This window comes from Centruroides vittatus, unplaced genomic scaffold (genome assembly GCF_030686945.1).
Source record: "Centruroides vittatus isolate TY-2023 unplaced genomic scaffold, ASM3068694v2 contig_794, whole genome shotgun sequence".
NCBI classification, from domain to species: domain Eukaryota; kingdom Metazoa; phylum Arthropoda; class Arachnida; order Scorpiones; family Buthidae; genus Centruroides; species Centruroides vittatus.
In genome coordinates, this window is record NW_027122512.1 from 635,085 (window position 1) to 779,263 (window position 144,179).

The 144,179-nt window shown below is 32.4% G+C and overlaps 5 protein-coding genes across 5 annotated transcripts; 3 read left to right on the plus strand and 2 right to left on the minus strand.

The window, feature by feature from the left end:
* Positions 1–43,309: 43,309 nt before the first annotated feature.
* LOC136981780 (glycine receptor subunit alphaZ1-like) lies at positions 43,310–70,997 on the plus strand. Its single transcript, XM_067278154.1, has 9 exons — positions 43,310–43,342; positions 43,438–43,664; positions 43,797–43,879; positions 44,469–44,618; positions 44,708–45,033; positions 45,747–45,867; positions 70,307–70,468; positions 70,571–70,896; positions 70,980–70,997. Exons 1-9 carry the CDS (start codon positions 43,310–43,312, stop codon positions 70,995–70,997), a joined length of 1,446 nt encoding a protein of 481 aa, XP_067134255.1.
* Positions 70,998–71,675: 678 nt separating this feature from the next.
* LOC136981781 (uncharacterized) lies at positions 71,676–86,485 on the minus strand. Its single transcript, XM_067278155.1, has 17 exons — positions 86,400–86,485; positions 85,614–85,693; positions 85,410–85,477; positions 84,383–84,609; positions 84,228–84,310; positions 84,000–84,161; positions 83,609–83,934; positions 82,573–82,733; positions 77,927–78,000; positions 77,026–77,093; positions 76,734–76,960; positions 75,981–76,063; positions 75,332–75,493; positions 74,636–74,757; positions 74,432–74,572; positions 74,290–74,361; positions 71,676–71,693 (listed from the first exon to the last, which is right to left on the minus strand). Exons 1-17 carry the CDS (start codon positions 86,483–86,485, stop codon positions 71,676–71,678), a joined length of 2,160 nt encoding a protein of 719 aa, XP_067134256.1.
* A 7,113-nt stretch (positions 86,486–93,598) lies between these two features.
* On the minus strand, positions 93,599–94,764 carry LOC136981791 (uncharacterized). Its single transcript, XM_067278165.1, has 4 exons — positions 94,601–94,764; positions 94,076–94,310; positions 93,860–94,007; positions 93,599–93,797 (listed from the first exon to the last, which is right to left on the minus strand). Exons 1-4 carry the CDS (start codon positions 94,721–94,723, stop codon positions 93,728–93,730), a joined length of 576 nt encoding a protein of 191 aa, XP_067134266.1. The 5' UTR covers positions 94,724–94,764; the 3' UTR covers positions 93,599–93,727.
* Positions 94,765–97,073: 2,309 nt separating this feature from the next.
* On the plus strand, positions 97,074–97,616 carry LOC136981783 (uncharacterized). Its single transcript, XM_067278156.1, has one exon. The coding sequence runs from the start codon at positions 97,074–97,076 to the stop codon at positions 97,614–97,616; it is 543 nt and encodes a 180-aa protein (XP_067134257.1).
* Positions 97,617–110,385: 12,769 nt separating this feature from the next.
* On the plus strand, positions 110,386–113,624 carry LOC136981792 (hepatocyte nuclear factor 4-beta-like). The gene is made up of 7 exons (XM_067278166.1): positions 110,386–110,533; positions 110,607–110,819; positions 110,949–111,004; positions 111,103–111,231; positions 111,294–111,531; positions 111,752–111,896; positions 113,462–113,624. The coding sequence occupies exons 1-7, from the start codon at positions 110,512–110,514 to the stop codon at positions 113,550–113,552; spliced, it is 894 nt and encodes a 297-aa protein (XP_067134267.1). The 5' UTR covers positions 110,386–110,511; the 3' UTR covers positions 113,553–113,624.
* The last annotated feature ends 30,555 nt before the right edge of the window (positions 113,625–144,179 follow it).

Here is a 144,179-nt window from a genome sequence, read left to right on the forward strand (position 1 = left end):
ATAGATCACGTGTTACGTTTTCTCCTTTCATAAGACCAGATATGTAAAGCTCGGGAGCAGTGGAACACAATCAATTATATTCAAACTTCCGGTTTGTACGGGGAGTCACGTTATTTCAATTTAAAATTTTTTTCTGCTGCTAACGAATCCACTGCTATCAGAAAAAGAATGATTACCAGGAAAGAAACTAGTAAAATCGAAAGCATTGTGACGAAAAATTGCAGTCCGGGGCTGTACAACGTCAATATAAATAATTGTTTGTTCATTATTAGTTTTTTAAGTACTCTCATTATTCCTTTTTCATCTGTTTATAAAAACAATTTATAGCATCTGTTATTCATCTCTTTACGGATGAATAACAGAATCGTTTCTAGTGTTTATTTTGCTATTAAGTGAACTGAATTTTAAATCTTCATTTATAAAAAATAAACACACGAATCTGAGTAATAATTGTATGGGAGACTGCCCAATTTACCTGTTTGACACGTGGAATACGAACCCTTTGATATTCAAAACACTTATGAAACATTGGATAAATCTACTCCTTGGATTTAGAGGAATTTAAAGAAGATCAAAAAAGTTTACAAAATTAAAGACGGCTACATTTAAAATTTTATATTTAAACCAGGAATTAGAAAGATTCGCTTGTAGCAAATGCAGAATCACTTACCTATAAGATATTTGACTTACGTACGAAATTACGAGGATAAGGTTGATACTTCTCATGGTTCTTATTCGTATCAATGTGACATTCGTGACTGGATCACTTATATATATATTTTCGTTTCTCTAAGCGGCTTCTTATTGATAGCGAGAAATTAAAAACTACTTTTACATTTATTTACTGTGACACGGTTTCTCGTTTTAGTATTTTTGTAATTGCTTATCTTCATGCCGTTAGAAAACGCTCTAAATTCCTGTCGTGATGTATTTATTTTATGGAGGAAAACCAGTATGTCTGGACATCTGGACAACAACAAATTAAAGCGAAAGAACGAACAGAAAATAAAGAGTAACGCGCTTTTCTAGATGTTGGTATTACATACGAATCAGAACGAATTATCACAAAGGTGTACATATAACAGACGTTCAGTCCAGTATATACCTCAGCCACGTCGAATGACCCAGAATGTTATAAAGCATCAGCATTCGGGGTTTTAATTAAAACAGCACACGCAGTGGCGTAGCGTGGGTGTCAGCCGCCCGGGGAGGAGGAAAATTTCGCCGCCCCTTTATTTAGGTATTATTATCATTTATTGTGAAATTTTGCCGCCCCCTTAAAGTTTCGCCCGGGGCGGGCCGCTCCTGTCGCCCCCACTACGGTACACCACTGAGCCCACGTTTACAACACAGGTCTGGTGGACGAGGAGGTGCGATTGCAAAAATTAGGAAGATAACTAAGAAACTGGGAAATTCTAACAAATGGTTTATAAGTCTGGCCAACCGTTATAACAAGATCGGTACCACAACGAATGAGATAATTCGTAAAAAGTTCACATATCAAAAGGAGATGAGGCATATAATAGAGAAGCTTTCCAAACAAAAGAACTCTGGCGTTAACGCATTCATTTCTAAGTTTGTGTTTAATCATCTCAATTTTTATAATTCTATGGCTAAATTTCTGTGTTATTATTTGTCTATGTACAGTACTTGGTTCGTAAGATAATTGTAATTATTGATACCGGACATGCTATCGTAGTATTCGATTTTTCCTGCTGAAGGTCACTAAAGTAGACCGTAAAGGTTAAAAGTTTAAATAAAAAAACTGTATCTTAAAAGAATTTTGTTGTTATTCGATTTAAAATTTTCGTAAGTAGCAATTGTAGTTTTTTTTTAATTTAAAAATTTAATATTTATTTTACAGCACACTGTAAAGTAACTGTAGAACATTTGATACTATTATATCAACCCTCTTTCCTGACATTTCTTAAATATACTAAATGTTTTACAAATGTGTCACCCTTGTATTCAAGAGAACACTAATCTTAGTCTTTCGTCCCCATTGTCGAGATGGCCGAACCCGTGACGGATTTAGAAAATAAGTTTCTTTTGTCAACGCGGAGCCATAAATAGAAAAAGCCCTAACATCACTTATGAATAGTGATTTAATTGTAATTAACAGATAGAGTTAATGTTAATTTATATCATTCACCATAAATTTTTAAAAATTTTAATCAATTTTATGCATTGATGGTTACTCACGAGTGACCAGGAGATGAAACTATCGAACAACGGTTGCTGGGTAGTGCGTGACTGCGAGCTCGACACGTGGATATTCCCTAATTTTTTCACGTGTCGAACAGTTAAATATGACCGAGTTTCCTACATTATGTCCTTCCGAGATACATTTCCCTTCGAAGCTTGCCGACTCAATGAATTTTGTGGCTTCTCTGAATCGATTCTCCAAATTCATGGTTACTAGGTAACAACGTCATTGATTATTTGTGGTCTGTTATGCCCGATTACGTGGCCCCCAATATCTCCCAATCTGAAATCTTAGATTCCTTTCTGTGGAGGATTACGTCGAACATATTGTGTATGCAAATTCGGTTGGAGACTTTAAAGTTAAAGATTTTCTTGAGAGTATCGTGGCAGCATTCTCCATTGCGAGACAAAACACGCTGCAGCGTACAGTACATAGCAAGAAATTGCTACATTGTGACTGCTGGAGCTTCTAGGAATGTGATTAATTTTCTAATCAAATCTGGTAAGTGTGTCTCTAATATGCAACATTTGCTGAATTAATATCTTTAATATTTAATTTTTTATAGCCGAATAAAATTGGATACTTTCGAGCGGAACACCCTGTATGTTGTGGTCAAAAAGAAACTACGCATACCTTAAAATAGTCTCGAGAAATATTTGGAATTAACTATATTTTGGGTTATCCTGTATGTTATATTACAAAATTTATATTATTACAATTGTGTTAGAGATTATGCTAGAATTAAGTGTAATAAAGATTCAGATAGAAAAATCACCAGAAATATTAACGAATGTAACACCTACACAGCATGGTTTAATTACAGATTCCTTTGCTACGATGTCTACCTTCTTGCTTTTACATTCGACTCGGATTTCCTGTTGTTCGATATAAACAGTTTACATTGTTTCTCATATATATTAATATTCTGAGAGGACTGATTTTTCTCTAATGCTTTTATTCTACGTAATATGTAATTGTTCTGTCTTATTAAGATTTCTTCTGTCGAATTTCAGGATGACGTAGCAAAAATTGAGGAAGCCATTAGCACCCTGGTAACTCCTGATCAGTATGAGTCATAATTGGAGTATCATTTATCTTGTAAAACTTAACGACGGTTACACAATGTGTTGTGTTTACTATTATCATCAGCCTCAATCAGCTGGCTAATCAAGTTATCTTCAAGTTAATGGCCGCATTGCTAACCAGAGAAATACTCCTAATTCTCAGAAAATAATAAATACCATTTAAAACTGTATCATACTAGGTTTATAACAGTAAATTACTGTATAAAATACAATTACGCTGCTTACATATAATAAATTAAAAAATACAGCTGTTATTTCCAAGCGAATTTGTGCCATACACTGATAGTGTACACTACATCCAGTGCCATACACTACAAACACTGATGGCTTATGGATCTTCAAACGTCAGGTACAAATCTTCACGCGCAATCTTTCGGCGTACTTGGAAACATCAATTGTTTATATTTCCTGTGTCTACATTATTTTATAGTCAACCAGTTTATAGTACTAAATATTAAATTAAGACAGACGACCTAACGACAATATCCTAATTTTCAATAAGGTCGTGACAAGTAGTCTCTTATGTATAATAAAATAACTTTTAAAGTAGAGTTTTGTAAAAATAATACGAGCAGTCAATCCTGCGAATAACAGTCAGTGACGGATTCAAGAATAATGGCCGTTGTTTAAGAGTTGTATTATCTGAATTTGTTAAAAAAGTTTGTGTAAATTGTTTACTGTTAAAAGTCGGCCGTTCTTAGTGGTTTCTATTATATATATATGTACATTTTTTACATTTTATACAGTATCTAAATGAAGGCGATATAAAGTAAAAATGAATATTATTATTATTATGGTTTTTTTATTCAATGCCTGCAATTCATTATTTCTTAAGCAAAAGTCACTTATTATCTTAAATATTTTCAAATATTAAATAGAAATTTCAGCGTGATTGTTTAATTAAAAAAATATAGTATCGGATTTATTTCATTACTTCTGTTGTGGTAACTTTTCTGCCGAACAAACTGCGTGTATTGCAGTGAAGCTTTCAAAATTTAATTAAGTAATGTAACATTTTAAATTTACTTTATAGTGTATTGACTTAAAATTTACGTATTATGTCGTTTTTCAGACCAGTTATCAAAGTACATAAGTAAATTTCGCTAGTAATTAATTTTTTATATAAAAAATAATGTGATTATTTATCTCTGTGCAATTTAAATTGATGTAATGTTGACTTTCCTGGTATGTAGAGTGCTCACTTCAAATGAAAAATTATTTAAAATGTTACATTCTCTGTACTAAACACAATTATACCTGTAGTATTAAAGCTTTATATTAACCTATCTAGATTTAATTTATAAATTCACTACGAATAACTGCAAATGAAATCTTTTTATTATAGAAATATTAAGTACAAGTTTTACACCAAAGTCACACATTTAAAAACACGGCAATACAGCTAGAGATGAATATTTACGACTTTTAACTAATCGCGAGCTTCTCTGCGCTTCACAATATTGTGCGACAGTAAAGCTACCTTTACAGTAATTTTATACAACTAAAAATCTTTAATAAAGATTTGTATTTTTTATTTATATATTTTTAATTTAAGAATTAATGACGTTTACTATTGAAAACACATCACAAAATTAAATTTTCATAAATCAAAACACAAGAAAATAAATAATAATTTATTAGACAAGTGAGTCTAGATTCGAATTCGGTGAGCAATCTTATGAATTTTATTTATGTATAGTAATTTCAGGATATACTGAACCGAGCTTCCATTTAAATCGCAGTTTTTCATTGTGGCCGATTAATATGAAAAATGAGGCCCTCTTCTGCCTACATCGCTACAACTTATAAATGAGAAAAAAGCCAACACCAACTGTTAATTGTGCTTGATTTGTGATTAAAAATACAATTTATGTTATCTTATACCATTTACAATGTAATGAAATAAATATATTTATTTTGTTCTAATTTTCATCACTGTTACGCATTCATTGATAACGTGTATCTATATTTTATCGTTGCCTAACAATGTCCAAGTGGATAAAACCACCCAACCTTGATAGTTTTTCGCGTGTTTGCACCTGACGAACGAGCTAGTTCTGATTTTTTATTTCACTTAATTAACACCTAAACATAATCGAGTTTCCCACAGAAAACCTTTTTAAATCGATTCTAAAATTTTATTGTTATTAGGTAACGACAGAATAGTGTCATTGATTATAACCTGACACACTGTCTCTCACGCTTTACCAGTTATAAGTTTTTATACTAATGAAGAATAATAAAAATTTAGTCACGCGCTGAATTTACACAGTAATCGACTGCTAGAAAAGAGCGGTCGTAATGCGAACCGTCGGAAGAAGGGTGTCATTAATAGAAATTCTATGCATAGAAACGTAATGTTAAGTATATAAAAGTATACTTAAAATACATAATAGAAAATTCATAGCGCGGTTGTAAACCGAGCGATCTTAATTATATTTCTGAAAATTCAAGTTCAATTCTTTAATTCAAAGTTTAAAGAACAAAGTTTCTTGAAGTTCAAAGTTCAATTGAAGTTCAATTTAAGGCGTGCAACATGTGTTCTCGCTGTGTTTTTTTTTCTGTTTAATTAAGTTATTGTAGTAAATATATTTGTATTGTACCTAATAAAAATATAGTACCTACTGTATTGTTATTAAATACTATCATGTTAAAATATAGATTGAACAAACGTTTTCTTGTGTTTTGATGGTTTTATTGTGCCCATTTTTCGTTACGTGCTCTCAATCGTGTCAGGGAGAATGAACATTGTTACTTTGAACTTACTCAAAAATGAAGTTTCGGACCCATTTTTCATTAATTCCTCCTCTGTCCTCGAGGGGTAAAATTTTCAAATATCCCTCCTTAGTGTGCATTCTCATTAGTAGATCCTGTGTACCAAATTTCAACTTTCAACTCCTAACCGTTTCGGTTCTGTGCTTATAATAATAATAATTATTATTATTATTACACAGAACTAACACAGAACTAATTATTATTATTATTATAAACCCATCTCAATTACATTATAAGATATGCAAGTATACGAGTTGCAGGATAAAACTGTAAAAGGTTGTGGATTGTTCTTTCGAGCGTATACTTCGATTTTAAAACAATAAGATAAATTACAAAAAATCATAAACTAAACTGCGTTTGAAAGCTTTAAATGATAAAAAGATTTATTAATGATTCTTTTTTTACCTTTGACAAAATTCGCAAATGCGAAATATGATGGTAAATAAAAATGAATGAAACATAACTGTAGTTGTTAGTTGAAGCTACAAAATGCATTGTTTAAAATGAATAGTGTGTTCAGTTGTTAAATATTGATCACAGGTAATTTAAAAAGCGTGATAAAGTAAGATGTTTTGTTTTCCTGTTTACTCCACCGTTTAATATAAGAAAATGAAAATAATTATTTTTTTAATAATGTAAAACGACGTATTAAGTTAAAGTTAAGTTTGGGGTTAAAACCTTAATTATTTATATATTTATGTGAAATAAGCCGGAGACCAAGGAGGCGATTCCTAATGACTACTTAACCGGCACCGGTTGGTGGAACCCGATCTCGAGATCGTCGGATGAATTAGGAGTTTATCTGAAACACGAAAGATTGCGGCTTCGGGTCGAGAACTGACACGAAGCCGCAATCTTTCGTGTTTCAATCTCACTCGCGATCGTAAATAAAGGTTGAATAGGAGGATATATTGAATTGTCGAGCGAAGAGTGCGCGTGGGTAATTCGGGAGTATGTCCGTTTTTCCGAGTGAAAGACAGTAAACTCTTTCAAGAAAATACAAGCTATATGACTTAATACAGAGATCAGCAAGTTCATCGCACAAGATTCCTGTGTGATTTGGTACGGAAAAATTGGTATTATAGTTATGTCTACAGTATCCAGGAGATATTGTATGTTATTAAATTTGAATGCTTAGATTGCCTGTCCGTGAGATTTCAGAAGAGCTTTGGAGTCAAAATGAATGCCAATAATAAGGCTGTCGTCTTGAAGTTTTCAGGACAAAACAATTTGATCAATGCATCCCGTTCAGCTTGAAGTTTGGGGGTATACCACTACTGAATTAATTAAGGTATTGTGGATGAGAGTTGTATCGCTTCGAATTAAGGAAAGTAAGCAAACATTCCGCATCATCAAACGAAATTACTGGATTTATTCAAATGATAATTCTGATAGCAGCTCGAGGATGAGAAGTTTCGAAATTAGATCTTTAGACAGAATCTATAGAACCCAAACGACGAACGAGAAGCAGTTTTATCTAATATTATTCGGATGTGCCTGCAAATAAATAGAAAAGAACACAATGATATGTGTTCAATGCAACAACGTTCTTCGCATATTTTCCTTTATTTAGGCTTACGCATAATGGAAAATTTTAACGTTAATTGCAAGCATAATATAGTTTTCTGTGTTCAATATCATGTGTTTTTAATTGTGTTTATTTGTCGCTAATTTATTTAATTACATTTTTTTACAAGATTTCGAGGAATAAAGCTGTTTAAAAGGATTAATAATAAAATATTTGTTTAATTTTATAAAACACAAATACTCAAAAATTGGAATTTTTTAAAATTACATTTGTACTTTTGTAATAAAAATTATTGCATGAAGAATACTATATCGTTTTATTTAAATAATTTTAACTATAAATATAAATAAAAACACGGATTTTTCCTCATTAGCAGAGTCTCTCTGAAGTAACGTAAAGTCGCATACAAGTATACATAAACAATCTGTAGAATAAACTGTAAACTGTGAGTGGAAATGGCTGTTGCAAGTATAAACAATGAAGTAAATGTTGTAAATATAAACCATAAGTGTAAGTATGTGCTGCAAGTATGAATTCAGTGTAAATAAGTACTGAAAGTATAAACTATAAATAAGTAGGTGAAAGTGTAAAGTAAGTAGGTGCATTGTATAAACTACAAGTAGAAGCAGTGAAAACTAGGTCTAAGTAAGTGTTGCAACAAGACAGACACTTTGACATGCACGAGAAACACTTCATTCGGTCAATCAACAGAAATTTAGTTTCTTCGATATATTAGGAAAACAATATTTTCATTTAAAAGAGTTGTTTTTTATAAATGAGAAGGTTACAGACATAGGCAGAAGCAACAAATCCGAATTAGCGAAATCTCTTTTGCTCATAATAGGACCATTCGGCATCTTGTCAGTTTGCATTGGCAAAGCTGCATTTTTTGCTCGCATGCGCTTGCAAAGATGCATGGTAGGATTATCTAACTGCCAACTAATTCCAGCCATCGTGCTTTAGTAAGTATACTGTTGTCCAGTGGAATGCTAAAGAGAATAAAATTTCTTCTTTTTATGTTTAAAGGTATCGTACGCGCAACATTTTATACTTTTATTAAATTTTTTCCTCGAAGTTTTTTGACCTTAATGAAGTTTATGGAGGCTACTTATCGTTTTGGATTATTCACCAGCGAATTTATGTGCTTCGAGAATAATTAAAATTGTAAAAATTAGATGGCGCAACGTCTCAAATCGCATTAACACCGAGCAGAAAAAGAAAATGTATGACGTGATCGATTGGTGAAGTACACACTACGTGATTTTACGTCAAACTATAGAGTTTCTACGTCAAATTGACGTAAAGTGTATGTTATCTGAAGTAAAGAAACAATCTTATCGAGTCGTATCTTGGGCATTGACTTTAATGGTATTGTCGCCTCGATTTTTTAAAAATATGTAAAAAGTCTAGTAGTTTAAAACTGGCGATATTATGTAAAAAGGTGAGCAGAATTGATGAAAAAACAAAAAGAAGATCGAGAATAGGGGAGAGAGCTGATCTATCCATCTGTAATGTGAAATTCAAAAATTTTGGATAAAACTTTATTCACGATTACGGTTCAGTCTTTTAGGTAATCACCGTCGATATGAGTTACATCTCGTCATCTTTGCTACAAACTTTCAATCCCATCAGTATAGAATGACTAAAGATTTTTATTAAACTGTCGAGTGTCGTTTTCACTCGAGTATAGGCATTCGCGTAAGCGCATTGACAATATGGTTACGCGGGCACGAAAATATAGCGCAAACTCTGTGCTAGAAAGTGAAGAAGACAGAACTTTCCCACGTATTCAAGCCAGCTTCTCTAAGGTCGTCTTTGCTCTATGTGTAGGCGCATTGTGGTGGAGGTACCAGGCTTTGTTAAGTTTTGGTCGACGTTCTTTGATCTGCGTGTTGAAACGACCCAGTTCGCAATAAAGTTCTTCCATTAGAATGATGTTTGAATGAAAGCGGCTTCATCTTCACATCGACAAACAAACGCACAATTCCTTCTGCACAATTCGTACACAATCTAAATCTTTGATTGACTTGATTGATGAAACATTTGAGCAATCTTCCAAGGAAGGAGACATCTTCGGAGTGACTTTCTATGGAAAACTGCCGTCGGTTTGTATCCTATTTAAGCCAAGAATATCCGAATGCTACATATGGTCAGTTCAACAACGTGGCACATATCTCTAACCAACTACCAGTGATTATTATTGTTATTCACTTGGCCACTAATGAGCAGCAACACTGGAACAAAACTTGCTCTTTTTCTTTAGAAAATACGAAACTATCTTTACCACAGTTCTATCAGTCTCGGTATTTATAGATTCTCCTTCATTTTCATTAAGACGATAGTTTTTATTTTTTCAGACAATTGTCACTAGTTTTTATGAATATATTTACGTATAGGGATGTATTATTTGATTTTATTTACACTTTTACATAAAATTACATTAAAATAAATTAAATTTTATTTCAGTTTTACATAATTTTCTGAAATACAATTTTCTGATCAATATATGAATTTTTGACAACGGATTTCGGGAGTTTTTTTATGGCTTTCAGCTTTTTTTTATTGAGATATTTGTAATTATTTCATTAAATTATAGATTGTAACATTCAGAAAAGCAGTTGAGAGATTTATCGCAGTATTTAGAATTTTTATACTTTGTTGTTAATTGATTCATACCTCTCTTTATCCAGAAAAAGGTAAAACAAACGAGCTTCTCCACTTTCACTATGACGAATGTTTAGATGTTCGAGAAATTTTCTCCCTACTCGCAAAGGCTCCCCTGAAGATAACCTCCGTCGATCAATTTTTCTATTATCCTATCATGGTATCACATCTGAGTCCTCGATGGAAAGTAGAGAAAAGTTCACCTTGTTACGAGGTTCGAATTAAACGTTTCCCTTGTGACTAAGTCTATGATTTATCTAAAACTAACAATTCGCATATAAGTTCCAACATTTTTCCTAACCTTCTGACCTTTCCATCCGGTGACATGAGAAAACATAACGTCCTTTTTTTTTTTTTTTTTTTTAACTCTTTCCGCCCTGCAGGCACTAAGAGGGCCTCTTTTAGTAGGCCCATTATGGGTTCGGCCAGGCCCACAATGGGGCGACCGGGTGGTGAGGGACGGGGCCCGACATATCCGAACGGACCACTCCCAAAAAATTCCTGGGGATTAATCGACCCGTTCGGATTCGATCCCGGGTCCCCCAGAGCGGTAGGCTGCCACCTTAACCGCTCGGCCATCCGGCCGCAACATAACGTCCTATCTGGAACTGTTTATATCAATAATTCTTGGTCACCCATAGCCACATCACCTGATAGATAAGTCAGCATCCGTCAAAACTGATATAAAAAGGGGTTCAGATCAAGGGCTCAGGGCGGACATCACCAACGGCCATACACGATGGCGATATCGCAATCGCGTCCCGCCGACGATCACCTGCGACCAGCTCGACCAGCCGGTGTCTACATATCCACCGCATAACCTGGGAGCTATGCATGGTTAGAGGTATTCGATTAGAATGATTATTGTAAACTCTCTCTGTTATAGTAAAAATAGGTCACAGAATTAAAGCTCATTGTTATACGATTAGCCGACCCGCGCTAGAATTGTCGTGACGTGCCGATTAGACACGTTCATTATTATCATATCGGTAGATTTTACGATTTTCGCTAGATTTTAATTTAAAGTATAACTTAGATTATAATCCGCTAAACTAATGTGTATCGCTACATTTGTTTATCTTTATGTTAGTATATAGCATATATTTGCGTCTTAATAAATAATCATATTGTGTATTTAATCCTGACTCCTCCCTGACTACGGACACCGGGACACTTGGCTTTCCCACTCATCCCTCTTTCCTACCACTCGGAAAATCGCCATCCAGTGACGCAGTGACGGATCTCGCCGATCCGCGCCGATAAGAGGGGCCGAAAGCACGCAGCTTTCACCCCCCGGTTTTCAAACAATGGTAGTCTCAAAGAGTTGCGATTGCTCAATTAAAATCTTCAAAAATATTAATTGTTCTAGTTATTTACTATTCGATTTCGAAAGTACAAGTAGTACCACCAATAGTAGAAACTGAATGATATAAAAAGAAATGGAAAAATAAATCTTGAACAATAGTCAAAACCATTAATAGTAATATCAGTGATAATTTTTCAAAATATATTATGACACCGGAAAACGAATAAAGTTTATAAGTGAAAACATTTTACCACTTTTCCACAAAAACGTCCAGTTTCAGCAAAATTCAATTTACGGCAAAATCTCAGTTCGATTTTATTAAAAGTGTAGTCTATAAACTTTTAAATTTGTTTGTACTTTGGAAGTAAAATTGAAACTACGACTCACAACTGAAATGCGAATTGAAGAAATTTAGCAATTAAAAATCAATATTGTTGATAGCATGAAAAATGTTTCGGGAAAATCAATTCTGATCAAACTATATTTTCAAAACAGTTTATTTAAATATTAACTTATATAATAAGTTTATCGAAATTAAATGATCGTCACTTTCAATATCCGAATTTGGATTCAACTCTTTCGTCAGAATCATATGCAAAATATTGATATTTTGTATATAAAAACGATTGTTTTTCTTGAATAAAATATATAATGGCTTAAATTCGACCAAAATGTATCGAACAATAAATTGAAATTAATGTTAAACGAACTTAGCACCATCATTGAGCATTAATAACAAACTTAACACTACTGTTAAGCATTGATTAAGCAACTTTACTCCATAACTGGGTATATACAAATTAATTAACGAATTTAATCTTATTATTAGCCTCTAATTAAAGAACACTCGTTAGTACAATCATAAAATCTTGAATAACGAACCGGCGCCATTATTAAGCATTCATAAACGAATTAAACTCCATTATTAATCTTCATTAACGAATATGGAACCAGTACGAATCTCCACGAACGACATTGTCATTATTATTCAAATTCTATTCACAAATTTTTTCTATCTTACGAAAAGTAAATGCGATGTAAAAATCTGAAACACTTACCATTGTTTTACGTTGTTCAGTGTAATTAAAAAGTAAAATAGATATATTTTAAACATAACTTAAGATGTTATCACCATAACCAGAAGTTGCATCTGGCTAAATAATATTCTATCGACCAGAAGATAAGCACAACCCGTACGATTTAACACGTTGCATGATAAATCTCATGGATTTGAGTATTGACCAAACGTATTTAGATTGAGCAGAAAATTTCTCATTTCGGATGGAAGAACTATTATTATTAAAATAAAAAGACATGTGCATAGCCAGATTCGTGTTTTAATTTATATTCTGAATGGAAATTGAAAATTTTATTGATTTAACAAAATAAATGATTAATATAAAACTTTCAGTTGCATAAGGAATGAATTAAATATTTTCCTCCAAACAGTTCAATAAGAAATCATGAAAATTTTCTATCCAAATACATAAATAAAGGATAACGAATGGGAATTTTTTCTTCGGACAGTTGAATAAGGATTAAAAAGCGTAAGGAAATAAGTTTTTTCAAAAAATTTATCTTTACTTCTATGGATAAAATTATTGCATATTAATTACGAAAAATTTTGCATTTTCCGTGAAATTCAAAATTTATTATTATTCCTACTTGTATGTAGTTGGCTCCTCGTACATAAGTAATAAATAATGTCTAATTGTATAAACGTAATTTAAATTTATCACGTGTCGGTCTCGTCACTGATATATTGGCCACGTGTTGGCCACGAATCACATAAATTGGAGCCAGTTTCTGTTAAAAAGTTTCCAGAGAGCTGCCAGACGTTGAATGGCCTATGTTAAGTGATTCCAAACTTCTATTTTTACTTTTTAACTTATTAAAATCATCATTAAAATTCATATTCTGTACGAATAGAAGTCACTTACAAATAAAAATTTTGATTTTATACTTATCGACTTCACCCATATGAGCCGAGTCAATAAGGACGAAATAAATAAATGCAATTTATTAATTTTTTAAAAATTTATAAATAGTTAATTGAAGTAATGAATTATTGCTTGAATGTCTTCGGTTTTAATAAATTCTGCACGTGTCTGTATCTATACTGAATAGTTTTCGGCGAGGTACGAACCCACCGTCAATGTTCAGTAGTGTTATCCAACCTTCTAGTGATGGGTTAAATAAAAAATTGAAATTATGGGCTAAATTCACCCTCGTATTATTAAATTTAATAAATCTTTAGCTTAGAATTTAAGTTAGTTTTCTTTCTGGTCCGAAATAGCGAAAAAGTAATCGATCAATTGAAGCGAGGGTAACGAAAATGTGCATGCTTTATACACTTTTTATTATTTGTACTGTTCTAAGAATAGTATAAAAATAATATAAACATGTAATATATTATATACATTACATAAACTAGCAGAGATACTAACTAAAAAAATGTTTTCAATGTTTGAAAATTTGCTACATTTATATTATTCGTATCAAACTTAACTCTAAAATTTTACTTTTTATTTTATTGTGAGTTGACTAATACGTGTTTTAATAATAGTCACCCATCAGTGAATGTGCAAAACTTCGTTGAACAATGATAGAGGGCACACGCTAGTCCTTTCACGGGTTTTCTTTACGTGTGTAACACAAATAGGGATTAATTTCCCAGAGTTTTCTCGAAAGACACTCCCCCGAGGTTGATCGTCAGTGCATTGGCACATCCGTTAATCCTGCAAATCTGAATAATTTCATCTAGGAAAATACAAAAATGTACGATATAACAACTTTACAAATGCTTAGTAGTATTTCATAGCGAAGTACAATACAGTAGAGGTTCTTTAGTCTGGTACTACCAAAGTGGCGTGGATTATCAAATATGTCGGATTACCGGAAAGTTCTTCTATTTTTGCAAAATTTGATTACACACGCCGTGTGTTGCAGCAATTGCTGTTGCTGCAATCTGTATTTTACAAGGCAGAGCAGCGTGCCTAGTGTAAAACGTGTCATGGCATTCTGCTGTATTCTTCTCATTTCTTTCTGAATGCTCTTTAATCAGCGCGATATAATGCATTAGTATAGCGTTAGGATCGATTGAGAAACTTGGAAAAAACGTTATTAAACATTTCAGAAAATGGACAAAATGCATAAAAATATTTTGTATCTGGAAATGAGCCTGCTGTTGAAAATGGCCACGAAATTGGACATGCCAATCTCACAAAGCACTCTTCCCGACAATCTTTATTAAGACCAAGTTAAACAACACCATAATGCAACTGTGGCAACGCCGGTGGGAATCAGAGAATACGGACCGACACGCCTTAGAATTTCTACCGAGTATTATGGACAGACAAACTAAGAACTTCTACCAGCCCAACTTCGCCACCTCACAGTTTATAAAGGACCATGGAAACTTTCGAGCATATCTGAAACAATTTCTTAATAAAGAGGACGGAAAATGCCTCTGCTGTATGGATGAGAACTAGAACGCAAAGAACAATTTTCTTGTGTCCAAAATATAACGCAGAAAAAAGGCTTCTGGCAGGCACCTTGGCTGACGTTGGCTTTCACTGCCCTTGCCAGATGAAAGATTTCCTTACAAATCATAGTTCTCTCCAGGCTTTCGAAACCTTTATCAGAGCGACAGACATCTTGAAATCCAGCAGGTACCCGACCCTCCTGCTAATAATTAACTCTATCATCTGTGAAACTTTGCTCTGAGATTGTGTCTTTGGCTGCCCTTAATATTGTCTGCGCCTCACGGCGTTGCGAGGTAGGCTTGTACACGGGCATAAATCGAAGCATTGTTCTTTGTTCTTTGTTTTAAGGTGGTCGGTGTCTTAACTGCCCTTTGGTCGCGCACCACCGGACCTGAAAGAACAATGTCATTGTCCCCGGTCCCTTCACAGGAGAATTTGTCGTTCTCGTTTTTTGTACCGTCCAAGGTCATAGAGGTTCTCAATTTCTTGATAGGAGACGTACCGTACATACGCGTTTGTTTGTGTGCAGGCCTTTAACGGCCCTGTTTTCTGTACGTACGGTTGTTCTCTTTTGTTTCTTCCAAAGGCATGGGGGGATTTGTCCACGCTCCCAATTGGGTTGTACATTCGCGCGTATTTGCTTGTTGAGCTCCAAGGCAAGTCAGCCATAATGGGGCTTCTACTGATTCAAAACAGAAAAAGTTATACTGTATATCATTGTATTTTAGCAATTTGTACTTTTTTGTGTTTAATAAATGGCTCTCGGCAGGTGCTCTCAGATATCATATTTCACTCTCTCCCATCTACCTTTCTCTTCTCTTCACTCTTCTCACTTCTATAACTCTTCATCTTTCTTTTTTTAAGATTATACCTATTGCTAGTGGTATGTAAATGCATGCCATTACCAATAGGTATGTATGTAAATGTAAATGCATGCAGCTTTATTAAAGGATTATCGAATAATTTTTTAAGTTGTGTCGTCTTGTTAGACATTGATTCAGGTTGTTCCAACATCTTTACTTCTCTTCTTTAGTATGTGTCCTAAACTCTTTTTTGATGAACTGATATAGCGATAATTCAATGTAGTAAATGATTTATTTTAGTCTTTCAAAAGTGCATTGTTTATATAATTAGCTATTACACTGAAGAAACTACAGTTTAGTTTACAGTAACATATAAGCAGTTGAAGTTTCTAATTTAAAAGTGGTAAATGGCAAGAACTTTTCATAAACACGAGGCTACTCAAGACACACTAGTTATAATCATTTTATATACATATTTTAAGGAAAATAATACTTTACGTAGGTGTATAAGTTAGTTCTTTAATACTAGCTACACAAGAACTATTATACATTTGAATGAAATTACGCATGTAAGAACTTTATATATATATTTATATATATAAGCTATTAAAATATACATTTTTACCATACAGAAAACTCTGACACTGGCCATTTTCAAAGTTCCTGGATACTCTGACAAATGTCATTGACGGATGACGTCTCCAACAAACACTCTTGCTGGTCGATCTTCGACCGGGAAGACCAGAAGAAGATTGATCAGCAAGAGTGTTTGTCGGAGACGTCACTGGCAGGTTCCTACAAACGTATTATTGTTCTGTCTACAGCCATACGTTGTTATAAACCTTATTTAATGCAATCTTAAATGGTTTCTATTGCTTTCAGATTTATATTACGTTTATCTGGATACCAGTATTGCCACGTGTGTAATCAAGAGGTCAAGATAAACGTTATCAAAGTAAATTCTTTGGAGTGACACGTCTGTTGCATTTAACCCATAGGCCAGATAATGCTGCAAATTCAATATAGAACCTGAGGTGTTTGACGTTAAGAAAATTTCACGGGTGCTGTTGGAAGTGTGAAGCGCAAAGAAATATCAAGAAATGCTTTTGTGGAGACATTTGAGATACAGAAATGGATGGTTAGACATCATATATCAACGAATACAACATGGGACGGAAATACTAAACACGAAGATGTCGTGAGAAAGTATTACGTTATTGAATAATATGAGAATATCTTCTGACAAACAGGAGAATATGTAACTGTGTCTTCAAAAGCCAGACTGGTAGCAAATTCAACATCAGTGAGTGACCGGTCTTCTAAAGGATGAATGTAAAAGTGTAAGCTAAAACTTCTGGTTTTCTGAGATACTGTCAATTCTGCAAAGTCAAAAAAGGTCTTAGATCTCTAAATATTTGTGGAATACTATTACATATAAATCTGTTCAACAATAAAGAAATGTGTTAAATTTGCACGTGTAATGGTCCACAAAAATTGTACAATTGATAGGATAACTAAGCACAACGCACGGGAAATGCTTCCCGGAAGACCGGCCACGTAGATTTCCTTTACGTTTGTAACACCTAAATAGGAGCCATTTTCCCGTAGATAGTCATCCCGGGAGGCCTGCTTCTCGGTAGATCGTCCGCGTGTCGCATTGTCGTGTACAGTACAAATAAAACCAAACCTTATGGAAACATTCTAAGTGATACTGAATCATTACTGTATCTAGGAGGATTCAACATTTCCCTTTCGTGTTTAAATATCATTATAACTTGTTAAATACTAAAACTAATTGAATCGGAGCGTTGCCAATCCTCTTGTATGTGGCTTCTATGTGACATATTCGTTATCAAAATTTGATGAACCGATTTTGATAAAGCTCTACAATTTTTTATTAATTGAGACAAGGAATTAATGAAAGATGGGTCCGAAACTTCGTTTTCGAGTGAGGTCAAAGAGACAATATTCATTCTGCCTGAAGCGATTGAGAGCACCAAACAGAAAATGGGAAACAAAAAAAAAAAAAAAAAAAAAAAAAAAAAGGAAAAGACAAAGAAAACATTTGTTCAATATACATTTTAATATGTTAATATTTAATTAGAATACAGTAGGTACTATATTTTTATTAGATACAGTACAAATATATTTATTGAAATATCTTAATTAAACAGAAAAACACTGCGAGAACACATGTTGCACGCCTTAAATGAAACTGGTGTGAGAATTGAACTTAGATTTTCAAAGATTTAATTAAGATCGCTCGGTTCACAATCCCGCTATGAATTTGCTATTATGGCTATAAGAATTCTGTATTTCAAGTATACTTGTATATACTTAACACTACGTTTCTATGCATAGAATTTCTACTAATGACACCCTTCTTCGGACGGTTCGCTTTACGACCGCTCTTTTCTAGCAATCGATTACTACGTAAATTCAGGGCGTGACTAAATTATTATTATTTCTCATTAGTATAAAAACTTATAACTGGTAAAGCATGAGAGTCAGTGTGTCAAATTATAATCAATGACACTATTCTGCCGTTACTTAGTAACCATGATAATTCAGAATGGCTGAATGCAATGAATGCGCATTGTATGAAATTTATTGTATCTTACTAAAGAAGAAACGAAAATTAAATTAGTGAAGCTACCTTTATTATATATACAGACGAGTTTATATATATATATATATATATATATATATATATTATTTTCTTCTGATCAATAGTAAACCACCCAGGGAAACGATAATATGGAAGTGACTTAATCACGAATATTACACTGTCCCAAATAACAGCAATGCAAAATATGTATTTATACTTTATAATATCTTACTTAGGTGAAATATCTCAAAGGTAAATAATTCCGCATTTACTGCTTTATACCTTTATTCTAACTTTATATCGCCTTCATTTAGATACTGTATAACATGTAAAAAATGTATATATATATAATAGAAACATCCAAAAACGGCCAACTTTTAACAGTAGACAATTTTCTTAAACTTTTTTTTAACAAATTTAGATAATACAACTCTTAAACAACGGCCATTATTCTTCAGCCCGTGACTGACTGTTATTCACAGAATTAACTGCTCGTATTATTTTTATAAAACTCAACTTTAAAAGTTATTTTATTATACATAAGAGACTACTTGTCACGACCTCATTGAAAATTAGGATATTGTCGTTAGGTCATCTGTCTTAGTTTAATATTTAGTACTATAAACTAGTTGACTATAAAAGAATGTAAACACAGGAAATATAAACAATTGATGTTTCCAACTACGCCGACAGATGGCGTGCGAAAATTTGCACCTGACGTTTGAAGATCCATAAGCCATCAGTGTTTGTAGTGTATGGCACTGGCATGTTTTGAATTGCTACATTGGAAATTTCTCTTAAAAATAACGGCTGTATTTTTTAATTTATTATATGTAGGTAGCGTAATTGTATTTTATACAATAATTTACTGTTATAAACCTCGTATGATACAGTTTTAAATGGTATTTATTATTTCCGGAGAGTTAGGAGTATTTCTCTGGTTAGCAATGCGGCCATTAACTTGAAGATAATCTGATTAGCCAGATAATTGAGGCTGGTGATAACAGTGAAAACAAGACAGTGTGTTACTGTCGTCAAGTTTTATAAGTTAAACAATACCCCAATTATAATTCATACTGATCAGGAGTTAGCAGGGTGCTAATGGCTTCCTCAATGTTTGCTACGTCATCTTGAAATTCGACATAAGAAATCTTATTAAGAACAAAACAATTATATATTACGTAGAATAATAGCATTAGAGAAGAATCAGTCCTCTCAAAATATTAATATGGATGACAAACAATGTAACCTGTTTATATCAAACAACAGGAAATCCGAGTCAAATGTAGAAGCAAGAAGGTTGACATCGTAGCAAAGGAATCTGTAATTAAACTATGTTGTGTAGGTTTTACATTCGTTAATATTTCTGGTCATTTTTTTAACTGAACTTTTCTTACACTTAATTCTAGCACGGTCTCTAACACAATTGTAATAATATAAATTTTGTAATATAACATACAGGTTAACCCAAAATATAGTTAATTCCAAATATTTCTCGAGACTATTTTAAGGTATGCGTAGTTTCTTTTTGACCACAATATACAGGGTGTTCCGCTCGAAAGTATCCAATTTTATTCGGCTATAAAAAATTAAATGTTAAAGATATTAATTCAGCAAATGTTGCATATTAGAGACACACTTACCAGATTTGATTAGAAAATTAATCACATTCCTAGGGGCTCCAGCAGTCACAATGTAGCAATTTCTTGCTATGTACTGTACGCTGCAGCGTGTCCTGTCTCGCAATGGAGAATGCTGCCACGATACTCTCAAGAAAATCTTTAACTTCAAAGTCTCCAACCGAATTTGCATACACAATATGTTCGACGTAATCCCCCACAGAAAGGAATTTAAGATTTCAGATTGGGGGATATTGGGGGCCACGTAATCGGGCATAACAGACCACGAATAATCAATGTTTCATTAAATTCAATTTACGGCAAAATCTCAGTTCGATTTTATTAAAAGTGTAGTCTATAAACTTTTAAATTTGTTTGTACTTTGGAAGTAAAATTGAAACTACGACTCACAACTGAAATGCGAATTGAAGAAATTTAGCAATTAAAAATCAATATTGTTGATAGCATGAAAAATGTTTCGGGAAAATCAATTCTGATCAAACTATATTTTCAAAACAGTTTATTTAAATATTAACTTATATAATAAGTTCATCGAAATTAAATGATCGTCACTTTCAATATCCGAATTTGGATTCAAGTCTTTCGTGAAAATCATATGCAAAATATTGATATTTTGTATATAAAAACGATTGTTTTTCTTAAATAAAATATATAAGGGCTTAAATTCGACCAAAATGTATCGAACAATAAATTGAAATTAATGTTAAACGAACTTAGCACCATCATTGAGCATTAATAACAAACTTAACACTACTGTTAAGCATTGATTAAGCAACTTTACTCCATAACTGGGTATATACAAATTAATTAACGAATTTAATCTTATTATTAGCCTCTAATTAACGAACACTCGTTAGTACAATCATAAAATCTTGAATAACGAACCGACGCCATTATTCAGCATTCATAAACGAATTTAATCACTTTTATTCACAAATTTAATTCCATTATGGAACTTACGTTTGCGAAATTAACGAATCTCCACGAACGACATTGTCATTATTATTCAAATTCTATTCACAAATTTTTTCTATCTTACGAAAAGTAAATGCGATGTAAAAATCTGAAACACTTACCATTGTTTTACGTTGTGCAGTGTAATTAAAAAGTAAAATAGAAATATTTTAACCATAACTTAAGATGTTATCACCATAACCAGAAGTTGCATCTGGCTAAATAATATTCTATCGACCAGAAGATAAGCACAACCCGTACGATTTAACACGTTACATGATAAATCTCATGGATTTGAGTATTGACCAAACGTATTTAGATTGAGCAGAAAATTTTTTATTTCGAATGGAAAAACCATTATCATTAAAATAAAAAGACACGTGCATAGCTAGATTCGTGTTTTAATTTATATTCTGAGTGGAAATTGAAAATTTTATTGATTTAACATAATAAAATGATTAATATTAAACTTTCAGATGCATAAGGAATGAATTAAATATTTTCCTCCAAACAGATAAATAAGAAATCATGAAAGTTTCCTATCTAAATACATAAATAAAGGATAACGAATGGGAATTTCTTCTTCGGACAGTTAAATAATGATTAAAAAGCGTAAGGAAATAAGTGTTTTTCAAAAAATTTATCTTTACTTCTATGGATAAAATTATTGCATATTAATTACGAAAAATTTTGCATTTTCCGTGAAATTCAAAATTTATTATTATTCCTACTTGTATGTAGTTGGCTGCTCGTAAATAAGTAATAAATAATGTCTAATTGTATAAACGTAATTTAAATTTACCACGTGTCGGTTTCGTCACTGATATATTGGCCACGTGTTGGCCACGAATCACATAAATTAGAGCCGGTTTCTGTTAAAAAGTCTCCAGGAAGCATCCCTCCGGATGTTGAATGGCCTATGTTAAGTGACTCTAAACTTGTATTTTTACTTTTTAACTTATGAATATTATCATTAAAATTCATATTCTGTGACTTACAAATAAAAATTTTGATTTTTGTAGAAGAAGATTTTAATTTAATAAGGGCGAAGTAAACAAACGCAATTTATTAATTTAAAAAAAATTATAAATATTAAATTAAACTAATGCATTATTGCTTTTCTGATAACACTTAATGTCTTCGGTTATAATGAATTCTGCACGTGTCTGTAACTATACTAAATTTCTATCGGCGAGGTACGAACCCACCGTCAGAGTTCAGTAGTGTTATCCAACCTTCTAGGTATGGGTTAAATAAAAAATTAAAATTATGGGCTAAATTCACGCTCGTATTATTAAATTTAATGAATCTCTAGCTTAAAATTTAAGTTGGTTTTCTTTCTGGTCCGAAATATGGAAAAAGTAATCGATCAATTGAAGCGATGGTAACGAAAATGTGCATGCGTTATTCACTTTTTGTTTTATGTATTGTTCTAAAAGTAATATAAACATGTAATACAGTATATATGTTACAGTAAAAACCCCTTTTTAGTGAAAACGCGTTTTAACTAGTCGAAACTAGTTTTTACTGGATGTCATTGTTATAACCCGTTTTGTCTAGTTAAAACTAGAATTTACTGCTGTACATGTTTTGATTTTAGATAAAACTAAAATCTAACATTAACTTTTTAACTTTTAACGTTAGTTAAAACTAATTTTAGCACATAAATATGTTTGGGGGAAATAAATAAAGTGATGATTGGGATTAAAACATTTGTGTTATTTAATACGATATTTATTGAAATTATTGGTCACACATCTGTGTTATTAACATTAATTAACCCTTTGACCCAGAAGGCACCGATCGATCGGTACCCTGGCTTTTTAAGCAAAACTTTGAGGGTACCGATTCATCGTTACTTTGGTAAATATCGATTTTTGTAAAATTTATTAACAACGGATATAATCTCGTTCGATACGAAGTGAATGAAGTATAATAATGTTTATGTGTCAGTTCGGATATATATTATTATTTTTTTTCTTATAAATTTTTCTAATAAAATGCATTGAAAAATACCGTGTTTAAAACTAAAGATATTAATAAATGTAAGTGATATTTTTCATATAGATATAATGATAATTTGATTTTTGGTGAACTTTTAAAATAATATCGCCTGACTGACCTATATTGCCTTAGGAGGGATCGCAAAATAAACGTAAATGAAATGTGGGGGAAAAGGGTTAATAAATGGCTTTCTGCAGGTGCTCTGAGATGTCATATTTCACTCTTTCCTATCTACCATTCCCTTCTCTTCACTCTTCTCACTTCTACTATAACTCTTCGTCTTTCCTTGTCCAAGGCCATATCTATTGGTGGTGTTCTTCTAATCCTTTAGTAAGTGTAAATGTATCTGCTCGAAATCTTTTGCGCGCCACGCGTCCAAACAAATTTCAATTCGAATTGCGTCTTGTTAGAATTCAGTTTGTTCCAACATCTTTAATTCTCTTCTTTAGTATGTGTCCTAAATTCTTCTTTGATAAACTGATATAGCGATTATTCAATACAGTAAATGATTTATTTTAGTCTTTCAAGAGTGCATTGTTTATTACACTGAAGAAACTACAGTTTGGTTTACAGTAGCATATAAGCAGTTGAGGTTTCTAATTTAAAAGTGGTAAATGTCAAAAACTTTTCATAAACACCAGACAACTCAAGGCACACTAGTTATAATGATTGTATATAGATATTTTAAGGAAAATAATACTTTACGTAAGTGCATAAATCAGTTCTTCAACACTAGCTACACAAGAGTACTATACATTTGAAAGAAATTACGCATGTAAGAACTTTATATATACATTTATATGTATATAAGCTATTAAAAATAAATTTTTACCATACAGAAAACTCTGACACTGGCCATTTTCAACGTTCCTGGGTACGCCGACAGATGGCGATGAGAACACCGGTGAAGATCGACCAGCAAGTGTTTGTTGGAGACATCACTGGCAGGTTCCTACAAACGTATTAGTGTTCTGTCTACAGCCATACGTTGTTATAATCCTTATTTAATGCAATTTTAAATGGTTTCTATTGCTTTCAGATTTATATTACGTTTATCTGGATACCAGTATGGCCACGTGTGTAATCAAGAGGTCAATGATAAACGTTATGAAAGTCAATTCTTTAGAGTGGCAAGTCTGCTGCATTTTCCCCATAGGCCAGAAAATGCTGCAAATTCAATATAGAGCCTGAGGTGTTTGACGTTAAGAAACTTTCAAGTATGTTGTTGGAAATATGAAGCGCAAAGAAATATCAAGAAATGCTTTTGTGGAGACATTTGAGATACAGAAATGGATAGTTAGACATCATATATCAACGAATACAACATGGGACGGAATTACTAAACACAAAGATGTCGTGAGAAAGTATTATTTTGTTGAATAATATGAGAATATCTTCTGACAAACACCAAAATATGTAACTTCGTCTTCAGAAGCCAGACTGGTAGCAAATTCAACATCAGTGAGTGACCGGTCTCCTAAAGGATGAAAGTAAAAGTGTGGGGTGAATCTTCTGGTTTTCTGAAATACCGTCATTTCTGCAAAGTCAAAAAAGTTCTTAGATCTCTAAATATTCGTGGAATACTATTACATATAAATCTGTTCAACGATAAAGGAATGTGTTAAATTTGCACGTGTAATGGTCCACAAAAATTGTACAATTGATAGGATAAGTAAGCACAACGCACGGGGAATGCTTCCAGGAAGACTGGCCACGTAGTTTTCCTTTACGTTTGTAACACCTAAATAGGGGCCATTTTCCCAGAGAAAGTGATCCCGGGAGGTCTACTTCTCGGTAGATCGTCCGCGTGTCGCATTGTTGTGTACAAATAAAACCAAACCTTATGGAAAAATTTCACGTGATACTGAATCATTACTGTATCTGAGAGCATTGAACATTTTCCTTTCGTGTTTAAATATCATTATAACTTGTTAAATACTAAAATAAATTGAGTCGGAGCGTTGCCATTCCTCCTGTATGTGGCTTCTATGTGAGTTATTTGTTATCAAAATTTGATGAACCCATTTTGATAAAGCTCTACAATTTTTCATTAATTGAGACGAGGAATTAATGAAAAATGAGTCCGAAACTTCGTTTTCGAGTGAGTTCAAAGTGACAATGTTCATTCTTTTTGACGCGATTGAGAGCACTTAACAAAAAATAAGAACTCCAAAAAAAAAAAAAAAAAAAAAATGAAAACACAACAAAACATTTGTTTAATATACATTTTAATATGTTAATATTTAATTAAAATACAGTAAGTACTATATTTTTATTAGGTACAATACAAATATATTTAGGCCTACTACAATAACTTAGTTAAACAGAAAAAAACACAGCGAGAACACATGTTGCACGCCTTAAATTGAACTTCAATTGAACTTTGAACTTCAAGAATTGAACTTAAATTTTCAGAGATTTAATTAAGATCGCTCGGTTTACAATTGCGCTATGAATATTCTATTATGTATACTTTTATATACTTAACATTAGGTTTCTATGCATAGAATTTCTATTAATGACACTTTTCTTAGGACGGTTCGCTTTACGACCGCTCTTTTCTAGCAGTCGATTACTATGTAAATTCAGCGCGTGACTAAATTTTTATTATTCTTCATTAGTATAAAAACTTATAACTGGTAAAGCGTGAGAGACAGTGTGTCAGGTTATAATCAATGACACTATTCTGTCGTTTCCTAATAACAATGAAATTTTAGAATGGATTTAAAGAGGTTTTCTGTGGGAAACTCGATCATGTTTAGGTGTTAAATAGGTGAAAAAAATCAGAACTAGCTCGTTCGTCAGGTGCAAACACGCGAAAAACTATCAAGGTTGGGTGGTTTTATCCACTTGGCCATTGTCAGGCAACGATAAAATATAGATACACGTTATCAATGAATGCGTAACAGTGATGAAAATTAGAACAAAATAAATATATTTATTTCATTACATTGTAAATGGTATAAGATAACATAAATTGTATTTTTAATCACAAATCAAGCACAATTAACAATTGGAGTTGGCTTTTTTCTCATTTATGGGTGGTAGCGATGTAAGCTGAGGAGAGCCTAATTTTTCATACTAATCGGCCACAATGAAGAACTGCGATTTAAATGGAAGCTCGGTTAAGTATATCCTGAAATTACTACACATAAATAAAATTGATAAGATTGCTCACCGGATTCGAATCTAGACTCACTTGTCTAATAAATTATTATTTATTTTCTTGTGTTTTGATTTATGACAATTAATTTTGTGATGTGTTTTCAACAGTAAACGTCATTAATTCTTAAATTAAAAATACATAAATAAAAAATACAAATCTTTATTAAAGATTTTTAGATGTATAAAATTACTGTAAAGGTAGCTTTACTGTCGCACAATATTGTGAAGCGCAGAGAAGCTCGCGATTAGTTAAAAGTCGTAAATATTCATCTCTAGCTGTGTTGCCGTGTTTTTAAATGTGTGACTTTGGTGTAAAACTTGTTCTTAATATTTCTATAATAAAAAGATTTCATTTGCAGTTATTCGTAGTGAATTTATAAATTAAATCTAGATATGTTAATATAAAGCTTTAATAATACAGGTATAATTGTGTTTAGTACAGAGAATGTAACATTTTAAATAATTTTTCATTTGAAGTGAGCACTCTACATACCAGGAAAGTCAACATTACATCAATTTAAATTGCACAGAGATAAATAATCACATTATTTTTTATATAAAAAATTAATTACTAGCGAAATTTACTTATGTACTTTGATAACTGGTCAGAAAAACGACCGAATATGTAAATTTTAAGTAAATACACTATAAAGTAAATTTAAAATATTATATTACTCAATTAAATTTTGAAAGCTTCACTACAATACACGCAGTTTGTTCGACAGAAAAGTTACCACAACAGAAGAAATAAAATAAATGCGATACTATATTTTTTTAATTGAACAATTACGCTGAAATTTCTATTTAATATTTGAAAATATTTAAGATAATAAGTGACTATTGCTTAAAAAATAATGAATTGCAGGCATTGAATAAAAAAAACCATAATAATAATAATAAAAGAAATGTAAAAAGTTTTAAAGAGAACAAAAAAGATTCTAGAGCAAATCTCATTTTGGCTGGCTAAATGCAATGAATGCGCATTGTAAGAAATTTCATGTAGCTTACTAAAGAAAAACCCAACATTAAATTAGTATATATATATTTTATTTTTTTCTGATCAATACTAAACCACCCAGGGAAACGATAATATAGAAGTGAATTAATCACGAACTGTCCCAAATAACAGCAATGCAAAATATGTATTTATACTTTCTAATCTCTTACTTAAGTGAAATATCTGAAAGGTAAATAATTCCGCATTTACTGCTTTATACCCTCATTCTATCTTTATATCGCCTTCATTTAGATACTGTATGACATGTAAAAAATGTATATTTATATAATAGAAACTTCTAAGAACGGCCAACTTTTAACAGTGGACAATTTTTACAAACTGTTTTAACAAATTCAGATAATACAACACTTAAACAACGGCCATTATTCTTGAATCCGTCACTGATTGTTATTCACAGGATTCACTGCTCGTATTATTTTTATAAAACTCTACTTTAAAAGATATTTTATTATATATAAAAGACTAATTGTCACGACCTCATTGAAAATTAGGATATTGTCGTTAGGTAATCTGTCTTAATTGAAAATTTAGTACTATAAACTAGTTGACTATAAAAGAATGTAAACACAGGAAATATAAACAATTGATGTTTCCAAGTACGCCGAAAGATTGCGCGCGAAGATTTGCACCTGATGTTTGAAGATTCATAAGCCATCAGTGTTTGTAGTGTATGGCACTGCCGTGTTTCTGAATTGCTACATTGGAAACTTCGCTTCAAAATAACAGCTGTATTTTTTAATTTATTATATGTAGGTAGCGTAACTGTACTTTCTACAGTAATTTACTGTTATAAACCTCGTATGATACAATTTTAAATGATATTTATTATTCCCGTAGAGTTAGGAGTATTTCTCTGGTTAGCAATGCGGCTATTAAATTGAAGATAATTTGATTAGTCAGCTGATTGAGGCTGATGATAATAGTAAAAACAAGACATTGTGTAACCGTCGTCAAGTTTTATAAGTTAAATAATACCCCAATTATGACTCATACTGATCAGGAGTTAGCAGGGTGCTAATAACTTCCTAAATGTTTGCTACGTCATCCTGAAATTCGACAAAAAAATAATCTTAATAAGACACAAAACAATTATATATTACGTGGAATAAAAGTATTAGAAAAGAATCAGTCTTCATAAACAACCTACAGCGTGCTCAGCAGAAAATAATACAAAAACTAAACCAGCACCTGATCACTCGCTGAGAGATATTTATTCTTAACACAAACGTTTTCAATCCAATCAATGGATCATCATCAGGTAAAATAGAACATTACAAAAAATAGAACAACAAGTTCAAAATACAAAAAATATAACGGCTAACCAATATTTTTTGAATCAGTCTTCTCAGAATATTAATATGGATGAGAAACAATGTAAACTGTTTATATCAAACAACAGGAAATCCGAGTCAAATGTAGAAGCAAGAAGGTTGACATCGTAGCAAAGGAATCTGTAATTAAACCATGCTGTGTAGGTTTTACATTCGTTAATATTTCTGGTGATTTTTTTACTGAATTTTTCTTACAATTAATTCTAGCCTGGTCTCTAACACAATTGTAATAATATAAATTATGTAATATAACATACAGGTTAACCCAAAATATAGTTAATTCCAAATATTTCTCGAGACTATTTTAAGGTAAGCGTAGTTTCTTTTTGACCACAATATACAGGGTGTTCCGCTCGAAAGTATCCAATTTTATTCGGCTATAAAAAATTAAATATTAAACATATTAATTCAGCAAATGTTGCATATTAGAGACACACTTACCAGATTTGATTAGAAAATTAATCACATTCCTAGGGGCTCCAGCAGTCACAATGTAGCAATTTCTTGCTATGTACTGTACGCTGCAGCGTGTCCTGTCTCGCAATGGAGAATGCTGCCACGATACTCTCAAGAAAATCCTTAACCCCAACGTCTTTAACCGAATTTGCATGCACAATATGTTCGACGTAATCCCCCACAGAAAGAAATTTAAGATTTAAGATTGGGGGATATTAAGGGCCACGTAATCGGGCATAACAGACCACAAATAATCAATGACGTTGTTACCTAGTAACCATGACTTTGGAGAATCGATTCAGAGAAGCCACAAAATTCATTGAGTCGGCAAGCTTCCAAGGGAAATGCATCCCGGAAGGACTTAATGTAGGAAGCTCGGTCATATTTAGCTGTTCGACACGTGAAAAAATCAGGAAATGTCCACGTGTCGAGCTCGCAGTCACGCACTACCCAGCAACCGTTGTTCGATAGTTTTATCCCCCGGCCACTCGTGGGTAACCATCAATGCATAAAATTGATAAAAATGTAAAAAATTATGGTGAATGATATAAATTAACATTAACTCTATCTGTTAATTACAATTAAATCACAATTCTTGAGTTATGTTAGGGCTTTTTTTCCATTTATGGCTTCTTGCATTTATGGCCCGCATTGACAAAAGAACCTTATTTTTCAAACCCGTCACGGGTTCGGCCATCCCGTCAATGGGGACGGGAGATTAATAGCTGGATTGTTGAGTCACCTGCTCTCTATATCCGAAAATCATCAACCATGAATATTTTCTAGAGTTCTTCTCGTGGATTGGAAATCGAAGGAGTCCAATAGAAATCCACGTGTCAGCCTAGTGTTCTCTTGAACACAAGGTTGACACATTTGTAAAAGATTTAAGTATGGTTAAGAAACCTTTACGGTCTACTTTATTGACCTTCAGCAGGAAAAATCGAATATTACGATAGCATGTCCGGTATCAATAATTACAATTATCTTACGAACCAAGTACATAGACAAATAATAACAAAAATTTAGCCATAGAATTATAAAAATTGAGATGATTAAACACAAACTTACAAATGAATGCGTTAACGCCAGAGTTGTTTTGTTTGGAAAGCTTCTCCATTATATACCTGATTTCCTGTTGATATGTGAACTTTTTACGAACTATCTCATTCGTAGTGGTACAGCTCTTGTTATAACGATTGACCAGACTTATAAACCATTTGTTAGAATTTCCCAGTTTCTTAATTATCTTCCAAATTTTGTTAAAACGCATCTTCTCGTCCACCACACCTGTGTTGTAAACGTGGGCTCTTTTAATTAAAACTTCGAATGCGGATGATTTGTAACGTTCCGGTTCATTCAATGTGGCTGGTGTAAATACGGAACTGAACATTTGTTATATGTACACCTTTGTGATAATTCGTTCTGATTCGTATGTGATATCAACATCTAGAAAAGCGCATTACTCTTAATTTTGTGTTCGTTTTTCGCTTTAATTCGTTGTTGTCCAGATGTCCAGACATACTTTTTTTCCTCCATAAAATAAATACATCACGACAGGAATGTAGAGCGATTTCCAATGGCACAGAGATACACAATTACATAAAGACTAAGACGAACCTTGTCACAATAAACAAATGTACGTATTTTTTAATTTTTCGCGATCAATAAGAAGCCGCTCAGAAAAACGTAATATATATAAGTAATCCAGTCACGAATATCACATTGATACGAATAACAGCCATGAAAAGTATCAACCTTCTCCTCATAATCTCGTACGTAAGTCAAATATCTCATAGGTAAGTGATTCTGCATTTGCTACAAGCGAATATTTCTAAGTCTTGGTTTAAATATAAGAATTTAAATGTAGCGCTTTTTAATTTTGTAAATTTTTTTTGCTCTTTTCTAAATTCCTCTAAATCCAAGAAGTAGATTTATCCAATTTTTCATAAGTTTTTTGAGTATCAGAGGGTTTGTATTCCACGTGCCAAACAAAGTAAATTGGGCAATTTCCCATACAATGCGCTTCCGAGTGCCATCATGATTGCTCAAGTAATTCGTGCCGTATTTTATGAAATTTCATTGAATTATTAGCACGTGGTCAGTCCACTGTCCAGGTGGAAACCCGTGCTTAATCGCTAGTATTTTGTTATTTCATCCATTCCGCCATTGGTGGAACCTGTGGTTATTGATGATAACGTAAAAGTGCAATTGACAATTAAAAAAAATTGAAGAGGAACTTAAAAATTGATCCGGTTGTTCTTCTTCTTTTCTCTGGCCCTCATAGTCCTTGCAGGACCTTGGCCTCATCCAGGATTTTCACCCATTCGTCTCTATTTTGATCCTTCCTTTTCCAGCAGCTCACACCCATCCTTCTCAAATCAGCCTCCATATCCTCATTCCATCTTTTTCGTGGTCTTCCTCCCCACTTTCTCTCCTCTGGTCATTCTCTATACACTTGAGACACCTTTCTCTCCGGGTCCATTCTTTCCAAATTCTGAATCTATCGAAATCTCCCTCTTTTGATTTCTGTCACAATATCAGAAATAATCCTGTTAATTGTATAAAAATTGTTTTGTTTACAATTTTATTTACAAAAAACCTTGACTTTCGTTATAAATCAGACGTTTGTATATAGTTTATCCGATCCTACTGTCCCTACGATTTTTACATTTAGTGTGGACGTTTATATATTTTCCATTATTATTGAGATTCAGAAAGGACAGACAAACAGACACAAGTAGAAAGAATTAGGCATGCAATATTTGAAAATTTGTCCAATAAGATACACTGAAATGCTATCTTTGTTAAAGGAGAAATAAAACAGAAATATTCTGTCCATAATTTAATCTCCTAATCATTCTAAACAGAATTTGCATGTAGTATAATCATATTATATTGTACAGAAGATAAACAAAGCTGCAAGATTTCCCACATTGCATGAGAAATTTCATGGGTTTTAGTATTGATCAAACGTATTTATAATGAACAGAATTTATTAAATTTCTAAATAAAAAAGTTAATATTAAGAGGAAAAAATATGGTTACTGAGATTCGTGTGTTTATTTATTCTGAATAGAAATTTAAAATTCACTTCACTTAATCTAAATGAACAGTAGAATCGATTGTTATTCATCTGTAAAGAGATGAATAACAGATAAAATAAATTGTAACTGGGTTTGGTTTGATGGAAAGAGGAAACGTAACACTTGATCTATATGTCAAAAGGGAATATCTTCCTGGACCATTTCATATAATTAACTAACTATTTAGTTAATAATTAAGCACTAAACTAAACAAAATTCTAGGTAACAAGTTATTCGGCGAGGCATGAACCCACGACTAATTGTCAGTTATGAGTGGAGTTATTTACTTTTCCACTGGTAGGCTAACTTTACTCAATAAATCACTCCTCGTTATATAATTTATTATAAGTTCTTACTTTAAAACAGGAAACAGTTTAATAAGTTAAACATTTATCTGAAGCATGCAACGTTGCATATTTCAGATAAATGAAATAATCAAGTTTCTAAAAATCAGATGCTTGAGTACTTAATTACATTTACGTACGTATACATTTCATCCATGTTTTTGTAATTATAGAAAGATTTTTTCAAGAAAAAATTGAAAATTCCTGCTAAATTTGTTTTATATTTTTACGTAATTCAACCTAGTTTTTCCTGCTTTAAAGTATTGACAATGTAATCAATCTTCTCAGTTACAGTAAAAACAAACATAGTGAAACACTGCATGCACAACACTTTCTACTTTCTGCTTTGTTCTATAAATAATATAAATATTTTACATTGCACAAACTTGTCGAATGCTAAAAAGTACGAGGTCTTTATCTTTAAAAATTAAATGCATCTAAATTATGGATGTTAAACAATAGATAATTTCATTGTATGTTTTATAATAAGTATTGATCTACTCCGAAGAGTGGTTTAACAAAAATGTTCTTTCTTTTGTGCACTCCAGCTTAAACTGTTTTTAAATTATAGCTCCAAAATCAAAAGTAAAAGAAATTAAACTGATTTGATGTTTAATAATTTATTTTTAAATGAAATGATCAATAAGAAAGTAGAAAAATATGTATAAATACATAATTATTGCTATTATATACAAATGATATACAGTCTTTGACATATAATCTTCGATTAAATGTTAGTAAAAATAACTATTTTTAAACTTTATTTTTGTATTAACAAATGTAATTTATAGGTAACAATAATGGATAACCTTTCTGTTATACATTGGTAGCTATGGATAACTTTTGTTATTCATAGCTACCAATAATGGATAACTTGCTGTTCTACATTGTTATGTAATGCAGAGAAACCACCCGATAATTATTGTTAACGATGACTAAAACTTCATTATTCATCTCTAGTTGTATTTCTTCTCTTTTAAACTTTAATTGTATTTAATTTAATTATGTGTACGCATTTACTAATACAAAAATTGTTCTTTATATCTGTGTAGTTAAATATTCTTATCGAGATGGTTCCTAAATGAAATTTCTGTTATAATAATATAATTTTTTTATATAATTGTTCTCAAAACAGAAAATAGAGCGGATTTCTTATATCTCGTAATGAATGAGTACCTTAGATAAGAGTCAACACAAAATTATGAGAACTTAAATTCCAAAGACCATATTTATATTATTTTATACATAAGCGATTAATTTAAAATTGCCGAATTACTAGTAAAATTTATTATCTACAGAGACATATTTAATTAGAAAAATCTACTGAATATCCACTGTGATTTATACGTAATAGCTTCTCTGCGATACATGCAGTATGTTCGGCAAAAAAGCTACCCAACGCCTAAAAATCACGAAAATCACCAAATATATTTTTAAATTAAACAATTGCATTGAAATTTTTATTTACTCTTACAAACATTTTAGATAAAAAATTATATTTACTTTTAAAAAATTCAATTTAGTCATTGAATATTTAAAAATAAGGTATAAAATTATAAAAAGAACATCAAGAGAATTCTCAATCTTATCTCAATTTGTATCCATATTGGAACGAAAATGCGCATTATAAGAAATTTAATGTATATCAGTAAGAAGAACTTGAAATTAAATTAGTGAAGCTACGTTTATTGTATATAAATACGAGCGTATACTTTATTTCCTCCTAATCAATAATAAGCCACCCTTGAAAACGGTAAGGTATATAACTCATTTAGTCACAAACGTCACACTGACCTAAATAACGATAAAATGTATCTAGCTACTCTCCACAACTTCTTATTTAAGTAAAATATTTCAAAGATAAGTAATTGTGCATATACTGCCCGTAAACAGCTATCGATCTTAATTTAAATTTAACAGTTTTAAACGTAATACCCTTGTTCTTGTAAATGTTTTTAATTTACAAATTAAACAATTAATCTAATTTCGCCTTCTCTTTTCCTTAATTCGTCTAAATCGCCGTTTCTCTCATTTATCCAATCAATTTATTAATATCGCAAAAGTTTTTATATATCGGAATTCAAATCTGGAGAATTACGAAACACTGCTGTATTATTACTAGACAATTTCGGATTATCGAATAATTTTCGATGTATCCGAATTAATACATAATGATATGGATTCAGATCTTTTTAACCTTAATTTTTTATTGTATTTTCTTTTAGTCTGCGACCTATACGCTTCTTCGATAAATTTATACAGCTATTTCGCGGTATAGTAAAGAATTGATTTCAGTCTTTTGAAAGTTCACTATATCGAGATTGCATTGTTTATATTAATAACTGTTACAGTTGAAATAACAGCAATTCGGTTTATAATAACATATAGAATGTTGGGTGTCTGTGACAAAGTACACAAGAGCAAATAAAGTTCAAAGTGGGTGTACAAAATCGCACTCCTTACATACCAACATCTATACCTATAGAAAATCCCCAACTTTTTTCGTATTTCTCCACGTTTCAAGGTCTCTCGAGTTAAAAAATGTAATATTTTTCATGGGGCATTGTTTCAACTGATCGCTGCACTTTCCCTCTGTTATATATATCGGAAAAATAAAAATGTATATTTTCGTTACGGTTGATCACTGTTTTCTGTTTAGTTCTTGTGTATGCAGACGGAAAGCGCTACGTACTGTACCTTCACAACTTCATGTTTGAAAAATTGATAGGCATTCAGTGTTTATTGTTTTTTTCGCTAAAAAATTTTTAAAACACGCCTCTATGTTAAAAATTAAGGCTATAAGTTAAAACTGTAGGTGTAACATATATGAAGCTGAGAATGTAACAACATAACGAGAACCTCAGAGAGTTATTTAATTTAACACCACTCGGTTTACAATACGTCATACTTACTTGTGCTTTGAATTTTCAATTATGACTATTAAAACATGCTATATTTCAAGTGTGTTCCATAGTTAAAAATACATTCTACAAATATAATTTATTCGTTCTTAGGGTGGATCCGTTTTTGACCACGCCATGAGACAACTAGGTTCTATAAGAAAAGATCTATTGTAAATATTCAATGTCATCCAGTGGTTAGTTAGTATGTATATCAACAAACCACTGTAGAAATGTCTATGTCAATATTGAGAGTTTTCAATGGTGAAGGGTCAGCAGCAGTGCGCGGGGTTACAATCAATGACGTCGTTACCTAGTAACCATAAATTTAGATAAGTCCAGAGAAGCGACAAAATGGTTTGGATTACAATACGTGGGCCATCTGCCTCCCTGAAGCACTTTCTACGGAAAGTCGGCCATATTTAGCTGTTAATCACTTGAAGAAATTCGGAAAACACTACGTAGATAGCGCGTTCGTCAGCAAACAGTGTTTGGTGGTTTTATCCACTTCGCATTGGTTTCCCGGATTCGAAAAAAGAGTCATAGGTCAACTTGTCAAAAAAATAATTTTGCGAATTTCTGTATTTTCCTGTATTCATATATTATGTTTACTAAAAGAGGGTGTCTATTGGGTATATTTATCTTTTCTAATTCTCCATTTAAATTCAGAAACTTGATCACATAATCGTTGATTCTGTGTAAGAATCAAACGGCTTTATTTGTTTTACGCCATCTTTCATTAAGAGGATCAATGAAATATATATTTTATTAAAATTATCTCCTAGAAAATTTTATTGAATTTGTTGAGAATATTTCCCTTATTTTAAATAAATTTTATGAACCACTTTTAGTGAATATTAAGTGCGTTATGAAGTATTGTCTTTGATAGTTTCTGGCAGTTGTTATTTAAAGGCAATAAAGCATTAAAAATATATAAAGGGAACATTTAATGCGTCGATACAATGCTGATCCTAAATGAGGCTCTATATTAATTACAGATTATCCATCTGTAATTTACTTGTAACTGAACATAAAAGACGATAATCTCAAATATTCCTTGCTCGTAGTTAAGAAAATTTAATAGTTTTTGCTAGGAGAAAAACTCATGAGAAACGTAACATTTCATGTAAGTTTTTGCTATTTCTCTGATCCATACTTTTTTCTAGTTAGTCCTTTATTTAAATTATCCCCCTCATTAGAGTCGTGTATTATTAGCGTGTTATTTATCTGGTGCTTTGCACGTAAACTATAGGATTCTGGTAACGAAAACTACCTAAGAAGAGTTTCCTTCCTCTTACTGTCTTACTGTTAAACAATGCCAGGAAGCAGATATCTTTGTTACTCTATCTTTTCTTTTATAACTCTTACATATTGAAATATTATATTACCGAATTAACTTAAACAATATGATTGACAATATTATTATACATAATTTCTTCGTAAATTTCAATTTAAAAAAACAAATTTTTAAACCTTTTTTTTGAATTAATAAAAGTTACTCATAACTGTTCCCACCAGAGGACGAGTGGATAAAACCACTAAATACTGGTCACGGGTTCGTGCCCCGTCGAGTTTTCTGAGTTTTCCTCACAATTGCAACACCTAAATAGAGTACTAGTTCACACGTGTGGTATTGTTATAACCAAGCAAATCAAACCAAACCGTATTCACAAGTAACGAAAAGGTAGCTTTCTCTGTCATACATCGTTGTGTTATGCAGTGAAGTCACGTGATAATTATTATTAACGGTGGTAAAAATTTAATTATTCTTTTTATCTCTGTTTTTCTGTTTTCAAATTAAAAGTATAATTAATTTAAATATCTGTACACATTCATTAGTAGAAAACTTTTGTGACTTTTGGAAAACTTATTTAGCAGTTACAAACGTGAAAAAACCTACGTCTCTATCTGCTGGACAAGATAAAACCCACGACCAGTCTTTAATGATCTTTCGTCCACTAGGCCACTAGCAGGCTGTAAAAATATATTTGAAATGTTATTGTATCGTAATTAAATATTAATAGCTTCACTACAATACATGCAATTGTTTCGACAGGAAAACTACCACAACGTCTATAAATCACGAACTGTATAATTTTTAAGCAATTACATTGACATTCTTATTCAATATTTAAAAAATTTCTGATAAAAATATTATATTTACTTAAAATACAATTAACTTCGAATATTGAATATAAAAAAATGCAAGAAATGTAATGAGTTATAAAGAGAATACCAAGAGCATTCTTGATCTTATCTAATTTTGTCTTCCAAAATGGAATGAAGATGCGCATTATATGAAATATAAAGTAAAACATCAAAGAAAAACCCGTAATTAACTTAGCGACGCTTATTTATTGTATATAAAAACGAACTTATAATTTGTTAATTTTCTCTGGATCAATAATAAACAACCCTGGGAAACGGTGATATATATAACTGATTTAGTCACGAACGTCACACTGATGGAAATAACAATGAGAGGTATCAGCATACTCCTCACAATCTCTTACTTAAGTGAAGTATTTAAAAGGTAAGTGATTCTGCATTTAATATATGTAAATATGTATCAATCTTAATTTAAATATAAAATTCTCGTGTCACAATGTTAGTTACCGTACTCCTCCGAAACGGCTTTACCGATTTTTACCAAATTTGATATGCATATTCAGTAGGTCTGAGAATCGGCTACTATCTATTTTTCATACCCCTACACCATCTCCCCCCTTTCAAAAATATATTTATATATAAATTAAGGCTTTTATGTCCAACAGATGGCGCTACCTTCCGACGAACTAAGTTTGCTTTTCTGTCAGGCATTATGCTTTTCTGTGAGAATGGACTGAAGCAGATCATTTTCTATCTATCTATATAAATAATATATAACGTTCGTTTGTTCTTTTCTATGTTGTTTATATTAGTTTTAGTTTACGTTGTTTAGCATCGCGCGTGAGTTCTTTTGTATTTTATTTAAATTTGAAATTGGTTATTCGGAACAGTATTCGAATGTTGTTAGCCTGACGATGGCCATGGAATGGGCCGAAAACGTTTGTTTATGATTAAAGTTAAAGGTTCTCAGCATCAAGGTGTTGTTGTCTTACAGTGTAATAGAGTCTGAGTGAGGTTAGGAGAATAACTATTAATTATTCCTATTTTATTAAAATTATTACTTAATATAAATATTAATATAAATAAAATATAACGTTCGTTTGTTCCTACCGATTCCTTTGAAATTTTGACACAACGTTGCATTCGAATACGCACGTGTTTTTATATAATATACATGTCGAAATTCCCCCCAGTGGGGGGAGATGGACGGGATTAAGGCTTACCGTGAAGAACTCGGCTTCTATTATACTATTTTACATGCGTTTTTTGCGTTTTTAATTGCGTTTTAATAGGTTACGTCAACAGAATATACACTAAAAAGGGATTTTTCGATATTCCCCAGCGGGAAAAGTGACGGGATTAAGGCTTACTGTGAAGAACTCGGCTTTTATTATACTATTTTAGATGCGTTTTTGATTGCGTTTTAATAGGTTACGTCAACAGAATATACACTAAAAAGGGATTTTTCGATATTCCTCAGCTGGGAAAGGGACAAGATTAAGGCTTACTGTGAAGAACTCGGCTTCTATTTATACTATTTTGCATGCGGTTTTTTTGCGTTTTTAATTGCGTTTTAATAGGTTACGTCAACAGAATATACACTAAAAAGAGATTTTTCGATATTTCCTTGCGGGGGAGAGGGACAGGATTAAGGCTTACTGTGAAGAACTCGACTTTTATTATTCTATTTTAGATGCGTGTTTGATTGCGTTTTAATAGGGTACGTCAAGAGAATGTACACTAAGAAGGGATTTTTTGAAATTCCCCCCACGGGGGAGGCGTTATACATTTATAATAGATACATTTTGAGCCACAGCAACGCGTGGCCGGGTCAGCTAGTCTTATATATAAAATTCTCCTGTCACAATGTTAGTTACCGTACTCCTCCGAAACGGCTTTACCGATTTTTACCAAATTTGATATGCATATTCAGTAGGTCTGAGAATCGGCTACTATCTATTTTTCATACCCCTACACCATCTCCCCCCTTTCAAAAATATATTTATATATAAATTAAGGCTTTTATGTCCAACAGATGGCGCTACCTTCCGACGACCTAAGTTTGCTTTTCTGTCAGGCATTATGCTTTTCTGTGAGAATGGACTGAAGCAGATCATTTTCTATCTATCTATATAAATAATATATAACGTTCGTTTGTTCTTTTCTATGTTGTTTATATTAGTTTTAGTTTACGTTGTTTAGCATCGCGCGTGAGTTCTTTTGTATTTTATTTAAATTTGGAATTGGTTATTCGGAACAGTATTCGAATGTTGTTAGCCTGACGATGGCCATGGAATGGGCCGAAAACGTTTGTTTATGATTAAAGTTAAAGGTTCTCAGCATCAAGGTGTTGTTGTCTTACAGTGTAATAGAGTCTGAGTGAGGTTAGGAGAATAACTATTAATTATTCCTATTTTATTAAAATTATTACTTAATATAAATATTAATATAAATAAAATATAACGTTCGTTTGTTCCTACCGATTCCTTTGAAATTTTGACACAACGTTGCATTCGAATACGCACGTGTTTTTATATAATATACATGTCGAAATTCCCCCCAGTGGGGGGAGATGGACGGGATTAAGGCTTACCGTGAAGAACTCGGCTTCTATTATACTATTTTACATGCGTTTTTTGCGTTTTTAATTGCGTTTTAATAGGTTACGTCAACAGAATATACACTAAAAAGGGATTTTTCGATATTCCCCAGCGGGAAAAGTGACGGGATTAAGGCTTACTGTGAAGAACTCGGCTTTTATTATACTATTTTAGATGCGTTTTTGATTGCGTTTTAATAGGGTACGTCAAGAGAATATACACTAAGAAGGAATTTTTTGAAATTTCCCCCACGGGGGAAGTGTTACACATTTATAATAGATACATTTGTGATTCTGCATTTAATATATGTAAATATGTATCAATCTTAATTTAAATATAAAATTGTAAAAATAACACCATAATTGTTATTATTATAAAAACTTTGTAAATGCTAAATACGAACCGGTTTTCTTGATGAAGTTCCTCAAAGCGGTTCCTCTTTCAATTTACTCCCATTTTAACTAGAAGGGCGAACTTACCTGAAAGCGTGGTTTAGAATTGATGAATCTCCAATAATCTTCAACTCACAACCATGATGAATGTACGTGGGTTCGTACCTGCCCTACAGGCTGAACACGTATAGTTTTATAAGTATTTTTACACGTCAAATTTCAAACAGTAGATAATCTCTCACAGAAAAATACTTTTAGGAGACACCCTCGGAGGCAGATTGTCCATGTATGGTGTTGCCGTAACTCACCATACATAATTGAATGACAAACAATTCTTTATCTATATTTTCGACTTTACAACTTATAGGTCATGGCAAAAAAATATACTGATGCCAGGTTTTCTCTTTGTATTATTAATACAGTCGATAATTATTAAATATTTTGGATTAGTTTATTTCATACACAGAATACATTCAAGAAGAAACAATCACGCAAATAATCTCCGTAATTGAAATGTATCAATTAAAGTTCGTGTATACCATGCAGATTTCGTATTTAATGTATTATGTGACAAATCGGAATTCCAAGGCAGTTATGGGGTCGGACTGCCATTGTGGGCATGTGGGATTACCCACGTGAATAATTGCACGTGGCCTGTCTGTTGGGGATGTGCGAATCCGCGACACTGGTGAGTAAATATCTTGAGTTACATTCTTCGTCTACTCGTTTTCATCAAAGAAAAATATTTTTAGAAATTTTCAGAAAAATCAGACAATTGGTTCAAGAGATATGACCCCATTCTCTTTATATCGGCCGAACGAATATAAAAACTTAACAGTAACGGTAGCAATTATTACAGATGAAATCAAGGTATGCCAGGAAAGTTGCCGGCTTACTTTAGTATTAATTAAATAAACGTATAAAAAAGTAAGTTATATATTACATTCACGCAATATAGTAGTTAAATTGTCCATAGTTATGAATTATTCATAACGTTATGGATTCGTTCAGTTAACACAAATTATTTGCTTTACTTATAAACATAAACCTGGTTTCCGTGCCATTTTTTAGAAAAAATAGATATAATTATAATTTTTATATTTTGTACTTTCATACAGATAACCCACGATTTATATATGTTACAAAATCAATTCAAAAAATGATGTAGATTAGCTTTCACATTAAATTTCATTCACTGCTTCAGGAAACTTCATGTAATCACTCTTTTCTAAGACACCAATCATCAACCAGCTACCAAGTGTTCAATGGTTTTATCCACTTGACCGCTGGTTGACAATCTAGTACAACAGATGATTGTGCTAGGCCAATAGATGTGTTCTATACATTACAGCGTATTAAACGAGATTTCTATAAATAATATTTGTAATTTTAATTAATTTCGATAATAATAATTTGAAAAATTATTACATCACACATATTTATTATTTTCGTTATAGTGTTTACAGTGTTGAACTTGATAACAGTTGGTTAGATATCATACCTGCTGACTATGATAATTATTCTCCACCTCGTGTTGATGGTAAGGAATTATTTTAAATGTGATAATAATGATAATTATATATAAACTACTAGAGTTTCGATTATTAAAACTTTTTGTTAGCCATTTTAATTAGAAAAATGACTACTTCCCTACAGTTAGAGTTCGACGTTAGTCTCACTATTACTACAGTGTGAGTAACATGTAATTTACACTGCATTGACATTAGGTACTGTTTAATCTGCACTGGACAATAAATGCTATTCGTGCAACATTATTCAACCGTAATAATTTACGTTACATTGACACATCCGTATTACTAACACAGCACTGGCAGGATGGATAAGAGGGCCAACCTACTGTTCTGGGAGATCCAGAATCTCAATCGGAGAGCAATTAGAAGAATTTTTGGGCGTGATTTTTGTTGGATGTGTCAACCTAACCGCACCGCCTATCTGTCCCTATTATGAGGCTAGTCGAACTCACTGTAGCATAGAAGAAATGTGAGAAGGAATAAACAAATTACACAACACTTACAAGTAATACTCACACAGATTTACTGAAGATTTACTATTTAACCAAATTCGATTGAATTCCAGCATTCATTCACCTTTCGAACTGCCATTAAATTAAATAAACTGAAGTAACTCAAACAATGATAATTGTTCTGAAAAATTTATTTTCTATTTAAATATCTGTGGAGCAGATTCATTTAAGAGTGCTTATTGAAGATTTATCAATGTGAAATTAGTTAGGAGAACTCTGTATCAAAGTTTTGAAAATGCATTGTCAGATTTTTTTACGAAATTAGTTTACACGAAATGAAGTATTGTACAATGCTTTTTCGCTTATCCGGCACTCAATTATGCTGCATGCCCTTCAGCGTGATCGCGTGTTTTCATGAAAAATTAGTTATGAATTAGTCACACATCTGTTTTCCTGTTTACTCAGATTTCGTTTCTGTGTACACTATTACCGCCTGCATTCAAAAAGAATCGGTGTAAAAGGTCGAAAGGTCTCATCAAGCCTGCACGCTCGCCTTAATTCGGCACATATTTTTGCAAGAAATGTCCGGATTAACGAGTGTCTGCTGTTCTTGAAAGTTGATCTTATATGAACTGATACACATTTCAGACTAAAAATACAGTGAAGACTTGTAATGTTAGAATTAATTATTGTTAGTGTGGCACGTTACACCAGGTACATGAGTTTTTACGCTATTTATATTACTGTGCGTTAGGAATTAACATTATTATATTTTATTGCGTGAAAAATTGTTTTAAATTCATCACAACACGTTAAGTCACTGTATTTTTTAAGGTAAACCAGTTACTGTTTATGTAAATTTGGAAATTATGGATGTGGATGAAATAAGAGAGACAACAATGGTAAGCGAATGTCTTACAAATTCTTTTATGTATTTTACGATTAAAATTTGTATATAAATATAAAAAATTACATTAAAATTCTCTATAATCTTCAGGACTTTCGTCTACACTTTTATCAGAATGAATATTGGAGAGATCCTAGATTGAATCTTGAAGTTCTCAATCTAACAATGACAAAGGTGCTTCCCCCTTCTGCGGAAAGCACTTTGTGGATTCCTGATATAGTTTACGACAATAGTAAATGGGGTGAACTTTTTCAATTTTCCATCCCAAATACGGTCATAAGAATAAGTAAAGACCACACCATTATGAAAACTTCCAGGTACATTCTTTCTGATTTCTTTGTGTTAATAATAATAAACAAGATAACCATTGTGATTTTAAGATTGTTTTTTTAATATTTTTCTATAATTATGGGTTGAAATAAAATATGTTTTTACTTCTTTCTGTTTAGGTATAGCTTTCGTGTGGCATGTCCCATGAATTTAAATTTATATCCAATCGATATTCAAAATTGTATATTTAAAATTGCTTTAAGTAAGTATACTTTAAACATGAGTTGCAATCCGTTATTTAATTTAGTATCAGTATAAAATCGTTCCTTTAAAACATAATTGGTTTCTAGAAAATCGTCTTAAAGCGAATCAACTTATTTTCCATAAGCTCAGTAATATGTACCTTGGTATTTCAAATTTAAAAAATCCGTTAACGAGTTTCGTAACATTCTCGGCAAAAAAATACAAAGATATACGTTTGCACAAAATTAAAATTGTGCGCGGTATTATCTGTTACGAGAATTTGTTTTAAAAATAACTTTTATACTATTAATTAATGCAATACGGCAAAAGCTTAATTTTGCCATTTTGTATAACTTATTGAACGTGTTTTAAAACACATTGTAAATGCTAATTGTAATTGTGAAATGCTAATAAAATTGTAAATGCTAATAACGTATATAATCTTCATTAAGTACGACCCTTATCGAGCTATCCCTAACTTTCCCCAACTACATCAATTTTTAACCAGCGAAAATTAACAGTATTGTTGTTCTTATATAGGAGTATTTCATTAAAAAAATTAAATATACAGCTATTAGTTTAAAACAAATTCTAAAATATTCTTTCAGTAAAAAATACAGTAGATAAAGCAGTTCTTCAATGGAGTGGTACTGATGACAGTCCATATAAACACTACGGTCCAAGTATTGCGTTAATGCAAGACATACAACCATTGAAACACCGGATGAAGTTACACAAGCCTTATCAAGCTATAGAATGTTGGGTAACTGGAAAGTATACATTTAAATATGTTATAAAAACTGTTACAATATTCACTTATAATGATAATTCTTGCATTTATTTACAGGTAATTATAGTTTCCTGTATGCCAACTTCAGTTTTGTTCGAAGATTAACTGGTAGTATAATTAACGTTTACGTACCTAGTTCTATAGTAGTAACCCTGTCCTGGCTATCCTTCTGGTTAGATGTGAATGCGGTTCCTGCTCGTATTACGCTAGGGGTTACCGCCATTCTCACACTTATCACTCAAGTGTTGCAGTCCAGATCGTACACTCCACCAGTGGACTATGTAAAAGCCTTGGATATTTGGTTATTCGCTTGCACGTTTTTTGTTTCGGCTTCGCTGATAGAATATGCGTTCGCTCACCAAAATGCAGAATATACACGAAAAGTAAGTACGTGAATTAGTATATATACATTAATTTAATGTGCGAAAGATGAGTGATGTATCAAAGTCTCACTTCTTGAGTCTACCATGATGTGGGAATCATCCCGTTCTTCTTTCTGCTATTTGCACTGTCTTTTTCTTCTTTAATGAAGTATCCTCATCCACTGATCATGCGAATATTCCATATTTGGGAAGAAGTTTTCGCTTCTTACTTCTCCATGCTTACTAATATTATGTGCATTCAGCTTGTGCCATTGAAATGTCAATGAATTGTATCGCACGAAAGTATTATTACTTCTTGTGACCATGTTCCTGATAGAGTTCTACTTCGAGTTTTGGTTAGATTTTTAAAAATTATAGTCAAAAATTATATATCAAGCATGGATTTTGGACCCCACAGTAATATCTCCCTGATATTCTTTTGATCATAAAGAAAACAGATGGACATCTGAATGTATTTTGTACCTATATACTTTATTCTTCTAACGTGTCCTACTCATTTCCATTAGTCTCCTTTATTTTCTTCTGGATACTTTTTATTACATTGTCTTTCCATTCATCATACTGCAATTCATACCCATAGTCTATGCCTTTTATTTTCACTAAAGACAGCACAGATATGAAAAGGAAACTTTAGAAACTCTTAAATTTATGAATTACACACTGATATTTACATTTACTGTATATTATATAGTATACTTTTATTTATTTTTTAGCATTTTCCATCATCTCCGACGAAAGAAACAGTGAAATGGGCAAAAAAGTGCAAAAATCCAAAGGAAAATAATTCAGGAATCGAGAAAGAAAGAAAAGGAATTTGGAAAAGTTTTACACTTAGTAAATCTGTTAATGGTTTTGACTATTGTTCAAGATATATTTTTCCTTTTCTTTTTATATCATTTAGTTTCTGCTATTGGTGGTACTACTTGTACTTTCGAAATCGAAAAGAAAATAACTAAAACAATTAATATTTTTGACGTGATTTTAATTGAGCAATCGCAACCCTTTCAGACTACCACTGCTCTTTTGAATGTTATAATCTATAATTTAATGAAATAATTACAAATATCTCAATAAAAAGAAAGCTGAAACCCATAGAAAACTCCCGAAATCCGTTGTCAAAGATTCATATATTGATCAGAAAATTGTATTTCAGAAAATTATGTAAATCTGAAATAAAATTTAATTTATTTTAATGTAATTTTATGTAAAAGTGTAAATAAAATCAAATAATACATCCTTATACGTAAATATATTCATAAAAACTAGTGACAATTGTCTGAAAAAATGAAAACTATAGTCTTAATGGAAATGAAGGAGAATCTATTAAGACTGAGACTGATAGGACTGTGGTAAAGATAGTTTCGTTTGTTTTAAAGAAAAAGAGCAGGTTTTGTTCCAGTGTTGCTGCTCATCAGTGGCCAAGTGAATAACAATAATAATTACTGGTAGTTTGATGAAGTTTTGTGCTACGTTGTTGAACGGATCATATGGAGCATTCGGATAATCTTGGCTTAAGCAGGATACAAACCGACGGCAGTTTTCCATAGAAAGTCTCTCCGGGGGCGTCTCCGTCCTTGGCAGATTGCTCTCGTGTTTCATCAATCAAGTCAATCAACAATCCGTGCTGTTTCGAAGTGAAAGTACCGCTTACAACCACAGTAGGTGTTGCGCTGTGTTTTGCAGTATGATCATTTACAATTGCATAACTGAATCAAGAAATGCTAACTATTTGAACTAACGTACTGCAAAAAATAAAACAATAAATGTTTAAAACTAAATTACTGATAGCGATATCTGTTTACAATAAGCTTATTTTACTACTTATTTTGAATTAAATTTTAAATTCCAACAAAAGAAACAAGGACATTAAAATTAAATAAAATTTTATACTCATTACAAGTGACTAGTTATTTGAGTTCAAACGGAAAAAGGGACTTGTTTCCAATAATCTTATCCTGGAAGCGCTGTATCTCACATAAATGTAAAAACTACTAAAATTCTTCCCAAGTATGGCGAGGTTCATCTTATATAAATGTTTTCTTGACATGTCTCCTTCTATCAGCAAGCACTTAACGTCTCTTCCTATTGATCATCTTCTATTGATTGTTTATCAGGTAGTAAAGGTGAAGATTTAGATTGTGTACGAATTTGTGCAGAAGGAGATAGTCTGCGTGTATTTGTCGTTGTCAAGATGGAGCAGCTTTCAACTAACATTATTCTAATAGAATTATCTGTATTGCAAACTGGGTCGTTTCAACACTAAGATCAAAGAACGTCGACCAAAACTTAACAAAGCCTGGAACCTCCACCACAACGCGCCTACACATAGAGCAAAGACGACTTTGGAGAAGCTGGCTTGAATAGGTGGGGAAGTTCTGTCTCCTCCGTCTTCCACCCCAGAGTTTGCGCCATATTTTCGCGCTCGCGTAACCACATTGTCGCTGCGCTTACGAGAGCGCGAATGCCAATACTCAAGTGAAAACGATACTGGAGAGTTACTACAACAAAAATCTTTAGTTTTTCTATACTAATGGGATTGAAAGTTTGTAGCAAAATGGCGAAATGTAATTCATATCGACGATGATTACCTAAAAGACTGAACCGTAATCGTGAATAAAGTTTTATCCAAAATTTCTGAATTTCACATTACAGCCGGATAGATCAGCTCTCTTTTCTATTCTCCATCCTCTTCTTGTTTCTTCATCAATTCTGCCCACTTTCTTACATAATATCATCAGTTTTAAACTACTGGACTTATAAAATATTTTAAAAACACGAGGCGACAATACCATTAAAGTCAATGCCGAAGATACGACTCGGTAAAATTGTTCCTTTACTTAAGATAACATACACTTTACATCAATTTCACGTAGAAACTCTATAGTATGACGTAAAATCACGTACTGTGCACTTCACCAATCGATCACGTCATACATTTTCTTTTTCTGCTCGGTGTTAATGCGATTTGGGACGTTGCGCCATCTGATTTTTACAATTGTAATTATTCTCGAAGAACATAAATTCGCTGGTGAATAATCCAAAATGATAAATAGCCTTCAAAAACTTCATTAAGGTCAGAAAACGTCGATTAAAAAATCTTAATAAAAGTATAAAATGTTGCGCGTACGATACCTTTAAACACAAAAAGAAGAAATTTTATTATCTTTAGCATTCCACTGGACAACAGTATACTTACTAAAGCACGATGGCTGGAATTAGTTGGCAGTTAGATAATCCTACCATGCATCTTTGCAAGCGCATGCGAGCAAAAAATGCAGCTTTGCCAATGCAAACTGACAAGATGCCGAATGGTCCTATTATGAGCAAAAGAGATTTCGCTAATTCGGATTTGTTGCTTCTGCCTATGTCTGTAACCTTCTCATTTATAAAAAACAACTCTTTTAAATGAAAATATTGTTTTCCTAATATATCGAAGAAACTAAATTTCTGTTGATTGACCGAATGAAGTGTTTCTCGTGCATGTCAAAGTGTCTGTCTTGTTGCAACACTTACTTACACTTAGTTTACACTTGCACCTACTTGTAGTTTATACAATGCACCTACTTACTTTACACTTTCACCTACTTATTTTTGTTTATACTTTCAGTACTTATTTACACTGAATTCATACTTGCAGCACATACTTACACTTATGGTTTATATTTACAACATTTACTTCATTGTTTATACTTGCAACAGCCATTTCCACTCACAGTTTACAGTTTATTCTACAGATTGTTTATGTATACTTGTATGCGACTTTACGTTACTTCTAGAGAGACTCTGCTAATGAGGAAAAATCCGTGTTTTTATTTATATTTATAGTTAAAATTATTTAGATAAAACGATATAGTATTCTTCATGCAATGATTTTTATTACAAAAGTATAAATGTAATTTTAAAAAATTCCAAATTTCTGAGTATTTGTGTTTTATAAAATTAAACAAATATTTTATTATTAATCCTTTTAAACAGCTTTATTCCTCGAAGTCTTGTAAAAAAATGTAATTAAATAAATTAGCAACAAATAAACACAATTAAAAACACATGATATTGAACACAGAAAACTATATTATGCTTGCAATTAACGTTAAAATTTTCCATTATGCGTAAGCCTAAATAAAGGAAAATATGCGAAGAACGTTGTTGCATTGAACACATATCATTGTGTTGTTTTCTATTTATTTGCAGGCACATCCGAATAATATTAGCATCACCACTACTGATAAAACTGCTTCTCGGTCGTCGTTTGGGTTCTATAGATTCTGTCTAAAGATCTAATTTCGAAACTTTTCATCCTCGAGCTGCTATCAGAATTATCATCCGAATAAATCCAGTAATTTCGTTTGATGATGCGGAATGTTTGCTTACTTTCCTTAATTCGAAGCGATACAACTCTCATCCACAATACCTTAATTAATTCAGTAGTGGTATACCCCCAAACTTCAAGCTGAACGGGATGCATTGATCGAATTGTTTTGTCCTGAAAACTTCAAGACGACAGCCTTATTATTGGCATTCATTTTGACTTCAAAGCTCTCTTGAAATCTCACGGACAAGAAATCTAAGCATTAAAATTCAATAACATACAATATCTCCTGGATACTGTAGACATAACTATAATACTAATTTTTTTGTACCAAGTCACACAGGTGTTTTGTGCGATGAACTTGCTGATCGCTGTATTAAGTCATAAAGCTTGTATTTTCTTTGAATTTTAGATTTAATCAATATTCAATTTTTGTTATGTTTTTTAAACCCGTTGCCTGTCTTTAACTCGAAAAAACAGACATACTCCCGAATTACCCACGCGCACTCCTCGTTCGACAGTTCAATAGATTCTCGTATTCAACCTTTATTTACGATCGCGAGTGAGATTGAAACACGAAAGATTGCGGCTTCGTGTCAGTTCCCGACCCGAAGCTGCAATCTTTCGTGTTTCAGATAAACTCCTATTCCATCCGACGATTCCGAGTTCGGGTTCCACCAACCCGTGCCGATTAAGTGGTCATCAGGAATCGCCCCCTTGGTCCCCAGCTTATCTCACATAAATATATAAATAATTAAGGTTTTGAACCCCAAATTTAACTTATACTTCGTTTTACATTATTAAGAAAATAATTATGTTCATTTTTTTATATTGAACGGTGGAGTAAACAGGTAAACAAAACATCTTACTTTATCACGCTTTTTAAATTATCTGTGATCAATATTTAACAACTGCATACACTATCCATTTTAAACAATGCATTTTGTAGCTTCAACTAACAACTACAGTTATGTTTCATTCATTTTTATTTATCATCATATTTAGCATTTGCGAATTTTGTCAAAGGTAAGGAAGAATCATTAATAAATCTTTCTATCATTTAAAGCTTTTAAACGCAGTTTAGTTTATGATTTCTTGTAATTTATCTTATTTTTATAAAATCGAAGTACTGTGTATCTATACATCCACAATCGCTGAATTATCGGGCTAGAGTTGGCTATAATAAATAAATAAGTAATAAGACAATTTGGCACTAGAGCTCGGCGTTAGGCGCCATTTCTTACTAAACTTAATAATTATAATTAAATTAAATAAATAATTTTAATAATTTGGAACTGGAGGAAAAGAAATCGGCCCGAAGCGGGACTCGAACCCGCAACTTCTGCTATCCGTGCAGACACGTTACCAGTTACGCTACCCGGACCTTCAGTCCGATCGCCTCCTCCAGTATATATAAGCTAACACGACAACCATCGACGGTCATTACAATGCCGGCTGGGGACACATCAAGTGCCCACGTCCTCCCAAGGCACTCAACCGGCCATCGCAACCCCGGCAAGGCGTATAAATATAAATAAATAACGACTAACCCGTTACAAAGCTATACGTCCACAAGAGCCGAATTATCGGGCTAGAGTTGGCTATAATAAATAAATAATTAATAAGAAAATTTGGCACTAGAGCTTGGCGTTAGGCGCCATCTCTTACTAAACTTATTAATTATTATTAAATTAAAATTAAATTAAATTAAATAAATAATTTTAATAATTATTAAAATTATTTATTTAATTTAATTATAATTATTAAGTTTAGTAAGAGATGGCGCCTAACGCCAAGCTCTAGTGCCAAATTGTCTTATTAATTATTTATTTATTATAGCCAACTCTAGCCCGATAATTCGGCTCTTGTGGATGTATAGCTTTGTAACGGGTTAGTCGTTATTTATTTGTACTGTGTATCCTTCTTTTTCCATGGACTAAATGTATTTCTGTCACTGACAGCGTGAAAATACACATCCTGCATGCACTAGAATTGAACCATCAGGAGTATGTAATAAAAGTATATACTTTCGTTGACAACAGAGGGCAGGTCGTGTTCAATACGTAGTGATTACAATAGTTAGTAACATTAAATATATAGTACTGTACATTGTTTATTATATCTTTAATCAGATCATATTCATTTCGTATATTCTGGCATGTGATTCGTACAGATTTCTCAGAAATTCGTCGAGAGCCAGAGCAGTTCTTCCGACAGCCACATCACGTATAGATCGCATTAACTTGTATTGTTTAGAACTGTAGTTGTGTTTCATTTTTTATTTTGAGAAAACTTTAGTTGTATTTAAAAACCATGCCATGAAATAAAGGTAAGGATATAAGTATCGACAGGATCAAGTGTAAACACTAATCCAATATTAAACTATGCTTAATTTAAGTATTTAACTTAAACTGGCATTTTCTAAAATCCTAATAGAATATTTAGGCAAATATTAATTTTACGGATGGCCGAGCGGTTAAGGTGGCAGCCTACCGCTTTGTGGGAATCGAATTTAATGGGGTCGAAGAATCCCCAGGAATTTTTTGGCGGTGGTACAAGCAAATATATCGAGCGTAATAAAATTAATATTTGCCTAAATTTTCTATGAGGATTTTAGAAAATGCCGGTTTAAGTACCATATTCTCGTGGCAGCATTTAGGTGTATAAAGTTAGTGCAGGGAATATACAATTGGTAGCTGTAAGTTATTAAACTGATAAACATTTTTTGACACATATCTCTCGAAAAAAACACACATCCGGATATCAGAAACCCTATGCAGATGTGGAAAAACGAATTAGCTTCTTGTTCTGATTTTCTTTTTCCATTTGTTATTCAGCATGCCAGTGTCGTATGATTGACAAAGATTGTTGGAACGTTATATACCGTACAAGTATTAAAGACAGTTGCGCAATGTCATGTTTACTAACGTACTGTACGTTTTATATCTAAAATCGGATTGTTCGATGAAAGTTTTTCTCCCGCTGTATTTCAGCTTTTGCGGTATTCCTCAAAGTTTTTCAGTTTAAACACAGGTTTAACAGGTTCAGAGGTTTCCTTCCGATTTTGTGGTACATTTTGCCTATGCCGAAAAATAAACTGTCATATTTAGAATTGCTCGATACCAGAATTAGAATTGTTAATGTTTGTTGTCGTAAACCGTAGTGATATGGCTAATCACATTATTCTGAAGCTTATGGTTATGCTACTACCTAGACAAACACAGTACTTGCTGTGAACAATACAGTGCAATAAACATCACTTGAAACTGCGTAAACGTTAAAATATTAACAGCTATTATTTTCGATCGAATACTCCAATTTAGCGAAAAAGACGTAGAATTTTTTAGTGAGGAAGTCAATAAACACTGAATGCCGATCAATTTTTTAAACATGGAGTTGTGAAGGTATGTAGCGCTTTCTATTGGCATACACAGCAACTACACAGAAAACAGTGATTAACCGTAACGGAAATTAACATTTTTATTTTTCCGATATATATAACAGAGGGAATGTGTGCCGATAAGTTGAAATAATGACCGCAGAATTTTACATTTTTTAACTCGAGAGACCTTGAAACGTAGAAAAATACGAAAAAAGTTGGGGATTTTCTATAGGTATAGATGTTAGTATGTAATAAGTGTGATTTTGTTCACCCACTTTGGACTTTATTTGCTCTTTTGTACTTTGTCACAGACACCCAACATTCTATATGTTATTGTAAACTGAATTGCAGTTATTTCAATTGTAACAGTTATTAATATAAACAGTGCAATCTCGATGTAGTGAACTCTCAAAAGACTGAAATCAATTCTTTACTATACCGCGTAATAGCTGTATAAATTTATCGAAGAAGCGTATAGGTCGCAGACTAAGAGAAAATACAATAAAAAATTAATGTTTAAAATATCTAAATCTATATCATTATCTATTAATCCGGATACATCGAAAATTATTCGATAATTCAAAATTGTCTAGTTATAATACAGCAGTGTGTCGTAATTCTCCAGATTTGATTCCCGATATATAAAAACGTTGGCGATATTTATAAATTGATTGGATAAATGAGAGAAACGGCGATTTAGACGAATTAAGGAAAGGAGAAGGCGAAATTAGATTAATTGTTTAATTTGTAAATTAAAAACATTTACAAGAACAAGGGTATTACGTTTAAAACTTTTAAATTTAAATTAAGATCGATAGCTGTTTACGGGCAGTATATGCACAATTACTTATCTTTGAGATATTTTACTTAAATAAGAGGTTGTGGAGAGTAGCTAGATACCTTTTATCGTTATTTAGGTCAATGTGACGTTCGTGACTAAATTAGTTATATACCTTACCGTTTCCCAGGGTGGCTTATTATTAATCAGGAGGAAATAAAGTATACGCTCGTATTTATATACAATAAAGGTAGCTTCAATAATTTAATTTCAAGTTTTTCTTACTGATATACATTAAATTTTCTACAATGCGGATTTTCGTTCCATTATGGATACCAAATTGAGATAAGATTGAGAATGCTCTTGGTGTTCTCTTTATAATTTTATACTTTATTTTTAAACATTCAATGACTAGATTGAATTTTTTAAAAGTAAGTATAATTTTTTATCTAAAATGTTTCTAAGAGTAAATAAAAATTTCAATGCAATTGCTTAATTAAAAAGTATATTTGGAGATTTTTGTGATTTTCAGGCGTTGGGCTAGCTTTCCTGCCGAACATACTGCGAGTATTGCAGAAAAGCTATTACGTATAAATCACTGTGGACATTCAGTAGATTTTTCCAATCAAAAGTGTCTCTGTAAATAATAAATTTTACTAGTAATTCGGCAATTTTAAATTAATTGCTTATGTATAAAATAATATAAATATGGTCTTTGGAATTTAAGTTCTCATAATTTTGTGTTGACTCTTATCTAAGGTACTCATTCATTACGAGATATAAGAAATCCGCTCTATTTTCTGTTTTGAGAACAATTATATAAAAAAATTATATTATTATAACAGAAATTTCATTTAGGAACCATCTCGATAAGAATATTTAACTACACAGATATAAAGAACAATTTTTGTATCAGTGAATGCGTACACATAATTAAATTAAATACAATTAAAGTTTAAAAGAGAAGAAATACAACTAGAGATGAATAATTAAGTTTTAGTCATCGTTAACAATAATTATCGGGTGGTTTCTCTGCATTACATAACAATGTATAACAGCAAGTTATCCATTATTGTTAGCTATGGATAACATTTGTGAATACAAAAGTAAAGTTTGAAAATAGTTACTTTTACTAACATGCAATCGAATATTATATGTTAAAGACTGCATATCATTTGTATATAATACCAATAATTATGTAAATATACATATTTTTCTACTTTTTTATTGATCATTTCATGATCATTTCATTTAACAATAAATTATTAAACATCAAATCAATTTAATTTTTTTTTTACTTTTGATTTTGGAACTATAATCTAAAAACAGTTTAAGGTAGAGTGCACAAAAGAAGGAACATTTTTGTTAAACCACTCTTCGGAGTAGATCAATACTTATTTAAAACATACAATAAAATTATTTATTGTTTAAACTACATTGTAACGTTTAAAATATTTCAGTATTTAAAAGTTATAAAAGCAAAGTAAAAATACTTGCCTGCTTTCCAGGCATTTTAACTATCATATTTTTGTGGTATGCTCCAGTTTCTCGTAGAAAGTTTGTCTGGAAAACATTCTTTCACTGAGAGATCGCTCAATTCCTTAATCCCATTATCCTATAATCCTTATGGGCCACCGATTGCGAGGTTTATTTATTTCCGTATCGTTGATCAGAACTGTACGTTCTAAGGTACAGATCTTTCTGCAAGCAACAAGTTGCAGAAACATCTGTACATCAGATCTGTTCCCTGAAAATAGACATGTTGGTTGCGGATCAATTTCTGCAAGCAACACTTCGTATATCTTAAATGTATTTGGATAAAATAAAAGAACGTCTTGTATTCTAGCATATTTGATAATCCAAATCACTCTGGTTCCGCTGGTGCAGGACGTTCCAACCTGTGTATTTTACTACAGAATTCAAGTAAACACTTGTAAAGTTTTTAACTTAGATTTTTATACTTTTATGAAGTCAAATTATACAATACTTTATTCTTCACTTAACTAATGATTATAAGTATAAAAAGTCCTTCTTCAGTATTGTTTAACATCTACAATTTAAATGCATTTAATTTTTAAAGCTAAAGTCCATTTACTATTTAGCATACGGCAACTTTTTGTAATGTATAACGTGAAATATTTATATTATTTATAGAACAAAGCAGAAAGTAGAAAGTGTAGTGCATGCAGTGTTTCACTATGTTTGTTTTTACAGTAATTGAGAAGATTGATTACATTGTCAATACTTTAAAGCAGGAAAAAGCTAGGTTGAATTACATTAAAACACCACACTCATAACACCTTATAAATTGGTTCGAAGAAGGTCGTTAAATACGACCGAAAACGTCCGTTTGTACCGAATAAACACGGCTGCTAATTTATAAGGTGTTATGAGTGTAGTGTTTTAATAACGTATGCAGTCTACGATGAATTGAATTACATAAAAATATAAAACAAATTTAGCAGGAATTTTCAATTTTTTTTGAAAAAATATTTCTATAATTACAAATTCATAGATGAAACGTATACGTACGTAAAAGTAATTAAATACTCAAGCATTCGATTTTGAGAAACTTGATTACTTCATTTATCTGAAACATGCAACGTCGCATGCTTCAGATAAATGTTTAACTTATTAAACTGTTTCCTGTTTTAAAGTAAGAACTTCTGATAAAATATCGAAAAATGTATGTAAAATATATAACGAGGAGTGATTTATTGAGTAAAGTTAGCCTACCAGTGGAAGAGTAAATAACCCCACACATGACTGACAATTGGTCGTGGATTCATGCTTCACCGAAAACTTGTTACCTAGAATTTTGTTTAGTGCCTAATTATAAACTAAATAGCCAGTTTATTATATGAAATTGACTAGGAAGATATTCCCTTTCGACATATAGATCAAGTGTTACGTTTCTTCCTTCCATCAAACCAAACCGAGTTACTAAGACGTGACGAATCATGAAATATAAATCTTACTAATAAAGATCTGTCCTTTCTTTCTTAATCCCGTAGATGAAATTCAAGACCAGATATGGAAAGCTCAGGGACAGTGGAACCCGGTCAATTATATACAAACTTCCGGTTTGTACGGGGAGTCACGTTATTTCAATTTAAAATTTTTTTCTGCTGCTAACGAATCCACTGCTATCAGAAAAAGAATGATTACCAGGGAAGACACTCGTAAAATCGAAAGCATTGTGACGAAAAATTGCGGTCCGGGGCTGTGACAACGTCTCTATAAATAATTGTTTGTTTATTATTACTTTTTTAAGTACTCTCATTATTCCTTCTTCATGTGTTTATAGAAACAATTTATTCCATCTGTTATTTATCTCTTTACTGATGAATAACAGAATCGTTTCTAGTGTTTATTTTGCTATTAAGTGAACTGAATTTTAAATTTCAATTTCAAATAAATAAACACACGAATCTGAGTAACCGTTGTATGGGAAACTGCTCAATTTACCTGTTTGACACGTAGAATACGAACCCTTTGATACTCAAAAACTTATGAACCATTGGATAAATCTACTTTTTGGATTTAGAGGAATTTAAAGAAGATCAAAAAAATTTACAAAATTAAAGACCGCTACATTTAAAATTTTATATTTAAACCAGGATTTAGAAAGATTCGCTTGTAGCAAATGCAGAATCACTTACCTATGAGATAGTTCACTTACGTACGAGATTACGAGGAGAAGGTTAATACTTATCATGGCTCTTACTCGTATCAATGTGATATTCGTGACTAAATCACTTATATATAGTACCGTTTTTCTAAGTGGCTTCTTATTGATCGCGAGAAAATAATAACAACTTTTACATTTATTTACTATGACACGTTTACTCGTTTTAGTATTTTTGTAATTGCTTACCTCTATGCCGTTAGAAAACGTTCTACATTCTTGTCGTGATGTATTTATTTTATGGAGGAAAACCAGTATGTCTGGACTTCTGGACAACAACGAATTAAAGCGAATAGAAAATTAAGAGTAATGCGCTTTTCTAGATGTCGATATTACCTACGAATCAGAACGAATTATCACAAAAATGTACGTATAACAAATGTTCAGTCCCGTATATACCTCAGCGACGTCGAATGACCCAGAACGTCATAAAGCATTTGCATTCGGGGTTTTAATTAAAAGAGCCCACGCAGTGGCGTAGCGTGGGTGTCAGCCGCCCGAGATGAAAGAAAATTTCGCCGCTTGTTTATTTAGGTATTATTATTATTTATTGTGAAATTTTGCCGCCCCCTTAAAGTTCCGCCCCGGGCGGGTTGCCCCTGCCGCCCCCACTACGCTACGCCACTGAGCTCGCGTTTACAACACAGGTGTGGTAGAAGAGAAGATGTGTTTTAAAAGAATTTGGAAGATAACTAAGAAACTGGGAAATTCTAACAAATGGTTTATAAGTCTGGCCAACCGTTATAACAAGATCGGTACCACAACGAATGAGATAGTTCGTAAAAAGTAAACATATCAAAAAGAGATGAAGCATATAATAGAGAAGCTTTCTAAACAAATAAACTCTGGCGTTAACGCATTCATTTGTAAGTTTGTGTTTAATCATCTCAATTTTTATAATTCTATGGCTAAATTTCTGTGTTATTATTTGTCTATGATACTTAGATCGTAAGATAATTGTAATTATTGATACCGGACATGCTATCGTAATATTCGATTTTTCCTGCTGAAGGTCATTAAAGTAGACGGTAAAGGTTTGAAGTTTAAATAAAAAAAACTGTATTTTAAAAGAATTTTGATGTTATTCGATTTAAAATTTTCGTGTAAGTAGCAATTGTAGTTTTTTTTTTTAATTTAAAAATTTAATGTTTATTTTACAGCACACTGTAAAGTAACTGTAGAACATTTGATACTATTATATCAACCCTCTTTCCTGACATTTCTTAAATATACACCTATCCCTGGTTTTACACGGTACTTCTTTTACACGTTTTCGCTTTTACACGGTTTAAAAAATAAATGTAGAAAATAAACTGGCTATGATCAAAAGGAACAATTTTTAACTCTAGTCTACATCTATATTCTAATCCACCTTAATTATATGTTATAGTTGATATTTAGGATACTAGGGGACAGTTTTATTTCATTCCGTCAAATAGTAACCAATAAACCGATATAAGGTACTTCCCCATACGCACGAAGTTGCATTCATTGCACATAGTTTTAAACCAGAAAATTTTAATTTTTCATATTCATAAGTAACAAACGATTACATTATTTTTAATTACATTTTTTACATTACATTACATTACACAATTACATTACATTTTTATGAATCTTTCAGATTTTATTTTTTGTTCCTTTGTACTTTGTATTTAATTAATAAAAGAATATATTTTTTTTTGCCTTTCAATATTTTTGTTTGATTTATGTACCTTTAAAAAATTGAAAAAAATTCTTAATTAATAAACAACGAAATTATGCGTTTTTTGCATACTTTTCGATTTACACGGTTTTACATTCAAAAAGATACAAATTTGATTTACACGTTTTTCTCAGGAACCTATCTTCCGTGTAAATCGAGGGATAAGTGTACTAAATTTTTTACAAATGTGTCAGCCTTGTGATCAAGAGAACACTAATCTTAATCTTCCGTCCCCATTGTCGGAATGGCCGAACCCGTGACGGGTTTGGAAAATAAGATTCTTTAGTCAACGCGGGCCATAAATGGAAAAAAGCCCTAACATCACTTACGAACTGTGATTTAATTGTAATTAACAGATAGAGTTAATGTTAATTTATATCATTCACCATAATTTTTTTACATTTTTATCAATTTTATGCATTGATGGTTACCCACGAGTGGCCGGGGGATAAAACTATCGAACAACGGTCACTGGTTAGTGCGTGACTGCGAGCTCGACACGTGGATATTCCCTAATTTTTTCACGTGTCGAACAGCTAAATATGACCGAGCTTCCTACATTATGTCCTTCCGGAAGGCATTCGCCTTGGAAGCTTGCCGACTCAATGAATTTTGTGGCTTCTCTGAATCGATTCTCCAAAGTCATGGTTACTAGGTAACAACGTCATTGATTATTCGTGGTCTGTTATGCCCGATTACGTGGCCCCCAATATCCCCCAATCTGAAATCTTAAATTCCTTTCTGTGGGGGATTACGTCGAACATATTGTGTATGCAAATTCGGTTGGAGACTTTGAAGTTAAAGATTTTCTTGAGAGTATCGTGGCAGCATTCTCCATTGCGAGACAGGACACGCTGCAGCGTACAGTACATAGCAAGAAATTGCTACATTGTGACTGCTGGAGCTTCTAGGAATGTGATTAATTTTCTAATCAAATCTGGTAAGTGTGTCTCTAATATGCAACATTTGCTGAATTAATATCTTTAATATTTAATTTTTTATAGCCGAATAAAATTGGATACTTTCGAGCGGAACACCCTGTATATTGTGGTCAAAAAGAAACTACGCATACCTTAAAATAGTCTCGAGAAATATTTGGAATTAACTATATTTTGGGTTAACCTGTATGTTATATTACAAAATTTATATTATTACAATTGTGTTAGAGACCGTGCTAGAATTAATTGTAAGAAAAATTCAGTAAAAAAATCACCAGAAATATTAACGAATGTAAAACCTACACAGCATGGTTTAATTACCGATTCCTTTGCTACGATGTCCACCATCTTGCTTTTACATTCGACTCGGATTTCCTGTTGTTCGATATAAACAGTTTACATTGTTTCTCATCCATATTAATATTCTGAGAGGACTGATTGTTCTCTAATAATTTTATTCCACGTAATGTGTAATTGTTCTGTGTCTTATTAAGATTTCTTCTGTCGAATTCCAGGATGACGTAGCAAACATTGAGGAAGCCATTAGCAGCCTGCTTACTCCTGATCAGTATGAGTCATAATTGGGGTATCATTTATCTTATAAAACTTGACGACGGTTACACAATGTCTTGTGTTTACTATTATCATCAGCCTCAATCAGCTGGCTAATAAATTATCTTCAATTTAATAGCCGCATTGGTAACCAGAAAAATTCTCCTAACTCTACGGAAATAATAAATACCATTTAAAACTGTATTATACTAGGTTTATAACAGTAAATTACTGTAGAAAATACAATTACGCTACTTACATATAATAAATTAAAAAATACAGTTGTTATTTTCAAGCGAAGTTTCCAATGTAGCAATTCAAAATATGCCAGTGCCATACACTACAAACACTGATGGCTTATGGATCTTCAAACGTCAGAGTCAAATATTCGCGCGCCATCTGTCGGCGTAATTGGAAACATCAATTGTTTATATTTCCTGTGTTTACATTATTTTATAGTCAACCAGTTTATAGTACTAAATTTTAATTTAAGACAGACGACCTAACGACAATATTTTAAGTTACAATCAGGTCGTGACAACTGGTAGCTTATGAATAATAAAATAACTTTTAAAGTAGAGTTTTGTAAAAATAATACGAGCAGTCAATCCTGCGAATAACAGTCAGTGACGGGTTCAAGAATAATGGCCGTTGTTTAAGAGTTGTATTATTTGAATTTGTTAAAAAAGTTTGTGAAAATTGTTCACTGTTAAAAGTTGGCCGTTTTTAGAAATTTTTATTATATAAATATACATTTTTTACATCTTATACAGTATCTAAATGAGGGCGATATAAAGATAGAATGAGGGTATAAAGCAGTAAATGCAGATTCATTTACCTTTGAGATATTTCACCTAAGTAAGAGATTATGGAGTATAAATATACACTTTGCATTGCTGTTATCTGGGACAGTGTAACGTTCGTGATTAATTCACTTTTATATTATCGTTTCCTTACTATTGATCAAAAGAAAATGATATATATATATACATATAAACTCGTCTTTATATATAATAAAAATAACTTCACTAATTTAATTTTGGGTTCTTCTTTAGTAAGCTACATGAAATTTCTTACAATGCGCATTCATTGCATTTAGCCAGCCAAAATGAGATTTGCTCTAGAATCTTTTTTGTTCTCTTTAAAACTTTTTACATTTCTTTTATTATTATTATTATGGTTTTTTTTATTCAATGCCTGCAATTCATTATTTTTTAAGCAATAGTCACTTATTATCTTAAATATTTTCAAATATTAAATAGAAATTTCAGCGTAATTGTTCAATTAAAAAAATATAGTATCGCATTTATTTTATTTCTTCTGTTGTGGTAACTTTTCTGTCGAACAAACTGCGTGTATTGTAGTGAAGCTTTCAAAATTTAATTAAGTAATGTAACATTTTAAATTTACTTTATAGTGTATTGACTTAAAATTTATGTATTAAGTCGTTTTTCTGGCCAGTTATCAAAGTACATAAGTAAATTTCGCTAGTAATTAATTTTTTATATAAAAAATAATGTGTATATTTATCTCTGTGCAATTTAAGTTGATGTAATTTTCACTTTTCTGGTATGTAGAGTGCTCACTTCGAATGAAAAATTATTTAAAATGTTATATTCTCTGTACTAAAGACAATTATACCTGTAGTATTAAAGCTTTATATTTAACATATCTAGATTTAATTTATAAATTCACTACGAATAACTGCAAATGAAATCTTTTTATTATAGAAATATTAAGAACAAGTTTTACACCAAAGTCACACATTTAAAAACACGGCAATACAGCTAGAGATGAATATTTACGACTTTTAACTAATCGCGAGCTTCTCTGCGCTTCACAATATTGTGCGACAGTAAAGCTACCTTTACAGTAATTTTATACATCTAAAAATCTTTAATAAAGATTTGTATTTTTTATTTATGTATTTTTAATTTAAGAATTAATGACGTTTACTGTTGAAAACACATAACAAAATTAATTGTCATAAATCAAAACACAAGAAAATAAATAATAATTTATTAGACAAGTGAGTCCAGATTCGAATTCGGTGAGCAATCTTATGAATTTTATTCATGTATAGTAATTTGAAGATATACTGAACCGAGCTTCCATTTAAATCGCAGTTTTTATTGTGGCCGATTAGTATGAAAAATGAGGTTTTCCTCTGCTTACATCGCTACAACTTATAAATGAGAAAAAAGCCAACACCAATTGTTAATTGTGTTTGATTTGTGATTAAAAGTACAATTTATGTTATCTTATACCATTTACAATGTAATGAAATAAATATATTTATTTTGTTCTAATTTTCATCACTGTTACGCATTCGGTGATAACGTGTACCTATATTTTATCGTTGCCTAACAATGGCCAAGTGGATAAAACCACCCAACCTTGATAGTTTTTCGCGTGTTTGCACCTGACGAACGAGCTAGTTCTGATTTTTTATTTCTTTTATCTAACACCTAAACATGATCGAATTTCCCACAGAAAACCTCTTTAAATCCATTCTAAAATTTCATTGTTATTAGGAAACGACAGAATAGTGTCATTGATTATAACCTGACACACTGTCTCTCACGCTTTACCAGTTATAAATTTTTATACTAATGAAAAATAATAAAAATTTAGTCACGCGCTGAATTTACATAGTAATCGACTGCTAGAAAAGAGCGGTCGTAAAGCGAACCGTCCTAAGAAAAGTGTCATTAATAGAAATTCTATGCATAGAAATGTAATGTTAAGTATATAAAAGTATACCTAAAATACATAATAGAAAATTCATAGCGCGGTTGTAAACCGAGCGATCTTATTTAAATCTCTGAAAATTCAAGTTCAATTCTTCAATTCAAAGTTTAAAGTCCAAAGTTTCTTCAAGTTCAAAGTTCAATTGAAGTTCAATTTAAAACGTGCAACATGTGTTCTCGCTGTGTTTTTTTTTCTGTTTAATTAAGGTAATGTAGTAAATATATTTGTATTGTACCTAATAAAAATATAGTACCTACTGTATTGTTATTAAATACTATCATGTTAAAATATAGATTGAACAAATGTTTTCTTGCGTTTTGATGATTTTTTTGGTGCCTATTTTTTTAGGTGCTCTCAATCGCGTCAGGGAGAATGAACATTGTTACTTTCGGACCCATTTTTCACTAATTCGTTGTTTTAATTAATGAAAAATTGTAGAGCTTTATCAAAATCGGTTCATCAAATTTTGATAACAAATAAGTCACATAGAAGCCACATACAGGAGGAATGGCAACGCTCCGACTCAATTTATTTTAGTATTTAACAAGTTATAATGATATTTAAACACGAAAGGAAAATGTTCAATGCTCTCAGATACAGTAATGATTCAGTATCACGTGAAATTTTTCCATAAGGTTTGGTTTTATTTGTACACAACAATGCGACACGCGGACGATCTACCGAGAAGTAGACCTCCCGGGATCACTTTCTCTGGGAAAATGGCCCCTATTTAGGTGTTACAAACGTAAAGAAAAACTACGTTGCCAGTCTTCCTGGAAGCATTCCCCGTGCGTTGTGCTTACTTATCCTATCAATTGTACAATTTTTGTGGACCATTACACGTGCAAATTTAACACATTTCTTTATCGTTGAACAGATTTATATGTAATAGTATTCCACGAATATTTAGAGATCTAAGAACTTTTTTGACTTTGCAGAAATGACGGTATTTCAGAAAACCAGAAGATTCACCCCACACTTTTACTTTCATCCTTTAGGAGACCGGTCACTCACTGATGTTGAATTTGCTACCAGTCTGGCTTCTGAAGACGAAGTTACATATTTTGGTGTTTGTCAGAAGATATTCTCATATTATTCAACAACATAATACTTTCTGACGACATCTTTGTGTTAAGTATAACCGTCCAATGTTGTATTTGTTGATATATGATGTCTAACTATCCATCTCTGTATCCCAATTGTCTCCACAAAAGCATTTATTGATATTTCTTTGCGCTTCACATTTCCAACAACACCCGTGAAATTTTCTTAACGTCAAACACCTCAGGCTCTATATTGAATTTGCAGCATTTTGTGGCCTATGGGGGAATGCAGCAGACGTGTCACTCCAAAGAATTGACATTGATAACGTTTATCATCGACCTCTTAATTACACACGTGGCCATACTGCTATCCAAATAAACGTAATATAAATCTGAAAGCAATAGAAACCATTTAAAATTGCATTAAATAAGGTTTATAACAACGTATGGCTGTAGACAGAACACTAATACGTCTGTAGGAACCTGCCAGTGACGACTTCAACAAACACTCTTGCTGGTCGATCTTCACCGGTTTTTTCATCGCCATCTGTCGGCGTATCCAGGATCTTTGAAAATGGCCAGTGTCAGAGTTTTCTGTATGGTAAAAATATATATTTTAATAGCTTATATACATATAAATGTATATATAAAGTTCTTACATGCGTAATTTCTTTCAAATGTATAGTACTTCTTGTGTAGCTAGTGTTGAAGAACTAATTTATACACCTACGTAACGTATTATTCTCTTTAAAATATTTATATAAAATTATTATAACTAGTGTGTCTTGAGTATCCTCGTGTTTATGATAAGTTTTTGACATTTACCACTTTTAAATTAGAAACTTCAACTGCTTATATGTTACTGAAAACTAAACTGTAGTTTCTTCAGTGTAATAGCTAGTCATGTAAACAATGCACTCTTGAAAGACTAAAATAAATCATTTACTATATCGAATAATCGTTACATCAGTTCATCAAAGAAGAGTTTAGGACACATACTGAAGAAGAGAATTAAAGATGTTAGAACAAACTGAATCAATGTCTAACAAGACGACACAACTTGAAAAATTATTCGATAATCCTTTAATAATGCTTCATTCGAATTGAAATTTGTTTGGACTTGTGGCGCGCAAAAGAGTTCGAGCAGATACATTTACATTTACTAAAGGATTAGAAGGCCACTACCAATAGGTATAGCCTTGGAAAAGGAAAGACGAAGAGTTATAGTAGAAGTGGGAAGTGTGAAGAGAAGGGAAAGGTAGATAGGAAAGAGTGAAATATGACATCTTAGAGCACCTGCCGAGAACCATTTATTAAACACTAAAAACTACAAATAGCCAGAATGCAGTGGTATACAGTATAATTGCCTTTGTTTTGAAGTAGAAAAAGTTTTGGTAGAAGTTCTTAGTTTGTCTGTCCATAATACTCGGTAGAAACTCGAAGGCGTGTCGGTCCGTATTTTCTGATTCCCACCGGCGTTGCCACAGTTGCATTATGGTGTTGTTTAACTTGGTCTTAATGAAGCTTGTAGGGAAGAGTGCTTTATGAGATGGGCATGTCCAACCTCGTGGCCCTTTTCAACAACAGGCTCATTTCCAGATACAAGGGATTTTTATGCATTTTGTTCATTTCCTGTAGTGTTTAATAACGTATTTTTCAAGTTTTTCAATCGATCCTAACGGTATACTAATGCACTATATCGCGCTGATTAAAGACCACTTAGAAAGAAATGAGAAGAATACAGCAGAATGCCATGACACGTTTTATGCTGGGCACGCTGTTCTGCCTTGTAAAGTACAGATTGCAGCAACAGCAATTTCGGCAACACACTGCAACGGCAATAAACACAAATTTTGCAGAAATAGAAGAACGTTTCGGTAATCCGACATATTTGATAATCCACGCCATTTTGGTAGTGCCAGACTAAAAAACCTCTACTGTATTGTACTTTGCTATGAAATACTACTAAGCATTTGTAAAGTTGTCATATTGTACATTTTTATATTATCCTAGATGAAATTATTTAGATTTGCAGGATTAACGGATCAGCCAATGCACTGACGATCAACCTCGGGGAGAGTGTTTTTCGAGAAAACTCTGGGAAATTAATCCCTATTTATGTTACACACGTAAAGAAAACCTCTCCCTGAAAGGACTAGCGTGTTGTTCTCTACCATTGTTTAATAGTGTTTTGCACATCCACTGATGGGTGTCTATTATTTAAAAATGTATTAGTCAACTCACAATAAAATGAAAAGTATAATTTTAGAGTTAAGTTTGATACCAATAATATAAATGTAGCAAATTTTTAAACATTGAAAACATTTTTTTTAGTTAGTATGTCTGCTAGTTTATGTAGTGTATATACTATGTTACATGTTTATACTATTTTTAGAACAGTACAAATAATAAAAAGTGTATAAAGCATGCACATTTTCGTTACCCTCGTTTCAATTGATCGATTACTTTTTCGATATTTCGGACCAGAAAGAAAACTAACTTAAATTCTAAGCTAGAGATTTATTAAATTTAATAATACGAGGGTGAATTTAGCCCATAATTTCAATTTTTTATTTAACCCATCACTAGAAGGTTGGATAACACTACTGAACATTGACGGTGGGTTCGTACCTCGCCGAAAAATATTCAGTATAGTTACAGACACGTGCAGAATTTATTATAACCGAAGACATTAAGTATTAACAGAAAAGCAATAATTCATTAGTTTAATAAAATATTTATAAATTTTAAAAAATTTAATAAATTGCATTTGTTTACTACGCCCTTATTGACTCGGCTCATATGGGAGAAGTCGATAAGTATAAAATCAAAATTTTTATTTGTAAGTGACTTCTATTCGTTACAGAATATAAATTTTAATGATGATTTTCATAAGTTAAAAAGTAAAAATAGAAGTTTGGAATCACTTAACATAGGCTATTCGACGTCTGGCAGCTCTCTGGAAACTTTTTAACAGAAACTTTTTAACAGAAACTTTTTAACAGAAACTCCAATTTAAGTGATACGTGGCTAACACGTGGCCAATATATTAGTGACGAGACCGACACGTGATAAATTTAAATTACGTTTATACAATTAGACATTATTTATTACTTATGTACGAGGAGCCAACTACATACAAGTAGGAATAATAATAAATTTTGAATTTCACGGAAAATGCAAAATTTTTCGTAATTAATATGCAATAATTTTATCCATAAAAGTAATAGATAAATTTTTTAGAAAAAACTTATTTCCTTACGCTTTTTAATCCTTATTCAACTGTCCGAAGAAGAAATTCCCATTCGTTATCCTTTATTTATGTATTTGGATAGGAAATTTTCATGATTTCTTATTGATCTGTTTGGAGGAAAATATTTAATTCATTCCTTATGCAACTGAAAGTTTTATATTAATCATTTATTTTGTTAAATCAATAAAATTTTCAATTTCCACTCAGAATATAAATTAAAACACGAATCTGGCTATGCACGTGTCTTTTTATTTTAATGATAATGGTTTTTCCATTCGAAATAAAAAATTTTCTGCTCAATCTAAATACGTTTGGTCAATACTCAAATCCATGAGATTTATCATGCAACGTGTTAAATCGTACGGGTTGTGCTTATCTTCTGGTCGATAGAATATTATTTAGCCAGATGCAACTTCTGGTTATGGTGATAACATCTTAAGTTATGGTTAAAATATTTCTATTTTACTTTTTAATTACACTGCACAGCGTAAAACAATGGTAAGTGTTTCAGATTTTTACATCGCATTTACTTTTCGTAAGATAGAAAAAATTTGCGAATAGAATTTGAATAATGATGACAATGTCGTTCGTAGAGATTCGTACTGGTTCCATATTCGGTAATGAAGATTAATAATGGAGTTTAATTCGTTTATGAATGCTTAATAATGGCGCCGGTTCGTTATTCAAGATTTTATGACTGTACTAACGAGTGTTCTTTAATTAGAGGCTAATAATAGAATTAAATTCGTTAATTAACTCGTATATACTCAATAATGGAGTAAAGTTGCTCTGTCAATGCTTAATAGTGGTGTTAAGTTTGTTATTAAAATCTCAATAATGGTGCTAAGTTCGTTTAACATTATTTCAATTTATTGTTCGATACATTTTAATCGAATTTAAGCCATTATATATTTTATTCAAGAAAATAATCGTTTTTATATACAAAATATCAATATTTTGCATATGATTTTCACGAAAGAGTTGAATCCAAATTCGGATATTGAAAGTGACGATCATTTAATATCGATGAAGTTATTATCCTGAAAACAGTTTAGTTTGATCAGAATTGATTTTCCCGAACATTTTTCATACTATCAATAATATTGATTTTTAATTGCAAAATTTCTTCAATTTGCATTTCAGTTGTGAGTCGTAGTTTCAATTTTACTTCCAAAGTTGAAACAAATTTAAAATTTTATAAACTACACTTTTAATAAAATCAAACTGAGATTTTGCCATAAATTGAATTTGAATGAAACTGGATGTTTTTATGGAAAAGTGGTGAAATTTTTTCACTAAAAAACTTTATTCGTTTTCTGGTGTCATAATATATTTTGAAAAATTATTACTGACATTACTACTAATAGTCTTTCGCATCCTTCATCAATAATCTTTGGTATTCCTCATCAATAGCTTTTGGCATTCAGCATTGACAATGGCAGAGTGAATAAATTCACCAAACACTAATAGTTGGTCGCGGGTTCGCGCTTAGCCAGAGTCTTGGCCAAGTAAAGTTTTCTGTATTTTCGTCGTGTGTCTTAGATAGGATCAAGTTTTCCGTAGAAAGTTCTCTGGAGAGGCATCCCTTTCATCACCGTGCCATATCCAATCAAACAAAATCAGTCAATAACCTTGGACACGATCACTGATAAGAACCCTGATGTTACTATTTGGTATCCTTTTTATAATCTGTTTAAAAAATGCAAAATATTAGAAAATTTATATATTAAAATAAATTTTTTTTTATTTTTTTAGCGAAGGAAATCAAAAGTATTGGTTGAACATGATACCAACTGAATACGATAAGTATACTCCCCCTATTGTTAATGGCAAGTTTCATTATAAATTTTTAGTTAATGTATATAGTTTTGGATCTGTAAAATATTTCAGGCAACAATACATTTATAAATCTGTTATAAATGAAAATATTAAAAAACTATAGCAATTATTTGCAATTTCAATTGTGGTTGTTGAAGGTCTCTGTATTGGAGGTCTTCAAGCAATTACACAATTATATTTTTCTGCTCCAAACATTTATTTTTAAATATTAAAAATTATTTATAACAAAATATAAAGTAAGAAACATACATAAGCAAAAATTTACCTTCTTTTTATAAAGGAAAACCGGTAATTGTTTATGTAAATCTCGAAATAATGGATGTTGATGACATAAGAGAAGACACGATGGTAAATACTTTGTATAGAATGGTAAATATTTCGTGTGATAATAAAATTATTTTCCGATCTTTCAGGATTTTCGTCTACACCTGTATCAAAATCAGATATGAAGAGATCCTAAAATAAAACTTCATATATTAAATATAACAAAAGTTAAAGTGCTTCCTCCAAGTGCTGAAAAAGATATTTGGATTCCAGACTTGATATTTGATAACAGTAAATGGGGCGAACTTTTTCAGTATTCAATACCGAACACTGTCCTGAAAGTCAATGCGGATCACACTTTGCAAAAAGTAACAAGGTTTGATTTCTTTCTATTAAAATTTCAAATATTATTCAGTTAATCGAATCAGGCAGCACGCTCTTTATCAATACAATTCTTCGGGCGCCATAAACCTTACTCGAGTGAAATTAAACTTTAATGGTTTTAATTAACTCTAATTTCACTCGAAAGGTATATTAATAATAACTTTTTTATATTGAAAAGATATAGTTTCCGTGTTGCGTGTCATATGAAATTTCAGACCTACCCAATTGATATCCAACATTGCATTTTCAAAATTGGTTATTGTGAGTATAAATTTAATTTCTCGTTATAAATATATAAAAAACAGTCAAAAATTGTATTATTTAATATAAATGATATATTTTTCAGTATTTATTAATGTTTCTTTTCGTAAAATTTCATGTATGTAGTATCTAACAGCGAAGACAAAGCAATGCTGCAATGGTCGGGAGCTGCAGATAGTCCATACAGAGATAAGAGGCCAAGTATTACACTAACTGAAGATATTCAACCATTAAAATATGAAATGAAGATCCAGAAACCTTTCAGAGTAACTGAATGTTGGGTAAATGGTAACATTAAAAAGAAATTCTACATTGCATATACATAAAATATATATATATATATAAGGCATTGTGTATAACAATAATTAACTGACAATTTTATTTCAATAGGTAATTTTAGTTATTTGTTGGCAAGATTTACATTTATTCGTCGTTTAACAGGTTGTGTAATCAACCTGTACGTGCCTAGTACTTTAGTAGTTGGTCTTTCGTGGTTATCCTTTTGGTTGAACGTTAATGCTGTTCCAGCTCGAATTACGCTTGGTACAACGTCTATCCTCACATTAATTACTCAAATAGTGCAATCTAGATCGCACACCCCACCAGTGAACTATATAAATGCATTGGATATATGGTTGTTTGCTTGTACCTCTTTTGTCACAGCTTCTATACTGGAATATGCCCTCGCTCATCAGTTTATGGAACATAAAAACGCAGTAAGATATCGAGCATTTCATGATATTTAAATACAGAATTGTAGCAATTTTAATTGTCTTAACAATATAAATTAATTTTGCAGCTTCATCCGAGTATGTAATCCACAGGAAAATGGGCAGAAAAATGTCCCAATGCTGTAAATAAGACTATCAGATCTAATAAAGAAAGGAAAAGCATCCAGAAAATTTTAAAACCAGGAGAATCAATTAGCAAATTTGATTATTATTCTAGATTTATATTCCCATGTTTATTCTTTATATTTGCAATTTGTTACTGGTGGTACTTTCTTCAGCAGAGAAAACAAGCAGAAAATCAACACTAAATACAGTAGAGAATCGAAAATCGGAATCAATTGGGGACTGGGGATGTTCAGATTAGTGATTTGTTCCGACTACCGATTATGTACGAAAAAATATATTAACCTGTCCGATGTTCAAATTTTTGTCCGTTGCGTGTCGCTTCGTGTTGAATTTTCGTCGATTTTAAGCCTAACGAAAATTTTTATTATAATAATCGAGGCTATCGTATCGTTAAAAATTATTTCTTTATTTTGTACAAACAAAATAAATATATTGAAAAATATAAAAACATGAAAATTATAGTTTAGAAGTAAATCTAGTATCAAAAACGTTCGATTCAGCGCGACACAGTCCGACTGAAAATCATACCGATTACCGGCGATTCTGATTACCGAAGTTTCGATTAACGACTCTCTACTGTAATTTCTAAACAATAACTAGGAAATGATTAAACCTTCTTTTGTATTGTTAATATGCGTTCAAATTGTATATATATTCTGTAAAAATACATTTTTAATTAAAATTAAAAAACCTTTTCAGGTAAACAATGTGTAAACCGAGTTTGTCGCTTCATCTGTCGAGTATTCTGGCAAATCCCATTGCGGGTCGGATCTTGCCAGTCAGAAACATGCTCGTATCTGGTAATGGAGTAACTGTGATTGGCCGTATAGCCGTAATCTGCTGATATCTCGCGTTAATTAATCGAACAATAAACTAATTGGATCAAAAATGAATTTTTGATCATTCCATAAAAATTCAAAAACAGTTCTGATTTTAAGGCAGAATGATATACAATGATTTTAGCTTAGGAATTCAAAATGTAATTAAAGAATAGGGATCGATGATTCGTTTTCTCCGGCTCCTTCTCGATTCTCATGTGATGGTCACTATACATTTCGTATACCAATAAACGTCACTAATGACATACGTAGTCACATTGATGGGATAAAGCAACGCAACACATGGAGGATCTGATGAGGGAATGCCATTCAGGGAAAACTTTCTATGGAAAACTGGCTTTCATTAGGCCTTACTCACGTGCAAAAATTCTAGTAAACTTCATACGGACAGCTCATTGGTTGAACCCGAACCCGAAACCAACTGTCAGTGTTCAATGGTTTTATTCCTATGGGAACTGATGGGCGCATTAGGAATTGGTAAAATTTAAATACATCTTATTTAAAAATTATGAAATGTCAGTATTCACTATCACTTTACCTCGAGTATTTATATTTATAAAGCTAAGGAAGTCATTGGTTATTTCATTTAGTAAAGAGACTAATTAACAGTTAATTGATTGGATTTAATTTAGATTATTTGTATACGGCACGCGAACATGAGAGGCATACCGATGGAGATGCCTCTCGGAAGAATGTTTTCTTGGAAACTGCCTCTATTTACTTACTGTAAATAAGGACAATTTAGGGCCCCTATTCAGCCCTGTTACTAACAAAGAAAATTTGATAAATTGAACGAAATATAAAAATGGCCCACTAGGTGGCGCTAGTATATACTTACTTTTTAACTCCTACCGTTCGTTTTCTAGGTATTAAGAAGGCCTTTTATTCATACCCATTGGCGTTTGGTCAGACTCGATCCCGGGTCCCCCAGAGCGGTAGGCTGCCACCTTCACCGCTCGGCCATCCGGCCGTCGGGGCTGTGAATATTAGGTGGCGAGTGTTGAGGGACAAAGCACGCCATATTTGGGTCTGTTAAGATTGCTCTCAAGGATTCGTTTCGGGTTCGCAGAGCGATAGGCTAAGGATCAACTTCCCAGAAATTTTTCATGGGTAGCCTGTTAGAAATATATAGGGTCCGGTCGTTATTTTTTCTGGGCTTGGCACGATGAGGCGTAGATAAAAGGCTGTTTCAGTGCACAGAGAATAACAAATTTAAAAATAAAGAAAAATTTTCTCATAAGATTTTGATAATTTCTTTTTGACTTTTATGTACTTTTGAATATTTTTCTGTTTAATTTTTGTAAAAATTTCCTAAATTTCAGTAAAATGTTTAAATTTTTTTCTTAAGACGAAATTTCAACAGCCATCCGTTGCAAACGTGTTTTTTAAAAGAATTTTGTAAGTTGCAGCAGGTTCTTATAGATTTCTCGGTTAATGTTACTTATGGTTCCAAAATGGCGGATCGTCTCTAACTCCAGCAAACAGAAAAAAGGAAACAGTGGGGCACGTTTCCTTTCTTCTAACCTACCCTAACCTGACCTATTCTAATAATTTGGTTGGTAATAATTATGGTAATTTATTAAAATAGGTTAGGTTAAGTTAGAACGTGCGTCCCCACTGTTTCCTTTCATCTGTTTGCTGGAATCAGCGACGAGCCGCCATTTTGGAACCATAGGTAACATTAACCGATTTCTCTAATATTTCTGTACTTACAAATAGATTTTCGTGAATATTTTAAGACTTGTGCAAGATGCTTATGAATATTTGTAAGAATTTGTAAGAAGAGACGTAACACCTACTTTCTTTATTGGAAATTTGCTACACTTTTTGAAATTTATTTTGTAAATAATAATTCATAATTTTTCTTCAATACTACAGATCTAGGTATTTTACTTATCCTTCATTACATTAGATAATTCCACCTCTGATGAGGCCTGTTTATATTTATCTCAAGCATTCTGGCATTTCTTACTCATAAACATTACAATCAAATTACTGCTTTGTATATACAATGCACATTCTCCTGCAAGTACTGTACGAGTTATATATACAGTATTGTTATGTACACAGAATAATTTCGAATAATGTTGTATATGTGAGAATATTACACATACATAACAATTACATACTATATATACGTACGTAACAATTACGATTGGTCATATTAGCTGTGTTTGGCTACATTTTCGATTTTTTATTGTAACTTTATAAAGAACCTCACCATTTGTTTTCATTTTCATTCTTTATTTAGAGCTTGTGCACGATGGTGCAAAAAATACCACCAATAATAAAAGGCAAACGTTATGAAAAGGGTGGGAAATATGTATCTAGAACAGTAATCGAAGCCATTAATCGATTTTTTCGGAAGAAAACTCTTACAAAAAAGACATTTTCTTCTTTTTTCAAACTCTACCGTCTTATCTTTGGGATTTTTCTTCTTATGTGCCCACTGTTCGTTATGAATAGTTGAAGTACAGGAATGGTGCTGTAAATAATTCGAATACATTAATATAAAAAAGAAAAAATAATTGTGTTATAGTTAAATTCATTCTTACTCTTGGCTTATTTTCGGAGAATTGATGGGCCAAAGCGTATTCGATCAACGAAGCAGTAACGAAGAATGTGCAAGTGAAGAGCCAAATATCCAAAGCTTTAATATAGTTGACGGGTGGAGTGTACGATCTCGATTGCACGACCTGAGTAATGATCGTGAGTATAGAGGTTACACCGAGTGTAATTCGTGCAGGAACTGCATTTACGTCCAACCAGAAGGATAACCAAGAAAGCGTTACTATTAAAGTACTTGGTATGTAAACGTTGATTATGCAACCTGTTAATCGACGAGTAAACGTGAAATTCGCCATTAAACAACTAAAATTTCCTGTAAAAATAAAAGAGCCTTACTTTAGATTCCTTATACAATTTCAGAAAGTTTGCATAATTGGTGCATTTGTTGTGTTCATTCATTGGCATCTATATTTACGAACTCAAAACTTGATTTATTAAACTCATATTTTAAATATTTAATGTCAAAAGTGGACAATTTGATTGTTATACATGTAACAATAATGTATTTATGCAGTACAAAGAAAGAGGACAGGAAGGGAAGAGTAAGAGAAGGAAGGAGGAGGAGAAGAAAGTGATAATTAAGGTATCAACAACAGTCAGAATTAATTATTCTTTAATACCATACGACAGAGTAAGAATAAATGCACCAAATAGTAAGTTTAATAAGCTAAATATTATATATATTCCTACTTAAAATAGAATTTTAAAATTCAAACTTCTTCATTTATACTCTTTCCCCTCTGCAAACTGGAAAACACTTCGTACATACAAAAATCTGTGTATACAAAGTTTGATTAACTTAAACAAAGTGAATATAGTTCATTCACTGAATCATTGTAAATGAAAAACGAAACGAATAAATGTTACAATTATAAATATTTACTTACCATTTACCCAAACTTCAGTTACTTTGTAAGCTTTAGGAACGTTCATTTCATATTTTAAAGGATGTATATCTTCTGTCAATATAATACTAGGACCCTTATCTTTGTACGGGCTGTTCTTAGCTCCAGTCCATTCTAGAGTTGCCGATTCTTCAGTATTTGTTACTATCACAAAATTAAAAATTATCGCATTTTTCTTATAAAATATATACTACATCCGCGTAAATACGGGGTAAGTCAAAACACATAACAATCTAGGTCTAGCAGAGTTTCTCAAAACTTTTGAGCAAAGATAAAAGTCTAGTGCCTGAATGTTCACGCGATGCTGAAAAAAATCTAGTTCCTTAAAAATTTCAATAAAATTTACAAAATTTATTTTCTAGAAGTTGTTCCAAGACTGAAAAAACCTCGTTCCTAGACTTTATACATATAAAACAATTACAATTTGTTTTGTTAAATTACGGCAACGCAATACGTGGGAGAGCTGCCTCGAGGGGTGCCTTCCGGGAGGTCGCATTAAGGTTAAATATTCGACTGTTCAGAATAAATCTCTATATGATTATTAATAAATACTTCAATTATGACGCTTAAAATAATTTAAAATTTAATTACTTAATAAATATAGACGATAAATTTAAATGAATATACTTACAATATGCTATTTTGAAAAAACAATGCTGGATATCAATTGGGTAGTATTGCAAATCCATGGGGCAAGCCACACGAAAACTGTATCTGTTAAAATATCAAAATTATTAATAAAATTGTTATAAAATTTGATAAATGTGGAATAAATTTAGTGTATTTGTAATCGTGTAATGTTCTATAATGATTTTAATGAATCAGTTTCTAAAATATTCATATTTTCCAGTATTTTTAACCATGTGTTCAAATGTGTACATTAAAAAAAGACAAACAAACAGTCTCATAGCCAAGAATAAATCATTAGGCCTAGAAGAAAGCCCCATATATAATTCTCTATACGTTTTCACCATAAAAGCGAAAGCATATACAAGATTGTGTATTCTAAATATGGGTGGTGCCTACTTAGCTGAGGGGGTTTACCATCTTTTATCTCGTTGTAGCTATGGCTTTGCATGTAAAGAACAGTAGTTAGAAAGAACTTGAATAGATAAACCGAATAAAATTCAAATATTGTATCAAAAGAAAGTTCAGATGAATGACTTAAAAATAGAAGTAGGGTAGAAGCATCCGAATTTTCAAATATCTCAATGCTATTATATAAAGAGATATTTATAATTCCCTTTTTTCATACTCTTTCAATTGAAATGAGCAGAAACATAAATTTACAAAGTTGTCCTCGGGTTCTTCTCGTATCAATAGAAATATAGAGATTTATCGTCCATTTTAACTGTAATGTTCAGAGTTAACACTCATACTGTACCTCGAAACCCTTTCAAGTGTCTCATCTGGATGTATTTTAAGTGCAGTGTTTGGAACAGATAGAGGGAACAATTGTCCCCATTTGCTATTGTCGAATATCAAGTCTGGAATCCAAATTTTTTTCTTTATATCCGGAGGGAGTACTTTAGGTTTAGTTATGTTTAACAAATGAAACTTGAGTCTGAGATCTTTCCAGTATTCGTTTTGATAAAGCTGCATGCCAAAATCCTGCAAGACACAAATATGTGTAATTTTTATAAAAAATACTGTTGTATAAGAATTTGTTTTCTTACCATTGTTGTCTCTCTTATATCATCTATATCCATAATCTGCAGATTTAAGTAAACCGTGATTGGCTTATCTGAAAATTATTTGTTAATAATATCCATAACACATGATTACCACTACAAAAATAGAGTCTACAGAAATACACTTTTAATTTATGTAAATAATACGTTTAAAGTTAGACACTTTAGCTTAATCTTTGCCGCTTCTCCTACTCATTTGAAGACTGACAGGCCAAATTTTGAATCTGAACACATGAAGTTTTCACAGAAGTATTCGTAATTACACCTGGCTATTAGAATTAAAAGCGAAATAAGGTTAAGATGACCTGTACTTTTTTATTCTTTTTATCTGTCACTTTTGTGATGGCACATTACGTGGCATCACAAAAGTGACAGAACTTTTCTAGTCAATCTTCAATCTTCATCTACAAATAACTGAATAATCCAAAAGTTTGACTCACCCAAATACACAACAATGAAGACAGTCATGCAATGTCTCAACACTTGATATAAGAGGGGAAGGAGATAGCTACGTTAAAATTAAGCACGCTATTGTTTTCTGATAAAATACTCCACCAGCTTAATGTCACATGCCCATCTTCCAATTTAAAAACTTGGAATTCAATCTAAAATGGCGGATTTCAAGATGGCTGCCGTGTTCCTATCGGGTTTCGATATTTCATATCCTAGTCCTTGACATAAAATGTCTGTTTTTTCCGTTTTCCCAATTAACCCGTTCACATTTTATATCGGTGAGTCAACACTTTTGCACCATCCTGGTATTTCACAATAGAGTATACATGCAATACATAAATACGGTATACATAATGGCTTCTGATATAAATGTTATATAAAAGTTTATAATCTATATAAAATATGTAACAGTAGATATTTTAAGATTCCATACGATTAAAATGAGGAGGCGAATGTTTGTCATAATCATCCGGTATGGCATTCTTCCAAAAATTTGTATGGATGTCACTGGAACAGAGAAAAAAGAAAAGATTACTGAGTTTTGAGTTGTCTTAATTACGATGCCAAAATAATGAATTCTATTAGCTGAGATTGTATAATTAACATTGAATATCAGTTTTAGTATTGTGCAGTAGAATACACTAGCACAATATCAGCAGAAGAAGGCAGGATAAAGATTTGTTAATAAAACGACTACGCTTTAGTTCGTACAGGAACACAACAAAATTATAATACTGTAATTAAAAAAGCACACTAGTAGACGAGATTACACAATGAATTAGAAGACTCAAGCTTGTGTTTCTTATACTTAACAATATTTTTTACGTCGTGTTTAAGATATTATAATTGAATTTACATTTCAATATTTCTTTTATTAACCTTTTAAATTTCAAAACCTTTAACGTTATGTTTGAGCGAAGTTTTTAAATGTGTAATAAAATTATTAGTATTAAATAAACAATAAAGCTACTAAGATTTATTTCCACAAACACTTATAACCTTTGTTGAATTTCTGTTCCTTTCCACAGATTTTAACTACTTCAGCTCTGGTTAAGCACAAACAGAAAATAAACCTAGATAAAAGCAACAACAAAGCACACTTCTTGCAGTTGAATCTACGTCTTGACTCAACTGCAACTGAAGAATATGCTTATAATTCAAAGTACATGCTTACTTTTATTCATACAAAATACTTATTACTAAAGCAAAAGCATTTTCTTTATGCTCAAAAGTATGTGATTTTGCTTCTGTTTTTATTCATACTACTAAATCCTTCAAATTCTACAATAATAAGGTAATGCTTGCTTTTATTCATATGGCCCAATTTGTATGCTTAAAATTACATTATTGTTGATTTTCTGTTTATACAGTATACAAATATACAGCATTTCACGGCTGCGTGTCTCTGTCTGTACGAGTATCACGTAAAAACGACTGATTTGTATGAAATTTTTTACACGTGTACAGGCTTGTCCCGGGGTGGATACAGGCTACTTTCCTTTTATAAATGAATGTTTATTAGAAGAGTAACTGTACAAAAGCACCAACAGCAACACTTAGCCAGATATTTTGTTGTAAGCAGTGATTACTATACACACGCATTAAACATTAAGAATAAGGGCTTAGCTGCCTGCAATTCGTCCCATTATGGGTGAGCCTGGAGTGCAAAGAGTGTAGTTAAACTGAAGTAGATTCACACCTCACAGTGTAACGCCCTGACAGACTTTATCTCTAATAATAATCATTATCAGTGGAGGATTTCTCATTAGGCCCGTAAGGTCTTAGGGGCGCAAGAGTTTGTTAGTAAATCATTAAAGAATCTTTACTTAATCTTTGGATTTAAAACATTCTTGTGAATACTTGACTATTTGAAACTACATATTCTAGTATTACTGATAAAATTATACATAACTTATCTATCTATCTACTGTTAACTTTGATTTAATTAAGTGTACTTAAATTAGTAGTGAAAGTATCATTTAGCATAAAATTAAAATATAAGCTCTTACCACACAGAAATTTCGCCTAAATTAAAGAAGAAGTAAAGTAAATACGTGTTGATCATTGTCACTCTTTCAGCCATTTAAAATAGACAACGATCGTCACTTACATCAATATCTACTTCTATAGAATGTAAATAAGCCAGAAGGTGTTTATTGTTTAGAAAACCCTATTGATCGACAGTAAAATTATACGTTCACCGAAAAAATAGTGTTTACCTGAATTTTAAATACAATAATAGATGCACACGATTGGGTAGTTGTTACCTGCACGTCAAATTCTTTTAATATTCAAGCGTGTATAATCTATTTAATTAATATTATGTAAATTAATTAAAACTATATAATAGTTTTAGATCTGTTAAAGACCTAAGACACTAAGATCTGTTTAAACAGTCAATTTAAGTGCGTGGCGCCATTTAGGAGGGCGTTATATGATTACTGCATTATGTTTGTGTGTAACACACCTAATGCAGTGTGTTAGTCTGTCCTGTAGTCTTGTGTAGTTGTGTGTTAGTAATGTAGTGTGTAGGTCTATTGTTCGCCATTTTTTATGTTAAATTCCTTATTTAAACTCGTGTTTACTGATTATCTTCCGCTATTAAGTGAAGAATATGAATACTGTGTGGTCTAAAGGTCGATTAACCGTCTTGTATATGTTTCAGGTAAACTAGACTTTTGTACCATCCTATATAACTCAAATTTTAAGCAAAAATATAAGGAAATTAATAAGAAGTGTTTCATTAAAACGTTAAAGAATTTAATGATTTTCGATTAAAAAATAATGAATTCATTTATAAAATTAAATATGTATCATTTATGTAACCTATTTTTAATGTTTTGTATGACAGAGTAAAAAACACAATAGTTCTAAAGCCGATTTGTGTGTTTATTCACTTAAAAACGTTACATAAAGTGGGTTATAAAAGAGTTTTCTCGCGTGAGACACGATATCGTGACACACCCAATTGATACACGTGCAAATTTAAAAAGAATAAACAGGTATTGTTAACGGAAACGTTTGTAAAAGTCATTGCAATTAATAAACCATTCCTTCTTCTTCTATCTCCGTGTACATTTTAATTGGCTTGTGTATGAAAACTGCAAAATAATTAATAATTTACTTTATGATTTATGACAGCCAGGAAAGTGTAAGCTTCATACTTTCCTGACTGTCATAGAACACAAAGTAGAGAAAGTAGATAAATTACAAACTCAAATTTTTACCATCTCCCCGTGTTTTCTGCGTTACATTTTCTTGACATTTAGGTACTTCAATAGCACAGAAATGTAAAAAAAACATACAAAATCGTGTGTTCGCGTTGCTTGTGTGTGTGTGTGTGTGTGTGTGTGTGTGTGTGTGTGTGACGGCATCTATTTTGCATATATTTCAAGACTCGGTGAACCAAAACTTTCTAAACTTGGTAGCTTTATTTCTACACGTGAGGCATTAATGCTGTTAAATTTTCGTAGAAAAAAGTCAAGTGATTGGGGAGATATAGAGTGGTAGTGTGACGTATGTCGAGTAAAGTTACAGTCAAAGTAACTTTTACACATCGTTTACAATCTCTTTAAATACTCACTCCTACCCTGAAAAATAAACATTTTGTCGTTTTATAATAATTAATGAATGATATAAAAATTAATTGTTAATAGTCTTGTAACAGTTAATGCTAGACGTACAGTACCTTTAACTTGGTAAATATTGAGGGTTGAGAAAGTCCGTTTTATTGTAATTGTTTCTAAAGTAACGTAATATTAAATTTAATAAAATTTAAAATAAATTATCTGTTAAATTATAATTATTATAAGAAAAATCATGTTTTTGAATTATAAATATAATACGGAAAAAATGTTTTAAAAATTAATACTAGATGGCACTATTTTGCTTAAAAAATGTAAATTTCGAATATGTCGCCATCTTTCGAGTTAAATTGAAAATGTAATAACAAATTTAAAATATAATTTGCTCGATTTAATACTTTACAATTTTTAATTGTTTTACATTATTATTATTTATTAACTTTAAGTTATTTCATAAAAACGAATACAAATTTCTGTGGTGTAATGTTATTGTGAGAAACACAAGATTATATATCAATAGAAATTCACTGTGTTCCTTATCACGCTGTTTAGGAAAAAAGTAGAAGACAGACAATTACTAGATTGGCCTCGTTTAATTACATTAAAAAACAGTCACACGTGAGTGCCATAAAAATCGAAATTCTGTAGAATCGGCTTAGAAGTAAAGACAGATCGATCATTGAAAGTATCATATTCTCGTTGGTATCCTTTCGTTTTTCAACGTGACCTCTGCGCTGTGATAGTATACCCTGCACCTGGCCACACCGCAATCTAGGGTCCTTAGATATGATCTCAATTTTATTTTAATTTCGATATTCTTAGTTCAATAGCGAGTTTATAAAAGTTTGTTGGGACCCCTTGTTAGTGGAGGTCCCAGGCAGTTGATCTTTTTGCCCATAGGATAACGCGCCACTGCCAGGTGCCTCCTCTCGAGGATTGACAATGCCAACTCATCAATTACTTAATAGTTTGTTGGTAGACATAGCGTCTAGATTAATAACATTCCGGATAACCGAGATTCATCTTGTAATCAGACATATTTCCAAAGTAAAATGGAGTTTAATCACTTTCTACTCGAAACCACGCGACATTGTTCTTTCAACAGACGTTCGCCATTTTATAATTGTTAGGGGCATCTGCTCGCGCCACAGTTAGAAAAGTCTTTATCCGCTGACCTCCTTAGATCTTATTTATAAAGATTAAATGTGCTTTAATTAAAAAAGCCTTTATTATTAGAGAAAATGGGTGACATGTACAGTACAGTGCAATGCATTTCTAATTCTATTCATTTATTTTTATCGAACATATCAAACAGTGATTAATGTCTAACATTAACAATTAATATACAAAATGTTTAGCGTTGTTTCTCCCGCTGTTTCATTTTTATTAAAATAATTGTAATTAATAGTTTCTTTCTAAATGTTCAGCTCGTTCTTGTAAGTAATGCATCCAGTAATTAATACAGAAAAATAAGAACAGAAATGGAAATATAAACCTAGAATAATAATCGAAGCGATTTGTTGTATCTTTTGGTTTGAACACTTTCCAAAATGAACATTTTGACTTCTTCTTTAGCTTCTGTCTTAAATCTTTTTGACATTCTTTACAACGTATTGCCCATTTTTCTGTATGAGGTTTCGTTTCCTCTGACACGCTCTGAAGAAATAAATAATATTAATTAGCTTGTACTATCTCCATTATCTAATTTAACTATGAGCAGTGGCGTAGCGTGGGTGTCAGCCGCCCGGGGCGGAAGAAAATTTCACCGCCCCATTATTTAGGTATCTCAATTTAAAAGACTAAAAAAATACAGTAATTCTAAAGAACTTGTCAGCAAGAACAATCATCATTATTGTGTATTGAACAGGTTCAAATTTTTACAAGATATTATTATTATTTATTGTGAAATTTTGCCGCTTCCTAAAAGTGCCGCCCCCACTACGCTACGCCACTGACTATGAGTACAAACAGATGAAGATGAAAAATGGAAGAAATAAATGTCAGGGGATATCAGTAGATGGGAAAGATAGAATAGGATAGGTAAAAAAAAGGCGATCTGCCGAAGGGGATGCCTACCAACAATGAAGACCCCCACTGAAAATTATAAAAAATAAAGGCTAGCACAGGCCATTAACATTTTCTACGGGACAATACTGGCCCTTATTTACATATTTGAAACGGAAAATCTAGAAACTTTCATTGTTAGTTCGTTGGTGAGAAGCAAACCCACTACCTCATTGTTCGGTGTTTTTATCCACTCAGTTACTGCGAAGGAGAAGCTTGGGATCTGGACAGGAGCATGGACTTTTGTTGACAAAAATATTTTACAGCGGAAAATACATGCAAGGAAGGTTATCTTGTAGAAAGGAGGAAGGGAAAAAATAAATGCAAGATTTGAAAAAACTGTTGAAGAGTACCGAGCAAAAAGGAAAGACTGGAAATTCTAAGCTTTGCATGTCTCTCTTCCCCGGGATTTATCAATATGCAAGAGAAGGTAATAAATTGAAATAATAAAAATAGAACATTTTTACTTTAATCTTCGATTCCTTGAACTGATAAGCAACAGCATATTCTAGCAGAGATGCAGTAACAAAGAAGGTACAGAAGAACAGCCATATATCCAAGGCTTTTATATAGCTTACAGGTGGTGTATACGATCTCGACTGGACTACTTGAGTGATAATTGTAAGAATGGACGTAACGCCAAGGGTAATTCGAGCAGGCACTGCACTCACATCCAACCAGAAAGATAACCAGGAAAGCGTAACCACTAAAGCACTCGGAACGTATACATTAAGAATGCTGCTAGTTAATCGGCGGACGAAAGTGAAATTGCAAATTAAATATGAAAAATTACCTGGAAAAATAGAAATAATTAAAAAATCTATGGACAAAATTCGGTTTTATTGTAATGATTCGTACCATCGACCCACGATTCTGTTACTTTATAAGGCGTTGGCTCTCTCATTTCATATTTTGGTGGTTCAATTTTATCAATTAGAATAACACTATCACCAAGACTTTTATAAATACTTCCTTCTTCTCCCGACCAAGCTAGAGTTGCCGTTTCTTCAGAATTTGCCACTAAATTTAAGAATCAAATGACTTAAAAGTAACTTGAATATATATTTCACACGAAAGATAACTTACAAAATGCAATCTTGAAACAACAAAACTGGATATCCATAGGGTAATCTTCCATCTCCATTTTGCAAGCCACTTGAAAGCTATATCTATAGAAGAAACAGTAAGAAATTCGTAGGGTTCTAATGCTTACAACTGATAATGATAACTGTAACTCATACCTCGTAACTTTATAAATTGTATGATCCTTCCTTATTTTGATAACAATGTTTGGAAGAGAAAACTGGAAGAGTTGAGCCCATTTACTATTGTCAAAAACTAAATCGGGTAACCATATTTCGCTTGTGTAATTCTGTGGCAAAATTCTTGTTGTTGTTAAATTAAATTTGTGAAAGTTCAATCTTGGATCCTTCCAATATTCGGTCATGTATAAGTGAATTCGAAAATCCTACAAGAGCTAAACTTAGTAAGAATTATTCTAGTAAAGTTTATATCAATATTTTGAAATTATTACCTATTTTGGAAACTTTACTTTTAAACATAATTCTGTGGTAGTAATTAAATTGTTTGATTTCAATAAAGCTTCACTGTAAAACACATAACTCTTAGTAAAGATTTAAATTCAGGAACTAGCAGTCAAGGGTCGATCCAAATTTTAATTTTAACTGTATTGCTCTCATTTTAATAATAAAAGTATATAAATTTCTTTATTGATTATGTAAAATTTGTACGATTTTCACAACAACAACCTCCTTAAAATCCATTTTAAAAATTTGAGGAAAAACAGAACAAAGAGAAGATTCTTCACTGCAGATCATGTGCATTGTAGTTGTCAGGCGTTTTATAGATGTTTTCTATATTTTACTATATTCGTCGTGGGTTAAATCAGGCTCAGAACAAGGGCGGCCTTGTAGTAAGGGAAGAGCCCAACACACCCAAGATGGAGTACCCATGAAAAATTCTGGGGAGTTTCTAACCTGGATTCGATTGATGGCTTAATCATCTCAGGCATCCAACCACCCTGTTAAGCGTTGTATTTACTATTAAATAATCTTTGTAATCTAATTTAAATTATGATTCGAATTAAATTTAAAGGATTTTTCAGTTGTAAATGTAATTTCAATAAAAACAATTACAGATACCAGACTGTATCATTCATACTTTTTAAGATAAAGAAAGTTATAACCATAATTTTCAAAAATCCTAAAGTAAATTTCCATGTTTAGAGCATAATAAAGAAATGATTACCATTGTCGTTTCTCTTATTTGATCAATATCCATAATTTGAAGGTTAACGTATACAGTAACTGGTCCTCCTAGAATAATAATCACATAAAAAATGTATACATTGACTTAATTCACTAATATTTAATTATAATTATAATTTATAGGCCTTCTTATGACCCCTTTGATGAACAATATATTAACAGAATATTATTAAAATGATTTTACCATTTTCAGAAGAAGGGGCGTGATACTTATCGTAATCATCTGGAATTAATTTAGTCCACGATCTTTGGCTGAACTCGTCACTGTAAAAAAAGAATTATATGCAGGATTATATTCTATAAACATCAGATATATTAGCAATAAAATAATATATTTGTATCTATCCTAAAAAAATTTTTTTAAAAAACAATAAGACACTTCACTGCAAACGTCTTACTGTTAAAGCACGACATGAATTTTCCTCTCGATGACGTCCACCAGTGTTCGATTGGATAAAAGAACTCAACACTGGTCGTGGGTTCCAGCCTGAGAGCAGAGTTGTCATATGCAGTTTTCCGAATTTTTTGCCAGTGTATAACACCCAAATAGGGTCAGTTTCCCGTAGAAGTCTCTCGGAAAGCGCCTACTCTCGGAAGATCTCCAAAAAGTTGCATTGCAGTATCTTACCTAAAGAAACCTTTCGTTGAAAATGATGACTTTACTAATAATTAGAATAGTTAATTTCCAGATAGATGTTTCGCAGAAGGGAAAATAAATCAAGCTTTCAGACACCGACAAATAATTTGTAAATGGTTTGTTCTTCTCTACAAACACGGCACAGACCAAACTTACTCCTTAAATATGGAAAAATAATAAGGCGCCTATTGACGATATACACGGTAAGTTAAAAAATTATTTAATAATACAGTTTATTAGTATATATTGATATATACTAATAAACTGTAGTATTAAATAATTCGGGTGTCACTATTTCCGGGAGTATTGACAAATCTTAGACAAGCTTCTCACTAGTTCAAACCCTTAGTTTCCACTAAATGTGGCATGATATCGTCTCTGAATTTTGGCACGATATGAAAGATTGTTAGGATCGTCATCTTAGGCATTATCAATATAAAAATCAGTCTCCCAAAAATAGTCTAAATTCCATTAAATCTCTCACTGTTGCTTCACTTTCCCACTAAATTTAGTGAAAATCCCTCGTTTGGGCATCTCGATTGACGGCCTTGGAATGCGCTTGAATTACAAAACGGCAATCACCTAAATTCGACACTTTTCCGGTGTTATATATTTAGGATTATCGAGATTTTACTGTATAATAATGATCAATTTGTCTACTGGGCTCTCAAACGATCCCTCGCAATTTATCAATCTCTAAGGTAAATCCATTCACTCTCTCAGGATGTGAACCCCTGATCAATACAAAATCTATTATAAGAATTCATATGTATATATTTTAGAAGTGTTGAACACAAGATCGTGTTAATAACAATCACATGGCTTTGTCCACCTTTATTTAGTTGATACGGTACAGGTTTCGGGCCTTGTGCCCCTCATCAGTCAACCAAAATAATATAAGAAATAGTGTATACGGCGTTTTAACATTATGTACAGGCAAATTGTATAAACATTTTAAAACGTATGTAACGTACCAGTCTTCCCCCAGTATGGCACTCGCACACGGTAAGTGTGCACATTACAAACCCGAGAATTAGAAAATTAGAAAATTCTTGTACCTCTATTTAAATTAAAAAGGTACATCTATTTAACCTTAGGTGAGTCACACGGGTCTCGCCCACCCGGCGCGAACTTTGGTTAAAATTTTTTAATATTAAATATTTTTCAAAAAATCTGAAAAAATTAATATTCCTCTAACTTTCTAACCCGATTAACACGCTGTAAAAATGTTTTGAATAGCAACGCTCATTTTCGGGAAAAAAAAATATTTCGGGTCTTACAAACCCATGCGACTCGCGATGGGGGTAAGAGAAGATCAACTAATTTGTCGCCGTTGGCGATAGCGAGTGTCGCAATAACTTTATCGCGTTTAAGTTGTCGCGTGGTGTTTAGTAAATCCTATGATATCGTTATTCATTTATATATTTATATTTCTGTTATTTTTATAATAATATTGTTTCCAAAAGTAATATCTAATTAATTTTTTATTATTTTAATTATTATTCTATTTCTATCGTAAAATTTTTACTTATAACTTTTATAATTAATTTATGATTATTCCTCGTATATTAGGCGATGCGAGTTGCTTTTTTTCACATTCACTAACTAATCAGAGACTTGTGAAAACAGTCTAGCTATAAATTGCCGGGAGATATCCTGCCTTTTCGGCAATGATCTTGGAAATCAAATGTAAGCAATCGCTATAAATTCGCTTGTCTTATCGTAATCAATTTCTTACTAGACGATTCTGAGATGCTTACTCGTTCAAAGATAATAAAAAACTAGAAGTTAGCTAATTACACTCTAAACATTATGGAATTAGATATAAATAAAATAATTACAACTACGGGACAATCGTATCGCATAGATATCATTATTCTATAATCTAATAATCCAGAATAATCTTATAAAAACACTTTTAATTATAATCTGAATTTATTATTTATTCATTTTCCATCGCGGGGCAACAATACAAACCTAAAAAGTTATCCCGATCTACATGACAAGTAATTATAAATGAAATCGCTGCCTTTGATAGCGTAGCGACTTTTTTGTCGCGCGATAGAAGATTACATCGAAAAAACGGAATGTGAAAAGGTTAACGTTAATATTATTGAGAAGACGGGTCAAGAAGCTAGAAGGAACAAAGCTTTGTACTGTTTTACCTTTTCTTAAGAAATGCCGGAACCCAAGGCCAGCAATTCCAAGGTTGTTTGCATTCGCTAAAACTCACAAAGAAGATAAACAAATTAGGCCAATAGTGGAAAAATGCAGGTGATCGACTTTTGTCTTAGAAAAAAGATTACACAAGTTTATTTCCTCCCAACTTAAAAGCAACGCACTAGTGGCACAAGATCCTGGGACTGTGGTTAAGGAAATTCAACACATCGTTAATGGAAGAGGAAGTAGGAACGGTATTGGATTATGAGAGCTTGTATCCGTCCATAAGAATTCTATCATGCAAGGAAGCACTACTCGAATTATTGTTCGGCAGAATCTCTGAATTGATACATTACAACAACAAAGTAGTAGAACTGGCTAACCTGATATGCTACGAATCTATCTTCAGCTATGATGGTCAAACATATAGACAAAAAAGGGGGATTCCAATGGGAAGTCCGATCTCGGGAATTCTTTGTGAGTTGGTTGTTAGAAAACTGGAGAAAAGAGTTTTGTATGACTTCCGTAAAGATATAGTATATTTTAAAAGATATGTGGACGACATCTTTATATTATGGAATAATAACCGTACGATTAATGAATTCATTAAAAGCATCAATCGTAAAAACGACGGCCTAAAACTGAAATTAGAACAGAAAAGTTCCGTAACAATACACTTTTTAGACATCAACATCCAGTTCAAAAACGGGCATTTATCTACCAGTATTTACGTTAAACCAACGCACAGTCCACTTTATATTCCCTCGCAATCAAATGATCCGTATCATTATAAGATGGCGGCATTCCGGGCTCTAATCCGAAGGGCCTTTCTATATTGTGACAACGTTATGGACAGAGCAAAGGAAATTAACAGAATTCTACAGGTAGCCGAAACCTTAGGATACAAGAAAAGCGCAATAACCGGAATTGTTAGAAGATTCGAGAAGAACGTAGCAAGAAGCTCTAAACAAGGTCCCGGTAAAATCACAAAATTCACTTATAACAGATATGCCAAAGGCATTATGAAAGAAATTGCGAACCGCAATGAGTCATCAATAATTTTAAAAAGAGCCCCGAACCTTTATAAGATTTTAACCTGATGATGGCCTATGGAATAGGTCGAAAACGTTTGTTTTAAATTAAACTTTCTCGGCATCGATAAAGGTGTTAGATTATTATTTATTATTTTTTATAGAGCCATAAAACAATTAATGTTTATTGACTCTCCCGGTAAGGAGAAACGCGAGGTCAATTAAAAAATCTTTTGTAGTAGTACTGAATTTCTACTAACTTCACACGAATGAGTCATCTTTCGTCTCCATTTGCAAACAAACTCGATGACGATCGGTGAAATGTCAGATAACTTACAGCGAGTTGAAATTTGATATGTTTATTGTTTCTTTTTCATCAAATTACGTAAAAATAAATATTGAAAAGACAATTTAGTCAATACAGAAGCGATTTATACTAGTAGATAGAAAACAAACAGTAGAATTTAAAAGAAAAATTGTAGTTCTTCTACGCGATAGATGAACTTTATTAATTTCATAATAAAAATGGCGGGTCTGAAAGACCCATGCGACCTAAGTAAGAGAACGATTCCTATCGACTCACACAGGGTTAATATAATAAAGTAATAAAATTACATCAACTATTGGGTAATAGTGGGACAGATTCTTACTATTAGTTATCTTCTTTCTCCTATTAGAGACGATTAATATACTGTACGTTTTCCAAGTTCGTTTGAGCACTTCCTTTGGTACGTTTATGTTGAGACGAATTTCAGAATTTTTCTTATAGACAAATTTCTAGAGAAGTCCTTCAAGTGTAAGCTTTAGTTTAAACTTTCTTCTATTGAGCGGTGTTTGTCTGTGCTCTTGTGTTCAACACTTCTAAGACAACACAACACGATTTCACAACAAATCAATTGTATATATTTTAGTTTAAATTTTAGTAATGAAGTTCATAACTTATGCTATTTATGCGATGTAAATTTAGCTAAAAGTTTGGTTTATTTGGTGACGGCAACACAACACTTGGGCGCTCTGTCGAGAGGAATATTTGGCCCCTATTTAGGTGTTACAAACGTGATGAAAACCCGGAAAACTGGGCATTAAATTTATACTGATATACATAATTTGTACGTCGGTACATTGTGTTGGGTGCTCTGACCACAGACAAAACATAATAAATTGAGGTGTTTATTTCTTATATTCTTTGTCGTCCATCTTTGATTTATTTCCTTTTCTTCCCCCAGATAACGCACGAAAGAAATGCGAAACACGCGGAAGTCATGTGATTTTGTAACGGTTTGGCGCCATTATCGATTATTTGATTACAGTTAATGCCCAGTAATAACGGTTTTATTCTATCACCACATGTCTCAAGTCACGCCATTACTTCTGAAACTATTGTCTGAGTTTATAAAGATTATCTTTGCACTTTAATTGTAGGGTTGAATTTATAATACCTTTAGAAAAACTCAGCAGATATCTTATGGAAGAGTTCTGTAAACATAATTGTATGCAGTAACAGGAAAACATACTGTCTAAGCAGTTTCCTTGTCTATAATATCGTCTATTACGTGGTTACAAGCTTAAGTATTAAGCGAAATATCTAAATATCCGTCATAACTGAATTTATAAGATAAAAAAATGCAACAAAGGAAATTAGTTACGGTTTACACTTAACTCCACTTGAATATAAATGAGTTTTCTGCCGCAGTGCTTCTTTCACAATCATTTATGCACTTAAATTTTGATCGATACAAGTTGGAATTAAAATTTCAGAATTGTATACTAGAAAGCTTGCTAAAAATCTAAATGAGGAGTTAAACCTCTATACAACGGCCACCGACAGGAACAGAAAAAGTAGCCGTTGTTACGGGGAGGTCCGACTGTAAATGTACTAATCAGTGGCGTAGCGTGGGTGTCAGCCGCCCGGGGCGGAGAAAAATTTTGCCGCCCCCTTATTTAGGTATTTTTACAAGATAATATTATTTATTGTGAAATTTTGCCGCCCCCTAAATGTGCCGCCCGGGGCGGGCCGCCCCTGCCGCCCCCACTACGCTACGCCACTGGTACTAATATAGAATATGACTTATATATACTGTATATATTATTTTATATAACGACGTAGATAACGAGATAGATACGTAATACCACGTGATCTGCCGGATGTTCTGTCGGGTTATATTAAGACTAATTATTAATCCGAAACAAAGTAACTTGGCTATAAGTAGGCGATTAAGCTGCCATTTCGCGACATTAAAATTAATTTTAAATTAAAATTTTTATTCATTTATTAAATTATGTTGGCGGTTTCTAACAAATTAAACTGTTCCTACCATTAAATAAAAGTGCTAAATACTAAAATATAAATTTATAAAATTGCCTAAACTTATATTTTTAACTTTAAATAGCTTGTGTTTCTAATAATAGAACTGTTTAAATTTTTTAAAACAATAGTTAACTTCTTGCTGCAACTAAATAACAACATTAACAGTCAAGAAAGACGGTTATTTAATTACTGTGACCGTTAAATTTCAAATTTTAAATTAACCAATCCGCGATTAAACCCCTAAATATAATACAAATGCATCTGTATAATGATTAGTAAATTGATAACTGAGTTAATATTCATTGTGGTAATTATTTAAAGACTTTAATTATATAATCATAGTTTATAATGAATATAAATACTCCATACTTATTTTTTATATAGTTTAATTGAGTAAATAAATCGTGCACTTTCGTTCACGCAAGTATTCGTGATTGTTATTTACCAAACAGAAAATATTTGATTAAGAGCTTAGTACGTGCTCATATCAAGAACTTATATGGAACTTATTGTGATTAATATTAGTTAATTTTATAATTTACTTTGATTTTAATTGATTTTGATACATCAAGAATGATGATAATGCTTTATTAATTGTATACATCCCTAACACTTATTTATAGGAAAATACGTATCAGTTTGCTGGATTTTACTGTCGTGAGTGATTATCCATATTATCATTATAAAAAATTTAAATTTTAATATCGATCACACGACATTACTCCATGATTAATACGTTAAATCGATCAACGGTCAACAAAGATCGGTCTACGTTACTGAATGCTTGGAGTAAAATTGTATACTTAAGTATAAAAATACAGTGAAATTTTTAATGTGAATATGGTTATATTGGCAGTAAAAGGCTCGAAAATATTAATTATGAAGTAAATTATGCAGGAATTTACAGTAATGTACCGTAAAACAGGCTCAGGGACCACTATTGGTACTTGTTATAAAAATTACTATTAACAATAATACTAGATCTACATACTCGATGATGAAATGAATGATGGTGATAAATTGTATGATTAACAAAATTACAGAAATGTATAAAATTAATACTTTACCCTCGACAGAGCGCAGCAAAGGTAAGAAAAAAGGGAGCAATCATTGTTTATATGATCATTTATATTCCGGCTATACTTACAACTGTTAGTGGATATTCGTGTTACTCTAGCTTTTATAGACTCAGAATTTTTATTTATTGATTTTTTCCATTTTTAAAAGTTAAAATGTTTTGATAGAATTACAAAACAGATTTTACGTTTTAAACAAAACATTTTATAAATTATTTCCCTAATGGCTGCATTTGAAATTTTAAAATTAAATCTAGAAACGCGAAATAATAAAATTTGCAGTTGTCAGTTGTGTAAAAATCGAACATATTGATCTTTATACAAACGCTTCACAATCAATAAAACACAATTAATATACTAATTAAAAATAAACGATTAAGAACTATCCCTCAAAGTATCGGGGGATGACACCAACCTAAACGAGGTGCCTAGTGTAGGGTTTTGCTATGGAAATTCGCATTCACTTTTAGGTGAGTAACAACACTAAGTGCTAAATACGTCACTAGACCGTACACCGAACAAGTTCACGTCACTTGACATTATCAACGTGTTACTATCCGCAACTCGAAACCAACAGCACACTTTGTATTAGAGGTTTTATTACAATGAGTGAATACTTACTGAAAGGTATGTATTTGCTGCTGCTTCTGCAATCATTTTGTGATTTAATGTTACTTTAAATTACATCAGGAACGTAACAATAATAGACTTAACTATATCTTGAATTATCACAATCAGTTGCTAGAAAATCGCGATTAGCGGCTTACTCCTTTACATAAATGTCTTTCTGACAGTGTGAATACAACGAACTGTCAGCTTTCATGTGCCACTAACGGAATTGCTAATAACTTTAATCATCACGATAAACTTCTTTGATAGCAAATTATAAAACAAACGTACGTATAACAAAAGAGTTTACAGAATTATTTCTTTATTTTTGCATCAAAATGAAATCTATTTCCAACTAAACATGGCAGAAAAAAAATTGCAAGTAAGTCATTTATATTAATATAATTTATGAAACATTCGACTGAACAATATATACTTCAACATGGAGAGTATCATTCTATATAAAAGAAATTATTCTTATCCTGATGGAAATATATGGAGCGATAAGAAATCTCTACTGAGGGAAGGCTTACTGTAATTGGATACCCTGAAAGTGTACAGAATAAATTATTTCTTAGGTCGTAGCAAAGGATCAAAGCTGATACTTACAAATGATACTCCATAAGTTCTTCTTTTTCCGTCTTGTTAAGCGATTTATGATGACCATGTTCGTAGTATATCATCAGTTCCTCCAGTTCTTCAAGCGTATCCATATAATTCATTGTTAATTTTGCTTTTCCATCTCCTATTATTCCATCTGATAACAAAGGTTTAAGTTTATAGAAATTTTATATTCAGTGTTAAATTTTTAAAGTTGGGAGTTACCTTTAAAAATCAACTGTAGTTTGACAATTTGAAAATGTTCATCTGATTTAATAAACTGTCTTAATTCTATGGTAAATTGCAAGATCTTTCTCGAGAATTCCACAAAATCGCTATTAACGTAACTAAAAGGATCGAAGAATGCTTTATGCAATCTTAAAACGTCGTGAACGGGAAGTGATCTCTCTACCATTTCCATAATGGTACCCCGTCTGAAATATTTCTGTTTTATTCGAATCTGCATAGAAAAAAACTAATTAAATTTGCTTTAAAGTATGTTAATTTATTATTTTACCACATATTTATGCAAATTAACGAGAAGTTCACAATTACTTTTATGACTGGCGTGTAAATACAAAATTTATGCATTTAACACCAAGCTTAATTTCTGTTCCTTATTTCTGGTGCAGGAATTGAGTACCACCCATTAATTCTGAGCGTTAATCAAATAATTATTTATCAATACTTCAATATTTATACTTTTAAAATATTTCTATAAAAATATATTAAACAGACATTAAAACTTACTTTTTCGTTATCCTTCAGTATTTGGTATTGTGGTAAGAATGACAACCATTTGTAGAAACATTGTTCCAGGTAAATCATGCATTCCCAAAACAGTTGTTCGTAATTTTCATAATCTTTCGACATTATTTTCAATCTAAAAGAATTTTATAAGTGATTTAAAATTGATTAAAATAGCATATGAATCTTTAAAAATACCAATCACTTACATACCAATAGTCGAGCACCAAAAAAGAACAATGTAAGAAACATGCAAAATGCACTTAAGTAGATTTTTCGTTTGGTAGCCGATAATTAGCCTATGATATTATTATAAATTGTACGGTATTAGCACAGACGGATATTTATGGTTGATACAAAGTTAAAATTATTAGAAACACTCTACAAAAGAAAATGAACATAAATTGGATTGACGGAATAACCAACTCAACACGTTTACGATCAACTAAGGAAAAGTGTCTCTCTGAAAGACTTCCTATGGCCAAATTTCGAAGCATGTGTATTTCCTTCCTGCTCATCCGTTTCACAAAGATTATATAATGTGGACTGCACGATCTTTGATATTGTACAAAGCCTAAGATTCCATTTAATGTAATTTTTTACGTTTTTCCTCCTTTGGGCACTAGGAGGCAGTGGCGTAGCGTAGTGGGAAAGACCCGCCCCGGGCGGCACTTTTAGGGAGCGGCATATTTTCACAATAAATAATAATAATACCTTCTAAAAATTTGAACCATTTCATTTCATATTTTTGTCGCACCTACGATTTGGACCGATTGAAATGAACACAGCATTTTTCATTACTTATTCTGTGACGAAACTGAGGAATCCCTTTCTTTAAATGAATGTATAATAATGACATCTTGTTCATTGTAGCGACTGACAACACGTCTGTACTGACTTGTAGGGATTCCCCGTATTTTATTTTGTGCTTGGTTGGTTTGACTAAGTTCTTCGTTTAATGTGTAAACATTGTAGAAGTCTGAAAGGGGGGAAGTACGATGTTTCCTGTTTTTATGTTTTTAATCCTTCATAAATTAGTTTAGTTACGTAATTGCTTCTTCCTCTTTTTCTTGGCATGTTGTGAGATTTGGATAATAAACCGTTTTATTCTAATTCGTTTATTTAAATCATTTTAAGTTGATATTAATATTTGGAAAAGGGGAGTCCCTAGATCGGTGAAATAGGCGAATTTCCTCTGTAACAACTTCGGTTGTTGTTACAGTTACAGATACAGTTAAAGTTCTAACAAAGTTCACGCGATTACATAATTAGCAAAAACAAAAGTTAAAATAAGTAATTAAGCAAAAATTATTACAAATGTCGTAAATAGTAGTTCACAAATGCTAACATCGAGGTTTTTTGGACAGGGGAAATGGTGGTCTTCACACAAGGTTTCAAGTCACGAATCAAGTGCACTACACAACCAAAATTATTGAAAATAGAAGGGGGTGGAGACCAGACTTAAAAAAGACAGACTATTGACAAGAGAGAGCAAAACTTAGTGGCAGAGGAAACAAAAAAATGGCAAGAAATTCTTATTAGAATGGTTGATATTATACATTTCCTTGCCAAACAAAATTTGGCTTTACATGGCCATACAGAAAACAACACCAGTACTAATAGAGGAAAGTTTTTAAAATTAGTGCATTTAATTGCAAAGTACGATCCTGCATTTCGTGAACATTTTAAAAGATCTAAAATGTTCACGAAATACGAGGCCAAGTATTATTCGATTATATTCGACAGCACTCCAGACATTTCTCATAAAGACCAAACGAGCCATATATTAAGATACGTAGTGATTGAAAATTAAAAAGTACAAGTACTGGAATTTTTTATAGATTTCATTGAAACAAAAGATAAAACTGCTGGATTAATTTCAAAAACGATTTTGAGCAAGCTTGAAGCTGATGGCCTCGATATAAGCAACTGTAGAGGCCAAGCATATAATAATGCTGCTGTTATGACTGGAAGGCATTCAGGAGTTCAGCAAAAAATCAAAGAAATAAATCCCAAAGTTGAATTCGTTCCTTGCTCAAATCATTCGTTAAACCTGGTTTGTTTACACGCTGCCTCAGTTGAGGCGAGTTCAGTAACTTCTTTCGGCACATTAGAACGTTGCTATTCATTTTTTTCCATGTCTACACATCGTTGGGAAGTTTTGATAGCAGCGACAGACAAAAGTTGAAAAACGGTTTAAGATACGCGATAGAGTGCAAGAGGCGATGCCGTAAAAATGACATTCCATAATTACAAAGACATTCTCGTCTCTTTGGAAAAACTGACAGAAACAGGTGAAAGCTTAAACACAAGAACGAATGCAGGAACTTTGCTAGTTACGATGCAGTCATTTTCTTTTCTTTGTTTCTTGGGCCTCTGGCAACCGGTGCTACATGAAGTTAATGATGCATAAAAATATTTACAAACAAAGGGACTTGACATAAGATTGTGAGCTCAGAAAGTAAATGCTTTGCAGATGGTACTGATAGAAAAACGAGAGGAATGGGCAGATGGCGCTGTAAGTTATGCAAAAAATATGTGTGATGAACTTGGCATTTCCATGGAACCTCAGAGGTGCATAACGAGAAGGCATATTTCTGATGACAGAACCAGAGATGCCAACTTGTCTTCTGAAAATGAGTTGAAAGGGAAGCTGTTTTCTCCGTTAAATAGAATAATTGTAGAAATTCGTGAGGGTTTTCAGCAGCTACAGAATTTGGCGGATAAGTTTGCTTATCTAATACCGGATACATTACTAGATTCGGACGATACTAAATGTAATCTCGACTACGTATCTGCCGAAATTGACGAGCAGGACTTGAAGCTGGAACGACTACGACTACGGACTTTTATTGCTGCCACACGCAACGAAAATAAATTAATTAATGTGAACCCACTTGAATTATTAAAATTTATTGTGAAATTCAAGCTGGAGGATACTCTGCCCAATGTTATAATAATGCTCCGAATATTTTTCACAATTGTCATAAGCAATGCCAGCTGTGAGAAAAGTTTTTAAGATCAACAATGAGTACTTTAAAGCTAACCAATCTGGCTATCTTGTCTATTAAGCAAAAGGTTTGTGATGTTATAGACATTGATAGTGCAATGAAAGACTTAGCTCTTTAAAAAAGTAGACGAATAAAGTTTCAGTTAAAGACAAAAGTTTGGTTTTTAATTCTAACAATTATATTATTTTTCAATAAAAATATAAATAGTAACAGTATCGTTCTCGTTCTAATTGGAAGTCGATTTGTGTTTTATATTTAATTCGTTAATAACTTAATCTTGTCGATCGTCAAGGTATAATCATAAGTGTTCTATACCTGTTATTTCAATGTAAGTGGCACACGTGTAAAAATTTTGTAATAAATGTGATTATTATATTGTAAAACATATATACATGACTTTTTTATTTGTAACCTGTACAATACGCAATAATGATGATTGTTCTTGCCGAAAAGTTCTTTAGAATTACTGTATATTTTAGTCTTTTAAATTGAGATACCTAAATAAAGGGCGGCGAAATTTTTCTCCGCCCCGGGCGGCTGACATCCACGCTACGCCACTGCTAGGAGGTCTTTAAAAAGGGCACTATGGGTTTGGCCAAACCACGAACTTACCATATTCGAAATGAATTACCTTCCAAAAAATTTTTGGTGCTAACCTCAGAGCGGTAGGTTGACACCTTAACCGCTCTGGGCAATCCGGCTGTCTAATTAACGTTTTACATGTCTATCAACTACCTTTTCTTCCAAATTACAACCTATACCTGTAATTTCGGATATTTTGGCTATTTCTAATTATACATTTTGTTTTACAAAACATATTCAAAAACTGTCGTGTAATGTAAGCTAAACAGTAATGTTTTAATAAATATAAATCAAACAAACACTTGCCATAACGAATAATGTCTTCGTACCGAATCGCAGGTTCGCCTACCTCAGTAGTTTGAAAACGACAGCGTTAAAAAATACACCTCCTCAATTTATAAGTCTTTATAATAATTAAAGCAATAATTTCATAAAGGCGATAAATTCCTCAACTTGCTGGTATAATGGTTTCATGAAATGAAGCAATATATGGGTAATCTGCCATGGAGATGCCTTTCTGTAGGAACTTTAAGAAACTGGCCCCTATTTAGATGTTAGAAGTGTTCTCACTTCTAACATCTAAATAGGGGCCAGTTTTTAGAGTTTTTAGTACATAGAGTTTTTAGAAAACTAAAAACTCTATGTACCAGCCAATTGGTGTGACGCCAACCCTCAGCTAACTACCAGTGTTCGGTAGTGTTATTTAATTGACCATTGACTGATGTTTGTATTTATTAATTCCTTATAAATAAATTATTTCTAATTAAGTAATACACATTCGAACTATATTTGCGATGTTACACTTTATTAAGAAACATTGTGTTATTTTAAATTGTACATATTCAAGGAATAAAAATACTTAATAAGTATTCCAACATGTCATTCCTTAAAAGGATAAAAGTGTCAAACCAATATATAGAAATAAATTATTTTTAAATTATAGGAAAAATTGATCACAATATTTTTATGTTTAAAATTTTGTACGATTCATTTTGAAATACTTTTATATAAATTTGTCTTCATTCTCAATTTAACAGGAAATCGTGAGATTAATTTGTTGTTTGTCTTACTATCCGCCATATTGTTTGCATACACTCTAATATCTTCTGATGATGTCATTTTTATCAAATTATCTGTATTACATATTTGTTTGTTAGAATTTTTCATAAAACTTTTCAATCTTAAAGCTATCCCTTCGTACTCTGTAACCTTTGCGAGTTCTTTTCTTGTTGCAGGTTGAATACATTTTATATTCTTTTGCCTCTCTATATCTGGAAAAGATGGTGTTCTTGAGGATTTTTCAATAGATATAGATTTCGAAGATATTTCAGATATCGAAACATCGTCTGAAAATGTTACCTTTTTATTAACTACATTACGAATATTATATCTGTCCCCTCTTCTACAAGATAATATGTTGGATATATCAGCATTATCTAAGTTTTTCCTAAATACACACATTTGCTTGTTTGGGTTTGCTACTATTTTGGAAACATCTTCCATCGAATTACTTCTGAAAATTAATTGTTTATGTTTGTTTGAAGTATTATCTTCGCTGATAGATCCGTAATCATTTGATTTCACCGAGGCATCGTTCGAAAATTCCGTACTCAATCTCTCTCTAACCGAAATTTTAAAAAAACTTTCGTCTCTTGCAAAAGAATAATTTGAGTTTTTTCTGTAACAATTTTAATAAATTTTAAGCTTATTTACAGGCTTACTGTCTTATAATTTGTTAATTTTGCCTCAATTATACATACCTTAACGAGCTGATATAGTAAACGTCTACATCATTGAAGAGTTTTGCATAGCCAAATTTGTGGCATTTTAATAATATATATTCCATTCTTTCTATTTTTTCTTGAAACAGTTCTGTCGGTATATTTTCGCTAATGCTTACATCTAAAAAACACATCAAATTCAATTAAAAATTAATTTTTAATGATTTTTTTAAAAATACATTAATATGAAGTGTCAACATATAATTTACAGGAAATTGCTTTTCGTGAAATTTAATCGTTTGAAAATAAAATTACAAATTTCCTCATTATCTTATCAAAATTTTATATCATTCTAGTGTATAAATTCTAATATTTTGCTATAATTTTATATACAAAAACTTATTGAGAAGGATTCTGTAATTTTGCATAAGATTCTTAATGGGTTAAAGTTTACCTAGGGAACCCCAATGGCCGCGCTTCCGGTCGCCATTTTGTTTACTGTACTACGCACGCGTACTATGTTCAAAAACTTATGCAAATTAGTTAGTATTTAGAATTTATTGAAAAAATAATTATTACATTAGTAAATAATAAATGTTTCAAGATTATTTTACAAGTTTCACTAACTATAAAATAAAACAAATCTTTACTCACGTGTTTGACGCATTTTTACATTTCCTTTTCGTTTTTTCTCACTTTTATTGGATTTACAATCCTTATCACTAATTTTTCTCTTTTTACATGATATTTTTACACGTTTTTTAATTTCAACACATGAATCTAATTTTGTTTTTTTACCTTCTTACACTCATCTCTTTGTGGAGCAACTAGAACAGACTCCGGTTCTTTCCATTTCGGCTCAATTCCAGACCCGAGAGAAATAAACCTCAAATGTTTTGTAAAAATTTGAGGTTAATGTTACCTTAAGCTCCAAGATGGCAGTTCGTCTCTGATTCCAGCAAGGAAACAGTGGGACGCATGTTCTAACCTAACCTAACCTATTCTAATAAATTACCATAATTATTAGCAACCAAATTATTAGAATAGGTTAGGTTAGAACGTGTGTCCCATTGTTTCCTTGCTGGAATCAGACGAACCGCCATGTTGGCACCTAAGGTAACATTAACCAAATTTCAAAACGTTCCCCTGCTGATTTCAATTGCCATTTGTGATATTTTTTATACATAAAAGAATACAAATAGGATTCGGACAATCCTTCTTCTACATGTTGCAAATTCAAGAATATTTCAAATTTCACATCACTCGGTATTTTCTTATCTGTCGCTAAATCATTGAATCCGGAGTATATTAATCGAGAGAATTGTCCATAGGTACAATTATTTTAAAATTTTTCCAAATTAATGTCAGCAATAGCCATTATCTCACAAAAAAATACTTTTATGAACAGATATTATTATGAGAAAATTATTAAATTTGCTTCACATTTCAACATTAGAACTAGAACGAATAGAAATTTACCTATTTATTATTAAAAATAACAGAAAGTAACACTTTTTCTTCATAAATGTTTAACTAGTCAAAATAACACACACAGGAGTCTTGCTGCCGTACAAAAAAAGAAATTTACATACGATAATGTAATTTGAAAATTGTGCCACCTACAATGAATTTCTAATATCACATGCTGTCGAGATTACCGGAAGCGCGGCCATTGGGGTTCCCAAGGTAAACTTTAACCTCTTAATGTCCTCATATCAGGTTGTAAAGGTGAAATTTAGAAATTATAAAAAAATATTTTATTTGTAATTATCTGTAGAACGATTTCTGGTCAGTCTTGTAGGTAATAACTATAAATATCAATTACGTCTCGCCATCTTTGCCGCAAACTTTCAATCTTGTCAGCATAGGATGTCTGGGATTTTTCGTTGAAGAAACTCTCAAACGTCGTTTTCACATGTGTAATGTCATTGAATGTATATTGAAAACACGATTCTGCAGGGCGCAAAATAAATTGTATTCAACTGGTGCCAAGTCTGGGCTATAAGGTAGACGACGCAGTACCTTCTAGCCTAGACTGATCAGCTTTTCTAATATCGTCTTTGCTTTACGCGCCGATGCGTTGTAGTAGGTGTCTCGGACTTTGCGGATTTTCGGACAAAATTCCTTGGTTTGGGTTTTCAAATTATCTAGTTGTTCACAGTACAATTCTTTCTTAACAGTGATGTTGGTTGGAAGCGGCTCCATCGTGATAACACCGAACAATCATAGATTTTTTTCTGCACTATCGGATCTTTGACATTTCTTTAATCAAGAAAGTTTTTATAAATGCTGTTCGGACGAAATCGTTAGTTTTTGTTGTGTCGTAACCACTTTTGAAGTGATGGAGCAACAGCACACGAATATGTTCTTTCTGAAATTTAATATTTTCAGACATTGCTGATGCATCAATTTCCAATAAAATATATTTTCTAACGCTCTTTTGTTACTCCATTTATATACCCAAATCGAACGTTCTACAACTTTTCTAATCGATCCTAGAAATGTCTAAATTTCACTTACAACCTGATGTCTGTAAGAAAGACACAACGAAGATCAATGTAAGATATTTTTGAACATATATTCACTTTAAACTGGAATAAATAAATATAATACTGTCTAATGTTGCATAAATAAGTATGTGAATATAAACATGGTAGAAGTGAAAATAGCATAAAAGGCAGAAGTTTTAGAATGGCCCCTTGTAGGAGTTAACGTTGCCCTCTCATAGAATGCCGATTGCAATACTAACTATTAGAACACATTTTACAGAATAAAAGTTTATGGAAGCGATAAAATATGCAATGACATTTTATTAACCTAAATATGAAGTTAATTAATAAATGATATAAATTCAATGGCTGGTTAAATTTTTAATTGGATATTTTTCGCTGCATAGAGCCTTTGCAATTAATAGATTAAACACTTAAACGTTGAGTTAAGTTTCTTTATAAATTGAAGATAATGAAACAAAAATAATAGCTAAATAGGAAATGTAATTTAAATTTTAAAACTTCGGCAATCTCGAAAATTTATCATCAGTTATATTAATTAAGGAGATGGATGAAAGTGCATAATTTTTACTTAACGAATCTCTATCCAGTAAAATATTTGATACAAAATCTTATGTTTTTTGCAATGCTAAAGTCGACCAAAGCGATACGTACATATTTTGAAGCGATAATAATAAAGAAAACGCTGCGTCATAAAAAATTGGTTCATATCGGTTGGTTACATCATGCCAAGAAGGCTTTTTATATGAGAAACTTATCTCCATTTAAAAGTAATACACGTGAATAAAATCATATAACTCTACGTGGAAAGTCCGCTGGTGAACCCGAACCTTTATTTATCAGTGTTCAATGGTTATCTGTTCTCGGGCAATGGTGAGCAATTGCCTCAGAAAATTCTAGCGGGGCAATAAATCTTGTACTCCATACAATAAGAATGAAGTCTATGTACAAATTTAGTTTGAAAATTATGTGATATGATGAGAAGAATGTTGTTCGCAAAACGAAATTGCATTAGCAATTCACACATATTGAGGACATTTACGAGAATTTTCATTCAGAAATGTTCACCAGCAGTTTACGAAGATGGAATTAGTTAAGAGTGCTACATCGAGAATCGATTGCTTATAAATAGCATTAACTTGACAACTAAAATGACTAATAAAATGCTTTATGGCGTCCGACAATAATAAATTATTTCTTATTATTGTTTCATAAATATTTTACTACTGAGGACTATTAACGCGTTTAAAAGCTAAACATAAATAAAGTTTTTATTTAACAATTGTTTGTAATGTAAGTTGAATGCACTAATAATAAAAAATCAAAAATTATTTTTAAATTGTTAATTGTTTTGCTGTGTAGACTGAGGTTTCACATGCTGGAAACCGCCAAATTTTAAGAAGCGCTATGGTAAGATATGTACTAAGATATTTAGAAGGCGGAAGAAAGGGTCCATCCTGATTGCGATTGCTTTCTAAACATTCATATCTGATAGAAGCGTGAATCATTTCCATGGTTTCCCTCTGGGGAGGTGGATACAAATAAGAAAATAATTTTAAAAGAAATGTATAAAAGAATGTCAAGGAAGAGTAAAATTGGTTAATTTAAGATGATAAAAATTGACAAATTTCTCATTACTATAACAAAAGAACAAAAGACAACATAACACGGATGATAATCGATTTAAAATGGGTTCGTCTAACTTTAATAATTCTGACTTATAAAAATATTATAATATTTTTTAAATAAGGGCCCGTATCTTAAAAATCTACACAAATTTCAATGTGTTTTCTAAAATTCATTATTTAAAAACAAGGGTTTTGGGGTGCAGATAGGTTTTTTAACGTTCAGACGAGACGATCGGGACCGCGATAGGATGGACATTGAAATTTAGTCTTAACTGTTTCCATTAACTTCTGAAGGTGGTCAGCTTTGAAGTAGAAAAGTTCGGTCTCGATTCTGTCCTCGAACTCTTTTGTGAATCCAATTTCTAGTATTTCTTCATAAAGGGTACTAGCCTTTTTCCGAACGCATGTTTTCCTTCTTTTTGATGATGGAGCAGTGGAGAGCCATGAACGTTTCTTTAGAACTGAACCAGGTGCTTTGACAAAAACATGGAGTATCGTTCCAATTTCATTTCAGGAACCACATCCAGCTCCTTTTTGGTGAAATAATGATCGTTGCCTGCACATTCGCTTTCGTTAAAAGTGAAATAGGATTCATCGTCCATAACCACATTGAGATTGTTTGACGCCTTCCAGATTCCATCACGCAGCTTCTGCAGAAAGTTATTTTAGATACATGTTGCTTCTTCGTGTATTTTAAAACAGACGTTCGTTTCTTGACAGCGAACGTATCAGCGTGAAATTTTAAACTTTTTTCCAATTTTCTAAGCGTTTTCCAAACTTTTCCAAAGATGTCTTCCTCCGATTGGTTCCTTTTCCTTTTAGTCATTTTCCATTCTTTTCTCTGTACGTTCCTCTTCTTCCTTGAAAATATGCTGTACACTGTCCACCGTGTAATTCCCATCTTCACAGAAATATTTACCTGTATATCATTTATCATTTTCTCGATTTTCGAAATAAAATCTTCCAATCAAATTTTACTATTGAATCCATTTAGTCCTTTCAGTTTTAAAATGCAACTTTTCTATAAATGGAATTGAGAACATTGAAGGAAGAACGTTTGCTGTCTCGTCCATGTGCAATTATTCGAAATTACCGAAATCTCTATTGAAATTTGAGCAGATTTTTAGGATATACGCCTGTAATACAAATGAACGTACCCAATCCCATCGATAACTTGATTTTAAATCTAAAAAACGATTTTTCGTCAACTGCAACATGACGGGAGAGTTGAGTGAAATCGAGAATACTCTCTCCAAATTGTTTAACCAATGGAACACGACAATCTATCGGTCTAAAGAAACATCTAATGGAACGTACGACATCGTGAACATGAAGAGAACGTTGTATATATTCTAATACTGTCCCTTTTAATAATGTTCTTACCAGTAGCTTATCCTGAAAATAATGTAACTAAATGTTAATTTCTTTCTGCTAAGTAATATAAAATTAAAAACAAAACAATTATTCTTTTATTTACTTGGCTGGCACTTGGAAGTTCATTAAATTTGTCGAGTGAAAACAGCCATTTGTAATAACTTTGTTCCATGTAACGAGAACTTTCCTTAAAATCTTCGACAATTCTGCGGCTTTGTGCATAAAATCTCTTTTTCAAACACTAAAGAAAATAATTTTGAGTTCCGTAAATCGCATATTCACTCTCTAATTACAGACCAGAATGCTGTGATCATTATTACGTACCTGGACACGTGTACCATTCTCCGGATTTTCATCCCACCTTTTCGGTGAATAATCTGCAAGATTTTCAATTAACATTTTATAGAATAAGTTACAGAAAACAGCCACTTAAAATCTTACTTTCAACTAATTCGGCTTTCATTCCAGCATCGTAACATTTGTTTAGCCTGCAAAATGTGCAGTCATAGTTTGGACTTAGATTACATTCGCCATTCACATAACAGAATGGTGTTACGTTCTTGGTAACACATTCTGCAAAGAATTCTTTACATTTCTGACACCCCCACGTTCCGTATGAGTTGTCGATACTAATAATAATTTCGCATATGGAACATTTCTTAACCACACCTGCAAATTTCAAAGTAATTTAACTTCAAAGTGTAATTAATTAGAAATAATTAACATTGTTTGTGTACTTACGTGGAAGTGAAGCTGCTGGTTCAGGATAATCCATAAAAACTGTATTTTTCTTTACATTTATGTGAAAATATCGGGGATAAAGTTAATTGATCCTGTTAGAAGTCATTTTTTCCACTTTGTGCAGGAAATTTGCAAGTTGGGTAGTGAAGAAACAAGTCATTGTTACTCATTACTTCTTAAGTTGTTGACCTTCATAATTTGTAATGTTTAAATATTATATATTATTTAATTAACAAAATATGAGTCCTGATGATGTTATTTTAAGAATTTTCATAAAAATTTACAAAATTTCATTATGCGTGTTTCCATTTTCTTTTCAGGAAATACTTTTCTAACGTTAAATACATTAAAAAATTAATTAATAATGAAAATGAAAAAAATATCTTTCATTTAAATCTGCTAAATCATTATATCTGTACTTAAAAGTTTAACGTCATGGTTGGGTGTTTACTAATACGCTTTAAACAATGGACTCTCCATGTAACGAACTTTTGATCATTCACTATATTCACTTAACTGCAGATAAATAATAATAGAACTATTCAGAATTGCTTAATTTGTTGAAAGTTCACTACAGGGAGTCGTAATTGCAATAAGAGTTTACTGTTTTCTTATATTACTCGAATTATGTTTAATTTAACTTAGAGTTTGGCATATTTAAAAGAAAACATGAAATGGTTTACTTATATTTCTTATATAACACTTTATATAAACACAACAATCAGTCTACCACAGATATATACTATATTTAATGAAGTGATCTTTGTTTTTATAGACAGGACTATCTTTTAATAAACAATGCTTGTCGCTTAGACCAATCTAAGCAGTAATATTTATGTGGTATACGTGATGAGGCGACATAATACACTTCACAATATACTCCTACCCCAAAATTAACATTCTACAATAATATGAGGCAAGCTCATAAGCATCAAACATTAAAATTTAAAATCGATTATTAAAGTAAAAGGGAATAATCCTACAGCCCGAAATTAACCATGAAAGAGCATGAAGATACCTCCTCGAGCGACAATTGTATTCGTCTATCCTATAGAATATTTTCATCATGCAGGAATTATTATATTATTAATTTTAATTTTTTATTAAATAAATATATAGACGTGCAACATTCTCTATATTTACGGAACAAATCGTATTAAGTCATAAAAAGAAGCAAGCTTTTATAAAAATGTTTGCATGAATTATAGAAAGAATGATGACATTACACATATAAAGAACAAAAGTGGTATAGTTTGGGCATTTTAAATGATTTGCAATATTTAAATAATAGAAGGTCGTGATTTATAAAATGGAAATTTTCTCGATTTGTTATTTGGGAGACGTGTAGACGAAACCACTAAGCGCTGGTCGGGGGTTCGCGCCTCGATAAAAAGTTGATCACGTGCAAATCACTGGGCTTTCTTCACGTGCCAACACATGAATATGGACCACTTTACCAAAAAAAAGTCCTCCCGGAAAGCATTTTCCCTGGAAGATCGTCCACTTTTGTTTTCCTATTATGTATTTTTGTTGTGTTGTCTTGCAAACAACAACAAATGTAAATCAGTGCTGCTGCACATCGTAAAGCGACAATGCCAAACAATCGATAATTTGTAATTAATTATTTTTCATTTATTTTCATAAAACTGCATGTGCCATTATTTCAAACATATAAATTGTTACTTTTCTTTGATCATGACGAAATATTAAGGACAATTAACGTGAGGCGCGTGACGAGTCACTATCCTGAGAAACAAATCATTAACATATGCACACAATTGCGGACGGACGAAGCGGTTACCATGCTCATCATTCTATGAGGATCCAGTTTTCGTCATCTAAAAGATATTTTATACACAATGTAGAATATACTGTATATATAACACACGTTCTATCTCTCACACTCCAGACATTTCATTTTGAGCTTGGCTATAGTATAAAAGAAGAGAATTACAGTAGATCCCGCTAAGTCCCGCATTTCTTGCACAGATAGGTGCCAGATTAGCGAGAATGCCGGATTACGAGATACGTAAGCTTAAAGCGTGTAGCGTGACATAGAAATTTATGAATAGAAATTCGTAAAGTGCATTTTATTACAAATCAACACATTTTGTGGTTTCTTTCTTATGTTAGAAACACATAAAGGTGAAAATGTCTTTTATTTTCTACGGAAGAAAAATACAGCTGCATAAACAAAAGAAACATCTCATAAGAATCATCATATAAGGCTATTCAACACATTGGAATCTGCCAACGGTGAGAACATTTAATTAAGAGAAAATAGATTTTTTATGCTTCAAACACGTGAAAAATCGCCACGTTGCCAGCGGTGCGTAAATCTGGTCCTTGTTTATGCGTTAAGCACACGAAGAAATCTGATAAACTTCACTTGGCTAGCCGGTTAACGAGGCATAAACCCACAGCTGACTACATTTAGTGGTTTTATCCATTTGGCCACGGGTCAGTGATTAGCGACCAATACTAGTTCATTATAAACTACTGCCGGACACATTATCGGAGAATCTGTAAAATTGACCATAATAGACGAGACTCAGAAAAGATTATGTAAAAGATAAAAATTATTAAAAACTCTTATCTTAAAAACAGATGGAGTCAGATAAAATCAGTCTTTTCCTTATTTCTACTATATATTAGTACACGGAAATTAATTTCCAGTCTTTTCTGACATACGGAGGCTAGAAATTTCACAGAACTCTAATCTGTTTACTTAAAAACAAACACGAGTTAAAACTAAACAAGTAATATAGAAAAAATTTTTAAAGTCAATTCCTACTTAGGTCGACAAAGAAAAATTTTATTTTAGTTACTTTTTATTAAATAATTACAATTAATATAAATATGTACATACATATGACAAAATCACAATATTAAGTGGCAAAATAGAAAGAGAAATCGGAATTTCTTCAATTTTACTTTTTGAGAAAAATCCTTCATTCTAACCACTAAGCCACAACTGCTATGTCACTCTCGAAAATCATTTGGATAAAACGTCTACTTAAAGCAAAAATTTTCAAAAATTTATTGATTTTCGCAAGAATTGAACTCGTATTCTTCAACTTCGCGTGAAAAATACTGAAATCCTTGCATTATACCGATTGAGCTACTGCCTGTTGATTTCAATTTTCATTACAAACTGCTAAAACTCTATTTAAAGTATTAATAATTAGGTTAATGTTTCCCGTGGTATAAGTAAAAGACTCAAAAAAGGATGTCGTAACACGTATTAAGTAAGATTCTGGACTTGAAAATCAGATTTACAAGTAAGTAGGGCAACACTCGAGTGGTTATTAGCGTGCCATCGTAAATTAAGTAACCATTATTCCTGGAGTTCAAATTGTAATACTAAACATACAATGTTAACTCTATAACACCACAAAAATTTTGAATTTTGCATACAGAAATAACGTATTTCGTACAGGTGTCTAATATATATATATGGAATGACTTCTTGTGAATTATACGAGACAGGCACCACCACCGAGACCCGAAAGCCCATTACGTAGAGAGAGTCAGACACCAAGTTGAAGGTGCAAGAAGGCATTCATATTGTGATAATGTTACTGACATAACCGATGGGAGAGAGTATACAAACAGTTTTAATTTTTCCTCGCGCTCTTCTGTATAACATCTTTTATTACGATCATTAAACTGATAAAGCAGTTTCTGATAGCTGCTTTCAGATCTTTCAACCATTGTATCGCAGTTTCAAAATTACAATTTATTATCCCCAGTCGATTGCCATACAGTATGTTAAAAAGTCCAAATTTCCAAGAAGTCGTACAATAACCGAGATCTATATCCAATTTACATTTTACAGACATTGTCGTCAAGATATTTTCTAATTAAAAAACTCAGGACACAATCTCCTGCATAGGAATTTTGTAGATTTTCTGATCACCCTCTACCTTCTGCTCTATATTTATTGTCTTGCATTACAGTTGAAACCGGATAGTCTAAGAGTTAGGTAACCAAATAAACTGACTCTTTGCATTTCGATTAACTGGATTTATGGTGACCGTCTACATTTAAAATCCATAAATATAAACAGAATGTACCCTGCTGTAACTATAAGTTTCCAGTTTAAATAAAATAATTGATATAATAATAACTTACAGCCTTAAAAAATAAGAATATTGTTTTAAATAGATCAAAATGTATTTTTTATTTTAATTCCTTGTATGATTATGCAAATTAGCAGCAACGTTAATTGACTAACGTTGAAAACAATTGCTATCGCACTTCTTCAGTTCTACAATATATTTTAACAATAACCTTGTTTAATAAGAAAGATTTTAGCTTAAATTATCAATAATTTATTCAAGAATAATGGATGATCAAGAATGGTCTGGTAAGGCGTTTTCTACTGTAGAAAGTAATTTCTATTTTATACAACGTAAAATAATAAGATGATTATTCTGCAGAATGCCCATGTTGTACCGCATTTGCCCGCCTGTCAGATCATTTCGGTTGCAGAGTTTGTGATTCCTGTAACCATCTTTTCGAATCGACAATTAAAACAAATCGATTTCTCATCTGTGACTTTGGAGGAATGTGCTCAGTGTCACGTATAAGGTGCCTGTTTTGCAGAATGAGTAGATGCTACAATATGGGAATGGATTGTTCGAGAGTTCCGCGTAAGTAAATTTATTTTATAGAATATATTACATAAATTTCTGAAATGTAAATGAGTGTTTTGTAGAATGTACTTTAAAGGGTAGACCAAATGTAACACTAATTTTGTTACATTTTTTTACGTTATTTAGTGATTGGAAATAATTACGACGTGAACTATACGGCAATGATATCGCCGCTTCTTACGGTATCAATTTTTATTTTTCCTTAGGTATACGCGTGTATATCGATTTTATTATAAATTTTTTAACAATTTTATAGTGTCTAATTAATCACAACTTTCAGGCAGTTAAAGCTGAATATTTCGATATGTATCTTGAGATGTTTGCAGAATGTGTACTGTTAATGGAGCAGCACTACTACGAATGGCTTCGACTATTCACTAAATATTCAACGTTGCCTACAGAATTACAGGTCCTTACATTCAACGTATTTAAATAATGTAATTGTTTTACTTGTGATTTATTAAATTCTAGAAGGTTATAAGAAAAGAGACCTCCTATCGTGGAACAATATTGCAAATAGCGGAGAGATCATTGATTGTTCACGATGGATTATGGCTGCATTCTTGTTTCCTCTATCCCAAGAAATGCGATGTTCTTCCAATCAAAGACGTTGCTCATGCAATTTTATGGTTTGTGAAGAGATGCAAAACTCTCAAAATAAATAAAAGTGAATTTCAAGCTCTGAAGCTACAGTTGTCTCTTGGAGAGTGTAAGTTCGGTCGGTGTTATGCATGATGCACAAGAAGGGTGGCGCAACAGTTAATTCTTGTAAAGTATTTAGCAACCTCTACAAGAAGATTAGCATTTTTACACATTGTTGTGACCTTCTTGGGCTATTTGCATTTTATCAGATGTTTTGATTAATAGGTTTTTAGCCACCGTACTTGAAATTTCCTTTCGAGTAATAACTGATTATGTCTACATTTTAGATATTGAGCTACATTTTGAAGACAAGTTTTCTGTGCATGTTCACGAAGTATTTGATAACGCGGAAGACGAGCTGATGGGATGTTGTGAAACGGGTTGCATTTCTGTTCATAAAATAGAAGAAGTGGATTGGATATCGAAGAGCAAGTAATGTTTTGCTATTAAGTAATTGTTAACAAACGTAAATCTCACTATTAACACGATAGATAAGAATATAAATTTTTAGGTTTACTGGATATAATCATCCAAACATTGGTAGTTAGTCGTTAGTCGCGGGTTCGTGCCTCGCTTGGTTCCGAGTGAAGTGTTCTAGATTTTGTTTCTCGTGTCTAACACTTCTATAAAGACCATTTTTCTTTTCATCTTCCCGGAGGTGGTTCCTAACACTATCATTCCAATCCTATTCATGTGATCGATATTTTACCATTTGACACAAGTCAATTTATTAGGACATTTTCAATAGGAACCTAATGAAACCCATTGATGTGTGTCTTATTACAGTACAGTAGAACCCCTCTAGTACGCTCTCGGCTAGTCCGTCGCTCCGGTTAATCCGACCGTGGTCGGAGTCGAGAAACTTGTCCCAACTCGCCGGTGACTCACCGCCCGTCGCGTTCTTCTGTGTTCGCTACAGTGTACAGTATGTAGTAAATACATACAGTATTGCTCTTTTTCATTGATAATAAGAGCTTTTGTGCGATTCATTGCAATGTTTTTACTGCAGAGAACGATACAGTCATACTTGAGTTGAAAGATTGTTTATTTTACTTTTTTCTGATAATCCGACCTTTTCTGCGTTTCGACTCTACCACCAATCCCAAAGGTGACGGATTACAGGGGTTTTACTGTATGTTAAAAAATTTTGGGAACTAAGTGTGCCTTCATAACATAAGATATCATTGATTCGGCTAGGCCATTGGTGATCCTTGTAACGGACACTTGATACATGTGCTTGTTCGAGTAGCCAGTGGTGCGAAGGTATTGTTCATGGGATTATGTCTGAACGCCCCTAAAGCAGAAGCCCCCTACAGTAGTCGTTGAGATAGTAATCCTGCGCAGTCCAAGAGGAACCCCAGGTTCAGACATTTTGTTACTTGGTCAATTGTTGCTAGGACGTCGGCGAATGCGAAGCAAGAAGAACGAACGTATACCCCAGAATAGATTTGAACCTTGGGGTACGGACTCTCCAGTGTCGACCACCCTGAACTTGTGCCCGGCTAAGATTTCCGTTAGCCAAAACAATCCTGTAGCGAAAAACAGGGACCAATCGTCAGCTATTATTTAAAAGAAACTATGAATTTTCAGTACTGGGTTGTCACTGCTGAAGATTTCAAACTGTTTTGTATATTTTTGCAGAGGCATAGCCTATAATAAAAGGTTTGCTCTGCAATAAAAGACTATTGTTCCCGATGATTGGACATGATAAAAAGTGAAAAGATTTTAGTCTCTTCTACGTATATTTTATAATGTTTTAAAAGGGATCATTTCATTGGTCAGCCGCGAACCCAAAACAAATTACTAGTGTTCAGCGGTTTTATCCACGTGACTACTAGTCAAAAATAATATTTAGAGTTTCAATTTGATAAATGCAAACATTAATCTTAAAAATTTTAACAAATTTTCGAAGTATTAACAGTTTGAATTTAGATTTTATCGTCAAAATTTCAGATTTTTCTGTTGTTATTTAACGAAAAATGTGGCTTTTATCATAGGATGTTCAATTATAATGTTGAGAATGACATATCGGTTCCTCAACACACGTTTCTCGAAACGTTTCTGAAGAGAGACGAAAATGACGAATAGAAATGTGTGAAGGAAGATGCAATGGAAGTTGCCTTTTAGAATGACATGAAGTAAGTAAATGACGAGGATGCAAAAGAAGCGAACGACGAAGCGGTTCATCAAGATACAAGAAAGTATTTGTCTCAATTATTTTAGAATATTTGTTTTACAGTAATTAAAAATGATTTTTCTCTTTGTTTTTTCTTTTAGGAACAGAATTTTAAAACGTTTGATATTCAACGTTTACGTGTGCATATATTAAGAATAACTTTAATTACGAGATGCCATCTCATAATTGAAAAATTTTAACGAAATATCTTAAATGTGTAATGAAGTTTTATTGTAATTCAACTATTTTTTATTTGTTTACAATTAAATTTAAATTTTAACATTTTTCTTGTTATTCCTTCCAAAGAGTCAAGTTTTCGATCTCAACATGAATCAATAAGTGGGTAGGGACGTGAGGAAAATCTTAACTCTGAGCTGATTCGGAGTCTTATCGGTAATTCAATAGAAGTGGGAGAAAAAGTCGGTAAATCACATATTAAAACGAAAAAGGCATAGTACATAGCTACCAAAACAGAAAAAAATAAAATCAAAATTAATTATTTAAAACTGAAATTAAATCAATTAAAAATTGAAACGATGTTTTAAAAACCGTTTAAATGTAGTGTTAAAATTACGTTATTTTTGTGCAATGTTAAATTCATCATATAAAACACTCGCATAAACAAATTAAATTATATTTTCCGGCCATGCTGAAATTATTACAAGCTGCTGAACTTTTTGAGATAATTATGCTGAAAATTAAAAACATAATTATTGCCTATTAATGAAATTTTTAATTACTTTCCATCACTTCAGTACTTTCGAATGGTTTTATTCGTAGCCTATAAGGAAACTCGACGTGGGCAATCTGCCTGTCGGATGAACCTTTATGGGAAAATTCCCCTATGTAGGAGATTATAAACGTCAAGAAACCCGGGAAAGTCGATTTTAGATTTTTCTATTGATATTTAACGAAATATGTGGCTTTTATCATAGGATGTTCAATTACAATGTTGAGAATGACATATCGGTTCCCGAACACACGTGGGCAACAAAAACGTAACCGGATGGTTTTTATCCACTAGGCTACTAGTGGGACTTTCATCGTGGCCATCTGGATACCTACCAGGTCTTACCCTGACGTCAGAATAAAAATGGCAGCTTGAATCACTTAAGTTTCCAGGCGTGAAAGTAGTAGTTTTATTTTGTCTTCGTGAGAATTAATACTGTATATGAAGTGAATATATAAAATTAGTGTGAAAATACATATTTTCGATTTATATTAATGCACAAATAATGCCCAATGCAGAACAAATAGCTAAACTATAAATTTTAATAAGAAAGTGCACAGTCTACCTATTTTTTCTCGGTTGGGTGTTAATAATATAAATATGATATTGGTTTTCTTTTATATTATAGTGGCATAAAATAAATATATGTTACTTTACATACGAATTTTAATAACTTTTAAGACCACGAGAAATGTTTGTTAGATGTTATTTTTGACTTTTCTTCTAACTATAAATAAAACTTTTAACAATTAAAATACAGTATGTTATATGGTACGCAGAAGTTCGACATAGAATGTATTGACACTTTTCCAATAATTAAAACTTGTAGGTTTTAAAAAATTAAAATAAATAACAATAGTGTGCTTATTGTATTTGGTAATAAATGTTAAAATAACTAAAACAAAATTAAATTTTTATATTTTTTAGGATTAAGATTTTACGAAAATTAAACACAATACTCAATAGAAAAATCTGTTAATTATTAATTCAGTTGCCTTTTTTCCATATTTTATACTATTTTATTTTATTATAATCTACTTAGGACGTATCGTATTATTAAAACTTATTATACTGGTGTTCCTATTTTTGCGAAAGGAGGAATTCTTATTTAGAAAAAACAATATTTTTTACCTGGTATTTCATCTGTACACACAATACCCAGAATCTTTGTTTCGGTCCTCAAGGTAGTTAGTTCTTCAACAGGTTTACAACTAGGAGGTGAGTTTTCTTGTAGTTAATTACGTCAAAATTTATATAAATCGTTTCCAGAATAAACACTATTATAATATTATTTGAATATACCTTTATATTCATCTTATTCTTTAGCATTCACGAAAAAAAGCATGCTAAAGAAAGCACACACAGTCATCTGACAAATAGTACGATAAGTAACAATTATTTTACCAGTAAAAGTTAGCATACAAGCTGACTAGACTACTTAAAATTCTGTCGGAGAGCGAGTTCAGAATCACAGAATAACTAGACTTCAGTATGAATTCTGCGATACTGAACAAGGCCAAGAAGAGATAATTACAAAGTTGTTTGTAGCGTTATCTATTATAAATTTTATTTGAAAATAATTTCTATATTCTTAGTATAAAAAGGCAAAACTGTTATCTTTCGGCATAGTAGTAGTTCAGAGCAAATTGTAAAAGCTAAGAGCGTTAAAAATTTTCATTTTCCCACTTAGAGAAATGAGTTGTGATAACTTATCTCCCCACCTCTTCACCCTTAACTAACAAAATTTAACACCAACTATGCTGTAATACATGACATACATCTGAATTAAAATTCTGAGAAAGATACAATAATCGTAAATGAAAATGATAAAAATTTGCAAATATTAAATTATAAATTTCTGACGTTTAGCAATGACCTTCAAAATACTAAAGTTATTCAAGTAATAAAAATTCATTACTATAATAAGAAAACTAAAACGCCATAATAGAAAAGAATTTGAGCTATTTCCATTAGCATAACATTCTCTACCTACTTAAGTATAATGAAAAAAAAGACTTTACGATAAAGCATTCTCGTTCAGCCAACACTTAAGTTTATTGACTAAGCTTTTAAAATATTTCTTCAGAGTGGTTCTAATTATAATGAAAATTAGGAATTTAATTAGTTGCAATTAACCTAATTGGATGATAAAAATTCACTAGAAAATTGAATGATGAAAATAATTAGATAATATGTTAGATGTGCATGAAACTTACGCTCACTTTCACATAAATTTACAGAGTATTCGTTTAAGATAAAAACTTCCACAAACTTTCCACAAAATGAATTTAGATATGAAGGATGAAAGCTGCATGAATTGTTTCCTGAGGCCCTGTTGGACAACAGCCCTTATTTACGGATTAGACTTCTTGCAGATGTGTTCCTGCAGACAACCGACTTACGTACTTAGGACTGAGAAATTAAGAAAGATCTACATTCGGTTTGTTCAGGTTATGTTCTGGCAATCTACTATAATTTTGTTATGGCAAAATTTACCTGGAATAAGAGAAATACTCATTGTGTCACGGATTCTATGAAATATTCGTGAGTGATCCTCAAATGATGAACATTGCAACGTTAATCTTATTTATGACTTACTCAATCGGCCTGACGTCTGCCAATAAAAAAAAAATCCATCTGATTAAGATTCTCCGAAACAGATATTTTTATCAAAAAATTACTATTGAAAATAATGTTCTGCTGAGAATGGTGTTCTTTCTCGTTTCTCTTATTGTTATATTATTAATTATTATTTTTCAAGTTATTCTTCTGGTAGTTTACTATCCTGCGTTGGAAAAGAGAGAAATGTTTCGACTCGAAGCACTTTTTTGTGCTGTTGATATTGGACTTTCGTCAACTTTAATTACAGGAGGAATAGCATATGTTTTGCTGTTAGCAGCTGTTATTGCATTTGTTCTTCATAAAGAGTTAGAAGAACTTCTGAATGAATTTTGCGAAATAAGAAGAAGCGACAGAAGTCTGAAGGCGAAATTACAGGATTTGATGATCCATCATCAAGATCTGTGGCTGTTTATGAATCAGTGGAATACAGAATTCAGATTTACTTCATTAGCTGTTTATTTCGCAATAATTTGGGGAACGAGTTTTTTGTATTACGTATTTTTGTATCTGAACATGCAGGGATTGTTTAGAGTGTGGATTTTGGCTATGATGATTCTTTTTTCATTTATCTGTATTATATCTGCCTGTCTCCTGTGCTGCATCGCATTTACGGTATTTATTCATTATTCTTAAACTATTATTATTTATTACTTTCTCTGTTTATTTATTTTTCTTTCGCAGATGCAGAATGGATTTCAAGACATTCGACAATTCGTAATTTGCGATTTGGAATTGATTCGAAAGCTTAAAGTAATGTTTATCGTGATCTTAATTTTATTAAATGGGAAGTTGGATTTAAAAAATTGAATGTTAAATGCGAATTTTTTCTTTAGATATTGAATTTTATGAAACGATTTGGAAAAGTGTCCTTGTGTCTCTCGATTGGAGGTTTCTTCTGCGTTAATAAAAAGATTCCACTGAAGGTAGCTTTTTTATCAACTCTTACGATTTTATTTACAAATTAAGTTAAATAGTAATATTATTTTGCTTTATTTCAGGTTGCGAAAACATTACATTCCGTGTTTTCGGGACTTATAAAATTGAAGAATGTGTCAAATTACAGACACGTTTGCCATCACATTTTCACTGGCAATCACTCCGATTCAAACTATAATCGTTAAATGTTCACCGATTTTTATTCATGCCAGAATGTAAACTTTTATTACTCACATAGTAGTGTACTAAGCTTCATTTTAATTGTTTTTGCTTACTGGATAATGAAAATTGCGTGACAGTACGTTTTCACTGACAGTATGTTATCTGTTTCAGTTTAAATACTTTTATTCGCACGAACTTATTGGAAGTTAATTATAAATTTTTGTCTTGGACGCAATTACAATAACTTGTCTTCGTCGATTATAGCCCACCAGCAACCGAGTAGATGAAACTACCGAACACTAGTAATTAGGCGGGTGTTTGCACCTCGCCAACTCACAATGTGTAAATCTGGCAATCTAGGAAGAAAAATTTTAAATTTTCAATATAAAGCATTGTTGTCAGTATTTTAGGTATTTTTTGTCAATAAAATACTTATTTGAGTAGTTTTATGAATAATTCAATATATTTAAGAAAATTTTACAGTAGATATAGTATGTAAAAGTTACAAATTTATATAAGAAATAATATGTAATTAATATTTGTAGTTAGTATTGTGTTTAACCCTCATAAAATCTTATGTTTTTTATTTATTACGTTAGAAAAGTAAGTATGCCAGCGAAAACGAAACAGGAAAATCACATTGTGAAACAGAGTACGAAAGGATTTAATCGATATCACTAATGGCACGACACTCATTTAATGAGTCGATAGAATTCTCCCTTTTTTGTTCTGATAAATTTTTCTCATCTATATATATAATCGAGACGAGTTGATAGATAATAATAATAATAATAATAATAATAATCAGCGCAGAGCAAAAACGGTTAGGAGTTGAAAGTTTAAATTTGGTACACAGTTAGGGTACATCACGAGAACGCACACTAAGAAGGGATTTTTCGAAATTCCTTCCCACGGGGGAGAGGGACAGGATTAAGTCTTAACATTTCCATCAACAATGGAAGTGTTCAGTATCAATAGAAGTGTTAAGTAACAATGGAAAACAAGAGAAGGCGACGTTCAAGATTTACTGGCGCTGTAGGAAAAAAAAAAGTAATTTGTTAGAACTTATTCGATTTTCATATTTAAACAGATTAATTCGGTTTTTCTCGACTTTTCTTCTTTAGAACATTCGATGAAAATCGAACGATATAATCAGAACACGTCGTGAAAATCGAACAATATTATAATATTCGATTTTCAAATTCGACCTTTTATTAAAAATATTTAGTTTGTTGATGAAATTACTGTTTTTCTTCTGTGACTATAACGTAATAATCTTAATCTTCGCTATCATTACTTTTGCCCGAGCAACGCCGAACCTATCTGCTAGTTTTCTAATAAATTTAATATTTCGAGATTCATTTTTTCTTTATTTAAAGGAGATGCTCACGAACTGGCTATATGTGAAAGTGGGATGAAAAATCTTACCGGCAAGTCCATATTTATATATTAAATATTTTCCTACTGAATAGTTCTATGAACTCTGTATTACGTTTGTTTCTGGCCTCTTGAGCTTGTTTTGAATGTTGCCACGTTGAGAAAATGCAAGCTTTAATAATGTCCTTTCCGTGAAATAAAATTTTGTGAATGCTCGCGGGCATTGGATACCGTGCATAGTGTTGGAGGTAAAGGTCTTGTGTCTCCGTTGCGTAGGCTTCCTTAATTTAATTTCTGTGGCCGTGCCGAGTTTTTGGCAAGTTGATGCATAAAGTGTTGCACGTTTCGTTTTTTGAACGTAGCACCACAAGCATCGAAAGTACAATCCGGGGAGTTTATTTATTTATGGCAAAGTAACACTTAGGCGATCTGCTTAGTTGAACACCTTCCGGGAGGTGTTTTTAATGGAAACTGGCCCCTACTTAGGCTTTACAGACGTGAAGAAAAAATGGAAAACTCCACGAGGCCAGCCCGTCCGAGCCATACGCGATCCCACACCGAACTCCCAGTGTTCAGGGAACGAATACCGCTTGGCCAATGGTGGGTCCAATTCTAGGAGTATTTAGTCTCGACGTACTCGTGACAACGTTGACTATATCGTCAGAAAATGTAATGTTTTTAACCAGCCAAAAAATAAGTATCGAAGATGCGATGTCGATGCCTCGCTACTTTTTCGTATTTGCTATTGACATCTTGCCAAACATTTCTAATTTTCTGCTACATGCAGTTTAAAACAATTTCGACATTTTCTATGTCATCTTTCTCGAAACAACATATGCAATCGTGGCCTCAAACATCCAATTCTTTGGATATTTGTAGCGTACCTTAAAATAGGCTCTCCCAGAAAATGACGATGTCATTCTATTAAATATGAAATAATAATTTAATACGCAAATTGGCGCAAAACGTTTATCATAATTTAAATACTTAACGGTAAACTAAAACCTTAGGTAAACTCCAAAAAGATCTTTAAGTCGAATAAATATTACTCATATATTCAAAAAATTCTTCGAGACGACAATACCTAATTTATCAAAAGCACAACCACCAGTAATAAGGAAAATCTGTATAAAGTACGATTCAAACATGCGATAAACTCTAAGCGTTGTCAAAGGCGCACACAAATCGAGACAACTACATGTAGCCAAGCGCCATATGCAGAGCTATGAGTGCCTATTGCAACTTCTGTCGAATTCAGACGCGTACTTTCGATACCCCTTTGCATTTCGAGGAAACTTAACTGTATTCTCAGTACTGTGGGCAACAGTCGAAATGCAAAATAAATTAACACCTTCGGTTAAGTAAAAAAATTTGAATTTCTACCACCTTCATTGTCAGATTGTGCAACGACTGGTCTCGTGGAGTTTTCGAGGTTTTCTTCACATTTGTAACACCTTGGCAGATAGCGGTAATGTCGCGTTGCCTTGTACAAACAGAATTTATCTATTGTAATGTGATACACATTGAAAGTATCTTTAGACATTTTAAATAATGCGAATACAAAAACTACAAAAGAATCCGGCAACGAGTTTTGCAACTTTACCGGCTGTTATGAGATTTAATTTAAAAAATAACTTTTATATTATTAATTACTAGCGGATGAGTCCGGCGTTGCTTGCGCAAAAAAATAACAACAGAAAGATTAAGATTAGAAGTACTTTTAAGTTTTCAATTATAATACGTTGTATTATTTGATTTATATGACTACAAAAGTTATCTTGCGTAATGGTTTATCACACCGAATGCCGAATCTACCACATTTTAAATTAAAAATTCTTTATTTCTCTACTGTACACAATTTGAAGAATTTTTTTAAAGTGCACTTACATAAATCAAATACTATACTATAACGAACATTAAAGCAAATACCATATAAAAAGTTTGGTTGTTTCAGTTACCATTGTCATGTTTCTGGCAAAACTTGAATAATACGAAATGGCACAATTTCATTGGTCAAGTAAACACCAATCGGAAATACCATATCTTAAATTTTTTAATTCAGCAAGACCACCTCTAAAAGAATTGCGAACATTGTGACAAAAAATTGCAGCCCGGCATTGTGACGATGTCACAATAAATAATCGCTTGTTAGAATTAGTTTGGTTTGTGCATTCCGTGAAGACTTTTATGGGAAACTGGACCCTATTTAAGTGTTACTAATGTGAAGAAATTCCGGAAAACTTCAGGTGGTAATATCAAAAGCTAATTTAATAGGGAAACGGAGAAGTAGGCTTTGACTAAACTTGATATTTTGGCTTCATTTCGTTTCTACTTTTGAAATGTTTTTTTCTTATTTCTTGTTAGTCCAGTAGATGGTTTCACTAGTTCATCCGTTGTACTCTGTATTTCAATTGTTTAATACTAAATACTTACAAAAATTATTATCAACACATTAAAAAACAATGTAGCTAGAAAATTGTGAGCATTATTACAGCAGGCACGACATCAACAGAACTGGAGCATAAATCCCATAATGCGCCAGGGGCTCTCTGTTTCGTTCAATTGGAGATACTGTGAATTTTGCTGCAAAACAGCTGTTGGATAGTGTGACGAATGCTTCAAAACTCGATTTTCAACGATTTTCTTCAGCATAAAAAATGTGAGTGTTGGTCATCGACACTATTACAGATTTAATCGCAGTTACAATACGAATACGGTGATATGAATAACTCATTACCGCCAAAAATTGGATAAGATCACTTTTGCATCTATACCTTTCATATATATTTTTGTGTTTAATATTTATTATATAGAATGGGTACTCTCATTGCCAACCGCTTCTAGTAGTCGGCCGTAAAAGCCAACGTTCGTGCGTACTGTACATAGTCTATCGAAGCAGGTTTAGACAAGCCATTTTCACACTAATCATCAAAAGACGACTCCATTCTCAATGACATGTAAAAATAACAAGTTGCTTCATTAACGGTGATGAAAAAAATTATTATGCAACACCCCTTATGGTAGTCGATCACATGGTATCGGCATTGACTGGTCTTTACAAAAATAACAAAGGTTCCGAGTTTCAGGGAATGTTATCTACAAAATGCCTATTATTAAACTCATTTATGTTTGTAGGGTTGTCATATTTGTGAAGGACTCGATAAAGGAAAATCGAATCGTATACCGCTATGTTAATACTAATTATTTAGACCTATTTGGAACTTATACTTTGGTTCCTACTGCTCCAAAAGTGACTTATTCACTGTAAACATTAAATATCAATCATTCAAATACATAATCATACTTTTAAACGTGTTTCAAGCAATTTCGTTAGAAAATAACAATTTAGGATTCATATTGATAAGCCGGAAAACACAGTTCACTGGTTGATTAGATATGGCACCGACACAAATGGACCATCGTCGAACAAGAAGGACTTCCGGTAGGACTATGTATTGAGGTTTTAAGCACGCAAACAAAGCACTGAAAACTTTACGTGATCGATTTGTCGCGATGTTGCTCTCGTCGTTTCACTATTCTCAGAAACAAAGAGAGCAAAAAAAATACACGCGTAACGTGAGTCACACATTTGTCAAAATTTGATTTCTCAACGTCTGCATTTCGAAATTTCCAACGAACAACGCATGCGCAAATCTCTCACTCGCGCCCGTTTGTAGAAACAGTGTCGCCAATTCGTATTTTATTTTGACACGGTTCTCGGTTCCTGTAAGGCCAGGAACACACATGCGTAAAATTGTATGGCAGAAAACTGAATCAGAAATCAGCTTCTCAGTTCAGTTTTTGTTCGCTTTTATGCCAGAATACACATACGTAAAAATTCGGGCCGAATAGGAAACATCACTGTTATTAACAGTGCTAATTTTTTTAATTTTTTCCTCTCATATATCTTTATATATCCCTTTATACCTTCCATTTTTCCTCTGCTATAATATAGAAAATTTAAATTAATACACTTGTATTCCGAATTCAAATAAAGAACGTGTGATCTAAACACTAGGCCTATATATCGATTCTACTAGACCTACCTGTTATTTAAAATTTTGCACCTATAACCATCTGCAAACGTTGTTTAAATACAGTCAAACCTGTTTTTATGCGCTTTTTTTATGTGCGATTTTTATTTGTGCGATTTTTTTAATGCGAATTTTTAATTTGTGCGGTTTTTTAATGCGATTTTTTATTTGTGCGGTATAGTTGGCGACTAGTCTCGTGCGATTCGTCATGTCTCACGTTGACTTATTATAGCTAAATAAACTTATTATAGCATAAATGCACTTATTATAGTAATATTATTGCATGAATATGCGAAAAATGAAATAATTTACTTTTTAAGTCAACAAAACACCACCTGGACAAAAATATGTAAAACAGACGATAGACCAGACGATGCGGTCAAGTGCTGACATCTGTTGTCAATAAATTCTATTTCGTACGGTTTTGAGTCATTTTCTATGTGAGACTTTTTTTATGCGGTCAACAGGGACCGCATAAAAAAATATTTTTTTAATTGTGTTGCGAAAACTATTTTTTACAGCCATTCGTGAAGTTTCGTGCGATTTTTTTATGCGTTTTTTTTAATGCGGTCCCTATCCATTGCATAAAAACAGGTTTGACTGTACAATGTCTTTATACGTGACACTGATGTGATCGAACAGATTCAATAAACCCCTCTATTTCGTTCGTTTTTTGTTTTTTTCGAGACCGTCGCAATTATAAGGTTAACCCTCATTGCCGCCATTGTTAGAATAAAAACCACCTGTCGACTTTGACGTCACAGAAAAGACTTTTCTTTATTAGAGGAATTTTGGCGTAAAAAGTAGAGACATGCTCTACTCTTTTTTCAGTTCTGTTTCAGCCAAAAATTCAGAAAAATTTTTACGCTTTCTGTTTTATGCTAGATTTTACGCCGAATTTTACTCAATGTGTTCCTGGCCTAACAGACACTTGGTACATGTGCCTGTTCGAGTGGCTAGTAACGCGAAGCTATTGTTCGTGGGATTATGACTAAACATCCCTAAGGCAGAAGACTCCTTTTTTTTTTTTTTTAACTCTTTCCGCCCTGTGGGCACTAAGAGGGCCTCTTTTAGAAAGCCCATTATGGGTTCGGCCAGGCCCACAATGGGGCGACCGGGTGGTGAGGGACGGGGCCCGACATATTCGAACGGACCACCCCCCGAAAAATTCCTGGGGATATTCGACCCGCTCGGATTCGATCCCGGGTCCCCCAGAGCGGTAGGCTGCCACCTTGACCGCTCGGCCATCCGGCCGTCGGCAGAAGACTCCTAGCCGCGGCAACGGAAGTCGTTGCGATAGTAATCCTGCGCGGTACGAAGGGAACCGGTAGGTTCAGACAGTTTATTACTTGGTCCCTTGTTGTTAGGACGTTGATGAGTGCGGAGCAAGAACGCACATATACCCCAGAATAGATTCGAACCTTGGGGTACGGACTCTCGAGTATCGACAACCTTGGACTTGTACTTTGCTAAGATTCCCGTTAGCCGTAAAAGTCCCCTGACTACCTACAAGGCTGGTTTATAGGTGCGCATGATTTGGTCACCTAATACACTGTGCCAAATTGCAATTCTTGACGTACTCCTCCACAACTCTAAGATGTCTAGCCGTTGACAATAGCGCGATTTTATAGACCAGACATAGTGTCATCAATAACAGTGTCGTTACGCATGCGTTGTAAAACCGTAAACTTATTTCGTTTATACATATAAAATTTCCACGTGCTTAGCCTGTTGGCCGAGTAATTTTTATTCACTAGGTCACTGGTGAGACTTTCAATGATAATTATCTAGATACCTGCCAGGCCCGAACCTGACGTCACACCCGGTCTCGTGAGATAGAAGAATAAGTGATTCGAACCGCCGTATTTTGAACAGTTTGCTAGCGAGAGAGAAGTAATTTATTTTACTTTCTCTTCGTGAAAATTAATATATAAAATGAATATACCAGGTTAATATCATTTTCAGAAATTAATAATATTGCCCATGTAATAGAGAACAAATAGAGCTAAACTGTAAATTTTAATAATAAAGTACACAGTCTACCCGTTTCTTCTCGATTGGGTTTTAATCAATAACGCAGGTATGATATTTGGTTTTCTTTTATATCACAGTGGCATAAACTAAGTTTATATTACTTTACATGAGAATTTAACAATTGCTGAGATTATATTTAAAAAATATTTGTTAGAGGTTACTTATGGTTAGAAGAAAAGTCAAAAATAAGGCTTTTAAGAATTAACATATATTATACGATCCACAGAAGTTCGATAGAGAATGTATTGTTACTTTTCCAAGAAATTAGTATTTATTTATTTTAATTTTTAAAAGATACAACAAAAGTGTGCTTATTGTATTTGGTAAACGTTAAACGTTAAAATAACTAAAACGCAATGAAAATATATTGTCTATAAAGTTTAATGTAGCAATATATAATATTACTTTAGTCTGTTTTAAATAAAAATTTGAAGTGACATTTACGAAAGAGTTTAAAACGTAAATATAAAATTTTACTTTATAATGATGTCAAGAAGATATTTCGAAATGTGTAATGAAAAAACGTGAGAGACAAAAATTTAAATTATTGCCACATTTCATTTTCCTTTATACTGATATCAAGTTAATATATTTAAAAGAATAATTTACCTCTAATTCTTATCGCAAGATATAATTTTATATTGGTTTATTAATTACTTATATGTAATTTACATATTTATATCGATGTTTCTACATCCAGATAAGTGAAAAAAAACACAATACAATAGCTGATTTCAGTTTTATTGCACATCGTAGAGTTATCAAACATTTATATAAGCTAAATATTAATTAATTTTGAGTCACATTTTCTTTAAAACGTGTTTTCATTAACTCTTGTATAATTACACATCGAATTCTTGTTGTTTCGTTTTTGCTTTCATAATAATGTATTTTTAAAATTTATTTATTACTTCTCAGGATTAAAATTTATGAAAATTAAACACGACACTAAACAAATGTGACCGCAGAGTCGGCACCTCTTTGGTACCCTGTCAGGATGACACCACCGTGTCTTTATGGGGATAGACACAGAAACCAAGCTGGCCGCCAATTTTGTTACGCGGGCGGTCGCGCTTGTAGGCTTCTAGATTCGAAATGGAGGCGGAAGGAGACTAGCGGAAGAAATACTCTTCAACAAATTAACAGTTAACTAAAAGTTTCTTGGAGAATATTATTATTCACAAGTCTGACGACAGCATTCTAAGCTTAGTACGATAATTAGGATCTATCGCGTCCCTGATCGACAGAGAGCTCGCAGTAAGTTCGCGAGATGATAAATACCTTAAAATACAAGTAAGTCCTAGACGTATCGATGCGACGTATTTCTCTTTTTGTCCTCGATTCTCGGTGTGAGATATGTGATAATCTTCGGTTTCTCGGCTTCTTGGGCGGCGGCCAGTTGCGAGCGACGACAGCGGCGGCGGGTCGGAACACACGCACACACTTAGAAAAAGTTAATGACGACTGCTCTCTCTGCTGATTGTCCTTACCCCCTCCTTTTTATTGGTGGATCCTCCTGGGTTTTTCCCCATGTCTGGGCTACGAAATTTTAGTGGCTTTGGACCTTCATTCAAATGTTCGTTTGTAGTTCCTAGAGTGACACATCGCGTGTGTCATTTTCAACAGGGAAGTAAGTCCGTGGGAAACAGTTCAACTTTAAATTTATGTGTCATTAAGAATGATTAATAAATCGAACAAAAAAAGTTTTTTCATTAAATCTTGGCCCTCACAGAAACATATCGGTTACTTATGTTTTGTTATATAAATTTGCATGTTTTGCAGATTTATATAACACTATGTACTGTAAATAATGAATATTTTTTAAAAAAATATATTAAATAACTTACACAATTACTCAAATATGTATTTTATTAGCAAAAACTACCCAAAATACAGACAATAATACTTTATATTAAAATTTAGGATTTTTTCCTCCTAGACTGCTAGAGTTACACTATGTGTTAACTAGACACGAACATACGATAAACTGCAGGTGTTTAGTAGTTTCATACAGACGATTGCCGGTAGATACAATCGATGTTGTAATTGCCTCAAAGACAAAAAACATTCTAATTAACATTTAATAACTTCCTCTAAATAAAAGTAATTGAATTGACACAGATTCTATACTCTCAGTGCAAAAGTACTGTCATGAAATTTTCATTATTTGTGAAATCAAAAACAATTAAAATAACGTTTAATCAACTATTGTTGTGAGTAATAAAAGTTTCAATACTTGTAAAACTAAAAACGGTGAAAATTTCAACATTCTAGGTTAAATGAGAGTGGTTACGATTGAAAAATTGACGGCAAACGTCTCTGTCATTCGACACATTCCTCAATTTTAAAAGTCCCGAAAACACAGAATGTAATGTACTCGCCATCTGAAATAAAACAAAATTATTATTACTATTAACCTTAATTTTTAAATAATATTGTAAGAGTTGATAAAAACTACCGACCTTTAGAGGAATTCGCTTATTAACGCAGAAGAAACTTCCAATCGAGAAACACAAGGACACTTTTTCAAATCGTTTCATAAAATTCAATATCTAGAAAAAAAATTCATATTTAACATTGAATTTATTAAATTCATCTTTTCATTTAATAAGATAAACATCACGATAAACTTTACTTTAAGCTTTCGTATCAATTCCAAATCGCAAATTACGAATTGCCGAATGTCTTGAAATCCATTCTGCATCTGCGAAAGAAAAATAAATACACAGAGAAAGTAATAAATAATAATAGTTTAAGAATAATGAATAAATACCGTAAATGCGATGCAGCACAGGAGGCAGGCACATATAATACAGATAAATGAAAATAGAATCATCATAGCCAAAATCAACACTCTAAACAATCCCTGAATGTTCAGATACAAAAAATACAAAAAACTCGTTCCTCAAATTATTCCGAAATAAAGAATCGATGAAATGAATCTGAACCTCGTGTTCCACTGATTCATAAAAAGCCACAGATCTTGATGATGGATCATCAAATTCTGTAATTTCGCCTTCAGATTTCTGTCGCTTCTTCTTATTTCGCATAATTCATTCAGAAGTTCTTCTAACTCTTTATGAAGAACAAACGTAATAAGAGCTACTAACAGCAAAACGTATGCTATTCCTCCTGCAATTAAAGTTGTCACAAATCCAATATCGACAGCACAAAAAAGTGCTTCGAGTCGAAACATTTGTCTCTTTTCCAACGCAAAATAGTAAACAACCAGAAGAATAACTTGAAAAATAATAATTAATAATATAACAATAAGAGAAACGAGAAAGGAGACCATTCTCAGCAGAGCATTATTTTCAATAGTAATTTTTTGATAAAAATATCTGTTTCGAAGAATCTTAATCAGATGGATTTTTCTTTTATTGGCAGACGTCAGGCCGATTGAGTAAGTCATAAATAAGATTAACACTGCAATGTTCATCATTTGAGGATCACTAACGAATATCTCAAAGAATCCGTGACACACTGCATATTCTTTTATTCCAGGTATATTTTGCCATAACCAAATTATAGTATATTGTCATAACATAACCTGAACAAACCGAATATAGATCTTTTTTAATTTCTCAGTTCTAACTACGTAAGTCGGTTGTTTGCAGGAACACATCTGCAAGAAGTCTAATCCGTAAATAAGAGCTGTTGTCTAAGAGGGCCTCAAGAAACAGTACATGCAGCGTCCACTTTCCATATTCCAGTTCGTTTTGTGATAAGTGAGAAATTTATAATTTTAGATCGAATATTTTATCAATTTTTATGCGAAGTTAGCTCAAGCGCATTTAACAGACTTACGAATGAATATTTTTTTTCGGTTTGTCATCAAATTTCTGTTTACCAATTACGGTAATTGCATGAAATTAAATTCTTGGCTTTTATTAAAATTAGAATCGATTTGAAGAAATATGTTAAAAGCGTAGTCAATAAAATGAAGTTAGTTCACTTATAATAAAAAACCAAAGACATAACGAATGAGGTATCGGACAAAAACGTTGTAAAATAGTTTACAAAAGATCTCCTAATTTGTATAGTATTTTCAGCAGTGACAAAGACATGATTAAAAAAAAAAAAAAAAAAAAAAAAAGGGCGTATATAGAATTCCGTTTCGAAATAAGATATTAGGAATTAAGAAAAAGTATATTGGAGCCACAAGGAGAAATTTAGCTATTAGACTTAAGGCACTTAATAAAGGGCACTGCAACACAGTTTTGTCAAGTATGGCACAAGCGGAGGACTCTGTGGTTAAATGGAGTGAAGCAAATATACTCGGTCTTTATCATTAGCTTGGCGAGAACAAGGGATTGTAATCTGTAAAAGTAAATTAAAAGATGCAAGGGATGCGGATAGATTAGTTTCTGCATGAGAATTCTACATAATAGAAAAATCAAACTATAAAAATTCTTACTCCATACCTGCCCTTATATTTCGATGCCATTTTAAGTATTTATTTTATTTACTTTTATTTATTTTATTATTTACATGGTTGTTGCCTCAGTGTATTTAGTATATTGTATTTTGTTATTTATCTGTTAATTTAAATACTTTCTCGTTTTCAATTTGAATGTATAATAGTCGGACGTTTCAATTCTAAAATAAATTCGATCGCCAGTTCACCCGAAGATGGCCAATTCTATTAACCTAAAACCGTTTGTGTGTAATTAATTTAAGAATTGTCGGCGATAGAAGGTGCTGGATGTTTTATTAAGATTTGTTTCATATTCATATCTTTTTAAATATGATTATAAAGTAAAAAAATAAAAAATATTAATACATTTAAGAATGCTGTAGTGAATAAAATATGAATTCGTTGAATATAGTTTAAATACATTTTTCTTATTTTATACATTAGATTTGACCAATCGTCCAAAAATAGAAATATTGTTTAAGTATTGTCAAATTTGTCAGTTCAAGTTCAGTATGCAGAAGAACAAATTCCATCATTAGAAAGGGCATTATTGAAGCTTGCATTTTCCCAATTGACACATATTCAAAACAAGCCCAAGAGGTGAAAAACAAACGCAATACAAAGACCAGAACTATTTAATAGGAAAATATACAAACACCGAGGTGCCGGAACACTTTTTATCCTCCAAAATTCATTTATAACCCGTTCGTGAGCATTTCAAATAAATAAATAATAAGAAAAAGAAATCCCGAAATATTCAGTTTATTAGAAAATGAAAAGAATTTATCACAACAAGAAAGACTGAATTATATCGACTCGTTACACGAGTGTAGTGTCGTTACTGATTTCGATCGAATGTTTTCCTATTCTGTTTTACACACGTAATTTTCCCTGTTTCGTTTTTGCTGGCATACTTGTGTTTTTTTATTTATTACTTTAGAAAATTAAGATTTTATGAGGATTAAACGCAATACTAACTACAAATATTAATTACATATTATCTATATATATAATCGAGACGAGTTGATAATAATAATAATAATAATAATCAGCGCAGAGCCCAAACGGTTAGGAGTTATTTGGTACACAGAGTAGCAAATTTAAGCAATTGTGTTACACCAAAGTGTTAAATAACAATGGAGAAGAAGAGAAAGCGACTTGCAATATTTACGGGCGCTGGAGGAAATAAAAGAAAGAAATAAAAAGAGTAATACGTTAGAACATATTCGATTTTCAAATTTAAACAGTTTAGTTCGGTTTTTCTTCTTTATGATATTCGATGAAAATCGAACAATATCAGAACATTCGATTTTCAAATTCGACCTTTCTTTAGAAATACTTAGTTCGTTGATGAAATTACTTCTTTTTTTTACTAGAACGTAATAATCTTAATCTTTGCTATCGTTACTTTTGCCCGAGCAACGCCGGGCCTAGCTGCTAGTATATCGATATTTTTATAAAAGGAAATATCAAGGAGAACGAGGAAAAAATGTTTTCTGTGTTGAAAGCTAGTTCCAGAGAGAGATCTTTATCTCCCGTGACTAAGTAGCTGAATAACAAAAGGACACATGGGGACATCCCATCGCATGGTCTAAAAGTCTTAATTTCTATTTGATGAAAACTAGTATAAATAGGGATACACGCCAATCACCGCGCGCATCATAAGGTATCCTCTTATTATGAATTTCTGTGCCATAATTTCCTGGGATGGCAACTTTCCGCCTACAGAACATAGGAGAAATTTGCCACCTTTAGTGAAAGCCTCAAACAAAACATTAACAGAATTGTTATAAGTCAAGTTATTACTGAGGTAATATAATATACTTTGCAAACTCTCTCTCTCTCTGTTAAGGTATATATACTTTTCTGTTAGGATTGGAATTGATAAATAATTGTGTTAGATACAATGTGAATATATTCTTATTTGTATTTGAATTCATTCCATTAAATTTTTAGTTGTTCTTTGTTAACCTGTCTATTGGTAATCTTCCTTTAAATAGTGGGCTTTCCATCACTTACCTACATCCTTCCCCACTCTTAGGATTTTGCCCTCCTTTTCAGTGATATTCGATTTTTAGATGGTGAGTTAAACCTCGATTAGTTATAATTGTTTAATTGTTGTCAGAAATCCTGACGTAGATAGGGATATTACGACCTTTTTAACCATAAACCATTCAGTGAAAAAGTGGCTGGTTTCTACCAAACCGTAGCTGTTCAATCGTTCGATCATTTACCTTTATTGGAAACTCGGTTCATCAACTTTACTATTTTGAAGGCCATTTCTAAACATCAGGAATTTATAATTTAATATTCCAAAATTTTTATGATTATTGTGACGTCTTCGGAATTTTAATTCAGTTATATGTCACGCATTACGGCATTGGTGGTGTTTATTCAAGTTTGGTAGTTAAAGGTAAACATATGGGGAGACCAAAAAATAATTCGTCATACTTTCAGTATGAAAATTAAAATTTTAATAAAGCACGATAAAGTACATTCAGATACTGGGCAGCTTTTTATCCTCTATTTATTGTTCATTAGTTAATACGCGTTTCGGGCATTGTGGGCGCAAAATGTTAACAGAATATCCGATCTATGATTAGAAATTCCTCACTTTTCGCTAAACGAACAGGAACACGGAAGGTGGGAGCTGCATGAGATGTTTCCTGATATCCTGTTGGTCAACAGCTCTTATTTACGGATTAGACTTCTTGCAGGTGTTTTGTTGCAAACAGTTTACTTATGTATTTACGACTGAAAAGTTAAGAAATATCTACATTCGGTGTGTTGAAGTTTTATTATGACAATATACTTTACTTCGGTTCGGAAAAATTTGCCTGGTGTCATGGAATATGCATTGTGTCTCGGATTTTATGAGGTATTCGTAAATAATGATCAAATAATGAACACTTCGACGTTAATCTTATTCACGAATTACTTAATCTGCCTTGCATCTACCAATGAAACAAAAATCCGTCTGATTGACGTTCTTCGAAACAGATATTTTTACCAAAAAATTATTATTGAAAGTAACGGTCTACTGAGATTAGTGTTCTTTCTCGTTTCTCTTATTGTTATATTATTAAATGCTTTTTTTAAGTTATTACTTTGGTTTTTTACTGTCCTGCGTTGGGAAAAAAATGTTCCGACTAGAAGCACTTTTTTGTAGTGTTAATATCGAATATCCGTAAATTTTAATGAAGGAGGAATACCATATATATTTTGATGTTAGCAGCTGTTATTGCATTTGTTTATCGTAAAGAGTTTGTAGAACTTTTGCGTGAATTATGCGAAATACAGAAAAAGAAATTTGAAGACGAAATTACAGAAATTCGTGATCCATCACCAAGAACTGTGGGTTATTGTGAATCAGTGGAACACATAATTCATGTTTACCTTATTATTTATTTCGGAATAATTTGAGAAACGAGTTTTCTGTAGTACGAATTTTTGCATCTGAAAAAAGACGTGCCGTGGCTAAGTTGATTTTTTTTTCATTTACCTGTGTTATATGTTCATATTTCGCACGTCATTTACGGTATTTATTCATTAAACTTACAAACTTATTTATTTGTTTGTTTGTTTTTTCTGTTCTTGGATGCATAATAAATGTCAAGAAATTCGCCAATTTGCAATTTGAAACTCTCTGAAAGCTGAGGGGAAAAGATTTTCGTGATTTTTATTTTATTATAAATCAAATTATATGTAATAAATGCAATGTTATATACAAAGTTATTTCATAGATACTGGATTTAGAAAAGTGTTTTTCTGTCTTGGATTAGAGATTATTCTTGCTTTAAGAAGAGGATTTTCTGAAGGTAGCTCTTCTTTTCAACTCTTACAATACAATATTATGTAAAAATTAAGGTAAATAGTAATATTTATTTTGTTTTATTTTAGAGAGCGAGTATATTACATTCCGTCTTTTCCGGACTTTTACAATTTAGCAATATATCGAATGACAGACACGTTTGCCATTACATTTTCACAGGCATCTTTTCTGATTTAAACTCGAATCGTAAAATTCTTATGTCGAACAATTGAAACACTTATTACTAGCAATAATAACTGATTTTTCTTAATATTAATCGTTTTTGTTTTAATGGATAACGAAAATTGCATGACAATACTTTTGCACTGACAATATAAAACCATGTCAGAACAGCCAAAATAGTTTCTTAATTACAGAATTTAAATATTTAATTTTTTATTAATTTTTTTGTATGAATATGCAAACGCAGCAGAACATTCACTGCATTAAAGTTAAATGTAAGGGAAATAGTTAAAAAAATTCGGCATTTCGTGCACAGAATATATTTTAACAATAAAATCTTTTGACTATCTGTATAGATTTGCGTTTAATTTTTCGAGAATTTCTCGAAAAACTAGAGACAAATGGATTATCGAAAATGGTTCGTAAGGCGTTTTCTACTGAAGCTGGTAATTTTTAAAATTTGGAAAATTCATATAATGATATCTCTGCTGCATGCCCAAGTTGTATTCAAATTTGTAGTGTCTGCCTCTCGGATTTTTCAGTTTGCAAAGTTTGTGATTGTAACCGGTTTTTCGAATAGACAATTAAAAATTACGAATTTCACGCAATGAGAAACACTGAAACTTTACGTGATTATTTGTCGCTATTAAAACTTAACAGGTCGTTCCGGTATTCTGGCCACTTTATAGGGTGTATATTGTTAATGAAGCAGCACTACTACGAATGGCTTCGACTATTTGCTAAATATTCAAAGCAGCCTAGAAAATATTTCAAATGGCGGAGATATCATACATTGCTCACGATGTGTTACCGCTGCATTCTTGTTTCTGCGATGCGAGTCTACCCAATCAGGAGGGTTGCTCGACCAGTTTTATGGTACTTAAAAAAATAGAAATCAATTTCAACTTCTCAATAAAAAGTATGCTTCTTGAAGATTGTACAGTATTGCTTGGATACTAAAGTGTGGCTCATCAGCCTACAATTTTGTCATTAAAACAATTAAAAAATTATTTTGAAAAATTGCTGATCTTATCTTGATTTGTGGTAAAAAAAAACTACATTCAAATGTTGAAATTTATTCCGGAAAATGTTTCCTCTTCTACTTTTTAAAATATCTGAAAATACACAAATTGAAATGAAGAGTTTTTGTGAACTGGGTTGATTACGTGATTCGTTTCAAAATATTTTGCAGATTATCACAATTGTCTTATAATATTTTATTGTAATTTAACTACTTTTGATTCGTTAACAAGTAAATTAAATTTTATAATTTTTCTTGGTATTCTTTCCAAAGATTGAAGTTCTTAATCTCAACACGAATGAATAAAAAGGTTTTATACAAGTAAAAATAGACATGTGAAAGGTATTATTTATTTATTTATTTATTAGAAAAACTCCATACATAAAATTAATTTTTAGGAGGAGGGGTTACATTAATTACTTTAGTTAATAAATTATATTTACACCAAATGGACTCAACTGAGTCGTTGATGGAGAATAATCCATGAATTCTATCTGCTGGATCTTTACAAATACCATTATTAATACAAAGAACATTATTAGAAGGTGTTGATAAACGCAAATAATCAAGATCCTCGCAATCAAACATATAGTGATTTAGGGTCGCATTTCCTTTCTTACAATACGGGCACATATCTGGTGAACGTAGATCAATACACAAATGTTTCCATGTTAACGACGGAACTTATTTAGCCGAATCTGTATGATCGTTTTTTTAATAATAAACGGTAACTGCTGATAATAAATGTAAAAACATCGGTGGTTGTCTAATATTTCTGAGTACCATGGATGGTATTTAGCCTTAAGGATCCTGTCACCTTCTTCTGTCAAGAAAAGATTGTTAAACTCTTGTAAAATTGTATTTGTATAATATTTCAAAACTTCTGGGGACGAATCTATTAAGGAGAGTGAGATACCAATTCTATTAAATAGACTCTCCAGTTTAGTGAACCAACTATATTTCAGTGATCTGGTCGATGAAAACTTCTTCAAGGTAAAATAAGCCTCACATTCCAGGGATGATGGGTCAGAGATTATGTTCCCCAGAAAATTTAAGGTTAGTTTAACAAATCGTTTCCGGGGAAAGTCTAGGCCCAATTCAGATCTAATTGCATACGATGGGATCGATCTCTCAAGGCCAAAAAGACGACGAAAGAACATCAGTTCTATAGAGTCAATGTCATCAAAACAAAAAGGCCCCCAAAAGGGCAGACCATAAGACCAACTCGAAGTAAATAGAGAAGCTGCAAGTTTCTTACACAAAGCCATATGGCTGTTCTTAACCCGTCTCAAAATATCTATTACAACATTTATTTTAGAGAATGCTTTACCTTTCACGTAAGATATGTAATTCTGGAACGAGCCAGTAGCTGAGAAACGAATCCCCAAATATATAACTTCATTAACAATACTTATTCCTCTTCCATTTAAGAAAAACTTGTCAGCCTTTCTCAACCTCCCACCGTGTCTAAAAATCATTATTTTCGACTTGAATAAATTAATACGTAAACCCAAGGTAGAAGAATAATTATATAACCTGTCCAATTTCCTTTGTAAATAGATCGGGGTAGTGGATAACACTACTGTATCATCGGCAAATTGAAGTAAATGTACTTCGTAATCGCCCAGAGAAATGGAATCTTTACTTAAATCATCAAAAACTTGTACCATATCATTAACGTAGCAATTAAACAATATTGGACTTAAAGAATCACCTTGTGGTAAACCCTTTTCTAATGAAAAAACATCAGTAAGCCCAGCACTAGTGGAAATCCTTGCTTTCAGTCCTGAAAATAAACAATGAATTATATCAATAAACTTATCAGAAATCCCAAGCATTTTTAATTTGGATAACAGAATCTTCAAAACAACACTGTCAAAGGCTTTTTCGTAGTCTATAAAGGCTGCAAGTAAACGTTGTCTTTTCTTTGAAAGTTGTCTACAAATAATGGAGTGAAGAATTAGAATATTGCTCAAAGTACTCTTCCGAGGTTGGAAAGCGAATTGCACTGGTTGAATCAAATTCCGTTCTCTTAACCAATTACCCAATCTTTTAGACAAAATAGATGTAAAAATTTTCCGAACTACAGGTAACAGCGATATTGGTCGAAAATTTGCGGGCTCATCTGTTGGACCTTTTTTATGAATAACTTTTATCTTTACCTCCAACCACGATTCCGGAATTTTAGCAGTGTCATAAACCCGATTAAATAACTTGACCAAATAAGGAACCAGAGTAGTCCTAGAGTAAACAATTAAAGACGGAGAAACACTATCCACCCCGGGAGCCGAACGAATTCGCATCTTTTGAATTGTTGTATTCACCTCTGAATCAGAGATAGGAAGGTCTAAGATAGGATCAACTACAAGAGGAGTCATCAATAGGGACGGGATCGGAGGTAAATTCGACGTATTTAAGCTAAACAACTGATAGTAATAATTAAACCAATCGGTCAGAGAAATCTCTCGGTTTGGTATTCTCTTGACCCGGCGAAAACGACTAACCCGATACCAAAAGGTCCTAGAGTCCCTAGTCCCAGCCAACTGCAAGGCACAATTACAAAAAAACTTCCTCTTTTTCGCCCTAATAAATGAATTATATTGTTGTTTTAAATTTAGAAAGGAAGCCAAATCAGCCTGACTATTAGATCTACGAAATTTGCCCAGGGCAATATTCCTCGCTCTCTTCTGGGTATAGCAAGACCTATCAAACCAAGAGGGACGAGTCCTCCTGTATGGTTCAACACCTTCAATTAACACATTTAAACTCCTTGCTATAGAGCATAGCTCGGAAATAATTAAACCATAGAGATCATCAACAGAGTCAGAATCAAAGCTTTATATTCCGGAAGCTCTGCGATACTGCATCACCAAAAGATTCTATTTTAGAATCATTCCAAACAAAACGAGTCTTGATGGAATGAGGCCCATCACCTAAGGAAAATCTGTTTCCAATCGATAACTGTAATTCCACTGGAAAATGATCGGAAGATGAGAGAGAACCAACACGAAGGGATTCGACCATGTGGACCAGATTCTGAGAAATGACTATAAAATCTATAACAGAGCTACCCACTTTCGACAAAAAAGTTAATTCACCCGGAAAATCTCCCCTACTACGACCATTGAGGAGAATGAGATCGTGTTCAATTAACCAACGCAGAAACTGTCTCCCGGCTGTATCGACCTTTAAATCCTTTGACTGTCTGACGTCGAAGATATTAGGAGAAGCTACATTCAAATGTGAATCAAATTCCTCGCCAATATGGACGTTAAAATCGCCCATTATCACAGTTCCGTGGTAATACGAAGACCAGGAATTCAAAATAGAAGAAAACAAATCTAGGCGTAAGCCTTGCTGCCTTAGCGAAGTGGCATATACTACCAGCACCAAGATACTCCTAGGATCGGAAGCCGAATAATGTGATAAACCAATCACCATCAAATCAGGATAAGTCTCCAATATCTCGAAGTGCCCTCTAGCTTCATCAAAAAGAACAAAATTCCACCGTGGGGCCTACTCAGGGCCCAATGGTTTTTCAGCTGGAATCATAAAATATTTCCAGTTAACTGGAAGAGACTTGGCAAGAAAATCGTCATCTATCGAGACCATCCAGGTCTCAACAACGGCCAAACAGATTAAATCAGGTCTTTTAATCATATAATTTAACAGTGAACGCTTGTTGCCAAACCCGCAGCAATTCCAAAAATACAACAAGTCCGATAACAACCTGAACTAGACTGGACCGGACACGATAAAGTTAGAAGTCTCGTCAAACTTTCGCTCTTACGGGAAGGAAAATTCAAAATAAAAAAGAGACAGGAACTTCTATTAATCGCTGCCCCGAGATGGAATACGTAAATCTCTTATCGTCAACGTACAATAGTCATCTCGCAAAAAAAACACGACGACCAGCTTCCCGGTAGTCTTTCAAAAAGTACCCAAGTTTTTACGGCGAACTCGCGAATTAAACGAAAGATCCGTCGCCAGTCTAAACTTAACCGGTCTTTCCCTACCTTCTTGTTGAATTTTCGTTCGAAATTTTTGCAGTAAATAATTACGACATTTCCAAGACGATAACTGGATACAATAGAATTCCCGAGCTTTACCCCGCGAACGGGAAATACCGACAATATTATGTCCCGATAGATCAGCCGCATCCAATTCCTTAGATAGTAAATTAACAATATGATCCTTCGTGTCTAACTCGTGCGGAATACTATAATTAAACAACATTAAATTGCTTCTGTTGGAAGCATTAACTTGTCTATCGTAGGCAAAGGAGTGTAACTCACCAATGTCGTCCAAAGGAAATTGTTGTTGCTGTTCCACTTTGTCTAATTGCGAACAAACTTTAGCAAAGTCAGTTTCCAGTTTCTTTACCAAGGACAATGTTGACTGGTTAGCCATTTCCAAGTTGGCGAGCCTATCTTCGATACACTTCAACTGCATCATTACTGCACTCAAGGTAGACTCCAAATATTGCCGTAAGGATGACATTTCTTCTCTATCTGAATCCGGAGGAGATTGTCTCTTAAAATAATATTCCAATTTTGGATATTTTGCACCGGGATCACTCGGTGAACGATGGTGTTTAATTCCCTTCCGTTCTTCTTGGGTGTGATTTAACACTCCCGGAGGAGTACGTGGAAACATTTCCAAAAAAAGTAAAACTAATAATAGCACAGAATGACACAAATGCAAGGACGTATCAACTTAAGTGGCAAATTATGTAAAAAAAAAACACAATAATTTACTATAAAATAGTGTAAACAGTTTCTCTTGCAAAAAGTCATCAGCAGCGACGGTTACTCAACAGCACCCCCCCCCCAGCAAGGGCGTCGCCAGCCAATGGGCCGGGGGGGCAAGATGATATAAATTGATAGAGGATATGAATTGTATGTAGGTAAAATAAAAACGATTCATAAATTTTAAGAAGCTTAAGAAGATTATTTTAATTAAAACATAATCTTCTTGGGTTTTTCGCGCGGGAATTATAAATCGGGCAATAAATGACTTAGCATTTAAATAATTTTTTTCGCATGTCTAGGGAGGGGCAACTGCCCCTCTGCCCCCTCTGACGACGCCCTTGCCCCCCAGACATGAAAGGTATTTTAATTCTGACATAATTCAGAATCTTATCTCTTGGAATTCGTAACTCTGTGCAGTGCCGTAACTAGGGCGGTGCCAGCGGTGCCGAGGCACAGGGACGTAGATGCTGGGGGGGCGTAGAAATGACGTGGAAAAAGTTTTATATCATACTTTTGGGGCGTAGTTACAGAAGCTCGCACCGGGCGCATAAAAAACCAGTTACGACGCTGACTCTGTGCCTCCGGAATAGATATACGATCGACCCTAACCCGGAAAATTATCCAGAAACTCTTCTAACGTGCCAACGTGCTGGTTCAGAAATCTTCCTAAAAACATAGCGAATCCTTCTCCTGCATCAGGTCTACAAACTGATCCTTCAAACTTTGATTATTCTACTCCACATGAATCTTACGTAAACTCTCCGTCTCTCGCAACCACTTATCGATATAGATCAGTTAATTTAATACCTTCCGAAGTTCGAATCATGTTAACCCGGCATTAGAGACAAGAATATAGCTCCCAAATAAATATTAATTCTAAATTATGCACTACGGCGATTAATGGCGGCAACTGAACTGTATTTGTCCAGATTCGAGTGGTAGTTACAAGCCTTATCGTTTGTTTATCGTAATGCCGACGTTGATGAACTCGTTATACGTAAAATAAAATTGAATGTAGTGAGTGGTTTAAAAAATATATCGGTACAACTTGTGTTTTCTTGTGTTTTCTATTCTTAATTATAAACTATAAGTAAGTGAACTTTTATTTAAGAGCAAGAAAAATCTGTAAAATTTTTAATATTTGCAAAGTTTAAGCTATTCCCTCAAACTTTCGTCGACCCCTACAGGGTCAATACCTATTCCATCCGGAAACTTCCGTATAGTGTAATGTCACAATAGAATGTATTTAACAAAATACTTCGATTTTAGAATTAATAAATCACCGGAAAGACATTGTAAATTACTTATCGGCAGTGTATGATAAATTTAAATTTGATTTTGTACTCGACTTTTTCAACGAAGCACCAACACAATTTGGGCTTTTCACATCAAACGGCATAAGAAAGAGGCCCAGAGCGGTCAAATAAATAAAATGGAACAAGCAGCTCTTCGCCTGCCGTTCGTCATTTGCAGACGAACACAACCCAGAACTCACCACATAGAGTTAGCTGCTTCGGAGTTCCACCAAGAGTCGAAAAGAGCGCTACCCCACAAGTGACCAACATCACTTCTTTAGTCGAGTTCTTCCAAACTCGCACAATGAAAACATTTATAATTACCTCTGAAAACTGTAAATTCAGCTATTCGAAACTCACCGTATTATATCTAAACTACGAGATGCAATATTACAACAACTAGTAATAACGAAAGACAGAAAACTAAAAATACACCTGGTCGTAATAAAATGCACGTTTAGACTGCAAAATTTATTTCAATCTCATACCGAACTTTATTAACCAAAAACAAACAAAATATACTCGCCTGCGCGGGATTTAATAGAGATGGACACAGAAAGCGTTCTTTCTCTTCAGTCGGACTCTTCTCTCGAGCGGACCTTAAAGAAACGAAACATAGGAAGCCCTCTCACACTCACCGTCTTTTGTTTGCAACCGACTGGGCCTTAAAGATGCGGGACACAAAGAGTTAGTTTGAAAAAAAGAGTATAGAGTAACTCGATCAAAAAGGCCGACGGGAAATTCCATCTCTTTACTGGAGCCGGCCTATGAGAAAGGCGACGCAGAGAGCTCTTTCTGCCTCCCGTACATTACTGAAGTTTACTTAATCGCAATTTATCCGCAAAATCTGAAAGATGCGCGAAACTTTTGAAGAAATTTACGCTTATCAGTGGCCACCTACAATAGGAAAAGCTAACAATACATTTCAAAAATTTATTACGTATAGTTAGAATATATTGTTAACAACGCGTCATATTTTAGCGGTTTGAAATATTTCAGAAAAGATTATTTTATCAAAATAATATTCATTAGAAACCGAATTACTTTAAGTTTTTTAAATTAAAATAATTGTTTCTTTTTACTAAAGAAAATTATAGAAATGTCGAATCATTCATTTATTCCGAAGTAATGTTACCTGTATTTTTGATAATCCAAAGACAAATTTGCAATGATTGTGGCCCTTTGCACGCCAGGTAATGCTGCCGTAATATCTTAATTAACAAATTTTAGAAATTTGTGAATTAGGACATTTCGGTTGCACAAAAATATACAAACACGAACATGCGAAAAGACTTTTCATTTTCTCAAATTCATTTATAGCCCGTTCGCGAACATCTCAAATAAATAAACAGAAAAAAGAAATCCCGAAATATTAAATTTATTAGAGTATGAGAGAAATTTAATCATAAAATTTAAAATTATTCAGAACGAGAAAGACAGAATTCTATCGACACGAGTGCAGTGTCATTACTGATTTCGATTAAATGTTTTCCTATTCTGTTTTAAACCTGTGATTTTCCCTGTTTCGTTTTGGCTGACATACTTATGTTTTTTATTTATTAATTTTGAGGATTATACACAATACTAACTACAAATATTAATTACATGTTATTTCTTATATAAATTTGTAAGTTTTACATACTTTATCTACTGTAAAATTTTCTTAAATATATTGAATAACTTATAAAACTACTCAAACATGTAGTTTATTTGCAAAAACTACGTAAAATACAGATAATAATGCTTTATATTGGAATGGAAAATATTTTCGTTGTAGATTACAATATTTGTATAAACACTGCGCGTTGGCGAGAAGTGTATAGTGGATTCAACGCTAGTATTCTATAATCGGTAAAGACTAGTTATTGTATTTGCGTCAAAACTAAAAATATCTAATTAACTTTTAATAAGTTTGTGCGAATTAAAATAACTTAATTGACACACATTCTATACTGTCAGTGTAAAAGTACCGTCATGCATTTTTCGTTTGTTAAGCAGCGACAATTAAAATAATATACTGAACTGAACGAGCCTAGAAAATACACATTCGTTGTCTCCGATAAGAGAATAGAATACAACCAACTGTAAGTTTTTGTTCTACTTTGTGTATTTTGATACATCGTTTTACCGTTTTTAACAGATATAAAATAATTTTATAATGGTTCTATAACCACCTTATTCTTCAAGTTGGTGATGTACAGACTTAAGCGTGTACAAGTGCCATATCGGTGGACAAAAAACTCGTACGTGTAAAATATATATGTGATTTTAAATTATTTACGCAATTTATTTGTAAAAGTAATTTTAATGTTGTATATCCTATTCTTTGTTTTTAGTTGACTGATGAAGGGCAAAAGCCCAAAACGTGTAAAATCAGTTACCGTATCAACTAAATAAAGGTAGAGTCAAAAGCCAAGTGATTGAGTTAATAACACGATCTTGTGTTTAACAATTCGAATAAGCAATTTAGCACAACACGGTTTCTCTCTTAGTTAAAATAAAGTTTAATCAACTACTGTTGTAAGTGATAAAAATTTCGATAGCTCCACGATAGAAAACGATGAAAATGATACATTTCTAGTTTAAATAAGAGCGGTTGCCAGTGAAAATGTGATGGCAATCGTGTCTGTTATTTGATACATTCTTCAATTTTAAAAGTCCCGAAAACACGGAATGCAATGTTTTCGCAACCTGAAATAAATCAAAATAAATATTACTATTTAACTTAATTTTTAAATAAAATCGTAAGAGTTGATAAAAAATAAGCTACCTTCAGTGGAATCTTTTTATTAACGCAGAAAAAACCTCCTATCGACAGACACAAGGACACTTTTCCAAATCGTTTCATAAAATTCAATATCTGAAAAAAAAGTTCGTATTTAACATTGAATTTATTAAATCCAACTTCCCAATTATTAAGATTAAGATCACGATAAACTTTACTTTAAGCTTTCTGGTCAATTCCAAATCGCAAATTACGAATTGCCGAATGTCTTGAAATCCATTCTGCATCTGCGAAAGAAAAATAAATAAACAGAGAAAGTAATAAATACTAATAGTTTAAGCATAATCAATAAATACCGTAAATGCGATGCAGCACCCGAGGCAGGCAAATAGAATACAGATAAATGAAAAAATCATCATCATAGCCGAAATATACATTCTA

Bases quoted from the DNA above. Each gene is read 5' to 3' on its own strand.
- LOC136981780 (XM_067278154.1), top strand. From the start codon at position 43,310: ATGGATGTGGATGAAATAAGAGAGACAACAATG. The intron at 45,034-45,746 runs GTAAGTACGTGA...TTTATTTTTTAG, and splicing joins ATGCAGAATATACACGAAAA to CATTTTCCATCATCTCCGAC. The intron at 70,469-70,570 runs GTAACATTAAAA...TTATTTCAATAG, and splicing joins AACTGAATGTTGGGTAAATG to GTAATTTTAGTTATTTGTTG.
- LOC136981781 (XM_067278155.1), bottom strand. From the start codon at position 86,485: ATGACGATCCTAACAATCTTTCATATCGTGCCAAAATTCAGAGACGAT. The intron at 82,734-83,608 runs GTAAAAATGTTC...TTATTTCTTCAG, and splicing joins TCAAGGAATCGAAGATTAAA to AGCGTGTCAGAGGAAACGAA. The intron at 76,064-76,733 runs GTACAGTATGAG...ATATTTTAACAG, and splicing joins ACACTTGAAAGGGTTTCGAG to ATACAGTTTTCGTGTGGCTT.
- LOC136981791 (XM_067278165.1), bottom strand. From the start codon at position 94,723: ATGTCGAAAGATTATGAAAATTACGAACAACTGTTTTGGGAATGCATG. The intron at 94,311-94,600 runs GTAAGTTTTAAT...TTTTCTATGCAG, and splicing joins TACTGAAGGATAACGAAAAA to ATTCGAATAAAACAGAAATA. The intron at 93,798-93,859 runs GTAAGTATCAGC...GTACACTTTCAG, and splicing joins GAACTTATGGAGTATCATTT to GGTATCCAATTACAGTAAGC.
- LOC136981783 (XM_067278156.1), top strand. From the start codon at position 97,074: ATGGTACTGATAGAAAAACGAGAGGAATGGGCAGATGGCGCTGTAAGT.
- LOC136981792 (XM_067278166.1), top strand. From the start codon at position 110,512: ATGGATGATCAAGAATGGTCTG. The intron at 111,005-111,102 runs GTATCAATTTTT...CACAACTTTCAG, and splicing joins TGATATCGCCGCTTCTTACG to GCAGTTAAAGCTGAATATTT. The intron at 111,532-111,751 runs GTAAGTTCGGTC...TCTACATTTTAG, and splicing joins ACAGTTGTCTCTTGGAGAGT to ATATTGAGCTACATTTTGAA.